This window comes from Buteo buteo, chromosome 20 (assembly GCF_964188355.1).
Source record: "Buteo buteo chromosome 20, bButBut1.hap1.1, whole genome shotgun sequence".
Classification (NCBI taxonomy): domain Eukaryota; kingdom Metazoa; phylum Chordata; class Aves; order Accipitriformes; family Accipitridae; genus Buteo; species Buteo buteo.
This window is the reverse complement of record NC_134190.1, coordinates 2,544,526-2,675,622: the sequence shown is the minus strand read 5'-3', so window position 1 is coordinate 2,675,622 and position 131,097 is coordinate 2,544,526. Positions and strand designations below refer to the sequence as shown.

The 131,097-nt window shown below is 40.7% G+C and overlaps 1 protein-coding gene and 1 long non-coding RNA gene across 3 annotated transcripts; both read left to right on the top strand.

Annotated features, from left to right (window-relative positions):
• Window positions 1-6,945: 6,945 nt before the first annotated feature.
• LOC142042422 (uncharacterized) lies at window positions 6,946-13,169 on the top strand. The gene is made up of 4 exons (XR_012653764.1): window positions 6,946-7,127; window positions 8,295-8,406; window positions 8,856-8,898; window positions 11,907-13,169. It is a non-coding gene; the product is annotated as an uncharacterized LOC142042422 (long non-coding RNA).
• A 29,812-nt stretch (window positions 13,170-42,981) lies between these two features.
• On the top strand, window positions 42,982-113,354 carry TPPP (tubulin polymerization promoting protein). Of its 2 annotated transcripts, none has more exons than XM_075052048.1 (4): window positions 42,982-43,093; window positions 55,968-56,282; window positions 90,921-91,074; window positions 104,539-113,354. In XM_075052048.1, exons 2-4 carry the CDS (start codon window positions 55,972-55,974, stop codon window positions 104,731-104,733), a joined length of 660 nt encoding a protein of 219 aa, XP_074908149.1. In that variant the 5' UTR covers window positions 42,982-43,093; window positions 55,968-55,971; the 3' UTR covers window positions 104,734-113,354. The 2 variants fall into 2 exon arrangements, with proteins under 2 accessions (XP_074908149.1, XP_074908148.1); XM_075052047.1 differs by lacking the exon at window positions 42,982-43,093 and adding an exon at window positions 43,753-43,889.
• The last annotated feature ends 17,743 nt before the right edge of the window (window positions 113,355-131,097 follow it).

The window sequence follows — 131,097 nt, the reverse complement described above, 5'->3', positions numbered from 1 at the left end:
CATGCTTCTCGGAACGAAAATCTGCAGCATAGCCCCCACACTGCCAGTATATCGTTCTTGTGTCTTGCCTTAATACTGAGCAGAAGCACGGATTTTGATAAGATACTTTGATAAATCAGGTAAGTATCTTACCTATGTCAGCCTTCTTTGATAGAAGTATCTTGTTCTTGCAGTTCATTCTGAGGTGAATAGTTTTGGTCAAGTAGAAAGTTTGCTGGCTAATGGTGCTCTTTATCTGTTACAGCTTTAAATGTTGGAGTGTGTTTTTAATCATTAGTCTGCAAGCTCTTTGATTTTATTTTTTTTAATTTTTTTTTTTACAGAGTGCATACATTGTGTTGGTCAAAAGTTGGGATGGCACAGCTAGAATGGGCAGGAGGAGAACTGGTAGAGGATGTGTTAAAGCCAAGATACTCATCACCCGAATTATTGAGGGGTGGTGATTACTTTTGAGTAGGTAGTAAATGTAAATGTGTAATTCTGTGGGGAAGGATTTTTTTTTAACTTGGACCAGAGATTTGCTATAAAACAACTTCTGGGATGCTTTTGGAGAGTCAAATTAAATATAAATACTACTGTATCATAGATTTTGTGTAGTAATGGAGGTTCGGGTTTACATTTCGGTTACTATTCAGACACCGTACTTATCCCAAAGAAATGCCAAACCTTCTGTTAACACTAGTATAAGTAACGTGTGCCAACCTTAAAGGATTGGGTTGATTCCTGTAAAACACTCCAGGTAATGGTTACAGTTGGTGAGGAAATCTTTATTGAAACACTTACTGTTGAATTGCCTACCTTAGCTCTTCAATAAAATTCCAGAGTAGAATGTTTAAAATATTCCCCTAGAAGAATGTGCTGGTTTGGTTTGGGTTTTGCTCAAAATTCTGTGTATACTATCGAAAACTGAAATAATGTGCCGTGTCTGATTTGATATCTTCATCTTGGGTTTCAGACAGAATGCATTCAAACTTTCTGAAATTTGGTAAATCAGCCTTTATGGGCTCCGTGGATTAGATGTATAAAAGGCTGTATATTCTTTGTATCGTTACCATACCAGGAAGCGCTTTGTGCCTGGGGAAGGTTTGCTTATTTATTCAGTCTATCAGACCCTTAAGCAATGTCAGGTATGCACAGCAATCTCTAACTGCAGTCCTAAGGAGGCTAGACAGTCCTTTTAATAGGCCTACTGCCTACATTCTCCAGGAAAAAAAAAATGCTTTTAAGAAAAAGCTTCTTCCCAGAAGCAAATGTCAATGTTTTTTGCTTGCACGCTCTGGTGTCTTCCCATAAATAGCAGACATTGACTTATAACCTGTTTACTGATACACATGACTGGGTGCACTAAATGCCTCAAGAAAAGCTTTTGCTTTTCTTTGAGAAATCTCATTCTCCTATATTTTATAGAAAGAGTTGGACTCTGAGTTTGCAGCCTCTGGTTAAAAACAAAAAAACAAAAACCTGAAGTTATTTAAAATAAGTGGTTGAAGTGACTTCTTCCAGCTTGGCTTGTTTGTAACAGTGCATTTTTACTGATTCTGAAAGAGAATTTCTTGCTCCTATTCCTTGCGGCTGTTTGTGTATGTGCCTATCCTTGTGCCGGTGGTATGCTGGCTGTTGCATTTTCCAAATGATTCTGTTTTACTTCAAGAAAAGATTTAGGAAGCAATTCTGCCAGTCCTGTTGCTACTTACCTGAAGGGGAAGAAATTCCGAAGCCATGTCTCATTTGCTCTTGGCTATGCAGGTTGTGAATTCATATTAAAATACATTGAAAAGCTTTGTAATAATCAGTAATCACCTGTAATCTTACAGTCCCAGATGAACACTAAGAATTTGAAATAGTTTACTCTGGAACTGTGGTTTTATTTAACATATACCTACCTCTGTTTAACTGTAATCCCAGATATGCTAGAAAGGGATGCTTTTTGAAGTTTATCTGGTAGACATTTCATCTTTAGCTCATTTGGAGGAGGACTGTATGTTTATGGCAACACATTTAAATCTGTAATACATGCCATGCATAAAATCTTCTAGCTAGGTGGCACCATATGTCAACAAACTCTATGCGAGTTACCACCAGTTTGAATTTGTGTTTCCGATGCTGCCATTGAAATAGAGTTGAATTTCCCAGGATGTTTTTTAAAACCAACCCAGAGTTTCTATAACAAATTGAGAAAATGAAATGCATTTGTTCTAAATGCACCAAAAGATTTTAAGGAAACACTGAAGACTGATTTGCAACTTATTTTTTTCCTGTAATAACTGCTGTATCAAAATTTGTGTTGAAGTAAGGATGTGAGCAATGGTAAGAGAAATCAGCTTAGTTCTGTTCTTCCACGGGGTAGAAATACATCAGTGAAAACCTAGAATTGTCTAAATAACTGTGATTTTTTTATTTTTACACCTATCATCAATATTGTGCTTCAGTGGCAACAAAGGGAATGTTGAGAATGTATTGCACACATTTGCAAACGTCTTTGTAAACAGGGATTCAGCATGAAGCAACTTTCCTCCACTGACTGTTTTCAGATACACAAGTATAGGGACAGAATTTACATGGAAATATTAGGAATAAATTAAAAAAATCTTTCTAATGTGCCTCCTTTGCTCTTTATTTAAAAAAAAAGGGGGGGGGGGAAACACTGGGACATTTTTTAAAAGCACGTAGTTCTTTGCTTTCTGGCAGATGAATTACTATGACAAGAGATTAACGTAGACAAGACCTGAACAGCTGACCAGCAGAAATAACCTGATTTCTCCACCCCTACATTCCCAAGCGAATGGTTGGTCTTTACCACACCACTCCTTTTTGAGTTTGTTGCTTTGCTGCTTTTTATCTACCTGGCTACAGTAGGATTTGGAGTCTACATAGCATTATAGCCACCTGGACAGAGATATGCTGGTTTTTCTGTACCTTTTTTTTTCCTAACCTTCTACCATCCTGTTTGAGATATGTTTTATTATAAATGCTAATCTGTGTCCAAATAAAGGGAGGGGGAACCCCACCCACCTCACTAATTATGCTACAAGTAAGGGCTAGGGCATCTCCAAAGGGATGACGTTTATTCCCATTGAGTTTAAACCATCAGTCGCATGTTGTAGAACTGGTTTTATGTGGATTAGCTGGGTTTATGTTAGTTCCCATCTTGCAGGAGGGTATGTATGTATGTAACTGTTTCTGCGTACATATTATTTTTAATGATGTTTTGAAAGATCCTTTAACTAGGTGGTGGCTGGAAGAAGAGCGGCACGGGGCGGGAGAGGGAGAAGAACAACAGTTGTTGGGAGGCCAGGAGGCAACGCGTTGCAGTTGAAGGATTTTTCCTAGCCTGATCAAAAATCACTAGGAGATGTCTTAATCACAGAAAATGCCATCCTACAGAGAAACGCTGGTCTTTGAACTAGTAAAACAAGCGTGCTTTTTCTGGCTCTTTTTAAAATCATGAGTCTTTCAGGTACTGGAAAAATAACATGCAAGGAAGAAAGAGTATCTTTACATGAATTAAAGAATTGTTCTTCGCTGTGCACCCTTTCACTAGCTACTCTATAGCCCAGCAAGCAGCGCAGGAAAGAAATGAGTTCTAAGCAGCTGTTGTCCCATCACTTGACTGCAGGTGAGGGCTTGTCTTGCTCACCAAGAATCTGCAAGAAGTCAGGGCAGAGTAAAGTTCCTTCTCCGCATATTTGATAAAGGAAACAATACTCCATGCATCTCCGTGACTGCCCATCGTGGTCCAGGTCTCTGTACTCCTAGAGATCAGGGTATCCTACAGTAATTCCATAACCAGGTTATGCCGTTAGGTGTTTGGAATGCGTTCGGTGCTGCTTTGCAGGAGTCACGTATGACAATCCAAGTAGGCTGCCATTGTTATGAGGGATTTATTATTGAAAACAGAAGACTTGATGAAACGTTCTTTATACTTAGTGCTTTGGCTCACAAAGAATTTGAATGATAAGACTGGATACTATTTTTGCAGGCAAAAACTCCTCAGAAGCAGACCTATGAAGAGCAGAATGCCCAGCTCTTTATTTGCTTATGGGCCACTCTGTTCGTTGCAGGATTAAAGATCAGTGAATCTGTAGTGGATTTATGAACTAACTTTATTTTTAGAAGGGTCAACTTGAATAACATGAAGCACCTTGTCATCTGATCGCTTGTTCTTTGGTAATTCAGTACGTTACAGAGCATGGTTTGAAGTTCCGCATTATGTCCGAATAAGACTCTTTTCCTTTTACGTGGGGGAGGGAGAAAGGTTTGACAGCATAATGAGAAAGAAAACACTGATAGGCAGTATTTCATCCACTTTTTTATGTACAAAACATAGATTGTTGCTAGGAAATGCTAGGGTGTCAATGGAGCACTCTTATGACAGCACCGTAATTATTGTTGAAACAGAGGTTGAGTAGTCAGCACAGCTGTAGGTCTTATGCCTAAGTATTTTTGCAATGTGTTTAAGAAAACAGTCTATTAATTTGCATCCCTTCTTTTTCTTCTTTGGAAAAAGAAAGGTTTAGCGTATGCTGGAAAAAAACAGGATGCCGATGAATACCATGTCTTTGTATCTGAGTTAACAGCCTCGCTGAAGCTCTGATGTGCCTGCAGTCCTGTTTTTTCAATCATGTGCATCCTCTGTATTATCAGTTGAGGATTTGTGCTTTAACTATGTCACGTCCCACAACCATTTGATTAGTCTTTATGTTGTGAGGAGCCACGGTCACAATAGCACGTATCACGTAACCTATGCTTTATGTAAGTTTGCGTGAAAGAAGCTAAATTCCTCATATATTAATGTCTGCTTTGTATTTAAAATGTCATAAAAATCTACAAATTAAGGTGGATGTGAAGGACTTGACTGTGAAACATATGTGTTAGTAAAAGTACAGTTGCATTTAGAATGCAGGAGAGATCTAGGAAAAGAAGAGAGAGATCTGTAAGCCCAGTAGTGTGTTGAGTTTCTTGCTCAGGAATTCTTGAAGGCGATGGCAGACCAGGTTGTCCGTTCAGAGGTCTTCCCACTTCTCTCTTTCTCTGGAGGAGGAGATAGGTTTAAGCTGGGAAGACTTGAAGAATCCTACCAACTGTTCTGAACCCTGATTTTTATGCCATTTTCAAAATATAGTTGTTACATACTAAAGCAGTAGAACATAGTAAGAAGTTTTGATTCTAACACTAATAAAAGCATAAAGAAAAATGCAGCCAAAACAGGCATTTGTCACCTATTTGGCAAAGTGGTTTTATGTTCTGGCTGACAGATTTAAATCTAAGAAATATTGAGACTTTTTTTTTCTTAAATTTTTTGCTTCTTTTAACAGGTATTTGAAAAGGCAAAGTCCTAAAACTGCTGTACCTCTGCATTGTTCCTTTCTGAATTAGCTTTTTTCACCAGCTTAGCTGCTGTTCTGTTTCTGATGAAGAATAACTTTGCCTAAACATCATAGGAAATAATTGCATTTGGGCACACAATGAGGCTTCCTGGACTGGTGAAGAAAACACACCTTCCCATTGTCCTCTTGTTGTGTCAGTGCGCAGTCGTTCTCTTCAAAATATTGGTAATTGCTGTCATGGTAACAAAACAAAAACATGGTGTGGCAACTATTTTCAGCATTGCACATGTGATATCTCTTCTGACTGTAAACCACTTCAGTTTTTAACCAGATCGAGAGGTGTCCTCTAGTTTAAACCTGGCATAGAGAGATCATTTTTTTCTGAATGATGGTCCGGGGGCGGGGGGGGCGGATTGTAGTATTCTTTTGGTTTGTTGGGGTTCTTTTAGGCAGATGGGTAGCTGGTTAATTTTTAGAGGTGGGAGGGGAATGACAGCCCAACCAGTGCAAAGGAATCGACTTGTTCGTAGCAGCTTCTAGCACTAGTCCTGAACACCTCTGCAACTAACTAGCTGGGACGGGGTTGGCACTGAAATTCTGGGGGCTCTGGCAATAACCAACCTAGTCCTTGAGTTCTTCAGCACAAGAACAGACCAACAAACTAATACAGGAGCTTCACAGAAAGCGGTGGTCACACTGCAACTTCTGGAAGAAGGTTCCTCAGGTGACTCTGGCAAAAGAGCCAGGAAAACAGTGGGGAGGAAGGTGAGATGAGCTGGCAGGGAGGGAACACCTCTGTGAAGACTGGGGGCATGTTAGGAACCAAGAGTTGGACAGCTTTCATGTGTGACTTTTTTCTTGGCCTTCTGCAATAATGATTTAATCGTAATGTGGCTTTTTTTTTCTCCGCCTTCTCTGCACCAGCTAACAACTTTTAAGAATTGTAACACCCAGCTCTGAGGAAGGCAATTCATATACTTCTGGATATTAGAGAACATTTAATTGTAAATGATTGTCTTAGGATGTCCTTCTACTGAGTTAGGGAAGAAGATGGAGCTCGAGATTCTTTTTAGACTGCAGATTTATTTTCTGCTCTGAGAAAGGCATGCTGACCTTGTCACATTTGGATTTGATTCGAGGGAGGAGGCTTCAAAGAGGTGAAAGAAAGAAGATTGTAATGGGGGTTTAATTAGTTCCTAATACTGTTCATTAGATTTTTAATTCACACAATTCTCTGATGTGTCACATGCTACTTAAAATCTGAGGAAGGGCAGAGAGTAATATTTAGCTTTCAGTCAGTAAGTATAAAAAAAATTGGAACAAAATGTTTTCTCCCTTCATAATATTGAAAACACACTCTTGCCAATTGAGAGGGGAAGGTGCATAATGAACCCAGGTCTGACTTGCACAAGAGGACGATAAGCTGTGCTAGCTGATGTTTTTCCTCTTCCCTTATGGTACTGAAGCTCTCGCCAATAAAAGAAACATTTTAAGTCATATGATACAAAACTGTTAAAAGGGGTATTGTACTTGATCGCAGTTTGTTTTCCATTGAGTGAGTTTGTCATTAAAACACCTGATGCCTTCTTAACTTGTTTTAACACAAGTCACTGGTCTACTGTTTCTTCATCCCCTTACTTGCTCACCTTGTTGCTGCTACAATTGCCCAGCAGTGCAAAATGTGCTAAGAAAAAGATGAATAATCCTGTTCCAGTCTTCAACAGAAATAAATGTGCCATCCAGAATCAGCACTGTTATCTCTGCAAAGCTGATGTGCAAATTATTAGATTAAGGAAACAAGTAAGTTCTGGGGTTTAGGGGGAGGGGATGGGGGTTTCTGAATTTTTTTTTATTATTATTTTATTTTTTTTGGGTGGCTTGGCCATAGTAAGAAGACTTACTGGTCTTCTCTACATGTACTGTCATTATATATTTCCCTATCTTTTATTAGAGCAACCTTTTACTAAAATTCATAAACTCATAAGGAGACAAGGTATACTGCTTTTAAATGTTTAGAAGTGCTTTTCTTAAAATAATTTTGCTGTTTCAAGGAACAAAATTGATTAAAGCACTATTTCTTTCTATGTTATGGATCCCTACAAACTTTTTAAAGTCTGTCACACTGTGTCTTATGTGTAGAATTAGGGCATTGCAATATCAAGAATGTATCTTTTTCTGTCTGCCTTGAAACTTGCTCAAATTTAGTCATATTTTTATTGTACTTGTTAAAGCAAGGCCAAATTCCCAACTATTACCTGCATTGAGTATATTTTTCACCTTCCTACGGTTACTACACAGTATCTTTGCTAACTTCCTTCCCTAGTTTAGCCAGTGTTATAAAGACTTGATAAGAGAGTGCCTACTGCTTGCCTTCCCAGTGCTGCCGAGGCAGTATGGAGAAGAACAGATCAATATATATTGGTTGAAATGTAGGTAAGGAACCAAAGCGGGGAGAGTCTGGGGCTCTAAGCCTGTTATGAGATTGATTGATTGATAATATAGTGCACAGCAAGAAAGTCTTCCAGTCTTTGAGATGTTTGTCTATTATATTCAATTAAAATATTTCAAATGGGAGGTTTTTTCCTCATTCCTTTTCAGGCAGCCAAAAGCCAAGCATTTGCAAGCCAATAAGTGTATTTCAGACTTTGATGACCACTGCAAGGGACTGAATAACTGTGGAAGTCAGAAAATACTGGTGTGTGTTTTACAATGAATGAGAGATGTTGTCTTTCTTTCCAGTGGTCTTCTGGATAATATCTCACTTCTCAGCAGGATTAAACACATTTACTGCAAATCAAACACCATCAGCCTTTTTTCAGTAGTTTATAAAGAAATCAGCTTAGAAATTTTCCCTTCCACATAAAGGCCAGGAATTTCCAGCTCTTACTGTGCTTCCAGTTTGTTTCTAGTCTATCTGTAAATATCTTTAAGTTAGGTACCAACTACTTTGATTTCTGTTTGTTTTAGAATAACGTTAACTCGTCATCAGGTTTTGGAGTTAATTGTTCTGAAAAGCAGGGACTACATAACTGACTTAGAAGCACAAGAAAAGCGATCTGATGGAATTGCTTCTCTTCAGGTAAGTTCTGAATTCAAACCCTTGTCTTTTCCCTGGTCCCTCTAGTCCTGCAAATGGGAATAGGTTTGGTATTTCTAATCTAGCGTGGTTGCCTGTTTACCCTGCTAAGCAAAACTCAGTACCTTGTGAAAACACACGGACTAGCACAACCCGTGCTGCGTTTGCATTCCAGGAGTTCACAGGCATCCTACCCCAGTCCTGTACATCTCCTGGTGAGAAAGATAGTGGAGTTTATTTACCACGGTATGAAATATAGTGAACAGGCATGTGTTACGATGTACCTCCTTCACTAGTTGAGCATTTTTCTTGCACTATACAAATATTTGTTCTGTCTCATTTTCTGGAAGATATATGAAAATATCTTTAAAATAATAATAATAATATTACTCCTGGACATGTGCAAATCTTCAAGTATAATTTTCTGAAATATCTTTATATCTTATCTTTAGCATGGTTGCAGAAGAAATATGAAGTTCAAACTTCTAACTTTAGGTAAGCTGACTGTTGAATGGATGTAATATAACAAAGCCACAACTGCTTGTAATTTCATGTATATATTTGGTTAATGTAAAGGAAAATTGGAAAATATTCTATATTCTATTCTGTTAGTGTGCATGATATCAAATCTAAAAATGTGTATGTACAGGGCTCATTCTTTAAAATATTAAATCTACTGAAATATCTATTATATCTATTATGCAGATATTTTCTTGAAGATCCAAGTTTGTCTTTGGTTTTACTGAACTGAAGAATGCTAATTTAATAAAGAAAAAATATAATAGCCTGTCAAAGGTCCGCTGGCAAGATTTGTATGAATTGCAAAACAGCTGAAATTGGTATCTTACGTATTTTGTATGTTGCTTGATCTTTTTTCTGCTAACACTGTGGACAAAATCCTGATCGCAGTGAAGATGATTTGACTTAAGTGGAAGCAAAATTTCCAGCAGATACCTAGAATTCTCTTTTCTGTCCTACCTATTGTGAAACTATGAACAGTAAGAGGAAGCTGGTCAAAAGAATTTGAAACTAGCTAAGAGAGAGCGGAGGACAAGACATTTTATTAGGAGTCTGCAACAGGGAAAACAGGGCAGGATGTGCCTTGGTCTTCACATTAAGTCTGACTCATTTTTTCTTCTGAGCAACCAAATGGCGTTTCTTCCTCACTGCCTGGCCTCCATTGAAGGAGACCAGCAGTTGCTGGAAGTAATAAGGTTGTGTAGATCAGTAAGGCTGTGGAAAGTGATTGATGCTCTTATAAAAAATGTAGGAGGGAGAGAGAGGAGGGAAAAGAAGTGAATATTTTGGTTAAATAACAGTGGACAATCTCCCCTTTCTGCCATGCTGTGCAAAGGCAAAGCCGAAACTATTTTGTTAGAGTTTACTAATCCCTCCATTTTGACACTTGGAAGTGAAATGGCAGTTCCTCAAATTTCTTTGCGATCTTGTGGCTTTGTATATTTCCTTGGACACGTTTAGACGTCTGCCCGTTGGGCAGTGTGCCTTTTGTTGCATGTTGTACGTTTAGCCAAACTGAGTTGGCACCACACAGTGCTAGAGAAAGCTGGTTCCTTTTCTAGGTCACCGGTTTGCTTTGTCATTTTGGTTAATCCATGTAAATGACTCTGAAGTTAAATATCCGCACCCTTAAGTGCGCATACATAGGGTTGCATTTTGAAATCTCTGGACAACAAACACTGCTTTCTGTTTATCAGCCACAAACAGGTTCTACCTTTTGGGATTAGTGGCAGATCTTCCAATTAATACATTTTACTGCCATTATATACTAAATGAAGCACTAACAAAGGCTCTTTTATGCTTTGAGAACAACCTGAAGTTTGTAATATTTTTGGAAGTTTTGTTTTGTTGTTCTTTTCCACTTTGTTATTCTTTTTCTGCTGCCTCTGGAGCCAGAGTTCTGAGGGGTTTTTTTCTTATCTTTTGGTCCTTAAACTACAATATGAAACCCGTCCCATTGAACTCATGCAATACGGGTTAAACTGCTTCTGACATAAGGCACACAGAAAGCTTGTAATATCATTCCTGATGAATGAAATTACTGCATAATTTTTGGAGAATTAAAATTTCATTGCTTCTTTTAAAACAAAGTTAAAATCCTCTGCATCATGCCAATGAATGAATTAACAGTCTAAGTTGTGTGGACAGGCTTTCTTAACCAGTAATGTGTAGCTTCTCTTTCAAATTATTTGTACCTTATGTCCTCTGTTTTAAGGTGTTTCCTTTGTCTTAGGGCTTGGCCTATATTAATAAAATATAAATATTTTTACTGGCTTTTGAATTGTTAGCTGACTCAAACAATAGCTTAGCAACTGAGATAACATAGGAGGTTATCTCTAGCATTCTGTTCTTAGGTGCTACTTTGCTGCCAGAAATGCTAGGGAAGACTTTGGAACAAATCACCTCCTGGCCCATTCTGGTGTACAGGGACTAGAACACTGTTGACGTTTACTACTAAACAAACTGGCTTACAGTGTGTCGAGATCCCTCTGTAGAGCCTTTCTGCCCCCAGGCAGATCTCAAGCAGGTCAACACTCCCGCCCAACTTGGTGGCATCTGCCAACTTACTCAATCCCCTCGTCCCGATCATTGATAAAGATATTAAACAGAACTGGTCCCAGTACTGAGCCCTGGGGAACACCAGTTGTGACCAGCCGCCAGCTGGATTTAACCCCATTCACCACAACTCTCTGGGCTCGGCCATCCAGCCAGTTTTTCACCCAGCGAAGAGCATACCTGTCCAAGCCGTGAGCCGCCAGCTTCTCAAGGGGTATGCTGTGAGAGACAGCGTCAAAGGCTTTACTAAAGGCGAGGTAGACAACATCCAGAGCCTTCCCCTCATCCACTAAGTGGGTCACCTGGTCGTAGAAGGAGATCAGGTTGGTCAAGCGGGACCTGCCTTTCATGAACCCACGCTGACTGGGCCTGATCACCGGGCTGTCCTGCACATGCCGTGTGAGCACACTCAAGATGAACCATTCCATAATCTTCCCCAGTACCGAGGTCAGGCTGACAGGCCTGTAGTTCCCCGGACCCTCCTTCCAGCCCTTCTTCTAGATGGGCATCACATTTGCTAATTTCCAATCAACTGGGACCTCCCCTGTTGACCAGGACTGCTGACAAATGATGCAAAGTGGCTTGGTGAGCACTTCTGCCACCTCCCTCAGTACCCTGGGGGGGATCCCATCCTGCTCCATAGACTTGTGTGTGTCTGAGTGGTGTAGCAGGTCACTAACCATTTCCCCTTGGATTATGGAGGCTCCATTTTGCTCCCTGTCCCCGTCTTCCAGCTGAGGGGCTGGGTACCCGGAGAGCAACTGGTCTTACCATTAAAGACTGGGGCAAAGAAGGCATTAAGTACCTCAGCCTTTTCCTCGTCCTTTGTCACTATGTTTCCCCCCATATCCAATAAAGGATGGAGATTCTCCTTAGCCCTCCTTTGTTCCTAATGTATTTATAGAAACATTTTTTATTGTCTTTTACAGATTAAGTCCTAGTTGGACTTTGGCCCTTCTGATTTTCTCCCTGCATAACCTCACGACATCCTTATAGTCCTCCTGAGTTGCCTGCCTCTTCTTCCAAAGGTCATAAACTCTCGTTTTTTTCGTGAGTTCCAGCCAAAGTCCTCTGTTCAGCCAGGCCAGTCTTCTCCCCCCCCGGCTCATCTTTTGGCAGATGGGGATGGCCTGCTCCTGCGCCTTGAAGATTTCCTTCTTGAAGAATGTCCAACCTTCCTGGACTCCTTCACCCTTCAGGACTGCCTCCCATGGGACTCTGTCAACAAGGCCCCTAAACAGGCCAAAGACTGCCCTCCAGAAGTCCAAGGTGGCAGTTCTGATGTCCCCCTTCCTTACTTCTCCAGGAATCAAACCCACTATCATTTCATGGTCTCTGTGTCCAAGACGACCTCCAACCATCACATCACCCCCAAGTCCTTCTCTGTTCACAAACGACAGGTCCAGTGGGGTGCCTTCCCTAGCTGGCTCCCTCACCAGCTGTGTCGGGAGGTTATCGATCTTCCACACGCTCCAGGAACCTCCTAGACTGCTTCCTCTGCACTGTATTGTATTTCCAGCAGACGTCTGGTAAATTAGTAGTTTACTTTAAATTTTTATCTTATTTTTGTTTACTTTTAATACTTCTTAATGAACTCTGAATTCCTATGGTTTTGTATATTCCAAATTAGGAAAAATATTCTATCTGAAAACATGCAGCAAAATGTAATTTAGACACAGGATATGGGGATGATTGACTAAGCATTGCTAATATTTCCCCAAAATTGAAAGTTTTGCTGGCTGATTATTAGATTCTATGAGTTGACATCAACTTCTGTTTGATTGCAAACAGAATCAAATTAATTGAATTTGTTCAATTCCTGATCTACGAACATGAAGAAAAAACTTCAGTTCCGACCACGATTCTTTTTTAAAATGGGCTGGGGGGGAGGGTGGGCAGAGCAGAGAGGATGAAGAGGAAGATGTAAAAATAACGTATTCAACATGAGATTTCTATATGTTGACTCCCACGCACTTGTATGAAAACTCAGCTGAAAGCAAGCTGGTTTGTCACATTTCTAAACCAAATCAGAAATAACAAGAACTTTTTGTAGGAAAACATTCAGTTGAGGACAGGAAGAAAACAAAACATGAAACTGTAAAGGCATGGCTTCTTTAACTAAGAATTTGTTTTCCAGGTTTAACTTATTAATATCAAAATGATCTTTTTTTAATCTGTTTGTTATGATCTTCTCTGTGTTGCAAGGATTTCCTGTCATCAGTTCTAGATCTTTCTGTCATTAAATAATTTTTTAAAAAATCCCTTGTCAATTTGCATTTCCTTCTAGAAATCAGAGGTTTAGAGCTCCTGAGTGCTGAGAGAACTGATGGAGATCATCAGTGCATTTTAATTGTGTTGAATTTGAGGTACAGGAGCATTGAAGGCTCTTTAAGGCTTCCTTGCTGAACTGCTAGCTATGTCTGGAGGTGGTAAAGACAAATTCTCAGGAAAATCCTCAGCTGCAGCATAGCAAAATACTAAAACTCAACAACCAAACCCTGTAGGAAAAGTCAAGATGTAGGCTAGGAATTTCATATATGTGTGTGGCTAAAATAGGATATAAATGTGTGTTTTAAAACAGTATTTTTTAACAAAAAGAGATACAGCTGGTAATAAGTTAGCATAGGATTGTCTTTAACTTATTAACTCAGTGTTTCACTAATCCATATATGAATGAGAGATTTTGAAATTTCAAAATGAAAGGGAAAGAATCAGTTTTAAAAACTATTAAAACCATGGGGTTTAGGGAGTCTTTATTTTAAGTTTTCTCTGGAAAGTGGAAAAAACAAGATCTTGGATCAACCGTAACTGTAGATCAACCTTGCTATGCTATTTGACTTAAACCAAAAATATTTAGTTTTGATTTAGATAACAATAAGGTTTGCTGTTGATATTTAAATAGAAATGTAAATTTAAAGCAAAGTTCAGATTCTATGAATTGTTCTCGTACTCCCTTTTCCATTAAATAGAATGAATGAAATTCCACTCTTAAAAGCAAATATACTCCCTCTTTCATCCCCTTAAATTCTCAGTTTTTCCAGGGTTTAACTTCGAGACAACCTGGAATTTGCCTGAAGCTGGACATGGGGAAAACATTGTTTTTCCTGATAGGAATGGTAACATTTTTTTTTATGTTAACACTCTGTTTTTGTAAATAAGATTTACGGCAGGTTTGAGGAAGCAAAGAATTATTTTCAACACTTGACAAAAGTTATGAAGCTTAGCTTTTTTTTTTTTTTGCTTTAAACTATGTTCTACAGGAAAAACATAGCCCAGAGAGAGAAACAAGCAATCTGTATATTCTTCCATTAAACTGATGCAGCACTTTGAAATGAACCTAGTAGGAAACATGTGCATGATCTCATAGTAACTTTGTGATCATTGCACAAAACAATAAAGCAATGAATATTTTTAATAAGACCAGAAACCTTAATTGCTCTAAGGTTTTTTTTCCGTTGCTATCGTGATTCTGAGAAAACTCTAAAGCAACAACTGAAGCAACTTCCTGCCATGGAAGCAATCCAAAAATCAGAACAAAAGCCTCCTACAGACTGGACATGGCGTCCTGGATTGTTATCATTCAGCATTCACGTCTTAGTAAATTAGCAACCTTTCCTTCTTCTAGTACCTAGAATGCTTCAGCTTCTTGTCTAAGGGTGAGAGAGCAGGGGAAAAGTATTCAAATCTTTTAAATCACCGAGACTACTTCCAGTTTTACAACAAGTTAATGGGTAAATGGTTTTGACATATTTAAAGCAGTCACTCACGTTAAAAAGCATGAGATGATTACACTTCTCATCAACAGAGAAAAATGCACTGTGCCCCTCTGAATATCTTCTCCTGATGAAAATTACTGACCTTATTTTCGTTCCTCCTCTCTTTGGATGAGCCTTCTGGTCTTCAGGCATATGTCTTTTATTTACTTATTTATTTTTGTTTTTAAAGCTCTGGGAGGCTTTGAAATCTGCACCAACAACTGCGAATCCTGACTGATGAAAACCTCCCGCTCGGTACACGGTCAGATTTTGTACTTAAGTGTGCTCACCAATCCTATTGATGTGCGAGAACTGTGAATTGAGAATTGTGAAAGTCATGCAACTCGGGGGCTGCTCCAGACTCTGCAAAAGAGAGCATGGGCAGAGGCTAGCAGCAAAAGCGTGCTTACGTTTCTGCTACTTGCTTTGTTTATAGCAAAGACTCCCGGACTCCTGAGCGGGAATTCGCCTGCAGCTGGAGGAATGGCTGGTCAAGGGCGTGGGAATACAGTCTGGCAAGGAAAGGGTGGGAAAGAAGCAAGTTGTTGCCCCCTCTCCTAGTTTCCTTGTCTACCAAACAGCAGCAGGAAAACTAAGCCAACCCTTCCAGGTCTTAGCCACACATTAAGCCATCTTCTTTTGCTGTTGCAGAAGCAATTCGGACCCATCGCGCTCATCCTTCGCTGCGTTCAGTCTTGCCTGTGCCACTGAGAAATCTCAAGCCAGTTTGGAGGCAATTAAATGAGGACACAGTAAGAGGACTGACATCATGGATGTGCAGGTTTTTTATGTTACTGGTTCTGTGATAAACTGAGAATTATTTTGATATGTTTTTATGAGAGACATACCCCTATTTTGGTGAAAAGAACAGATTTATTTTCAGAAGGATTATATATTATTTGAGGAATAATTCCCAGAAGTCTACAGTTGCAAAGGAAACCTGCAGACATACTCTCAAGTCATTTTCAGTGTTAAAAATCAGGTTTGAAACTGTCAAACTATACTCGTACCTTTAGTTAAATACCCTCTGTAAAGGGTAAGAGAAACACAGAAAATCATCTGGGTATTAGCAGAAATGTTACAAAGATGTAAATCTATCTTCAGAGAATTTGAAGCTAAACATATCATTCACTAAATTAAGTGACGCTGGTCTGCTTCTTTTTTTTTCCCCTGTAGCTACAGTACCAAAATGGTTTGACACAGGTATAAATATTCTTCTTGGCTGCCTTGATGCAGGACACTGGACTTGTGGGCAGTAATGCTTGGAAAGATGGTTGTCTAAATAATTGCAGGGCAAGGGAGAGAGAGAAAAATGCAAAAACTATGCGAAAGCATTCTTGTACCCAAGTAAAAAAGAGTAGGAACAAATTCAGAAAAGTGTGTTCAAAATTTAGATTAAGTTTCATGTTATTTTTACTAGAAAAAGCAGTGGCAGCGCTGCCGGAAAAAAAATGGTATATTTTGTGGTTTTCCAGAAAAGATTTAGATGATCCTTGAATTCAGCAAAGCCTGGAAACACTTTTTTAGCCTATGCGAGAGATCTTCATGGGCCTTTCAGCCTAAAGAAATCACTTTATACAACAGAAAATTAAAGAGATGGTGTTGATGAGCTATGGCAGGCAATTGAATTACAAAGGTATGTTCCAAAACACTGTGCTTAGAATCTGTAGTGGCTGTTTCATCTGTATGTGTATACAGGACAAAGGCATTCCAACAAAACAAAATCTTTCTAGTCATTGATGTTGTTCCTACTGCATTATATGCTGAAGATCTGAGAGGACACATTTTGTTTGTTCTTTATTCTGCTCCTAGATACTGGCAACTGTTTGAAATTTCCTTTGTCAAATTGAAGGAATGTTTCATGAATTATGTATTTTTTTTCTGAAAGAGAAATTGTGTGTTTTACATTGATATTCTTTTTTTCCTACCTTGCCTAGTCCAGGACATACAGAACTGAACAGTTATTTTAAAATTAGACGTAAATAACCACAGAGAAGCTTTCAATACAAACAGTGTAACGACAATAGCATGTCAGATGCTAAGCTCTGTACTTGCTTGGTAGCATTTAAGAATACGTATTTTTTTAATGTGTGGAATTATAACAGGTTCTGCATATTCTTCCTACAAATGGACTTGAAGCAGCAGATGAATTCACTTCCAGATCTTTGATTCAAGATTAAAATCTTTATGTTAGAAAAATTATTAATTCTGGAAACCACGAACATAATATTTTGTAAATGCTCCTTTGTTCAGGATATGTTCTTTTAACTTTGAAGCTGCAGTGAGTGCTTGTATAGGTGTTTTCTGGAGTGCTAACAAAGTTCTGAAAGGAAGTTATACTTTCCTTTTACAGCCTTCCTTCTGGTTCAGCATTGTTTTGTTCACCTAGAAATTCCACGTAGCTTGTGGGGAGGGGGGCCTTGTTCCCCCAGCAGATGACAGATGCCTACGGAAAGAAGTGGCAGAACTTGTTTCTGCAACCCGGGTTGCTGCAGAAGATACGAAATGTCTTGTCCTCCAGTTTTGGCCAGGGGGTATTGTGATACACCGTGGGCGTGTTAGTGCGCACACACACCTAAAATGAATGTATTTTAGCCCACGCTAAAATGAAAGTATACTTCAAGCATTGATATACCCAATAGGTAAGAGCCTTGAGCAGGTAGAAATATGCTTTTAAATTAATGCATTTCATTAATTAAAAATTTGAGTAGTAGGAAGGCCTGGCTGGCTAGGGAGCAACTGTTCTGCTTCCCTGAACCTTCAGTCTGGCTGGTGCTTCCTTTCTTGTTCTGCTGATGAACGAGAACCATAAACTTTGCTGATCTTTAGATCATGGTCTTGGGCATAAATGAAGAGTTTCATCAGAGTAAGTGTCAACTCTTTCAGAAGAGTGTTTGTTAAAGTACAAATTGCAAATACAAACTTCTTACAGAGGCATCAGGCACCGTTGAGTGTGTCCTATAATTTGGTCTGCCTTTTTTTCTGCTGCTTTTTCTACTCCACATACTTGGTGATGGAACCAAGGAGATCAATTTTTTATGTTATGAGGATACGTAGTGGGTTTCTCTGCTTGACTTTAAGTACCAGAAGAGCCATTTCAGTCTCATGTGAGCTTCATTAAAACCTCGTGTAAAACAGAGAGAGGGATCACGTGGCTCTTTGTTGCCTCAATAGGAATAAGAAGGGAGATGTTCTGTCCATGCGGATGAAAAATTGGTGGGACTGGAGGTAGATGGTTTTGTGTGTTTGTTTTCAATAGGGACCTATGTGTCATCCATTCCAGTATCTTCAACTTGGGAAATACCTGCTATGGGAATGAGGGAATGGATTCACACCTCAGTTCCCCACATCAAAGGCTGTTGTCCGCAGCCAGACCCTCACCAAACGAACAGCCCAGTTTGCTGTGTTAATGCCCCTAAATTGTCCTTGAGTAGGTAGTGGTCACTGTCCTCTTTTGACTGTCCAACTGTTTGCATGAAATGATCTTGTAGCATTAAGATTTTTAGTGGGTTCTGCCACACTTTACCTGTCATTGGTCACTTTTACCACAGACCTGGAGAAAACCTGCTGGCTTGGTGGAACAGGGTGGAGCAAGGGGTTATTTCAGCGAGAAAGATCTGGGGATACTGAACTAAGAATAGGGTAGTGATAGGTTAGTTTGCAGGATCTTTCATTTACATTTCATTCCTGCCAGTCCTGATTAACCCTAGTGAAATGCTATTTTGAGGAATCAACACTGCATAAGTCACTTGCAGACTTCGTGCGCTGGTGAAGTGCAAAGAATTTGTCAGCAGGTTACAGCCAGTAAAAGATTGCTTTGAGCATTCTCAGTTCAAGCCGCTTTGATTGGATAAGGGTCAGGATCTTAATTAATTTCTTCACTATTTAGATGTCTACTTAGGTATTTACACCATTATTACATGACTAATGTCACGTAACATCTTTCAGAGTGTAAGCATGAAATGTACTTTCTGTGTTGCCCAGCTCTTTGTAGTCTTTGTATCTGTTTTGACAGGGCTTTCTGCCAAGGTCTAAGTGGCTGGAATATTCACTGAATTGAAAATTGCTGTTAATTTTTGTTTAATTATGCAAGTATTTGTTGTAAATACCTGTGATGATTGGCTAACTGTAGCACTTCATGTAGTATCTGCTGAGATTAAGGACACAGTTTACACTGGAAAGACCTTTGGTTTTTTTTAAAAAAAAAAATCCAACAGAACAAACCAGTGTAACTTTGTTTCCTAATGTCTTTTTCCTTTAATTACTTTCATAGGAATTTCCAATGTCTTTCTTTTCAACATTGATCGAGAATGCAATTTTGTTTGGCAAGGTTTTTTCATGTATTTCTTTTTGTTGTCTGATTTTTTTTTTTTTCCTCCAAGCACTGTGTGCCCTGAGTAAGACTGTTAGCACAAGGTGTGGATTTCTGGCAGTATCTCAAGTAAATACATCATGGAATCATCTGTTTGTTTTTCAACTGATAGCACCCATATTTCCCACAAACAAAGAAGCAAATAAGCACTTTAACAGAATTTTAGTGAAAAATCCTGAGATGGAGTAGATATTGGTTTTAAAGGCTGGTTTTTGGTTTTAGCTGATTCTCAGGATTCTTGTCTTAGCATACTTACTTGCACTTCAGAAATATTGCCTGCAAACTAAGTAAAAGCAGAATGGTTTGTCAAAAAAAGTGGAGGCACTGAAATGTAGATATTATCATTCCAGAAGGAGTTAGAGGAGAAATTTAAACTACAGCCACCCATTGAACAGCTGAGTTAAGGTGTTTTCAGCAGTTTGAAGGTAGGTATCACACGGATGTCATAACGCCTTTGTGTGGCAACTGTTAGAATTTATTTCTTGTTCATCGGGAAAGGCACCTGGCAGGTGAAGTACTGTACAGTAATCATACTGTAAGCCCTTAAAGAAGCCCTTAAAGAAGACAAAGCTAAATACAAAAATGAAGGTGTGTTATTTTTAGTTGCAACATTTATTGATACTTGTTTAAATAGAGACTCATCAAAGAAGATCTAGTTGTTTGGTATGAATAGTTCTCAGAGCCTTCAGATGGAGTCTGCAAGGCAGAACAGTAATGAAGAGCATTTACTGTGACATTTTTCTTAGCATTGTTCTTAAAAGTAGCCTTTGCCCAGTACCCTCTGGGACTGTAGGTATGGGCAAGGTGCTTAGAAGGAAGAATTATTGATCAAGGACATGAAGGAAAATCAGTGAGCCATAAAATTTTTTGAAGAACTGTTTAAGGGAGACCAGAGAATAAAGAAGAAGTTGCTTGCAGGTTTGGGGTTTTTTTTTAATGAACTGTTTATTGTTGCACTGTGTTGTGACCTATTGCGATCATGGTGTGTTTCTACATAGCTGGGTCAGCAGAAATGCTAATTTTCTCTTGTGTACACTCATACTGTCTCTCACAAAATGCCGCTGGGGATATTTGCACGTCCAAGATACCAGTCTGCCCATCTTTTCTGCTGAGTGCTTGGGGTTAGCAGTGTCTGGAAGTGGATTGCTGTGGAATGTATGTAAAGAGAATGACGATTTCTCTATGATGATTATAAAATAGTCCAGCTAGCTGTCCGTTGCTGCTTTGTGTGTTCCCAGTACAAAGCAGTGAAGAATATTTTTTTAAAGGCCTTGTAAAAGCATTAGCCTCTCTTCTGCACCAACCCCTGATGGCTTACCCTTCACTTACTCAATTGTTTGGGTTATGTTTACTAGTCATTATTGACCTCTTTGTTAACATAGCTACTGTTGACATCATTCCTTATCCAACAGAGATAAGGCCTTGTGTTCTGTTGCATCGTTACAGGGCAGCTCTCCAAGTCCAAATTGTTCATCTATATTTGAAATATTTGTCTTTTGAGCTTTGTAATGAGACTTGTTTACATGGGGGAGGGAAGGAGAAAAATCCCTGTAAATGAAGGCAGTAGTCTCAGTGTAAAAACAGCAATTCAGCGAGATAATAAGGAGAATGTGTTTTCCAGCTGCTGTTTGTAGATCCCAGTTGCTAGGGTGCTTGATATCACGGAGTATAACCTTGTCCCATGGTTACAGATTGCATATCTTTGCTTTACTTGACAACGAGGTTAAAGACTATATCCTCATCACTTATTTAATTAGAACTGGCTCAGAAAATTAATGCTGAGATAAAAAAATTCTTATGCAGCCCATGCAACCATCAGGATGTTGGATTTCATTAATGAACTGTTAAACCTGTGAATGACTCATTAGAGGGGTGGACATGAAAGTCTGCCTTGCTTGCATTCATTTTACTGACTCTAATTAAGGGAAACATGTCCTTCAATGTGATAGCTTGCTGCTGTAGGCACAACGTCTATGCAGGAAAGGGAAGCTTTTACTGTTTAGAAAAAGGCTGTCTGCTTGCTGCTTACATTAAAAGAAACAGCCATTTAACCGTGTAGTCACTGGACAACCAGATCGTACATCTCACTGTAGATTGCCCCTTCTCAGTTAACTCAAACATCTCTCTGGTGCTGATTAGCCAGTGTCAAAAATGTGTCCTGCACCAAGAAAGCAAGCAATAGTTTTTTCTTGAAAAAGCACACTTTCTTGTGCTTGAAACAAGACTAAACCAAAACAACAACAACAAAAAGGAAGAAGGTAACTAACACCTGTGGCTGGAGGAAAAGAAAGCAGAGGTTGGAGGAGATGCCGAAAGTTTATTAGTGTTCACAAGCTACCAAAATGCTCTTTTGGGCTTTTATTTTTCTCTACTTGGTAATTGTGATCCCATGTCTTCGATGGTAAACCTTGTTTGTTCGTGATCTGAATCAATCTTCTCCTGAGCTCATTAGTCTAGCTGTCGGCTATATTCTAAGCTATGTGGCTGCTTAGTTGCATTTGACATGCTGTTCTTTCTTTTTCTACCAGCAGTCAGGACCAGAACAGCTCACAGGGCTTTAAACTCCCAAAGAAATCTAGCTGCTGTTAGTCTGGGCTGTAAATCCACTGGCTTGTTATAATGACTCAGTGTAGTGACCCGCACAGTACTTGAAATCTTGAAGACTGTGGCTTTCATAAAGCTGAGAAATACGCATGCAAAAGGCCTTTTTAATAAGCTAGATAGGATGTTTTGATTAAAAATGCTTTAGTGTTTTTCTCAATTTTTCATTGCATTAATGCATTGGCATTAAGACAAAGAATTTTCATCAATAAATTAGCCTTCTTTGAAAGATACTAACTTAAAAAGGAGATTCTGACCAACACCTTTCAGTTACCTTGCCATGGCTCCTCTGTTCCGGGAGGCATATTGGCCTCAAATTCCTGGTTTGTAACAAAGCAATCTCAGGGTTATTCTTGTTTTTACATGAGTATTAAGAGTTCTAGAAATGGCTGTTAAGAATCATTTGTTGTTAGCCTCCTTGGCTGTGCTTTCTCTTTTTCTGCTTATGTCCAAGCATGAAGGCAGGAATGAAAAATTAAGATGCAACTGGTCACCTGCTCTACTTTCTAGTTTTCTTCACTTGAGTTAAGGAAGCTAAGCTGCTCTGTATGGTTCATATAAAGGGCAGCTAGTACGAAACTGTTAATAAAGTCTGTAGTTGTGAATCTGTCATACTGAGCACATTTCAGTTAGAGAGCACCACTGATCCTTATTTATTTATCTCTTCCATTTCCTTAGGCAACTAAACTATTTGGAGAGAAGAATTACGAGAATTACTGGCTAGAGTCATAATGTGACCTACATATAAATGACCAAACAGCATGGTCCCCATTTCAGTAGGGACTTGCAAGGAAAGCTGTCTAATGGGCAAGTACAGGGTCCAACTTCCACTGCTATCAGTAACTTATCAGTCTCCTGTTTTAGATAAACATAAAATGTCTGTAAATGAGCTTCAAACATTCACTTAGCCGTATGTGAATTATAACCATATGCAATATGAAGGTAAATTTAAAATAGAAATGACCAGTGCTAAGGAGGCAGAATATTAGTCCAGGACAATCATTACCTGGTTTGACAGGAATTAATCGAAGAGTATCAAGGAACACCAAACTGCTCATTCTACTAGAAAGATGCTCTAACCACTCCTGATGTTCCAATATTCATGACTCTCTTAAAAATACTCTTCTGAAAAAGTAGAAATTGAAAGAACCACCATCAAAACCCAAGCAGTTCTGCAAGAAGGATACTGAAGATTTAAGTTCCTATAGTTCCCTTAAAATCCTTAGCCTTAAATTGGTCCAATTCCTTACTAGCAATCCTATGTCAAATCATGTGGTAACAGAGTTACCAAGTTCAATTCCAAAAGACCTCCGGTCTGTACAGATGTGGCTAAAAATAGCTGATGTTACTAGTTCTTAGTCTTATCAGGAATTTGTTTGTCAAACTAACCAAACCCTAGATGTGAGAGAATCCGTATCTGTTCCTGGAGGCTCCTGGGTGCCGGCATGAAAGCTCTGTGAAATTCCCTGGTTTGTCAGTTGGATTGTCTCTTCCCATGCCTATACTGTAATTTTCTTCCTTGTTTCATCGCTGTTTGTAACATTTTTTTTCTGTTTACAAAAGGTCATACAGGGCAGACATCTTTCTTCAAATGATGCGCAGAGCTTTAGCTATCTGTATTTTAAAGGGGAAGAAGTGGGATGTATTTCACACCAACTTTTATCCAACTAAAGCAGGTGAGAATTTGTACCGGGTTGAAAAGTGAGCATATCACATTAATTTTGCTGTTTTCTTCAGGTGAAAATCTGCCAATCCTGAAAATGGAAATTCACTTTCTTTTCTTCTATCCCCACCTGCCACCTTTTTTTTAAGGATTTTCCAGACACATTCATGGCCATCCTTGTAGGACTCGTTGGGAAGAGCATGCGGACTTCTGTAAGAACTACTTCATTATTAATATCCACTGATAAAAGGATGCTCTATAAGGAACTGTATAAATCATGTACAAGCTTCCAAATCCCTAAAGTGGGCTTAACTGAAGAAATCTCTTTGTGCAAAAGCACACTCTTTTTTTTTCTGCATGTGAGATACAACTTCCCTTCCCCAACCTCCCCTTTTTACTTAAAATCTGCGCTCACACTGCCTTTGACAAGAGTGTCATGTGCCATGCTGCACATTTTCTTAGAAATGACAGGAAAACTTTGTTGAGCTCTGTCAACCTCCTTCAAATCATTATGTGGGAGAATAGTGTTGTCTTCTTTTTGCAGTCAGTGTTGTCTTTGTGGGTGTGGGGGTTTTTTTCAGTATTTTAGCTAAAAACGAGTTTTGTGGGGAAGTAATAAACATGCGTTTGTATGTTTATTTTATAAGTGAACATTAGTATGCTGAAGGCATGATGAAGCAGATTATATTCTCTGCTTTGTTGCCTTTGGGAAGGACTCAGGCTGTCACAGACTGGCAGCCAAACAGTTTGTTGGAACAGCAGCTTTACAGTATGACATAATGTGCTTTCGAATCACTTCTAAGTTGGGTCAAAGGAAAAAAACCAGAGGATTGACCACAGCGTTCCTCTGAGACCGGGGATTTGCCTGCCTGTCAGGCTGCTGAGGGGCTCTGGCCTGTACACCTAGTACGAGTGGGACCTTGGCTTTTTCTTTGCAGTTAGTACAAAAACATTTAAAGAGAAGATCCCACTTCCAATTTGAAGTGTAAGAGAGCGAGGGATCTGATCAAATTTATTTTAAACCTTTTTCATCTTTTTACCAGTTCTCATGAGCTTGGGTATATGAAATGGAACATTGGAATTTTATATTCTTAAAATTAATAATTTAAGGGGCTGAAACACCTCTCCTATGAAGGAATGCTGAGAGAGTTGGGGTTTTTCAGCCTGGGGAAGCGAAGGCTCCAGGGAGACCTTAGAGCAGCCTTACAGTACCTGAAGGGAGCCTACAGGAAAGCCGGAGAGGGACTTTTTACAAGGGCATGTAGTGATAGGACAAGAGGTAATGGCTTTAAACTGGAAGAGGGTAGATTTAGATTAGATATAAGGAAGAAATTCTTTATGATAAGGGTGGTGAGGCGCTGGAACAGGTTGCCCAGAGAGGCTGTGGATGCTCCATCCCTGGCAGTGTCCAAGGCCAGGTTGGATGGGGCTTGGAGCAACCTGGTCTAGTGGACGGTGTCCCTGCCCATGCCAGGGGGGTTGGAACTGGATGATCTTTAAGGTCCCTTCCAACCCAAACCAATCCGTGATTCTGTGATTTGGTAATTAGTAGCAATTCTTATCATCCTTGTACCGGTCAAGTTATCTGCTCATTTGATCTTGTGCAGTATTTCAATATCCTATTTTATATCTTTTTAATATTCTGATTAAGGTGTATATTTTAAATAGCCTTCATGATAGTGAAACCTATACTTGGGGAGATTTTCTTTTAAATATTATCCTTCCTGCTGTATTCCAGTACATGTCTTCTGTTGCTTAATAATGTTATGTATTTCTTTTATGAACTAGCTTTCTGAACAAATTAGAGACGGTAAGGACCCGTATCATGGAAAACACATGCTCCAGCTTTCCTATGGCTGATTGTCAATGGCTGGGTTTCTTTTAGTCTTTAATATTAAACACCTGAAATGTGTATGTACCTAAAAAATGTTTTCCATTCCTTTTATATGTTAACAATTGTGTGCGTGTGTTGAGATTATAGCTGGAGAAGTTTACTCTTGTAAACTTCTTGAACTTCTTGAAGTTGTCTTCTTTGAACAGCATAGCTTTTGATAGCTGTGTTCCCACAAACATGTACAGAATGTTTTGGTTTTGTGCATGGATACTATATAATTTGAGGAGAAGAACAAGTTATGTAATGTAATACTGAGAGGATACAAGTGAAAAGGCATGAATCCAAATAATTACTTAGTAGTTGGAACTATTTGACAATATTTATGATCTGTTTGTTTGCTGTTGGTGATATTCCTGAATAAAATGTAATACGTATCAAAACTGAGTACAGCTTTTACATCCAGAACCTTTAAACAATACATCCAAACACATTCATCCACCTGCCCGTTTTTGCATTAGTTCTTTTCAGATTTTAAAGTCCATCTTCTAGGTACAGGTTTTGATATTCTGCAATGTGTTCTAGATGCAGTGGGTTCTGCTGCCAGTATTTATAATTGCCTTGCTGTTTGGTACTTAATGAAAAAAATGCAAGCAGAATAAATGTAGGGGTCGGCGTTCGGAAGATCTCGCGATGTCACGGAAAGTTAGAGGGTTAGTCGCAGCCTTGTGATGTACCTGTAACCCCACCTCCCCTTGTTAGTATAAAAAGAATTAACTGCGCAATAAAAGGGGAAGTTGGCGCTCACACTGCGTGTGTTATCTGTCTCTTTCCCTGGTCCAGGCCGACCAGTGGTCTAAGCGTGGCACCTTGATATGTAGCGAACACTACAAATAAATTCTAATTTTAAATCTTTAAAATTAGTTATGATTTACATACAATTATTTTTATTTTAAATCTTTCCTTAATCCAAATTTTTCCAGTTTTAGCCTTTAGTCTTGTGGAAAACTGAACTATTTTAACAAAGGCTGTAACAACTAATTAAAAGAACTAGATCAAGAATGTCAAAACTCAAAGTTTCATATTGGTTTTAATTTGTACTACTCTGCTGAAGAATTTGAAGGGTAGCCATACAAAACTAGAAAGAGAGGAAAATGCAGTAATTCAGGGTTTATTCCCAGCAACTGAATTTCACAGAGTGTACAAAGTATTGCTGTTCTGTATGCTCAGAACTGGCTGATCTAAATCTGTTATTTTTCCATAGCCTTTGGCCATTTTCTGTCAGTGTTTGGGTTTAATCTGTAATGGTTAACTGGGTGGCCAGAGACATATAGGATATGCATATGAAATTCTCCTGTGGCAAAATGACAAAAAGCTTTTGAAGATCTCGCTTATAGTGGCTTACATGAGGAAGAACAAGTCACACTAAAGGCAACTGGACCAACAGGTCTGTTCTAGACACATGCAAAACAGGCAAGTGCTTAGCAGATTACCAGAATTGTCAGGAAATCTCTCTTTTTGTCTGCTACAAATAGAATGTAATACAATATTATTTCTCAAATACTGCAATTTAGCCTCTAGACATTTCTTCGCTTTTATTTATTTATTTATTTGTTCACTTGGTATTCTTGGTTTGGAAGAAGTTACGTGCTAGTCTTTGTTGGGTGAAGATTTTTAACTTCCTATGCTGGGTCTTTGTGTCACAGGAATGAATTGGGATAGAAACAATAAGAGGCACACCACCCCCCAATTTGTCCTATATTCACTGTAAATATCCAATGGAAGAATCTGCATTTATGTGGTATGAAGAAAAAAACCATAATGTACTGCACAGGTGTGGACAGCTAAGAATAGCAAAAGGGGAGAATTAGCTAATCTTGTATTGTTAAGCAGAAAAGCTCATTCTGACCACATTCTTACCTTTTCTCATATGGGACTGTGCCCAGAAGATGTGGTCTATTTCCCATTCTATTTTCTGACTGTGAAGAAGTTACACGTGCCTTAGCTGTAATAAGCAGCAACCATAAACTGCACAGTTCTTTTCATAATGAGACTAAGTTTTCAGTAGCTTGTAACTTTGAAATAATTTGGACTGAAATCTTGCATGAGAAATGTTTCAGCCACTAATAGAAATCCTTCACAGGGGGAACCTAGCAAAAGAGTTTGGCTTTTCCACAGTTTAAAGGAGAGAGGATCACTTGCCTATGTTACACGTTTTATATTTTTTTTCCTTTGGAATACAGCATTCATCAGTATTTTGCTGTCTGGGGAAACGGGAAAGAAGGGGAAGTTTCCAGATACTAGAGTAATATGTTTTGTTCATGCTAGAAGACAATTGCCCAATGATACCTGTTTCTACACGTTCAGAAGACTCGCTAAAGCTTGAAACTCAATGCTGGAAGATGTTCATGGGCTACAGGGGCTGAACTGGCCTCTCTCTGATGGCTTGGAATCCTGCTGTGCTAATTGCCATCATATGGAGACTTTTCAGTTCTTCCTCCTCTCTTTTCATTGGCACCCAGGTGCTACGGGACAGGGAAGTTTGACTGACCTGAATACAGAGCTGAAACTAGTAGAAAAGCAATGAAACCTGGGAAGAATTGAAGATTCCAGAGGTAGCGTGCAGTTCTTCTGCAGCATGAGGGGTTATATGTGTATGGACTCCTCTCTTGATTCAGGGGTCAGAACCAAACTCCTAATAGCATGGAGGACCACAAAAGTGTAGAGAAGTAAGCTGCGGTCAGCAGAGTCCTGTAATCTTTGGTGCTGGCGTTGGGTGGTGACTAGGGCAGGAGCATTCATGTAGGGGAAAGGAAAGGGAATTCTGCAAGAAAGCAAGTGTTCTCACTGGTAGATAGGTCCTAAAACTAGCCCCTGGAAACTATCTGTGTTTCTTTAAATGGGCAATTTTAAACAAAGCTATTTGGCTTTGCATCCATTCTATGTCATTGTGCCTACTTAATGGATGCGAGTGTAAAAACATAACTTGAATTATTCCCTGTGCATAAGTTGGTGGAGAGTACTTAATCTGCCAAGCTGAACATGAACCAGCGATGTGTGCTTGTGCCAAAGAAGGCTCGTGTCATCCTGGGCTGCAGCAGGAGGAGTGCTGCTGGCTGGCTGAGGGAGGTGCTCCTTCTCTATAGGGCTACTGGAGCGAGTCCAGCGAAGGACCAAAAAGAGGATTAAGGGACAGGAGCAAGATCAGGAGGGAATCTTGTTAAAGCCTATAAATACCTGAAGGGAGGGTGCAAAGAGGACGGAGCCAGGCTTTTTTTGGAGGTTCCCAGTGATGGGACCAGAAGCACGAACTGAAACGCAGGAGGTGCCACTTGCCCACCAGTAAACACTTTTTCACTGTGAAGCTGACCAAGGACTGGCACTGGTTGCCCAAAATCATTATGGATTCTCCATCCTTGGAGGTATTCAGAAGCTATCTGGACGTGGTCCTGGGCAACTGGCTGTAGGTGGCCCTGGTTGAGCAGGGGTGTTGGACCAGATGACCTCCAGAGTTCCCTACCAACCTCACCCATTCTGTGAGTCTGTGATATCAGCTAGTAGAGAGGAATAAGGGAAAAAAGAGGGCAGACCTTTATCAGTGCTGCTTTCTTTAGTTTGTCTGAAAATGTAGAACTGGGCTTGGTGGCCTTGCAGGAGGAATTGAAGGGAAAGCAGAGAACGGATGTGCGAGCGTGTGTATGTTCTCCTGAGTGAGAGCAGAAGTGCTGAGATGTGTCTGCACGGTGTCTTCCCAGCGTGGGGAAGACAAGAGTGAAGAGTGAAGAGCCGGCCTGAGCCCAGCATCATGCCAGGATGGTGAGCACTGAAAGCACAAGGCAGGCATGTCCAAGAGCGCAGCGACAGCACTTATCAGGCCAATTAAAACTTGTGGAGCCACATCAGAAAGATGTGCCCAGGTCTCGGCTCTCTGGTTGGGAACCGTTTTTCTAACAACCCCCCAGATTTTTTCACAATCAATGTATGCTTGATCTGCCAGTGTGCCACCTTAAAGAGCTCTTCTATCTCTGTCTTTGCGTAGGGGGAAGCAGTCAGACAGCTGTTTCAATAGATCAGTCTACTGAAACTTAGCCATCTTTTTTGTATTATTCTCTTGTAAGACAAGTTACCCATTCACCTGAACATTGTAGCCCTTCCTTCTCTCTGTGCTACTTGGATTCACTTTTTGTTTCGCTAATATAAGCCTGAATGGTCATAAATACTTTCCAGTCTTACTGGAAAACATTGTTTAACACAATTTTAGAATGTGTTTGCCTTTTCAATAACATCACTATGTTTTTGGTTTACTGATAGCTAATACATGTCCTTATGTTTAGTTTCCAATTAATTTTCAGTTTTTCTTCAGTTAGTGCCCAAGTTTTCATATTTTACACTGTCCACTTGTAAGGTGTTGGTACAGTTCTCAGTCATCTGGTTTTATCGTTTGATATCTTCCTCATCTAAACTGACTGTGTCTCCCAGCTGTATTGCTTATATGGGTGTTCCCATTTCTTGGGCCTCAGTTAAGGAACATGTTAAACCAAAGGCCCAGATGTTAAACCAAGTACCCAGGACCTTGAACATCCCTCTAGTTATGGCATGGAGCAGGAAATACAATGTTTTGGGTTTTTGTATGATCTCGAAGAAATAATTTTATCTCTCTTTTTTTCTTTCTCTCTTTATTCTGTACCTTTAATATAAGACCTAGCCTCTTTTAATGTGTTTTGATGTTTAGGAAATTAAAAAAAAAAAAAAAAAAAAAGGCAAGTACAACTAAAAGAAAGCTATGGGTGTATGGAAAAATTCAGGCATGGATTACTGTATCCTGGGAGGCTGGCATCATTTCAGTGATGATACCCATCACTGAAATGACCTGGATTTGATTGTTCCGATGTTCTTGGCTGCCCACGGTTCCCCGCACTGAGTGTGACTGCCAAGGTTTCGGGAGTGGCAGGGCTGCGGGGATGACCCGTGCGGGAGGAGGTCAGGTCTGGCCCTGTGATGGTCGCAGTCACTCGGCAACAGACAAGAAGGTGGCAGTTTATGGCACCTCTGCGGAACCGTATTTAAGAAAGGGTGGTAACCACTAGGAGACGCGGGAGAGAGATGCCAAGCAGGAGGGATGCTGAAGAAAAAGAGAGAGACATGGGAGTGGAGAAGGACAGAACAGGGCTGGACGAAAAAGGTGCACAAGGCGAGATGCCAGGGCAGTGCTAAAGCACAAGTAGCTGTCTGAGCAGGGGCTAGAGCACAGAGTCACCCAAAAAAGGCCCGGAGTGAAGAGCCACTGATAAGAGACAGAGGAGACCCAGAGTGAGGTGTGACCCCAAAGGTCCTGGGGCCAGTGGAGGAGCCTGTGGTGGAGCAGCTGAGCAAGAAACAAGTAGCAGCAAGAGAAAAGGACCGACAGCGCACTGACCCCAGCCTCCTGCACTGACTGTCCTCACTGGTGGGACTGAACGCAACTTGCGGCAAGGAGACCGGGGACCTGAAGTGGGGTGGGGAGAGGTGTCTGGAGGGAAGCTGAGGTGTTTTCACTGAGTGATTGTTTGTCATTGTTTCTCAATATTGGAATCAATAATTAACTTTGTTAATTGCCAGTTAACTACATTAGGTAAAATTCCATGACTTGAAACTGTTGTTTTTAACTGTGGCACTCCCCCATGTATAGCAGAGTTAGACCTGTTCTCCTGTGCTAAACCAGACCAGGAAAGGGTGCAGATGCCTGGCTGGGGATATATACTACTTTTTTATTATAGACTGTTGTGTCTAAATTAGTGACGTTCAGTGCAGGACCAATTGATGCGGCATCTAATGTAAGAAAACTCTACGCAAGACCATACAGGAAGAGATGGTGATTTTTATTTTAAAGCTCATCTCACTTACGCTCACTCTCTTATCTGTCACCCATTCTTTCAGACCTCTTCTTTCATACTCGCATATTCAGAAGTACCAAGGTGTGCATATCCAAGTGGTCTGGCCAGGATCGCTTGTTTTGTGTTGCTTTTAAACTGACTTTTCTATGGCTTTATGTAGTAACAGTACATGAGAAAGTAAGGGAATTGCAAATGAAATGCTAACTCCTTTTATGCTAATGGTAACATTTTTAGTTTTAGTGGGCTAGAACTTCACATGTTGATTCTAGGCTGAATTACACTAAATCCACATGCAGTACCAACGTATATTCACGCTGATGGGATGAGCTCTGACAAAGCCCTGTTTGTCTTAACACCACTAGAAAAAAAAAGTATCACAACTAAGACTGCTGGAGAGGCTTATATTATTGTCTCTAGCCGAAAAAAAGATGACATGTGGTAGCTGCTTGGATAACAATCGCTTAGTTTTAACACAAATCTACATCTCTTATCACTTCATTTTCTAATCAATGAACACTTGTTAACAGTAGTCTGTTATAAAATGTCACAGTAAAAGACTTCTTACTTTTACACAAAGAAAATTGTTGTGGAATTTAGTGCCAGGGGCAGTCAGCGACATTTGAGATGAACAACTGGGTGAGTTTAAGAAATGCTTCATATGTTTTCATATCTGCTGACACAAAGTAATTTAAGCTAAACTGAACAAAAATGTACCTAGCTTCTCAGATTCTAGCAAGCTAATTGCTGCGAGTACCTGAAGGGCTGCTTCTGTTCTTTGGGCAGTCTTGGTAAAGTTTCATTTTGACTTCCCCACCTCTCCCTGAAGCATTTGAGAATGTAGGTCACCAAAGGCAGAACAGTGCTGACAAAGTCTTGCACTAAGGAAATAGCTTGGCATGGCCATTTCCATATAAATGCCATCAGGTTTTGTTTACTGTCTTAACTGCAAATCTTCAGTATTAAACTTCACTGATGCTTAAGCTCTCTGCAGTTCTGAGGTTCGCTTCCTGGCCATTTCCCCTCCTGTCAAAAAGAAAAAAGTGATTTATATCTCCTCCTGAGAGTATTTTAGGGCTCCGAATAAATGCTGAGCTGACAAAGGTAGAGTGGAGTTGGGACTATATGTGATAAATCCAATAAACTATCAAAAAGGGACAGCAAAATGTTTTTCAACAGTTAACTGAGGGAAAAAGAAGTCAGAAAATGAATAAGGCTGCAGCAACTACTTTAGTCTTTGTCCATTGTATGAAATGATGCAGAATATAGATATTTAGAAGTCTTTAAGTGCTGTGGGTTTTTGAATGTGCCATCTCTAACTACAAAGTCAGTGTCTTTAACTACAAAGTCACTTCACATAGAGCTAAGATATTCAGTGAATGAAGGACCTGCCTTAAAAAGCTTTTTTTCAAAGAACTGCCTCTTGTCATAACCTTCACATCACTGAATACTTCCCTAATAAAGACTTTTTTTTTCCTTTTAAGTAATGGCTTTGTGCTACAATATCTCTATGCCTCTCAGATATCCTGACTGTAAAATGGATTAGCCCCAATTTATGTCAGCAAAACAGATGCAGAGGAAGATTGAGCATCTTGCTAGCTGCTCCATGGAAAGCCTGTAGAAAATATGCTACTGGAATCCAGGTTTCTTAACTCTTGGTCCAAATTATTGGATCTGCTGCAGAAGTTTATCCTTTTCTAGAGCTGTTCTGCATTGTCCTACTTTGTCCCTTTTCATTTTTTGCCAGGGGGGTGGGGAAGAGAATATAATATAGGTTAGAATGCATTCTATCTGAAAGAAAGAGCACGTGATAAGCTACTCCTAAAAAGGGTCTGTGTGCAACAGTGAGTGAGACAGACTGGTTTTAACTTTATAGATTCTGAAGCTCTGTGTGCTCTGATTCAAGCTCAACTTTTCATTAATGTTGGGGTTTGATGGGAGCTTTGGCACATAAAAATAAATAAGGAATTCCATTCAGGTAAGGCATTTGCAGGACTGTGCTCTGTACTGTTAGTGCGATCAAGTTATTTCATTAATACATGCGCACATCTCCTGAACTCTGGCTTCTATATTTGCATGATTTTATTATTAATTTATATTTCAGTAAAATTGATGAGCAGCACTGATTCCATAAACGTAATTGGATTAGTTTCTATACAAAGTTACAGTACAGCACATTGCAAAATACAGAATGTTCTAAGTCAAACTTCCTCTGCGTGACAATGGCCCTTTATGCTTGTCTACCTATTTGAAATTCTGCCAAGTTGTTTATACGATTAAATATTCCTTGCAATTTTATATCTAAAAAATTGATTTGTACTGCTAATAGGGGTCTGGCAGGTAGCTAGTTTTGCCCTCCTGTAAGGGCCTGAGACCTTACCAATAGCTGTACATAAATTGACTATGTATAACATAGTATGACATATTGACAATACGTATGTTGCACATACATATACAAAGGACAATATATTTAAGATTATATGTATAACTTGGAAAATCATACTTGATTTTTACAAGAGGAAAGATTGGAGTAAATTTAATTGCTTTTTAGTTCCTGTAACTATTCCAAGAAGTGGTTTAAAAAAAGCAATAACAACAGGAAAAAACCCCCTATTTTTCTAAATGGAGTGACTACCCAGCATTAAAAAATTATTTCATCATTTTGATGGATATTTCAACCAAATTAATACTCTTTGATTCACACAAATATTCTGATTAAAACTTACCACGTTTGAAAATTACAAGCGAACTAAAGTGACCTTTTATAATAATAATGCAATCTTGGTGATACATTTTCCTACCCAGGCCTGATGAGTTGAAAAAGCATTTCATTTACTGTTTAAAAGTTCTGGCTCAAGACACGACGTAACCACTGATTCACTGAACACCCAGTGTTGATGTAATCTATCATTTTGTCAGTGTTGCATCTCATCTCTCAGTCTGGGAACTGATGTTGGCCACAAAGTTTTCCAACTCTGGTGGAACTGGCTTAATGTATTAGCAAAGGAGCTGCCTAAGCAGGAAAGAATTCTCTGTCTTGTAGAGAACTAGGGAAGGAAGGAGGAAAAAGCAAAAAAATATTCAGAATAACAAAACCTCTGAACAGAATTCATATGAGGGTAAACATTATAGAAATAACAGGGATGGGCAGTAAGTCTAACAACTTGAAAAGAAGCTGTGTCAACTGCAGGAAGCAGATCTGCATCCCTCCCAGAAGTCTTTGTCTTGAAATGAAAGAAGAACTGGCATGTTAGCTGATGGAGAGAATGAACTAGGGAAATATGCAGTCTTAATTAAAATCAGTAATATTCTGGAATTCAGCATGAAATCTGGTTGTGCTTTTCTTATTGTGAAGCTCTGAAAAGGGTAACTGTAGGGCCAGTTTTTCTGCTCTTTGTTGCCATCAGCCCAGAGGCAAGAAAGTTCATCCTTAAACTGCGGCTCATAGGAATTTTGCGTTCAGAAAGTCCCTGTGGGACCCAGGGTATGGTCAGCGCCTGCACTCTGCTCCGTTCCTGGATTCTAAGGAAACACAATCCTGCTGCAGTGGCTTGGGAATGTCTAACAAGAGTGTGTCAGAGAGGATGACATTTGATCAATCATATTTTCCAATGTTTATTTAGAAGAGCAAAAGGGAACTTAAAATGTTAGGTCACACCGACAAATCATCAGGTCAGGTCGCATATGAACTTACTCGGTGGCCTGTGCCTAGAGGAAAAGATGATATCCTTCAGCCAGAGCCTACAAACACAGCTGTACTAACCCCTTAGGGAAATGCAGCTAATCTTAGGATAAAATAGTGAGATCTCAAGGTCATAATCAAGAGTCTTTTTTTCTTGTGAGGGAATGGACTTCCAGAGGAGATTGAGCTAATCAAGGGCTGGACTACTTTCAGGATTTGCTGTGAGGCCCTGTTCTGTGGCAGAGCACTACTGTCTTATCAGTGTAAAACTGAATAGATTATTTTCTGGACTAAGAAAAATCATTCTTTGTGCAGGGATGAGAGAAGGCTTCTGAGAGCTCTAGGGAATTCATTGTAACTATATAATGTAAAGTAAGTGTACTGAGTGCTGCAGAAATTACCAACATAGATGCATGTTGGCATTCACATTATTTTATTTTTTTAATAAATGTCCAAGGCATACATAGCACTCAATGATAGCTTTCTTGAGTGAAAAGTGAAAATAAATGCAGACAATGAAGAACTGCCCAATCTCCCACTTTAAAATATGGAAGGAGTTAATTTGCACACAGGATTAAAATGAATCCAAAGTTACATTATTTTATTAAGGTAGTGCGATAATGTGGTGGGTTGACCTTGGCTAGTTGCCAAGTGCCCATCAAGCCACTCTATCACTGCCCTTCCTCAACAGGAGATACAACAAAAGGCTCATGGGTCAAGATAAGAACAAGGAGATCACTCAGCAATTACTGTCACGGGCAAAACAGACTCAGCTTGGGGAAATGAATTTAATTTATTACCAATTAAACAGAGTAGGGTAGTGAGAAATAAGAACAAACCTAAAAACACCTTCCCCTCACCCCTCCCTTCTTCCCAGGCTCAACTTAACTCCCAACTTCTCTACCTCCTCTCCCCGAGCAGTGCAGGGGGACGGGGGGGTGGGGGTTGCGGTCAGTTCATTAAGCTTTGTCTCTGCTGCTCCTTCCTCCTCATACTCCTCCCCTGCACCAGCGTGGGTCCCTTCCATGGGCTGCAGTCCTTCAGGCACAGACTGCTCCAGCGTGGGTCCCCCGCGGGGTCACAAGTCCTGCCAGAAAACTTACTCCAGCGTGGGCTCCTCTCTCCACAGATCCACAGGTCCTGCCAGGAGCCTGCTCCAGTGCGGGCTTCCCACGGGATCACAGCCTCCTTTGATTGCATCCCTCTGCTCCGGCGTGGGGTCCTCCCCGGGCTGCAGGTGGAGATCTGCTCCACCGTGGACCTCCCTGGGCTGCAGGGGGACAGCCTGCCTCACCAGGGTCTTCCCCACGGGCTGCAGGGGAATCTCTGCTCTGGCGTCTGGAGCATCTCCTCCCCCTCCTTCTGCACTGACCTGGAGGTCTGCAGGGTTGTTTCTCTCACATATTCTTACTCCTCTCTCCAGCTGCTGCTGTTGTGCAGCATTTTTTACTCCTTCTTAAATAGGCCATCACAGTGCGCTACCACCAGCCTCAGCTTTGGCCAGTGGCAGGTCCATCTTGGAGCTGGCTGGAACTGGCTCTGTTGGACATGGAGGCAGCTTCTGCTCTCTTCTCACAGAAGCCACCCCTGTAGCCCCCCCACTACCAAAACCTTGCCACATAAACCTAATACAGATAACCCTCAATGGGGTTTTGTGATTTTTATACTACACTTTTATAAAAAATCAGTTTGGGAGGTGTAAGAGACAAGAGTCTTGAACAACAAACATCAGTTGAAGAATGAAATAAAGAAACTAACCTTTTTTCTCCTCCCCACCCTGGCCCCTGGAAGATGAGCTACCTGGCAGACTGTGAAGTGAAGGATGGAACAGAGGCCAGCAAAGATTATGTTGGCAGAACATGCTTGCCTTGGGGTATCCTCAATTTCTTTGTGTGACTCATTTGTCTTTACCAAAACTGGATGATGGCACATTTTCAACAGCATGCATTCAGGACGAGGAACTAAATTCATAAATTTAGTTAAATTAAATTGCTAAATTAAACCTCTAAATCCCTCTCTATTTGAGGACAGGGGGTCTTCAAAGTGTGACCAGAAATTAAGAGTTGTTAGGTTATTTGATAAAAAGCTCACCTCTGCACTAACTGTAGCACAGAGCAACAATGGCAAGCAGAGGAACCTCCATCCTTATGGGGAACTCAGAGAAACAGATCCCATGTCCCATTGCCCCTCAGGACTGTCACAAAAGAGAACTGACACCCATCATTCAGGTTCAAGAGACGTTGAAGAGAAGAGTTGGAAGGGACCTACAACAATCGTCTAGTCTAACTGCCTGACCACTCCGGGAATGACCAAAAGCTAAAGCATGTCATTAAGGGCATTGTCCAAATGCCTCTTAGACACTGACAGGCTTGGGGCATTGACCACCTCTCTAGGAAGCCTGTTCCAGGGTTTGGGCACCCTCTTGGTAATGAAATGTTCCTAATATCAAGTTTGAACCTCCCCTGACATTCAAGGACTCTTGAGATTGCACAAGACTTCTTATGGCATGTTTAGGGGACAAACCAAAGGCAGAGAAAGGGAGGGATCATGGTGGCTTGGAGAGAAACAAGTGTGGTTAAATAGAGGGCTAAGAAGACAAAAGGGGTCACTGGCATAAACAGGTTGCTGGTCAGAACACTTGTCTGGCTATGCCCTGCACCTGGTCATCACCTGCTGTCTTGATGCCTCCTTAGATTTCATTTCTAACTATTTTCCTGGATGAGGTGACTCTCTGTTTTGTGTTGATGTGATCGTATGGAGGTCTAAGTGTCAGCAACCGGAGTTAGACCATGGATTATAGGGCCTGCATATCAACAGTGGAGAGACTGGAGTGAGTAAAACCAAGTGCCAACAACTGCAGCGTGGATCATGGGTCATATGTGTCTGTGGTGCAAGCAACTGGACCAAGCCAGAGTAAAAATATCAAGCCAAACTAGGTAGAAAGGAGGTTAAGAGGCTTGGGAACAAGATGTGTCTCTGGGAGTGGGGCAATTGGAGAAGCTGGCTTCCAAAGGGACCAGGAGGTCTTTGCCAGCTGATGGAGAGGCTGTAAGATCTGAAGGTCAACTGAGAGACTGCATATGTGTGTGTTTCTGTGCGGGAGGCAACTGGGGAGAACAAGGATCCAGGCTGGATGGACTGCATGTCTAAGCTATTGGGTAGTGTGTGCCCAGTTACGGGAGGGATCCACAGCATGCATGTTTATGTGCCTCTGTGTGCAAGGAAATCTGTACCAGCAGCTGGAGTGGGACTGTGGGATCTGGGGACTAGCATGCCCACACGTCAGCAACTAGGGAGACCTGGGATCCACGGCCAGTTACTGGATGGACTGTGTGTGTCTAAGCCTAGCTACTGAGAGAGCCATAGTGTGTGTGTTTGTGAGCAAGGAGGTCTGTACCAGCAACTGGAGTGGGGTTACAGGCCCTGGGGACTCGTACTTCTAGGGTACAGCGGCAGGGGAGATCAGGGATCCAGGTACCACCAGATCCATAGTGCGTGTGCCCATGAGTGAGGTCTGTCCCAGCAACTGGAGTGGGACTGAAGGTCTTGGGGGCTCATATGTGCAGGGTACAGCAGCAGGGGAGATCAGGGATCCAGGGATAGACTGAGTATCTAAGCTCAGCTACCGGAGGAATCCACATTATATATATATCTGTATATATTTCCTGCTAACAACGGACCTCCATCCTGATCAGCCAAAGGGCAGCAAGATGAGGCCATTGGTGCTGTTTGTGTTTGTGTGAGTGCTGAGCATTTCTGTCTGTACTGATCTGTGTAGCTGTGCATGTGCGTCTATGTATGTATGTGTTGCAGAAATGTGTTTGTACGTACGTGCCTACTGGGAATACATGTTTAGTCTCACTACTGATTGGAGGTGGAGGCATGGAGCTGCAGCAGCCTTGCCTCTATCAGACCACAGGATGTGATAAACTCTAACAAGTTTGGAACTATGCTCTGCTCTCCTTGAGACAGAAACAGGAACATCCACCAGAAAAAAAACCACTACCAAGGGGATCCTGTATTGTCTCCTCACCAGGCAGAAGGCAGTAACTTAAAGGAAAGGAGTGAATGGAGCCAAGTCTACACTCAGGGCAGCAGGCACACGCCCTCCTTGCCTACCTCGCCTTCCCAGGTGCCTCTATACAACAGGTATGATGTTCTGGATTTGGAAGGTCAGCAAACTGGTGATGTGGCTGGTGGTCCATCTACACCAAAGGTGTTACCAAGGTCAGAAAGGCCTACCCCCCTGTATCATGACCGCCACCACAAGAAATAAAAGATGGGTTATAGTTGTAGGTGACTCCCTTCTGAGGGGAACAGAGGGTGCAATATGCCAGACAGACCCTCCTCTCAGGGAGGTCTGCTGTCTCCCTGGGGTCTGGGTTAAGGAAGGACATTGTAAGGAAACTTCCTAGCCTGATACAGCCCTCAAACTATTACCCATTACTGCTCTTCCACGTGGGTGGTGATGAAGCTGCAACACGTAGTCCAAGGGCAAGCAAAAGAGACTTCAGGGCCTTGGGACGGTTGGTAAGGGAATCTGGAGTACAGGCAATTTTTTCCTCCATCCTTCCAGTTGCAGGCAGCAATATTGGAAAAAACAGGTGGACCCAGTCTATTAATTCATCACTTTGTGACTGATGTCACTGCCAGAATTTTGGGTTTTTCAATAATGGGATGGTCTACATCAGGGCTGCTGGTGTCAGATGGGATTCATCTTTCTCAAAGGGGGAAGAGGGTCTTTGCTCATGAGCTAGCAGGTGTCTTGGTTTCGGCTGGGATAGAGTTAATTTTCTTCTTAGTAGCTGGTACAGTGTGTTTTGGATTTAGTGTGAGAATAATGTTGATAACACACTGATGTTTTAGTTGTTGCTAAGTAGCGGTTATCCCAAGTTAAGGATTGTTCAGTTTCCCATGCTCTGCCAGCAAGCAGGTGCACAAGAGGCTGGGAGGGAGCCTGGCCAGGACAGCTGACCCAAACTAGCCAAAGGGATATTCCATACCATGGAACGTCATGCTCAGTATATAAACTACACGGAGCTGGCCAGGAGGGGCCAATTGCTGCTCAAGCATCAGTCAGTGGGTGCTAAGCAATTGCATTGTGCATCACTTGTCCTTTCTTGGGTTTTATTTCTTTTTTTTTTTTTTTGTTATATTCCTTTTCATTACTATTATTATTATTATATTTTATTATTGTTGTTATTATTATATTTTATTTTACTTTAGTTATTAAACCGTTCTTATCTCAAGCCACAAGTTTTACTTTTTTTTTTATTCTCTCCCCCATTCCACTGGGAGGGGGGAGGAGTGAGCAAGTGGCTGCATGGTGCTTAGCTGCTGGCTGGGTTTAAACCACGACAACAGGGCTGATTGACAGAGCTTTAAACTAGGCTTGAAGGGGGGAAGGGGACAACATCAGGCTTGCCCGTGATAAGCCATGGGACGACACACCAAGGTTTGAGGGATGGGGTGCTAGCAAGGGCCCTCAGCCTGTTGCTGCGAGACATGCTGGGTACACTGGAGCACACTTGTAGTCTTAAGGAGGCGAGCCAGGGGCTGCTGAGGTAATAGGAATCAACAGGGAAACACTGGTGAAATACCTCAAACTAATTAAGCTGTGTTCCTCTAAAAAGATGACATAGCTGACAGCCCATTTGAAATGCCTCTACACCAATGCATGCAGCATGGGCAACCAACAGGAGGAGTTGGAAACCACTGTGCTGCTAGAAAGCTATGACCTAGTTGCTGTTACTGAAACTTGGTGGGATGAGCGCCATGACTGGAGCGCGGCTGTTGATGGCTACAGGCTGTTCAGAAGGGACTGGCGAGGAAGGAGGGGTGGAGGGGCTGCCCTCCACATCAAGAAATTAAGAGTGAGAAAAAGTTGTCTTGGAACAACAGCCATGAGCAGGTTGAAACCTCATGGATAAGAATTAGAGACTAAGGCAACAAAGGGAACCTTGTGGTTGGTGTCTACTACTGGCCACCCGATCAAGGGGATTCTATTGACAAAGCCTTCTTACTTGAGCTACAGGAGGCATTGCAATCGCAGGCTCTGCTGGGGGACTTCAGCCACGCTGACATCTGCTGGAGAAGTGGCACGGCGAGCTGTAGGCAATCCAGGAGACTCCTGCAGTGCATTGAGGATAACTTCTCAAACCAGGCAATAGACAGCCCTACCAGAGGGGACGAGTTACTGGACCTGTTGGTCACCAATGCAAGTGAGCTAATCAGAGATGTCAAGACTGGAGGCAGCCTGGGCTGCAGTGATCATGCACTGGTAGAGTTCACAGTCCTGAGGGATACAGGACAGGCAATGAGTAAAATCAAGACCCTGAATTTTAGGAAAGCAAAATTGCAGCTGTTCAAGGAGTTAGTCAATAGGACCCCCTGGGAAACTGACCTCAGGGACAAGGGAGCAGAACAGAGCTGGCAGATCTTTAGGAATGCTTTCCATAGGGCACAAGAGCTCTCAATCCCCATGTGTAAGAAATCAGGAAAGGAAGGCAAGAGACAAGCATGGATGAGTCAAGACCAGCTGGTCAAACTAAGAGCAAGGAGGAAACGCACAGGCAGTGGAAAGAGGGACAGGTGGGAAGATTATAGGGATGCTGCCTGGTTGCGTAGGGATGGGGTCAGGAAGGCCAAGGCGCAGCTGGAGCTGAACTTGGCAAGGGATGCAAAGAACAATAAGAAGGGCTTCTATAGGTATGTCAACCAGGAAAGGAAGGTCAAAGAAAGTGCACTCCCCTGATGAACATGACTGACAAACTGGTAACAACTGGGAGAAGGCTGAGGTACTCAACAATTTTTTTGCCTCAGTCTTCACTGGCCATCTCTCCTCCCATACCTCTCAAGTGGATGGACCTCAAGGCAGGGACTGCGGGAGCAAAGTCCCTCCCACTGTAAGAGAAGATCAGGTTCGAGACCGTACCTCATTTCATGCTAATCTATACTGCATTCATTTTTGCCTTCAAAACTAGGCTCTGATTTAAAGCTGTACCTGTCTTCATCTGTTTCTCAGCTGTATGGTAGGGACTCTTCTTGAACCTCAAGCCAGCTCAAGCTTCATGAAGGGTAGGTTTCCTGTGTCCACACGGTGAAGGAGAAAACTTGGAAAAAAAATACAACATAATTTTGTATTGTGCTTTCATGAGAGATCACAAGTGCATTTGCCATACTCTACTACAAAACCTTCATCGGTAGCACAGCCAAACTCAATCCTAACATGAAGGGGCTTTACAGCATTTATGACATTCTGGGTCATTTCAATAATTGCCTTAAGACACTGAAACAGGAGTTTATAGACCAGTTTTATAATAGTTGATAAACTATTACTGTGCATCTCAAGGCAAGTATAGGTATGCAACAGTTTTTCAGTTAGCTATGTATCTATCCTGCATTTGAAAAACTGAGACTCTACTGCACATTAACTGGATCTTTTTGCTTTTCTCCCTCACCTCTGCAGGCAGATTGTTTTAACCCGATTCCAGCACAGCAGCGATCAAGGTGTAGTTCACCGAGCTCCGCCGGGCCCTCAGAGCCGGGTTACAAATTCACAAATGAGGATGCACAAAGTTCATTGCCCTTCTGCCGACTCCTGAACCATCGCTGCACCTCTCCGCTGTGCCAACCCCAGGCCTGCTCCTAGGCAAGCTGAGGGAACGCCAGGCTTATTGGGAGCACCTACCGCAGCGCGCAGCCCAGCCTTTTTAAGTGAATTTTTATTTACTCCACGTCAACGAAGCAAACACAGCTCACAGCACCGCCCAGCAGCAATCCAGACCCAAACCTGCCAGAGCCCGGCGGGACGCAGAGGCCTGCGCTGCCCCTCGCTCTCCCCTTCTCCCTCGGGAACGGGGAATAGGATGCTCGAGATGGCGGAAGCTGCTGGACGGGGCCTCGACGCCCGCGCTAGCCGGGGCGAGGTGGGGTGGGGTGGGTGGCCGGCCCTCCCCGCGTCGCCCCCCGGAGCCTCCCCTCCACCTGCCCCTGCCCCTTCCCACCTGCTGCCGGGCAGGAGCGGGCAGAAGCACCGCCGGCCGTAACCGGCCATTTAAGGCAGCAACGGCGGCAGCGGCCCCCCCCCCCCCCGCGCTAACTCATTACCTCAGGCTCCGCTGAGGGAGGGGCGGGAGCGGCCGCCTGCCGGACAGCCCGCCCGGCCTATGGCGTGGGGGCGGCGCCGGCCGCTGGCCAATGCCCGGGCAGCGAGGGCGGGGCCTGCCGTGAGAGCCGCCGCCGCCGCCGGCTTGACAGGGGCTGCCGAGAGCGGCGGGAGACGCGGGCGAGGGACAGGTTGGGTTCGGGCGGCTGAGCGGCCGCCCCTCCGGAGCTCGGCGGTGAGTGGGCGCCTCTCGCGGGGCGAGCCCCTCTTTTTAGTGTGCGTGTGGGTGTGCGTGTGTGGGTTTCCCTCCTTTTTAGCGCGCTGGCTAATGGATTTCTATTCGGCGAAGGAAGGCGCAAGGTGAGGGGGCTGGCGCCTCCCCGCCCTGGCCGTTAACGTGAGGCGAGGGGCTGCGGGCGCGGCGGCTTTCCTCCGCAGGATTAACCCCTCGCTGTCGTCCGTCCCCCCCTTTTTTTTCTTCTGCCAGAGCCCCCGGGAAAGGGAGGGCCGGGGAGAGCCGCTCTCCTTTGCCCGTCCCTTCGGGATGGGCCCCGGCAGCAGCCGCATCGCCCGCCGCCCCCGGGGAGGGGACGCGCGGCCGTACCCTGTGTGTGAGGGGGTGGGCTGTGCCCCCCCATCCCCGGGTCCTGCCGGCGCTGCACAGGCGGGGGGGTGGACGGGCGGTGCTGCCTGAGGGCGGCTGGGAAGCCCGGCTCTGCCTGAGGAGCTGGAGGGGGGGAAGATCCACCTTGCGCCCCCCCCCCCTCCCCGTTCCAGAATGTCGTGGTGTTTATCGAGAGGCGACAACAAAGGCTCAGCCGCTGCGGCTGCCGCTTCGCGCTCTCCTGCGGAGCCAGCGGTCCCCTTTTATGGAGATCGATGGGTAAAGACGATTCGCCTTTTTTTTTTTTTTTTTTCATTTTAAATGCCCAAGCGTCAGCCGAAGGGGCTTCGTCTCCGAGATGGCGTCCTCCCTGGAAACCAGCGTCAGGTGTGGGAGGCTGTTCGGGGCTGCAGTGTAACACCCGCAGGTATTGAGCCAAGTACCGTCAGTGGTCCAGGCTGGAAACCGGGACGAGTCCAAAATCCCACGCATTAATCTGCGACCCCAGAATTTGCTTGAAAACAAATACACCCAGCCCCCCCTCCATCAGCAGCGGCTGCAAGTATTTATTCAATCCTGCGTACAAGCTCTTGTACCCGGGTGAAATTCTTCCACCTGGGCGTGTGCTACAAGGTGGAAAGTGTGTGTCTTCAACATTGACAGCTTTGAATCTTGCAGTAGATGCTGCTGACAAGCCATTTCCCTATTATTGCTTCGCAGGGTCTACGTGAGCAGGTTAAGGGGTGTGGGGGGGGATTATTTCAGATTTTACAGAGGATTGCATAACTGCTTATGTTTATTTGAAGAGAAAAGGAGGGGCAAAACCAACCCCCAGCCTGAAATGAAACACGTGATACCAGATGGTTTTCACTGGCTTTTACTGAGCCTTTACACTGCTTTCTCAACTAGTATTATTAAATAGCATGCTCTAGAAGGTTGGTGAGTGTTAGCGTGTTAATGGTACATTAAGGTTTGGGGTTTTTTTCTTCCTCTGGTGCTGTGAAGACTTGGGGTGGGGGGGAACAGAGAGATACCTATATGCTTTCATAGTCTCAGGCTTAAAATAGCATGACTGTTTATCGAATGTATACAATTTATTCATTCTTAAAATGTCAATGGCCATTTCTTTAATCCTTTAGCAATAAGCCATTTCTTTTTCAAATTATGTTTTTTATAGGCCCTACCCCAACTCAACATCACCCCTCCCAAAACCAAAATAAAAGGCTGTTTTGAATGCTTTTGTACCTCTCTGGGTCACAGTCATATGCCTTTAAATAGTCCATCATTTGTAACTGCTGAAGTGTATGTTCAGTATTAAATCATAGTACAGTGTAATGCTTAGACAGCATGCCATGCAAGGATCAAATTGCAGATAAAGTTCACATAGGAATCTCCTGCAGTGCTTGCACTTGACCCGTGTAAATGTAAGAAAAGATCTTTATAAATGGAAATATACATCCAGCAAGTAGTTGTTTCTGTGCCCAGTTTAAACTGTGGATTGACTGTGGTGAAAAATAATGGCGTCTTATTTACTTTTTTATAGTAGGTATATTAATTCCAATTACTTTCTGTAGGTAGCTGTATGATAGGAGTTAATTTTACTTCTTGTACCTTGAGCTTAATTTGGAAAAAAAAAGTAAAAAAAAAAAAGTGGCTCTTTTAAGGAGGGAGGCAGGCAGTTATATCAATTTATGTTAAGATTTGTGTATTCTGATTATAAGTAGAGGCAATTACTTGTACTTAATATATCTCAGAATGCTTTAGAGACTAAACCTTCCAATGTTTAACCTTGATGACTTGCTCTCAGTTGATAAGCTAAGATGCAAATTAAAATAATATCAGATTTTTTCTTTCTTTGCATACTTTGATTATGTAAGTCTTCAGTATGCGAATGTGACTGTATTCACAAGCCTGTATCACTGCATGAAGAAAAACGTTCAACAAGAGCAGTCTTTCCTGTGGTGTAGTCACTCAATGATGTCATGTCCTTTCTATTTGTACATGCATACTGCTTGCAGCCCTTGCATAAATGAAATGGACTCTTTTCAATGAGCAACAAACTGGGTTTTTTTCTCCCTCCGAAAACATTTTTTGTGCTGTGCATAACTGAAATTAAATGCAGGTGTATAATTTTCACCCTTAGTGTTTTTCTGCCATACTGGCATGACTGTTATAGGTGTAAGCGCTTTTAGGTGCCTCTGCCAGTTAGCTGAAAAGAAATATTTTGCTTGCTGTTTGTACTGCCCTAGTGTCTGGGAGCTGTGAACAGGGACATTAACTAATGTGTTAGGTGCAATATGACCATGGAACAAAAACTTTTGTCTGGCCCCCAAAATATTATGATCCAAAATACAGAATAAGACCACTGTAATGGGTACAAAACAGGGAATGCAGCTGTTTTTAAGAAGAATACATCGGTACATGTATGTGCATTATCCAGCTATGTATTTTCTCTTTCTTGTATGTTAGAGCAAGGGAAATTGTAGAACTTAATGTGAGACTCGCACAGTTCTCTGAGGGAAGTTCTGGTATCAAAGGGCACTCTTGGGACATGTGAATAATAGCTTGGGTTTGGGTTTTTTTTTAAATGTATTTAACTTGACTAGATGCCGAAAGTTAAAATAAAATAAAAAAAACCCTGCATCGACCCAATAGGAAACATTTAATCTTCAGGCTGCTTAATTTTTACCATTCTTTAAATTTAAGGTCATTTTTTAAAATTTTGAAATGGAGCTTCAATGCATTATGGGCAGATGAAAAGATAAAAATGAATCTGCAGTACAACTGCCTTAAATAATCTTATGAAGTTAATCTTCACCCAGTTTGGCTAATCTTAAGAATATGCTTGTGTATCAGTGTTCAAATATTGGAGCATTTGGTAAAATGAGCACAGAGAAACTTAAAAAAAAATAAAGGATCTAACAGTTTTTGCTTGAACCTCTGAGGGATGCAGTCCTAGTTCAAACAAGTTCTTAAGTGCATGGTTGAGGAATGGTGTTCTATTGGATCAGCACTAAGAAAATTCTTGCAATGGAAATTCAAATGCTAAGACGTCTTGCTCACAAAAGCGTTCTTTTGTTGTTGATGACTGCTTATTTTTAAATTAAAGACAAATATGTGTCTGCCTGTCTCATCCGATTTCACTGTCGGAAGGACCAGTACCTGAACGGTTCATCTTACAGGAGTTTATAGATGTGAAAGAACTTATTGACGATTTAGAAGGGAAGTATTCCCTTCTTATTTTGTTCTGAGCTGTGGGTAGTTGAAAAAAATCTGTACTTAAAGGTTAGTTTATTTTTTTGGATTCAGACAAAACTGAAGCAGCAGACTTTAAGAATATAAGGGATCTTTAGAAATTCTAATCTGACTCATGGCTTAGTTATTTTCAGCTAGTTACCTGAGACCAATAACATACATCTGATAAAAGTCCGTCTTTTAGAGATGCTTGACTAAGTGTATCTTCTGTATTAAATAAAGTCTAATGTGCAGACGTCAGCATGTGAAGTGTTTGCAGCTATTCTTAGATGTTACCTTTACTATTTCCAATGGTTGATTTTCTCTCCCTAAGGAAGTCTTATATCTAATTTGCTTTGGTGTAGCCTGAGTTTTCAGCTGTTGAGTTTATTGATATCTTTGGCAGTAAAGAGCCATTTAGTATGTGATGCGGTTTCTTTACAAAGGTATTTGGATACCTCACTCAAGTGACTGCAATCACCTGACAAATTACATTGGTGGAATTCTTTAAGTCTCTCATAGTAAAACATTTTGTCTCATGATTTTGTAGCTCTTACACCATCTCCAGTTCTTTTGTCAGAGATGATGCTTTGTGAGTATTAAATCTTACAGTGCTTTCAAGGCCTGTAAGCCTCCATTGGCTCAGTTTTTGTTTGATCTAATTCTATCCCTGTCAATAGCATCAACTTGGTTCTCTTGATATTTTTACCTGTAGGTGGTACACAAAGCCCCCCCATCTTACTGGTATTCGAAGTGAACTCCTTGCTGTACAATCTCCGATCTCCTTTCATGAACTGGATCCTCATTACTCACGGCTTTTGCAGAAATACTGCAGAAGTCCAGATTAGTAGTCTGCTCTGGATGGAAGTGCTGGGAGGGTACCATGTATGGTGTATGAAGAAATGAGGCTAAGCAAACTACAAATGTAATGTTACAAGTCAGGGAACCTGTACTTAACTAATCCTAAAGTGATGATATGCCCAGCATGTTATTTGGAGCTGTAAATTAATTGTCTAACTACTGCGGAGAGCAGCTGTTGTCTTGCAGCCTTTTTGGATCTGTGATTCCCAAGTCTTTTTCGATACACCATGGAAAAATACCTCTTCTAAACAGTTGAGGCTCCTCTTTTCATGTGCTTTAACCAGTGTCTTACTTTCTTCTGTGAGGGCTGTTCTAGACACTGGCTTGTATCCTTGCCTGTGTGTGGAATTGCAGGGTATTTGTGTTCAGATTATTTCTTCATCTACCAATGATAGCAGCCCAGCAGAGCTCAGGGTGAATACTTAGTAAGTGGAATCCTCAAATGGGATAGTCACATAGTGGAAAAAAACCCAAAACATGATAAGAGTTCACCAGTACATAAATGTGTGGTGGATGCCTGCATTTATGCTTTTGCCTTCATAGTTGAAACCTTGTGTAAGTGACATGGTGGTATTACAGTATATTGTAGAGCTAGTTAAGAGTTAGTTAGATAAAGAGTGTTTGTGTAGTTTTAAGTGTTGTCAGGTGAACGTGTCATTTAAAAGAAAAAAGTTCTAGTAGAACTAATGCTGATAAAGGTATGTGTGTCTGTGTATAGGTGCTTCATTTATACATATATAAAGAGGTGATATTTTATGAAGTGCTTCTTTGGAATGGAGGAGTGTAATTTCCGAAGGACTGAACTTAGTTTTACCTATAAGGGATATTGTAGCAGTAACTGTGTAGGCAGATAGCAATAGTTTTTAGAAATGGAACAGTAACAGCCATTTGTCAGCAGTCAAAATAATCTCTGTGCTTGATAATGTGCTTTCTAAGGTTGTCCCTTTAAGAGCATATGTAACTTCGTCACAGTCTGAAATACTGTTTTGCCAAGGAGAAACATTGAACAACTTGAGTAACCACCTTTTTTGTTCCTCTGTGTGTGTTCTGCTGAAGGACTTAAATGTAGCTGTATGATTTAGCACACCTTGCCCTTGTCCATAGTGCTAGATACATGTATATTGTTAAGAGAACTCAAGGTTCAGTTGTGAAGTTCCTCATAAAGCCTGTGAAAGGATTTAATTTTCTTGAGGTAAAGATGGGTTTAAATATAGATAAGAGTTGTGTTAGCTCTGGTTGGTCTGCAGTGTTCTCTGCTCATTTTCCTTCTGTGTTACATGCCAGGGAAAATGGATGGCTCTCATTTGCTTGAGCATCACGTGTGGAGAAATATGCCCAGAGAAGAACTCAGAGGAGAAACGCTTTAACTCTGGTTCCTACTGGTAGCTGTGAAGGAAGCTTAAGGGAAGCTTTAAGAGCATTGTCTGGAGCATTGCATTTTATTAGGAGAATGTTGCATTTCTCCAGCTGTTTATCCCTTCCCTCAGCTTGAATGTTTATGCAAAAATGTGGGGAAAAAGATTTCATCTGCTGTACTTTGTCTCTGCTGTTTTTATTTGGCATAAATAATTACAGACAGAAAATAAATGAGAATTCCCTTTAACTGCAATTCTGTAACATTTTTAAAACATGGGGAAGATAGATCAAGTACTAAAATAAAACAGATGCAGTCAGACAAATTCAAATGCCTTGCACAGTTTGGTAATGTTATGAATCCAATTCACTCATAAAAATAGCACCTCTCATGCTTGTTGAAAAGTTGCTTTCTTTTTTGCTTGGATTGACTGGAAGGTCTTAAATTTTGGATGGCAACTATTTGTGGTGCAGTGGACAAGTTTTACCAACAGTGCAGAAACCTATTCTGATAAAAATTACACCTTAAGCAATTGCATGCTTACCAACACTTGATGTGCAGGAAGGATTAGCAGGAGAATGGAAGGTAAAAACAGGTAACAACATAAAACTACTAGGTTATGTGCCTGTGGGCAGAATTCTTTGTAGCATGCCTATTTTCTAAAAGCCAATGACCTTTCAGGTTTAAGACCATCTAAGAAATATCTTTAGGAAGGCTGGTAGTTTGGCTAGGCTGAGGAGCTAAGAATGTAGGTGTGGAGAGGTCGAGGCTGATGCATTTATAAGACAATGGCACAGAAATAGGAAGCTTATTTTGAGGTTAAAACAGAAGTACAATTGTTAATGTTAGCAACATACAGTTCTTCAAATCTTTATGTAATACCAGACTTACCTCAACTTGCTGGCTGTGTTAATTGCATTGCAAGGGGTCCACCATCTCTCTCCTTTCCCTGTGCTCTATTTCTAGTTCTCAATAAAATTGGTAGATTCCTGGCTGCTGTTTTCTTGAGCATTTGTTCAAATGTCTGATGTGATCACATGCATGAGAGAGGCTATCTGTCTGAATGTAGAATCCTACTTTTCTTGGCCAACTAAATAGATGTATAGATGCTTTTGCAGATTAATCTGTTATATTTTCCCCCCTTTGGAAGGTGAGGATGCAAGGAAGATCAGTTAGATGAAATTCGCCCATGAGCTAGGGAATTTTTTGGTCTGAATACCTGTTACAAAGAGTAAGAGCGTTGGGAAGCCCACATACTCATACTTGGCTTAAGGAACAGCAAAAATGGAATAGAGTGTTTGAAAGATTTATTTTTTTTAACCTGCTGGTGCCATATTGCAGGTAATAGAACAGTATCTGCTTATACGTCTAGGGTTTGTGCTGTGGATTACCTGCTTGCCCTTCTCACTTAACAGATTATGGAGACAACAAATACAACGTAATTGCTGGGTGGTGAGGAGGTTGCAGAAAGACTGTCTGGGGAATCTTTGTTTTGGATTATATCTTGGTGGATATTTAGGGTACAGTTAGGGTACCATCTCCACTCTACCTTGTGGCCAAAGCTCTATGGTGTGACCGTAAGCAAAGCAGAACCTTGGACTATGCCTTAAAACAGCAGCAAAAGGAATTGCAGAAGAGAAGGAAGTCAAGGACAGTTTGTAGATTTTTGCTGCTTAGTTGCCTGGGGCATATGGTAGAAGGGGTTAAGAACTTAGGGGAGGGATCAGGGCTAAAATTGAGAACTTGAGCATATATTCCATTATTAGGGCTGTTTTATCCAAGTTATTGTCTTTGGCCTCAAGATGAGGGATTTGCACTGCAGACTTTGGATTTTAGTTAGAGGATGACCCTGATGTTCAGTGTAAACATAACTTTGGGGTCTTGTGGAGTTGTGTTGCAAGTTGCAATGGAGCTAGGTGTTCTGTGTGAGAAATAAGGTTGGCATATGCAAAGGCAAGCATTACAGGAGAGTGTAGATTTTAGTAATACCATTATTGTATTGCAGCTGTGCCATTTTGCTATTGAAACTTTTCTCCAAATTCATCAATCTCAACAGTCTCCTGAACAGAGGTCTGCTTGATGCTTAAATGCTTTCTGCCATTAAAAAGTTTGAACTGGAAGTTTTCCTGAGTTCACAGGACTTTTGACCTTGTTTTAGCTAATTCGTGGTTGGTAAATATTCCAAAGAACAAATGGTTTTAAAATAAGCTGCCTTTTCTATTAACTGGATTGTAGCTGAGTCTGTAATAAGTATCTACTGTAATGTTCTAGTCTTTTGTGCTTAGAAAATACACTCTTACTAATTTCTGTGGCAGTTAATGCTGCAAGACTTCCATTAAAAACTGGTTTTGTAATACTTGCTGTGAATGAAAGCAACTTACATTGGGACAGAACATTCCTAGCGTACTAGAGGCAAGCTAGACAAAGCAGATGAGAGAAAGTACATGGTATAGCCCCAAAAGCTGGGCATTCACACTTTTGATGGTTTCCTGTTGATTTTTTTTTTCTTTTTGAAAAGCATTTTTTGATGTGGAGATTGTAAACTGGGTTAATACATTTGCAGCTAGTGGGACTGTATTTGTGTTTCCTCCATGGAGTCAGAGAACGTTGGTTCTTCAGAGCACTCCATACAATCATGTACCTGCTTTATGTGGCCTGATAATTAAAGCAGCGTAGAGTACGGGACACAGGATCCTCATGATGTTCTGAACTCCAGCAGCATAACAGATATGTTTCTTCATCCCTCTGCTTTGGTTTCCCTGTCTGTGACATGGCAGCGATGCTAACTTCTATTACAAATACTAAGCTGTCTGCACTTCTTGAGCATATTAGCCATGCATTAGTTCTCAAGGACAGGGCAGGGAAGGTGCCGCAGGGAATTCTGACCACCGACCAGGTAGGATACGTGCATATTCCATAGAGTTGCATAACCTGCTGAAATTGTTGTACTCTGGGTTTCGGTAAATCTTCAGGTCTTCCTTATTGGTGCTGAGAGATTAATTACTTCTACTAGTATTTCCCCCAAATCTAAATCAAAGCTGTACCAGAATTCCTGCAATGTGTTGACGCCTGGAGAGGATGTGGGGAAGTGAAAGAGTGTAAATCAGTATAAATCTTTCAGTAGAGCTGACAGTTGGTCAGTACTGAGGCTTTGGGCTTATTTCTATGTACCTGGTATTCATGCAGCTGTAGAGAATCAGCAACTGGAATTCACAGAAACAATAGTTGCTTGTCCCCTCATTTTTGGAAGAATCCAGATTAATACGTGACTTTATCTAGGGGCATTCTCCCAGCTGTCTGTCTGCAGATGAGTATGTATTGTAGTCTCTGGCTGAAAGGAAGTTTGATGATATGAGAAAACTTTTTCTAATGGGTTAGGCATGTGCTGAGAGCACAGATCTGCACTTTTAGTCTATTTTAGCATGAGTTAGTCATGACCTCAGTCAGTTTGATCCCTGGCTTAATCTCTGTATAGATATCTCTGTCTGTATAATGTGCTGTATTGTTTACCTATTGCAGAGTGAGAGAAGGGACAAGAACTGTTTTTTCATGACACTAAAGGAGTATCACATGGCACAGACTATAGCAGCTCATAACACAGCACCTAGTTGTCTAAATATTCTGTGGATTTCTGGAACTCCAGTTTTTTGGGACAGCTGTTCTTTCACAAAGCCTTTTGAACTCTAGCATCTGCTTATACCTCTTTCTTAATGTCTTATATGGCTTCTTTTGGTGATGTGGACCTGCTAGGTTGGAGCCAGCAGTGTTTGGAGAGGATAGGATTGGTGGCTAGTCCGACCTTCCTTCCCTCTGCTGGCTCTGGAAATGTAGTATTATCTAACTGTGTGCGTATTAGACTTTTTGGATGGTGATGAAAGGTGTTTCTGTGGTTAGCTGTAATTGTTATAGTCGGCATCTACACACCTCATGCTTTTGAACAGTGGCTTAATTTTGTTTTACCGAATTTTAGAATTGGTATTTTAGAGTAGTCACTTTCTTTTGTCGCTTCCACCTATTGCCCTGCTGTGGCCCCTCCCCAAATTACTGCTAATCTTTACTTCTAGCAGAAGCTGGAAAGCACCTTCTGATCCCTTTGTCCAGGGGTAAAAAGGGTAAAGAAGACTCAAACCTGCATTTGATCTTGAATTTTTGGCAAACGGGTTATTCTGTACTTCACTTTGAGAGATCATTTCTTCAACAAGGCATGATCTCCTTCCTCATCTCTAATCATTAAAAGAAGTTAAAGGACCTGAACCCATTCAAAATCTGATTTCATATCCTGTGTTGTGCAATTCTTTACCTTCTAATATAGTATATTAATGAATACGTTTCTCTTCAGAGTGTGTTGTTTGTAGTGTTAAGAAACAAAATTTGAAGTTGAGGCTAGGCCAGTATTTTCATAAACTGGGTGGCTTCCTTTTAGTAAACTTCATGCTATTAAGTGGGATTTTAACAAGTAAAATGTTAATTATGGTTCAACAAGAAAAGGAGTATCCATGACAATTTTTGGCAACCACAGCAGGTCCCTAGTTTTAATCTATCCTTGACCTTCTGCTTTAGATAGTGAGGATTTCTTTGAAATGAGTCTGCTTTGCATACCAGATTTCACCATTCAAAACTGAAACCTTTTTCTGTAGAGTGTGTCCTGTTCCCCATGGCCCAGAATTACTAAAAACACCCTTAGCAATTCTGTCAAGAGCAAGAGGGGGCTGTCCCTGAAGATCTCTTGGAAGGTTTGTTTGGCACAAGATAAAATTGCAAAATCATTTGAGCTGTACGTACCTTACTATAGCAGACCTCCACCTTGTTTTGTCCTGTTACTTGCTTACGGAGGTACCTTTGGTTTTTAATATCCTATACAGACATTAAAATACAGACTTTGCTTTTTGCTGATGTGTTCTGTCTTTCTGTCTGTCTATCTTTTGCCAGTTAGCGTTAGCTTTGAAAATTTCTGGTTCTAGTTTCCAGCTCTGGTGGATTTGAAATGGTGCAAGTTTGGAAGAAACTTCTGCTTTTGGAAGTCTAGCTTCCTCAAAGGTGGAGGTAGATCATAGATCTTCATTATCTGATTTTTAATGTAATTCTCTTTTGCATAGATTGTGCCAGCAGTGTTTTTGTTTTCTTATGTTCTCTCACCACTGTTTTGGTCGCAAAAGAATGTGTGTAGCCTGGTGAATCAGACAGTTTAGAATGGTCTAGACACTCTTTTGGTAGAAATGTATGCATCTGTGATACTTGTAGTAACTCACAATTTACTGTGGGTGCTTATTGTTTTTGAGTTTCAGTGTTGGGAGATTTTCAGAAAAATTTATTGAGGTAAAATTGCTGTTCTTTGTGGAGCAGGCAGGGTGCAAAGGAAATAAAAATGGGAATTGGTTACATTTTAAACTTTTTAATGAACTTTCAGTTTTCAAACTCTTTTTTTCCCCCGTGTGCTTTTCTTTTTATTTTGTAGGTGCATATATAACTCTCTGGCTACAGTTAGTAAATTCCTGTCATATTAATTTTAATTTAGCATTTTGGTTTGTTGGCCAAAACTTGTGCTGACAGTGTAAACAAAACAGAAAGATCCCCAGGCTTAAGATGTAACAAGGTTTTTAAGCATTTACTTGAATGTTTTCAAAACAGACAGTAGTGCTTTGGCCATGCTGCATTTGCTGAAGTGTAAAGGACAAAATTTTTATTAAAAGGTTGTTTCTAATCATGAAGCTTAACAATAACTACTGCACAGCAGGTAGTTATTGTTAGTTGCAGCATGCAGGAAAGGGTATGCCTTGGCTGTTCAAGTGACAGGTTAAGCAATATCAGAAGAGGTAGAATTTTAGAATTGTTTCCATTGCTGAGGAGTTTGTATTGAAGTACAGTATATAAGCCCAAAAGAACTTTCTATCTGATGCAGAAATAAAACCTTAACTAGAAATACATACCAATCTTTGCATATGTTAGTCACATACCATGTACAGCTGTGACTTTAGAGGAATGTACAATGTAAGTTATGGTGGGCTTTCCAGCCCTTATCCAGTATTTGCCAAAGTTCTGATACCTGAAGCACTTCTTTATGGGTTAAAATTTGTAGCAGCACCACAGATGTGAGTCTGGGCAACATGTCTACATGTAGCTTTTGGGACAGGCACACAGTGTACCCTATCACTAGGCTTTTCAGTGTCTTTTACTTCTGTCAAGCTAAGGGTGGATGGGCAGAAGGCAAAGGCTTCTATGGGATGCTTCTGGCATGTTAGGGTTTTTTTCTTTGTGAAGACTCCTGAAAATAACTTTAGTGTTCTGTTGCTCAGCTTAAGGTTTCTTTTAAAAGGCAAACCTATCCTCTGTGAACATAGGGTAACCTGAAAGTTGTTCTCTGCAGTAATGACAGCCCTTCTCAGTGCTCCTGCATCATGGATGTGTTTATTCCAAATGAATTCTACAGCTACAGTTCTTTGGGCATAAACTTGAAAAATGAATGGTTTTGTTAACAAGAGAGACTTGTCTGAGTATTTCTGGGGCTTCCTTACTTGTTAGCCCTTACATTATATAACATAAGGGTTCTAACATTAATATTTTTGCTGCACTTGCAAAATATTTCACTTTTCAATAAAAAATAATTAAAAAGCCGCGGTCCAGAAAATAAAGGGCTGTTTATTTTTCCTTCAGAAATAAAAGTAGGTAGTAATGCCTACGATGCAAAGGGCATACTTTTATTCAGATCACTAGAGTGACTGTGGTGATTGCCTTTTTTTTTAAAAAAGAAACGAACACTAAGTGTTCTTGTGTTGGCTGATGAAATGGTGGTGAAACTAGGTCTGTGCCTCATTTTGGAATGTTCTTTCCCTGCCTTTTTTTTTTTTTTTAAATATGCTAGAATTTCTTTCTAGATGGGCAGAGAGTTACATAGTTCTATGTATAGACTGTTGTTTGATGGTGGAGGGCACTGAGTTCTTGCTAACTTTATAGACCACTTACTCTTCATACGTTGTGACGTGGACTGTAGCCTGTAGCTTAACAGAAGGTAAACTAGTGCAAATTAATGTAATGAGTTTACCCTCCTCTTCTTTGTAGCACAATGGCTGACAATAAAGCAAAGTCGACCAAACCTGTGAATAAGACTCCTCCAAAGTCTCCTTCAGATCCAGCGAAGGACCGAGCAGCAAAACGATTATCCTATGATTCAAACAGCTCCCATGAGGGAGCTATGGCAGGAGAACTAAGTGCTCTGGAAGAGGCCTTTAGAAAATTTGCCATCCATGGTGATACAAGAGCCACAGGAAAAGAAATGCATGGGAAGAACTGGTCAAAGCTATGTAAGGACTGTCATGTGATAGATGGGAAGAATGTGACAATCACAGATGTTGATATTGTCTTCAGTAAAATCAAGTAAGTACCTTTCTGCCATCATTTCCTTGTCTCCCCAACATGTTTTACAGATATAATCTAAATTTATCTTCTGTTGCTTACAGATGTTGTGAGGCATTATATATCTTTGTCACAATTGATCTCTCTCGGTCCTTTATGAAACTGTGTTGCATTGTCTGAAGATACAGCTTTCAGCTTCTGTCCTGCTGTGTCCTACTATCTTAAACTGACTTCAGTGTCACAGGTGTTATGCTGTAGGAAGAGGTATGATGTGATCAGGACAAATGTAGGCTATTCCAAGAAACGTTTTTTTTTTGTCGTTTGTTTGGCTGCAGTAAATGATGTTAATGTTTCCTGAAGGATATCTGAATGAAGTCAGGATGTAGTTTTACATCTTGCCGAAACTCAGCCTCAGAGGACTGAGGCTAAGGTGCAGTATATGCTAAAAGCCATTATTCTAACAGTCCTGATGACCAGCACAACACCTACTCAAGTTTTAACTGTGGGGACATGCCAAACTGATGGTGAATTTGTGATACAGACCCGTGGCTGTGATTACTTGGTTAGGTTTATCTCAGTGGTCCTAGCTTATTCTTGTGAGCAGACTCGAGTGAAACTTTAGTGAAACTTTCTCCCCCAATTGAAAACATAGGCAGGCTTGATCCAGAAACTCGTCAAATCCAAGGGAAGACATTCAACTGCTCCAGCATATTCTGTATGAAGCCCCAAATAATATTTTTGTTCTTGCTTTTTGTGTAGAATCGGACCATTTTCACCTTCCTCCTCCCCCGGTATCTGACCTGATAGTCTTGTCTTTTCTGCTTTTTATTACCACAGTAACTGTTTAAATTGACTCACACCTCATTTTGTTGAGGAACATGCTTTAAGGAAGGTTCCTTAATTGTACTTGTAGCTTGCAGGAACATTTATTTGGCTTATGCTCTCAATTACTGTGGTGTAATGCTGGGGAGGGCATGCAAACCAAGTTGCTTACCAGGGTAGCTGGGAAAACTTCTGACAAGCACTGACCCTTTAGAGTGCCTCAAAGCATAGAAAGGCAGAGCAGAAAAAGCCCTTGATCTTGAAAGGTGGTCCAGTGTAACGTGCACAGTTAGAATGACATTACTTATTTGATTTCTTTCTCTCTTTGTTTCTTTTCTCCTCAGGGATTTTATCTAGGCAATTGAAAACACTATATATGCACACTCCAACACTCTTGTTCTTTCTATCTTTGGGGAACTTTCTCTTTGAGTCCCTACTTGTATTTTTTTGGAAGTTGTGTTGCCAGAGTTAGGTATACCATCAGTGAACTAGCTTATTTGAAATGGATATTTAGGTTGTAGGGTTGTTTTTTTCTTTCTTGATCTATGATAGACAATGCTGGCATTTATTGTAAAATTTTCTTTGGTTTTCATTGACTTAAAAAATTCTCTGTATCTATCATCACAGGAAATAATCTTAGCGCTACTTTCTCATGTCTACTTTCTCATGTCAGTATCTGGGCAAGTTAGCAATAGGACAACCCCATGATATGGCATAAACAATTGTGCAACATTAGCAGATACAAAGAGGTATAGTTTTGGTGCCTGCTGGGGTAGAAGGAATCCAGTCCTGTTCTGCTGGAATAAGTCATGAGGTGGCGGGGACCTGAGATTCAAGGGGAATATCAGCATATACCCTTGCAGTTGTTCAGCAGTCTCAGCTCAGCTCACGGGTTCTTGTCTCTGCCTCTGTGGGGAGGTGCCTGTTCAGCAGTTTCTCAGACCTTTCTCCTGTGACTGCTGTGAAGTATTGACATTTCTTTTGGAAGAAGCATGCCATCTTTTCCTCTCTCTATCTAGTATTTAATAGTTTAGAAGATAACTGCATCAAATGCAAAAGCATTTTTGTCTTAATTGTTTATTAATTACTTGCTCATTCCTCACCTATACATGTACAAAAACATGTATCTTATATATTCTTCTCTTTTAAAATGATTTTATTTTTAAATTAATACTGCTTAAATGGCAAATGAGGAAACTTAAAATAGCTGAGATTTGCTATCTTTATTAGAAAGGTCTGGTTTTTCATGTGCATGCTTTCAGTAGGTATACTTCCACACTTTCTTAAGTGTTGGGGTTTTTTTACATTTTTATTCTTGACAGCATATGTCAGCAATTCTTTTTAGTCTAGATCACATTTATTTAACATATAGTATTTTAAGTTTTAACAAGGGAAGATTTATTGGCTGTAGTTACTCAAGTGTTAGTAATATGCTGTAACTTAGAAGGCTTATGCATAGGCTGGGTATACAGGGTTTCTTTGGCATGTTTGGACAACTGGTTTTCCTTGCTTTCTCTTTTGCTTCACATTTAACCGTAAGCTAAAGGATAATGGTGATGCATCAAAACAGGCATATTCACAAAATAAATTCTTACTCATTTCCATTTTACAAGCAGCTTTTTCCCAGCAGAGCACTAAGGTTTTTTGACAACCCAAGTTTTTCCCCATCTGCGTTGAATGAAAAACATTAAACACTATAAAAGAATGTCCAGCTCCCCAGAAAGTGCAGAGTACTGCTTCCATGCCTCAGTAAGAATTATGCTTATGGGTATCAGGAGGCTCTGTACTTCACTGTTGGGTTTAGGTTCTTCAGCTAGACTGCGTCTCACAAGATGGACTTTGGCCTGGGATGCTTATGGTCAGCCGTAGTGGTTCAGTGAGATGGGGCTGGTGGATCTTGACACTTGTAGTCTGGCCAGGAACACCCCCAAAGATAAGAAGAGATGTTTGTCATACCCAACTACAGTTGCCATCTAGCATTGTGGTAGAACTCCAAACAGGTTTTCTGTTGGGTCTATCACTGGGAAGCTACTGTGTTTAGGAGGGTTTGTTTTCTAGCTAGCTATACTTACAGTTTATGACAATGGCATGTTGTTCAAACACTAGAAAATAATTAATCTAGTAGAATTGTTCTTTGGATTTATAAATTAATATGTCTATGTATAAAGCCCATGTTTGTCATCTTGCTAACTTTCCCAGGCTTCATTTATTGTTCTGCTACAGATACTGGCAAAATAGGTAAGAACTATACATTGCTGATAGTCAGGGTAAAGTAACAGGGAAATCAGTAACAGATATGTTTACCTAAGAGCTACTGAAAGATAGTGTTTTATTCTCTGATTGGTAACTTTCTCTGCTGCAGGAGAGGTTTTATCAGTTCAATCATGAGAAGTAAGGAACATTTTTGCAGACTCAACACCCCCTCCCCATCTCTGCCAAACCATGTGTCGTGGTTTAACCCCAGCCAGCAACTAAGCACCACGCAGCCGCTCACTCACTCCCCTCCCACCCGGTGGGATGGGGGAGAGAATTGAGGGGAAAAAAAGTAAAACTCACGGGTTGAGATACGAACAGTTTAATAGGACAGAAAGGAAGAAAATAATAAGGATAATGATAATTAATAATAACAATAATAAAATGACAATAATACTAATAAAAGAAATTAAATATACAAAAGAAGTGATGCACAGTGCAGTTGCTCACCACTTGCTGACCGATGCCCAGTTAGTTCCCAAGCAGTGATCCCCCCAGGCCAACTCCCCCCAGTTTATATACTGGGCATGACGTCACATGGTATGGAATATCCCTTTTGCCAGTTTGGGTCATCTGTCCTGGCTGTCCCCCCTCCCAGCTTCTTGTGCCCCTCCAGCCTTCTTGCTGGCTGGGTATGAGAAGCTGAAAAATCCTTGACTTAGTCTAAACACTACTTAGCAACCACTGAAAACATCAGTGTGTTATCAACATTCTTCTCATACTGAACCCAAAACATAACACTATACCAGCTACTAGAAAGAAAATTAACTCTATCCCAGCCAAAACCAGGACACCAGGTGAACAAAACTTCTGAAAGTTTTGAATAGTCCATGATATTTCTTCGAAGCTGGGACTACGTGTCTGTCTTTCAGAGATTAGTTCATTTAAAGTTAAGTTTGTATTGCTGTAAAGGTTGAGGAAATTCTGATGAACCGTTATTACAAATAAGAAAATAAGTGTAGAATGCTGATTTCCTTTTGCATGAGGATGTCAGGTCAGCCTGAAGTGTAATTTGTCTATTTATCTTTCATAAAAGGTCCACTGAAGGCCTTCATGTAAGCACATTTGTATGTACTTTAGGATAAGAAGGAGGAATGGTCTAATGCAAAGAATGCACAGTAGTAAACATGAAAGAAGAATTGCTAGAATTGCATTATTTGGTAAGAATAGATGTAAATTGGGTGATCTCCCACTCCCCCCAAAGTATTTTTGTTTAACAGTTATTTGTAGGTTCTTAAGGGTCTCACAAATCCTTCCAATTTGGTGGATTGTAATATAAGTTGTTGTGTGTTTAAAAAATTGATTTAATAGATGTCTTTTTCTGCCTTCTATTTTTTGCTTTTCTATTTTAAAACCTTTCTATTCTCAGCTCAGAAAATACTAAAAATTAAGCAGCAATGGAATTACTTGAAATGAAAAGCCAAAGCCCACTTGTGAGAGTAGCCACATGTATGAATATTTGTATGTTGCATCCCTAGAGATTAGAGGAGAACCACCTACATTTACACCAAATATTTGGATTGCATTAATATAGTTGGGATAGACTGCTGTTTCTATAGTAAGTAGAAAAGTAAATTTTTAAAAGTTTTTTTAGGTTATAAAAACATATAATAAAGACATTTCATACCTTTCTATGCATGTTGCACCTGGAAAAGCAAAAGAAATTGTCAAGAGTGAGTTACAAAGTTTTACAATATCATACTGGATGAAATATATTAAAAATGTAGCAAAACCAACAAAAGTGTACATAACTGTAAATGCAATTAGGTAGTAAGCTCTCCTTACTGTATTTTATAGTTTCACAGTCAAAACTTGAGATGTTGGACTCTTTTTCTTCATATGTTCATTGGACTGCATACAATAGTATCTCTATGGTTGCAGGGTAAATTTTCATTTCAAAGCTAGCTCCTTGCTTAAAGTTACATAAAAATCTCTTGTTAACTGGTATCAGGATAGCTTTTTCTCTTTAAATAGCAAAAATGAAGCACCTCCTTCTCTGAAAAACCTGCTCATGTCATTGTTTAAAAAAAGAAGCCTGAAAATACTTTGTAGGAAGTAATTTTTTTAACTGGTCCCTAAATTCACTGCTATACTTGAAGACAAGGATAAGTCACAATCATATTCTATGAGAAGGAAAGTTTTCATGCATTACTGCATGTGAAATTTTCATGGCAGGACCAAAAATAGTATTTCACCATTTTTGTAATGATAATAACTTCAGTTTCCTTGTAGCTCAGGCTCCTGCTAAAATATCTGCTAACAATAAATATCTTTAGTAATATTCAATCGTTCCAAGCATTCATTTTTCACATACTATCTGAACCTTATATAGACATCTTTCTTTTATATTTCACTATTTAAGAGTGATAATGCAATCTGGGTCTGCTGAATTTAGAGACACACAACTTGCAGACATTCAATAGTATTTGAAAATGAATGGTTTGCATGAGAATGGGAATTCCACGGGTATCTCTTTAGTAGCTGAAACAATTTCCTTCCTTCTTGGAAATTTTCCTCATTAACTGACTGTATCTTTTATGTTACTCTTCCAGAGTTGCAAAAGTTTGTAGGCTGTGTCTTGTATTGTGCTTGCAGAGTGAAAATATGGGGTTAGTGAATCTTGTTGCCTTGGAGAAAGCAAGCGGATTGGTGACACAGGAGAAGGACCCAGAAGTGTTCTGCATTTGGTATGAAAAGCAACATGTGGCTGCATTCTTCTTCTTAATCCAGCAAGACAGTGAGACACAACAGTCTAAGAACTTCAGGGTTTTTGTATTAAGGAAAGCAGAATACCCAAGAAGAATAGATGTTACTGATCTCTGACCAGCATTCTGGCATGTTGCCTTAGGAACTTAAATTTCTTTGTTTATTGGGGTCAACAACTGCTCTGGGAAATTGGATATGTTAGCTATGCCATACACATACTCCACTTGTTGTATGTAGTTAATATGGTAATAGTAATAGCCCTGATATAAATACCTCTGCTCTTATTTTAGAAGTGTTACCACTCAGCACTGCAAGAATATGGCTTAAGCACTGCCATAAAACTGCTAATTCTATGACATTATTAGATAGAAAAATAAAAATATTTCTGTTTACACTGGCATGTTACTATGGTTGCAGGCAGGCCTGGGTGACGTCACGCCTTGGATCCATTGTGAGCATTTATTTAGGTAGTTGTCTCCATGGAAACATTTGTTTGTTTTGATGTTACTATGTGTTAAATTTTAAACAAATTTTTGTGGTTCTATACCGGATTGTTATGGAAGACTAGTTAATCTACAGAAGCGTTGTAAATATACCTTACTTCCCTCCCTCTAAAATATTTTTGGTAAAAGATCAAGTGAAAGCATAATTGTCCTCTCAAATTCCATTAGTAGTTTCTTATGTTGCTTTGATGTGTTTTCTTGTTGCTGAGGAAGCCATGTGTTCTAAAGGCCAGAAAACTTTCCTCCATCTTTTTGAGAAAGAAAGGTTTTGTTCCCATGGAGAATCTTCACAACACACTTTATTGTGCCCTGACTTTTGAACAGTCCCACCCATACTCTATCCTTAGTACATCTTGCACAGTCAGCTGTTTATCCTGGTTCCCACAGTCTGGATCTGTCAGGTCTCTACAGGAGTGCTTCCACCTGAGACCAGCTGGGTCTTAATTCAGCAGTAGTTCATCATTGCTGCAAGGCTGTGGAAGGACTGAAATGGATAATGTTTGCTCTAAGTAGCTGGCAAGATAACTCTTGGCAAAAATGAGTGCATGCTTTCCCCATTTGTCAACTATAATATAATTGTTGTCTTTTCTTTGTATTGAACAATTATGATACTTCTTGCTTTCTCAATATATTTGAAAGGAGTAGTACTTTGACACCTGCACTCATTCAAAACAAATATCTCTCCATGAGGTTTCTCTGAAATAATTTGTATTTAACAGAGGTTTTACTGAAGCCTCTCTTAAATTTTTTAAATATGTAAATAGGTATGAAGTGGTCTTTATATATACATGAAACGCATAGTAGTTGTACGTTGTGTTTTACTTCCCTGCTGGAGAGATTCTTTTAACAGTGACATAGAACTTGATTTGTGTAATCCTACTTTATGCATGAAGTAGGCATAACAGTTAACTTGTGTATTTTAATATGTCTGCATCAGGAAATAAGTTTTAAGTGGCTATAGAATGGTATTTAGAGCATAATCTGTGATAATAAATCTCTCTCTCCCAGGCAAATTGTGAAGTAGTGCAGTTATAGATAGAAATGTAGGTAAGTTACAACAGAAAGTGTTCTTTACCACATCATCTATACTTTATTTTAATTGAAATTAAGATCCAATTTCCTTCCTTTTCCAAGAAGCCAAATGTAACGTTGCCTTTTGCACTTTATCCTTGAAAGGCTTTTTATTTAAAAAACCAAAGCAACTCTTCTCCCCCTTCTGCCAAGAGGCATAAATTCTAAAAGTAAAACAATGATCACTTAAGAAGGATGGACTTCAATTCGCTTGCTGTTATGCAGGCTTGTTTTGTGCATGTAAAATGGGTAAGTTCTGTACCCCTAATGATATATGCTGCTGATGATTTTAAAAATACCTTTTCGTGTGAGTAGACATCATGTGAAAACCTATAGATACAGTGGTGGGTGATTCCTTTCCCAGTTGAAATGGAATGCTGCATCATGTCGTGCAGAGTACTATATAGCAGCTTGCTTCGTATTTGCTACACTTTGTGGCGTATGCCGCTTGTGGACTACTAGGACTTCTGCTGGCTTAAAGTAGGGCTCTGGCATGAGATCTTGTCTTTTAGAGGGTTGGGAGTTTTGGTTTTTTTTAGAGTTCCCCCCCCCTTTTTTTCTTTTTTTCTTTTTTTTTCTTTTTTTTTTTTTTGCAAGTCAGCCCAGTTTCATCATGTTGCATCATCATTTAAAATTGCCTGGTTTTCATTTATAAAAGCAGCTGTGTGAAATCTGTGTTAGTTACAAAATTACCTCATTTTACTGATTAACAAGCAAGTATTTTCTAGACAGTTAAACATCAATGTAGACTTTGGCTCTGATTTTCCATGGATTGAAGTAGAAGATGATTAAGACATAAAGAATGAGGCAGCCTTGGCTGCAGCAACCAGGTGACTGAAGTTTAAGACCTTGAGAAGAGTGAGCAAGATGAACAACAGAATCACAAACCTGCACTTCAGAAGGGCAGATCTGTGCCTGTTCATTTGCCCACAGGAAACTGCCCTGGAGGGCAGAGGGACCCCGGAGGGCTGGTTGATCTTCAAGACATTTTTCTCGAAGCACAAGAACAGTCCATTCCCATGTGCAGAAAGTTGAGCATGGCAACAAGCCAGCACGGTTGAACGTGGAGCTTCTGACTGAGCTCGAACATGAAAAGGAAGTGCACAGGAGGTGGAAGCAGGGAGAGGCTGTGTGGGAGGAATAGAGCCCATGCATGAAGAACAGAGTGAGGAAAGCCAAAGTTCAGCTGGAGTTGAGACTAGCGAGGGAGGTGAAGGACAACGTGAGAGGTTTCTGTAAGTACACTGGTAGCAAAAGTGCGGGCTGACGGCTTGGTGTGGCAAGGGACCTAGTGACAAGGGATGTGGAAAAGGCAGAGGTACTCAGTGCCTTTTTTTGGCCTCCCTTTTCAACCAGTAGGGCTTGCCTTTGTGGTTCCCAGGTCCCTGAGCCTGCTAGCAGAGTCTGTGGGTGTGAAGCAGTACCCACAGTAAAGGAAAGAGTTAAGAGTCACTGGAGCCAATTAAACATACACAAGTCCACAGGACCAGGTAGGATGCATCCAAGGGTACTGAAGAGGCTGGGCAATGTCATTGCAAAGCTGCTCCCTATCATCTTCAAAAGGCCGTGGCAGCTGGGGGAGGTTCCCAGTGACTGGAAAAAGGTGAACATCACACACATCCTCAAGAAGGGCAAGAAGGAGGATCCAGGTAATGACAGGCCAGTCAGCATAACCTCAGTCCCTGTGGAGGTTGTGAAGCAAATCCTCTTGGAAGCCCTTTCTCAACACACACACACAAAGTAGGTGATTTGGAGCAGCCAGCATGGATTTGCCAAGGGCAAGTCATGCCTGATTGACCTCACTGCTTTCTATAAGGAAATGAGTGGCACTATGGGCAAGGGGGTGTAGTACACCTTGATTATGGCAAGGCCTTGGCCCCAGTTGCATCATCATCAAACTGGCGAGGTATGGGCTGGATAGCGGGCCGACAGTCTAGGACACAGCTCTGGAGGTCGTGATGGACCACCAGTTGAATGCGAGTCAGCAGCAGTCCTTGCAGTGAGTGAGTCGTGGCAGTAGGGAAGGGTAGCCACATTCTGGGCTGCGTGAGGAAACGTGTAGCCAGCAGGTCTGGGGAAGTGATCCTTCCCTTCTGTTTGGTGATTGTGAGACTGTTTGGTGCTTGTGATACTGTATCTGGAGTGCTGTGCCCAGTTTGGGGCTCCCATGTGCAAGGAAGAGACTGATACACTGGAACAAGCCCAGTGCAGGGCCACCAGAATGGTCAGGGCACTGGTTATGGTATGTGAAATGACTGTGGGAGGAAAAAAAATATGTATGTTTCTTTATAGACAATAGAAATTAATTTGCTGTTCTGAAGTTAGAGCCGAAATTTTATAGGAACAAAGTGTATGTGTATGAATGTATGTTGTTTGACTCCTAAAATAAGGACATGAGCTAGAAATCATCCATCTTGTAAAGCAGATTAATGTACCAGAAATGTTGTAATTAAGCTATATTTAATCTGCCTATGTGTAAAAAGCTACTGAAAGGATTAAGATATGATCCGCTTAGGATGTGATGCTGGTAAATGGAAGCATGCTGCATTTGATGCAGTTTTTCATCCTCCTTCAACTTTTATTATTTTTTATTTAAAAAAACAATGGGTTGACTTGGGAGATCCCAGTTCTTGTGTTCTTCCCATTATTTAGAAGTTTCAGAGGACTATTTTACAACTGAATCAGATCGAATCTCATTAAAGACTGGTTGCGACGTTAAGTTGAAGAAGGATTCACCAACACTCCAGCTGAAAAATAACCCAAGATGAGTCTGTACTATCTTCCCTATTCTGTTTCATCTTTGCCACCAACAGGAACGTAAAACTCTTCCTCAGAGAAGTGTTGGCACATTGTTTTCAACTTTGTGGAAGGCCGTGTTAATGAGGCTGCTAGATCCCATGATTTGTAGTTGCTTGGAGTGTTGAAATGCTTGGGAGCTGGAGTCTGGGGCTAATATTACAGAAGAGGAAAAGAAAGGGTCACTTGTGAATGCGAAGCGTGCAACACCTGATCTGCCCCTTCAGGCTGGGCACTGCGTGGTCTTAGCTTGATGGGGTTAGATCTGGGCCAGGCAGGTTTAAGCTCTTAATTTGCAGTTGTTCCTGGAAGTGATGTCACATACAAGGCACCTTCTTAATGTATTTTGGTCTAGCTCTAGCCGGACTGCTAGTTGGTGAGAAGTTTTAGGTGCTACCTATAGAGTGAGGACTTGCAGTGTTAAAACACCCAAGTGGTGCTACTGGAAAAAGTCATCACCCTGATTAATTAAAATGGTGTTACTTACTACTTTCTGGCTTTACTGAAGTGGAGTTGCTTATCACTTTCTTTTGTGTGTGTGTGTCTGCGTGCTAAACTGAAGAAACGTGAATGAAACCCAAACTTTTCTTTGAAGCTTGATCTCTGTTCCTGACTCTGTGGGTTTTTTAATGCATATTCATGTATTTGCATGAATTTAAAACAAAGACATCATTTTGGTATGGAGTCCTGGTGTCATCCTCCCCAAAGGGCAAAACTTGCCCTTTTGAGAAATTTTTTTCCCATTTCATATTCAGTTTTAGGTTCTCCTTCTTTACAAGGGTTCTGGATGTTCCCAGCAAATGAATAATTTAGAAACCTTGCTAAGATTGCTAATGCTGGTGCTGAGCCTGAAGGCTCCCAGAACATTTTAATTACATAAACCAATGTCTGTGGCAACCTTTTCTAGGAAGAAATGCTGTTAGATACTAAAGTTTTATGGTTGAGGGAGCAAATACAGAAAGCCATTCAGTTTGTGTGAGGAACTGAGGCAGGGTGCTTACAGCGGACTGAGTGTAGCCAGGAAGACCATGGCTAAAATGTGTACCCTTCTGGTGAGGAGTGCTCTTAGCACCTTACCTGCTGCCCATCACGAGCATTTTTGGCAGTGCAGGCACTGCCAGCTCACTGCTGCTTTTCTACGCAGAAGTGCTGTTCCCGAGTTACTGGTTCTCTGGAAGAGCAGCGCTGTGTCCTGAATAGCCAGCACCAATTTTTGCAGCTCTCCCATCAGAGTGTTCATGTCTTTAATTTAGCACGTGAGTTGAGAAAAGATGATCATTTAAAAACAAAAAAAGGGGGGTCACAGGGAGGAGTAATGCTTGCAGTCTGCCGTCTTGTTAGGTGATGTTTGCCTGCAATGCTTCGTTTGATCCACTGGTTACTAAAAAGACACAACACCTAAGGCAGGAAGGGAATGCTTCTGTGCTATCTGGACATTCGTAATTCAGGCAAAAAAAAAAAAACCCACAACCAAAAAACCAAACGGAAAACCTCGCTGCAGTGTTTTGCATCAAGCCAGTAAGTTTCTTCTTAAGCTGTGGAACAGTTTTAAATCAAACCTGAATCTCTGTCAGTGATGGCAAGCAGTGGAAAATGTCTTCAGGCAAGTTCTTGCAGTGGAGATGGGAGTTCACTGTAAAAACCAGGGCCCTCCGTGTCTGTTTTGAACGTATGATATTGCTGAAGTCCAGTAGCTTTTCTCACTGTGTTTACTTCCCAGTAATTGGTTCTGGAGATCGTTTTTGGGACCGGTGCCACGTTCAGTGCACAGCCGCACAGCTAACGAGAGCCTGCCCCAGGCTGTGCTAGCTGCAGAAATGGAAGCAACGCAGCTACAGCTGCGTGGTGCTGCACTGATCCGGTTGCCCAGCCTGTTGCATTGTGCCAGGTGAACTGTGCACTTCGTAGAAAGGATGGTAATGAGTGCTGACAGAAAAGGAAGAACGTGACCTTAGCAGTGCGGAATTGTCTTCCTTCTTCCTTGCCTGCCTCAAGTTTGTTCTGGAAGGGAGTGCTGAAAGCGTGGGGAATTTTTTAGGCTTACACTGTTACCCTATTTTCATGATTGTGGCACAAGCTTCATAGGATGCTTAGAAAAGCAAAAAGCTTTCTGGAATGCCCCTTCAGCAGGCATAAAAGTACAGGACTCTAAATAAAAGGATAAGTCACCATCATCTGGTGAGGAGGAGTTAGTGCTGTAGACCTGTTCATCTCTTTGTCTCTGTTAATACAGCAGAGCATTGTACCCGTTAGTGCCATTTGTGATCATGGGCACCAGCAGCTGCAGAACAGTGGTGATCTTTGGCACCAGGCTGTGACTCTCATGACACATGACAGCACTTGCTTCATTGCCCAGATGTCTTGGGTCTTCACTCTATGGCCATCAGTTGCAAATATTGTTTAGAAAAAGAAAGTAAGCTAGTGAGAGGAGCAGTTGTTGTGCTGTCTGGCTGTATTTTTTCATGCTATGTAAAAGATGCAACTGATGGCTTTTATATCATCGTAAAAGTGTGTACAAGGATAAGTTGTTTCTCTTTCAGCTAACAACCAATATACAGTGATACTGAAACATGATAGTAGTTCATTACACTACAACTGAAAAATCGGTATGAGAAAACAAGATAGGTCTGTGCTTATTGTTTGGAATCTAACTCAGTTATACAAGATCTCCAGATACACTCATTATAATTCCTAGTGCAGTACCAATTAACCCTGGATTTACCTGCTTCATGATATCTGAGGTGTTTGTTAAGCTTCTGAATGGAACTGACAGTGCTGGGAGTGGAGAGTTTATCTGACCCAGAGCAGTGTGGGAGTAATACAAGAGGCTATTGACAAGAGGATCATAGAGGAGAGGGTAGGCAGCTCTTACTCATCATCATGTGCAGTCTGTATTTCACCAAAAAAGTGTTGTATGATCACTTCTGTAAGAATGAGGCTGTGCTGGTTTTGGCTGCTGTAGAGTTAATTTTCTTCACAGTAGCTGGTATGGGGCTACCTTTTGGGTTTGTGCTGGAAACAGTGTTGGTAACACAGGGATGTTTTGGTTCCTGCTGAGCAGTGCTTACCCAGAGCCAAGGGCTTTTCTGCCTCTTCCCCCACCCCACCAGCGAGCAGGCTGGGGGGGCACAAGGAGTCGGGAGGGGACACAGCCAGGACAGCTGACCCCGACGGACCCAAGGGATGTTCCAGACCATAGGACGTCATGATCAGCATGTAAAACTGGGGGAAGAAGGAGGAAGGGGAGGACATTCAGAGCGATGGTGTTTGTCTTCCCAAGTCACTGTTAGGCGTGATGGAGCCCTGCTGTCCTGGAGATGGCTGAACACCTGCCTGCTGATGGAAAGTGGGGAATGATTTCCTTGCTTTGATTTGCTTGCATGCACAGCTTTTGCTTTCCCTATTAAACTGTCTTTATCTCAGCCCATGAGTTTTCTCACTTCTACCCTTCCGATTCTCTCCCCCATCCCACTGTGAGGGAGGTGAGTGAGTGAGTGGCTGTGTGGGACTTGGTTGCTGGCTGGGGTTAAACCATGACAGTCCTTTTTGGTGCCCAGCGTGGGCCACAAAGGGTTCAAGATAACAACAGATTTGATTGCAATGTGCTGGATCAAATTTATAGGTGTTACTGCTGTTCAGCTTTTAATTGGCAGGCTCCTGTACTTGCCGTGGGGCTTGCTTGCCTTACTGTGTATTAGAGTCTAGTGCTTGTTAGTGGCCCCTGTTTGCTTTCACTGCTTGCTGTACTGCTGTAATGTTTATCATCTTAGACTGCTGTGCCTGGGAACATTTTGATAACAGCAGTGGTGATGCGCCTGGGCTGGCAGGTGGCCAGGGCATCGCTGCTGTTTCTGTGCTGTTGCACTGGACAGGCTGGAACTCGAGTTGAAGGGACTATGACCTGTGAATGAGTCCACAGGGAAGCAGGACACCCCAAAGCGTCTGTGGCCATTGTTACGTCTGTGCTGCAGGAGATACACCTCTGAGGGGATTGTGGCCCAAGGGTAAGTCCACACTGGAGAAGGTACACCTGAAGCAGCTGTGGCTGTGGATAAGTCCATGCTGCAGCAGGTACACCTTGAAGCATCCGTGGCTGTGCATGAGGTCATGCTGGAGCACCTCAAAGCGTGTGGCCATGGATAAGCCCACGACAGAGCAGGTACTCCCCTGGAGGGACTGCAGCCATGGGTACGGCCATGTTGGAGCAGGTTTATTTCTGAAGGGGCTGTGGCTGTGGGTAAGGCCACGCTGGAGCAGGTCTAGCTCTGAAGGTGTTGTTGCTGTTATGGGTTTGTGTGGCGGGTTTTTTGGTACCAGGTGAGGGTCGGCAGGGCCAGCCTCCTGCTGGAAGCTGCTGGAAGCTGCCCCGGCTCGGAGCCGGGCCCGCCGCTGGCCGAGCCCCTCAGCGACGGCGGTAGCGCCTCTGGGAGAAGAGATTTCAGAAGGGGAAGGCCCTGTGAGGGAGTCGGGGGAGTGGGACGTGAGAGGAACCCCTCTGCGGATGCCGAGGTTAGGGAAGGAGGAGGGGATGCCCCCGCAGCCCGCGGGGAGGCGGCAGGCTGTGTCCCCCAGCCCGTGGAGGGGAGCGGGGGAGCGGATGTCCCCCAAAATGGCCGCGACTCCCGCGCTGGAGCAGTCTGTGACGGAAGGACTGCACCCTGCCTGTGGAAGGGACCCGCGCTGGAGGAGTCTGTGAGGAACTGCAGCCCGTGGGAAGGACCCACGCTGGGGAAGTTGGTGAAGGGCTGTCTCCCGCGGGAGGGACGGACCCCCCGGCGGAGCAGGGGCCGAGCGCGGAGTCCTCCTCCCCCTGAGGAGGAAGGAGCGGCAGAGACAAGGGGTGAGGAACCGACCCCAGCCCCCGTTCCCTGTTCCCCAGGGAGAGAGAACTGGGAGTGGGGCTGAGGCGGGAAGGCGGGAGGGCGGGGGGGAAGCTGCTCTCGGGCCGGGGGTTACTTCCCAATAGCCTTGGTTTGGTTCGACTGGTAGCAGATTACATTGATTTTGTTTCTCCCCCAAGCTGAGCCTGTCTTTTGCCCGTGACCATAAGTGGGGAGCGATCCCTCCCTGTCCTTGTCTCAACCCACGAGCGTTTCTTTATATTTTCTTCTCCTCATCCCACTGAGGCCGGGGGGGGACAGGGACTCAGCGAGCAGCTGTGTGGTGCTTTGTTACTGGCTGGGCTTAAACCACGACAGTCGCCCATGGAGAAGGCCACGCTGGAACAGGTACACCTCCGAGCGACTGTGGCTGTGGATAAGTCTCTGCCGCAGCAGGTATACCTCTGGAGAGGCTGTGGCTCATAGATAAGGCTCTGCTTGGAGCAGGTACGACCCTAAGGGACTGCAGTCTGCGGATAAATCCAAGCCAGAGCAAGGGCAATGGGAGGAGTTCATTGCAATTTTAAACCCAATGGTCTGGTCCAAAGGGACCAGGGATGGAGATTTTAATGGAAATACCTTTAAATTGTTGTAACCCAGGATTTGAGTTGCGTGTTATGGAAATTACTGTAGCAGGAACCACCTGAACCAATGGAGGACAAGCCCTACAAGAAGCAGTGCAAGTGCAGCAGTGACCCGACCTGAGCTGGCCTTGGTGCCCAGTAACTCCACACAACACACCATCTCTCCTGTCCTGAGTGACCACCGTAAGAGATGGAGCCCAAAGTCACAGGCTAAATGAACTCAGTGGACATTTATGGACATTTTACAGACATTTCACAGGGGTGGTCCAAAGGCTAAGGGAATATCTGTGTATTGTATCAAAGGATGGGAAGGGTGGTGGTGGGTAATGAGAATGTTATTGGTTAATGTGAGACCTGGGCATGACATAAATGGTATGGAATAAGGGGTGGAGAATGTCCTGGTTTTGGCTGGAATAGAGTTAATTTTCTTCATAGTGGCTAGTATGGGACTCTGTTTTGGATTTATGCTGCAAACAGTGTTGATAACACAGGGATGTTTTGGTTCCTGCTGAGCAGTGCTTACCCAGAGCCAAGGACTTTTCTGCCTCTCTCCCCACCCCACCAGCGAGGAGGCTGGGGGGGGGCACAAGGAGTCAGGAGGGGACACAGCCGGGACAGCTGATGCCAACAAACTCAAGGGATGTTCCAGACCATAGGATGTCATAATCAGCATGTAAAGCTGGGGGGAGAAGGAGGAAGGGGGGGACATTGGGAGTGATGGTGTTTGTCTTCCCAAGTCCCCATTAGGCGTGATGGAGCCCTGCTGTCCTGGAGATGGCTGAACACCTGCCTGCCCATGGGAAGTGGGGAATGAATTCCTTGTTTTGCTTTGCTTGTCTGTGCTGCTTTTGCTTTCCCTATTAAACTGTCTTTATCTCAGCCCACGAGTTTTCTCACTTTTACCCTTCCGATTCTCTCCCCCATCCCACTATGAGGGAGGTGAGTGAGCGGCTGCGTGGTGCTTGGTTGCTGGCTGGGGTTAAACCACAACAGTACTGAAAGGTAGCCTGATGAAAGAAAATGTATACCCCATATGGTAGCTGATAGCCACTCTATTAGGTGATATTCTTGTGTATATCCAAAAATAAAGAATTTTGATACTTTTCAAGCATTGTATTGGAAATAGGTGTTGGATGAAAATGATGGTGAACTGTCTGATTTGACTTTAGGGCATTTTTTATGCTAATAGTTAATGAGTGGTGTGAATGCAAATCTGATAGTAATGACTATAATCTGATTAAATGTTTTTTGCTCCCTGTAAGCCCTGGTACTGCTTTAAAATGAACAGTGAAGAGTATTCAGTTTAGTAATTCCTTGAGAGGACAAATACCTTTGCCCTGTGTTCCACCAGCTCATCCTTTATTATAGCACAAATAGCATGATGGGTTTTCTAAGCTTTTATAGTAAAAATAAATAGAAATTTTTTCCTTACTTCTACAGAAAAGCTGGAACTCTGGTTTCCTTTTTCAGACAGGTTGCTTTTCTTTCATCACTTCACCTCAGATGAGAGTGATGGGAGAGCTTTACATTATGCTGAAGTGGAAAAACTGTTGAACTAAAATGCACAGAACTAGCTTGATCTTTTTTGTCAAGACAACAGACTGTGGCCTATTGGGTCTCCTCTAGCTAGATAAAGAAAGCTATAGAAAGGATACTGAGCAGTCAGTTAAAGAAGCTGTTTGGTTTTCCTCCTGCTGTGCTAAAATGAACCCTGCTTGCAAATTTAACAGCCTGGTTTTGAGTTTGACCTGCAAATCCAGCTGACTGCAACTTCAGTCAACACTGGCCATTTTGAACAGTTTGTCTGATTTTAATAATTCCTTTTCTGATTTAGTCCTGTGTTCTGTGACCAACAATACAGTATCTCATGCATGCTTGGGAGATTGTTCCTTTCATTCCTCTTTTAGATGCTATACTGTGTCACCCAGCCATTGGCCTCCTTAAGTTTTAGTTCTACTTCTTTAAGTACTAATTTGTGAAAGGCATAGTCCAGGTGGACAGTGAAGTGACACCTGAAGTAAACAGTAAAGGTGCATAAGAGCTAGCAGACTTAAGGGCTCCCCATAGAGAACTGGATTTCTTTAATATTAGGGACACTGAATTGATGTTATCTGCCATGACATTTGCACTTTTTGGAAGTGTTCCAACTCTCTTTGTGAAAACCTTGAGATAAAGAAGATGACAAGATGTACTTTCTGGAGACAGTTACCCAAATAACTTAAGCCAAGTTTTGATTAGATTCCTGTATGTGCTTGCTGCAAGTGTAATCTCTTAATCTTGGAAGAAGTCGTTTGCTGAACAGCATGGCTTCTCCAACATACGAGGTGATTTTTAAAGGAGTTATAATATTGACTAAGCTCTCAACAGTGTTGTTAATTGTCATATGCTGTTGTTTAAGAAAATGTAGCATGTAAAGTGCTAAGTACCTGATTTGCAGGTACTCAGAGGAATTCTGGCCAACATTTCTGCTTGTTATCTTCATTGAGTTCCATTTGAAAATCTGTGAGGCCTTTTTGGAGCTTTGAAGAGTGGGAGGATTTGATTCTGATGCCTCTAAAGGGGTGGACACCCTACCTCTGCTACAGGGTAGAAAGGCACAAAGACATATGAGTTTTTGTAGCTGTGGTCTCATAGGGCTTTGTTGACCTATGTAGGTGTAGAATAAGGTGTTTAGCAGTGCGTAAAGCTTGCTTTGGTTATGTTCCACCCTATCAGACTTTGTTTAATGATTGAAGCAGAGCATTGGCCTGAACCAGTTGCTGTTGAGCTCCTCCTGGTTTTGCTGTCCTTACTGTGAAAAATTAACTATAAATACATGCATCGAGTACTTAAGCTAGTTTTAAATTAACTACTTGTAAAAACATACCTAACATAGAGGTTTTGTGATAAAAATGACCAGCATGTAACCCTGCAAAGATGTTTGTCCATTGCTTGTTATGAGGGGGTTTCCATGGTAGACCTGTACCTGCACATACGCTGTGCAGCACATAGAGCTTAATAGTGTATATGTACATGTCATTGTCTTAATCTATTGGTTTTATGTCATCCTGTTTTCCTGCAAGAGTCAGTTTGCAGTTTTGCTTTATAGGCTATGAGGCTATACTTGGCTTGCTTATGAACAGCAATCTACCCTACAGGCAGTGCTAGTGGAGTGTGAGAGACCAGATGTTGAATTAGCTCCCATGGAAATTCATCAGTGGTCCTCATTCAGAAGATTTTGTATCACAAATAAATGGGATAAATGGGTATATAAGAATCTGGTAGGTAAGACAGTCTTCTGACATATGCACCAGAATAAGAGCACAGAATTCTAATACTAATTGCACCATTAACTGGCCAAAATTTAGAAAACTTACCCTCCTTTACCAAACTTGTGGGAATGGATATTACTACATTGAATATCCTTCTTGCACCAAAATACCATATTGTCAGCAAATGACAGTTTGGAGCAATACTTGACTTTCTTGCTTCAGCTGGTAAAATCTGTGGCTTTGTAGAAAATGTCAGCTTCAGAACTGAGATAGTAATTCAGGAAAAAAGCTGTGAAGCCTTATTTTCTGAATGTAAGTAACTAAGAGCTGCTAGATATTGCTAATGTAAAAATGTAGTAATCCCTGTTTGGAGATGAAAGAGAAAGTGCCCTTTGTACAAAGCAGAAATCAAGAGGGCAGCACTTATTTAGCAGTTTGTATTCAAAAGCTGGAGAGTTGTGACCTGCCAGAGGATGAAAGAGCGATGCATTTAAAGGGAGTTTGTATTCCTCTTCAAGAAGGTTTCTGATGTTTGGTATGGCTTGCTACATTGTGAGGGTTTTGGGGAGTTTGGGGTGGCGGGGTTTTTTGGAAGGAAAAGCTTCTAAGGTATTTTAATAGGCATTTTCTAAGGTATCTGATCACAGCAACGTTGTTCAACTGGACTCATCTAAGGACAGCTTCAGTTTCATCCTGGCATGCAGGGGGTCCTGTGCCCTGATAGATTTTGGAGCAGATGTAAGAGACAGGCTAAATTTGGCAGAAATTTCCCCTAAGAGTTCAGTAACTCTAGCTGTTTCCTTAGTTCAGTCACTGAAGTTATGTTAGACATCTCCAAAATTGTTGGAATCTTTCTCAGCGCTGGCTTGATACCTTCCTTCAGTAGCTGTTGATCTAAATAAGTCACAGATTTCTAGAAGAATGTACACTTGTTCTTTCATAGTCTCCTCTCTGCTTTCACGATTCATTCCAATATCTTGGAGGCTTCCCAATTGTTCCTTATAATTTTGGTTCATGATGATGATGTCTGCAAGATAGAAAACTCTGGGTAAACCTCTGTTTATTGTTAACTTCTGGATCTTTTAGATACAGCTAGTGCTTTGAATTAAGAGAAGTGTGCTGTAAATGAAAGAATATCTGTATTGGTGTTAACTGTCACAATTTTCTGCATTGCTTTTACATTGGTTTCAGATGCACATGAGTCAGCACTGTAGAGACTAATAAACAAACCTTTAATCCAGGGGAGGAGATAGATTCCCATAGAGAATTTGGTCACTATCTGTTTATAGCTTTCACAAAGTGCCAGGACATTATTGGCATGGACTGTTCTGCAGATTCTGTGGTACAACTGAGACTTCCATTAGTAAAATATGTTTCCCTCTTTGGACGCAGAGAGAGGATCAATCTCTCTCACCCCGAGGAGGACTGCCTCAGAATTAAAATGGCTTCTTTCTGAAGCTGGATGTAGCTTTATTGTAACTACTTGTTTGGCAGACTATCTCTGGTAGAGTTATTTTAAGATTTTTAATTTTTGCTTAGGATTTTTTATCAGGAAGTGGATAGAACTCTGTGGTTTGCAGACCCTCTTATTTTTTTTCTCTTCAGTCTCTGCTTTGCCTACATTGAATTGTTCAGGTCTCAACTCAAGGGCCTGCACTTGCCACTTGGGAAGTGAACTGCGCTTTCTGCAGGTGTTCCTTGTTATGATTAGTAAGGGAATCTTCATTCCAATTGATGGTTGTCATGTCAATTACCGCAACTTTGTGTTGGGATGGGAAATGCATGGAGATGGCTCTTGGGGTATACAAAATATGTAAGTAGGCAGATGCGTTAGCTATTTTTTCCCTAAGATGTGCAAAGGTACATATCCCCACAACATATGGTAAGGAGAAATGACAGAGGCATAGCAGAGGAACTTACTAAAGAATTTCTCTGCATTGGCAATAGCATACATATGGAATTGTCTTTAGACTTGTGAATCTATAGGAGAAATGAGGTGCCAGCTTTCTCATATGCAAGCATTTTGTAGCTTTTGCTGCTGTATAATTTAGCCTGAAGACTTCCCATCTGCATTGACAGCTACTCCTAGCCTCGGTTCTCTTTCTGTAGGAAAGAGAAATTTGCTACCAGAGAAAATAATAAGGAAGGAAACAGTCCAGAACTGGTACTTGACTAGAAGGCATGGATAACAGAAAAACAAGTATTTAGCGCTCAATTTATGTATATCTCTATGGCACACATGAGCAATAATGTTTTGAGACTAGCTACGAGTGTTAGCAGAATGTGAGCCTTTTCAGCTTCTACATGAAAAGTTTTGCACTTTCCAGTAGTAGAACCTGCTCATCACTCTGCATTCTCATGGAGGTTATATCAGTGCCTGTTCTGCAAAAGAACAGTAAGATTTTTCTGGAAATGATATTGATACTTGTGTGAGCAGAGAGAAGTAACTTCTGTAATAGATATGTGCATCATTGCTTTGTGGTAATGTTGCAACAGAGCTTTTTTCAAGAATGTAGGATATGTATGAAGTCAGACCACTCAAAGGCAAATTAGCTTCTTTGGATCCATACAAAAAATTAAAGCACTGTGCTTAAATAAGGATCCTGTCGACATGACAATTGTCTAACATTTTTCTTTGGTCTGAATGGAAGTAGCCTTGGTTTATGGTTATTTATGGGTTTGATTTGCTGGGTTTTTTGGTCTCTTGTCACCTTATTGCAGCATCAGCTCTCTGAAAAATGTTAGTTTTGTTAAGCTGTTTTTCATTATGCTTCAGTTTCAGGCTAACTTGAAAGCATTTTATTATGTGCCATGAGAAGAATTCAATGTGCTTGGTGTTCCCCTATTCATTCCCTGTGATAAGGACATATCAAAGCTATTGCGAAAGGGGAACTGAGCAAAACTGTGCTCTTGATGTAGAATTTGTCTTCTGACATTCTCTTGAACACCCCACCTTAGGGAATTTATTTTCAGTGTGATTTCTGAGCCAGTTACAATTTTGCATATGTGGTTTTCAAAAATACCTTGTTCATCAATTAAAACTCTTTGTTGCTTAAAAACCTTCATTTATGTGCGTAGTATTCTAGATGACTTGTATATAATCTGAACTAGAAAACATGATGTCTACCAAATAAGAACAACAGCAAATTTAGAGATTATTTCTGAAAACTTGGATTTGGTATCTGGAATACCTTTGGCTTTTAGTTTGTTTTGTCATGTGAAGAAGGTTAAAAAAATGCAAGACTGGACATTTTAAAAAAAATTCTTACAATACTTGTAAGTTCAGCTTACTTCCTAATTTTCCATGTCAGCAAGAATTAGCTTGGACGCATAGATTTCCTATTTTGTTTCCCATCTCCTGGGTCCCCAGGATTTCCTGTTTTCCTTTTTTAAATAGTACAGTGGATATCTCTTCAGGTGGATATCTCTTCAAATATTCTCCTAGTCTTGTTGTAAACTGTTTGAGAGACTGGTTTGGCCACAATCTGCCTGTTTTTCTGTCTTTTTGTTTTGTAAAATGGGAATGACTGCTGGCAGTGCAGACAATTGCATTAGTAATTTTAAGTCTCTAACTGCTGTTTCAGAAGACATGAAGGTAAGAGGGATATGGGGAGCTGGACGTTGTTGTGAGTGTTGGAGTTTTAACACAGATTCAAATCTCCCATACAAGGAACACACGTAGAATGGGAAGATTGGAGACGTCTGCGTATTTAGAGCTTTACTGTGACCATCTAATTTGCCCTTCATGTGGGAAGGCAATCTTCCGGAAGGGGAGGCATGTGCAGTTTCTTTGTTATTTAGGTTATATATCTGGTTTTGCTTGAAAGAGAAATTGTGGTATTTCTGCTGTGTGCATACCTGCAGTCTGGGTTCTCGCTTCTTGAAGTTTGTGATTTGGTCCTTGGCCATTGGTTATGACAAACAGATGTCTTGTGGGTTTCTCTGCATGTGACCTCTGGATATGAACTACCATTGTACTTAGTTTTTCTTCTTTCACTTGATGTGTCATTCTTGATTTCACACCTTTCTATCTCCATCCCTGGTCAACGATTCCCGTAGACTGAGCTTGCACTCTCAGTTAATGCCAGCTGTCTATTTTTAATGCTGCCACCTTCTCATATTGCCAGCAGAAAACATTAGCAGATATACATACATCCGAGTTTTCTCCCTGTCTTCAAGATCACTAAAACAACCCCTCCCACATACACACACTTTTTTACTTACCTGAATATATCTGACCTCTCAGGAGAGTTCACTATCATTGAGCTGTCACTGGATTCAGAAGCTGCTTTCATGCTTATATGTGATTTGACATGGAAAAAATTCCAACCCTGTGAAATCCTTTGAAAAACTGTAATGGTGCTGTTGTAAAACCATCCGACAATGATATTTTCTTATTGGGACAGTCAATAAAAATCTGTTGGTTTTCAGTTCTGTGTTATTAGACTCTAAAGGAAAATACCACCGTGGATTAAATGAGGCTGATGCTCTGGCTTCCATAGTAGCATTTTTGGAAGCCACGAGCTGCTACCACAGTCCCCAGATACATCAAGCTGTGTTGCTCAATGTTTAAATTATGTTTCAGAAATAGCTATGCAAAGACACTTGTTATGTATAGTATTAAATGGTACTATACTTTTATCTCAAAAAAAACCCAAACAAAACAACAGACGAGTCTATAACTGGAAATATTTACTTGGAGGGTAGGGGGAGAATGTCCTGGAGCTGGGTACCTCAGCTATCAGCTAGGGCTTTCTACATTTCTTGGCCACGAAATAGGAGTAAACTTGCTGTATCTTGGCAGTATGGTTGTTAATAAACAACAGCAGTGCCTGAATAGTAGAGTGAATATGGTCTGTGTGAATTAAAGGTTGCTCTTCCATCCCTTTCCCTTCATTTTTCTTGTCTTCAGTCTGTGACTTTTTTTTCTTTATACTGAACAGTGTAACTTCTGAATTAGGATGGGAGTCTTGTCAGAGGCCTCATGGGAACAGAGTGTTCCAGACATCTTTCCCTATTGGAAGAAGCAATTAAATGTTCAAATTGCACTTGTAGTTTTACTGGAGCTTCATAGTGATTTTAAAAACATGTCCCCGCAATTCACACCCTTTGCCTTGCCACCATCTTGCATTGTTCTTTTCCTGCTGCTCTGGTGTAGATTGGCCCAATGTAGGTGAAATGGCAATTTTGGTATCTATAAAGATCCTGCCTGGGAATTAAAAAAACCCTCATAATATTAGACATTGTAAAGATATGGAGCTAGGCTTTTTGCTGAAACATTGCAAAATCCCAGGAGGAAAACAACAAAGAATTTCTAGGAAAATTAGCAGCACGTAGAAGTTTTGGGGTTTTTTAAATGTAATTTTAAGGAAAAACTGAGAGGAGAAAGACTTTTGGATGATATGTTGCTAGAAAGAAGCTTGGATCCTCACTGTTGTTGCACAATTATGAGTTGGATTCTGTTATTCCATTCCTTGTGGAACGGTTTACTTTCAAGGTCCAATTCAGTTCTTAATGAAAACATAATTTAAGCTCTAACATCTTGAGACTTAGTGAGTTATGATCTTACTGTGTCATGTCCTATTTAATAATGCCATTGTTCCTTGACCTCTTGTAGTTGCACTTGAATTTTGTCTGAATTGAGTAAGATGTCATATATAATCATACAATATCTAGTCCTTAGTGAGATACTGTGCTTTTCTGTTCTGAGTCTTATTAATAAAAATAGCACTGTCTTATGTAACCATTTGATTTCTACTGTGGAGATTTCATTTTTCATTCCTCTATCAAATGCCACGTCCTGTTCTTGGTTAACTGATCTCATCAAAAGAGGTAACTTGTCTTCCGTGAATGTCAGCACAGTCAAAACACAGATACTGCATGTGCAGAGAAAGCAGTAAGGAAGGTTACTGGCTATCAAAAGCCTGAGGGGACTGGGTGCTGACACAAAAGTTCATTGGGTTACAACTCCTTTCCTATCTCTGATTGTCATGTATTTGTACAAATTTGGGTTAATAGTATAACAGAAGTCCTGAAAAATAGCTAGTAATCTGAAAGCTGTTCTTGAGAATCTTTTTCTTTTCCTATTTATGAACAATTTTGTATAGTTTCTATGGATTAACTGCTTGGGATCAAATGCATTCACTTTTGCTTAGAGGACATTTGGATGTGCAGCACTGGTCTTGCCCACGGTGACAGCTTGTGACGGTATTCTAGCTTCCTTTCAACAGGGTTTGTGTTGGACATTGTTTCATTGCTTGTACACTGGTCTCCTTTTTAACCAAATATTTTCACACTGCTAGGGAGAGTGAATCAAAATAAACCTAGCTGCTGGGGTTTTTTTCTTGGGTTTTTTTCTGGGACATGAATGAGATGTGTCAGCTTATGGGATTGCTGGTGAGAGCTAGAAGGATGTCTTACCTGTGTTTCCTACTTTTCTTTCCCTGTGTTATCAAGCAATGAGTTCATGTGCACTGCTTTAACTGGCAGAGAAAGTACAGGTGATGTTGGTTCTTTGCCTTGTCTTCTCAGCTGTAATGTCTTTGCCATAAGCCTCTGCACTTCAACAGCAGAAAGAGCTTTTGAAACTGTAGGGGCTGTATCAGCTGCTTCAGCCCTCTGAAAGATAAAATGCTAAGCATTATTTTAAGAAAATAGCTTCTTATTACTAGCTTATGTAGTAAGCTCATCACAGCCTGGGGAAGACTGACAGAGGAAATGATTAGCTATTGAGAACTGTTAGTAAATCTTCAGCTATCCTTAACTGCTTTGATTTATTGGTATGAGGCTGACTTAATGAGCACTACGACATCATCCTCTTGGATTTTCATATTTTGGATGTGCTCAGCAGTGTCCCTGGCAGCTGTGAACTGTATTAGGTTGTTACACCGTGATTAACAGTTTCTGCTCCCTTCCCCTGTCATCTGTGTGTGTGCCCAGCCTGGTGCATATCCTTAAGATGACAAGAGCCAAAGAGAACAGCAAATAAATTGAGCCCTCTGGAGAAGAAACCAGCATATCTGCAGAAGCTTCATTCTGAGACACTGTCTTCCTGCTTCAGCACTAGTTTGTCCCCTACCATTTGGGTCTAAGACCTGTCTGTAGCCTCTCTTTTTTTGCTGTCCATTTCTTACATCCTTCTGTACTTTGGCTAACTTCCCTGCTGCTGTCACTCACCCCTGCCATGTCCTTTAATGTCTAACTTCCATCCAACTTGCCATCACAAATAATGCCCGTCCTTCATGCACCCAAAAGATAGATTTCTATATTACAGAACAACATGATCTGTAAGTTGCGTGTAATTTATTGCATTCTTTCACAGAAGTAGGCAGCATTCTAAGGATAAAAGCAATACGTTTGTGATAAAATTACTATCTTTTATCCATTGTTTGTGTACAGTTATTACATTATGTGTGTAGCGTCCAGTGGTTTGACAGCCAGAACATCTCTCTTATTTGTATGATACCAGTTAACAAGGAAATGTTGAAGTCCTCCCAGACTACTTGGTAGCACATGCTTCTATCTCTCTTCAGACTTGGGTACATGCCTGTCATGAGAAATGCATTTGCAGACTCCTTCGACGTAAGCTGGGGCAGTGCTTTCTTCAGGCTTCACAGACTTTTCCAAATAATTTCTTTGCAGCTTTTTATCAGTAGCTAACTATTACATGGGTCTTTGCTCTTAAATATCCAGATATAGCATTATTTTTGTTCTCTGAAACTGAAAAAACCCCCCCCAAACAGGTGGATTCTGCTACTTCTTTAAGCTAATTTCTCTCCCTCTAAGCCCTGTATAACCATCAGACCTATTTTCTGCTTGGACTTTTTCTTTTCCTCATCCTCCTTAAGTCCCATTAATCTCTTTAACCCCTTTAACTTATTCTGGGGTTTGCTTTCCTTTGGAAGCTTTTACCTACTACATGTTTTTGCCAAGTCATTTTCTTTCTCCAGCCCCCCTCTTCAATCCCTTCCCAATACTACTTTTTCTGATAGGCTCATAGATTTTGGGTTTGCCCACCCCCCCCTTTTTTTTTAACTTCAAATTTTATTTTTATGGAAATGAATTTTCACTGTGAGTGAAGCACATAGGAAGGAAATGCAACAAAAATAAAGCCAAGAGGAGGAAAAGGTTAACTTAAAATATAGGAGAAGAGAGTTTTCACGAGAGAAGTCTAAAATATTTAGATTAAAATAAAGCCTGATAAAGATATCAGCTGCTGGTTTAGTGAGCTGCTGAAGTCCTCTTGCTTCAGATTTTCAAAGCACGGCAGTTCACAAGCTGTCACAGTTTCAGATACTTAGAATGAACTAGATGCACTTTGCTTTACCCTTGCTCACTAATGAGGCAGAAAGCACCCAGAGGGAAACTGGCACTTCCAGGTTCAGTTCCACAGTGAATGATGTGTGTTCTTCTGCCCTTGCTGCCCACTCCATGACTCCTGAGAGGCTTCTGCAAGTGATGACTATTGCTGTGATATAGAGAGAGCATTTCGCACTGCAGTTGGCATTGTGCCTCTCTTGTTCCTTTGCTCTCCTGGAATGATGAGAAAACTGATGATGGCATTGCCTTGTGATTGTGGGGTATATGAAGCCATTCAGTTCAACTCCTTACGTCTGAGTTGGCCAAGATGCTAGAAATTACATTTATAGTAATTGTGAAGGTCATCTGGATGTCATCTTTGTCAGTCCTCATCTTTCCCTCAAGGGAATCCCCTTCTGGCAAACAGCCATGGACTCAAAGGCACCTGTGTTCCAGAAGTGGCTGCTACCTTAGCTGAAGATCCTGTTGTAGCTTCTTTCTAGGATCATTTTTCTGAGGCTGTCTTCTGGAAGTATATCTGCTTTCCTAGTAATTTGCCAATTTACTCCTGCTTGCATCAGCATCCAGATGTCTAATTTCAGTATCCTAGTTCTACCTGTTAATTGCATAGAAGTCTCTGATGCAAGGTGGTACCTCACGTTTTCTTTTCTTAATTGGTTCTTTTACAACCACCTTTCTTGAGAGCCATTAGATAGTGCAGCACAAAGAACCCGGTAGAATTGTATTACAGTATCCTTCTCTCCCCCCCTTCTCCCTTCAGCTATATTTATCAAATTTTTATACAAATCTCTGCTTTGGGTTAGTCATACATTGTTCAGTTTTATCGAGGAAACTATGTTCTCTTCTTAATTCGTAAGTTTTTTGCATTATATATCTAAATTTTGTAATTTTGTTCTTGACTGATATACAGCAAGAAACAGATCTTCACAGGATATGTTAAATACTCCATTAGATTGCAAGGTTCTAGCAGCCTAGTTAGCCTACCTACAGACCTAGCTGTAGTTTAGGACTTTTTTTTGGCTGTGAATTGTGGGGCTGATGGCCAGTAAAAACGCTGAGCTGTGTAGCCCAAAGAGAGCAGAAAGTGAAAATTGTAAACCACAAAAGGGAAAAAATAAACTGCCAGCCCTGTGGCACAGTCTGCTTCTTGGTTGAACAGATTAGCCTTGGGCTTTGTGCTGGTAACGTTAGAGCAGATATTCTTGGGAAAAAGAATACATCTGTTAGATGAGCAATGTATTTCGCAGAGACCAGTATAAACCTTTTTTGTTTCAAGGAATTTGTGGTACCTTTTTACTGTCAACATGTACAGTACAAATACCACTAACCATTGCTATTAACGTACATTATGTTTATAGACTACATCCAGAAGACTTGGTATGTTATCACAAGTAGCAAGAAAAGAATAAATGTCAGTTCTACTAAATGAACAGGAGTGAATGCTTTGGGAAATACCACAGTAATAATGATAAAGTTGCTGCCGTAAAGTGGTAAATCAGAAAAAAACTATTTGTATGAAAATCAGGGAGTTTCAGCTGTAGTGAGTTTTTAGTATGACAGATTGCTTTTGGGAAAAAAGTGAAAAATCCTGGACAAGTTGAGCAAGATCCATCTATTATTTCTCTTAACTTATGAAAGTGAAGCATGTTTTAGAAGAAACACTTCCCATTTCCCATTGTTTGTTAAAATTAAGTAGAAACAGCTACAGTTTGAAGTCTGGTCTGGATGTCATTAGGAAATATGCCTTTGTTGAGGTTTGGGGTAAAAAGTCCCACTTATGGTCTGTTCTCAATGTTACCACAACACCTTTATGTTTGAATAATTAAAATGATTAGTTCTGATAATTCAGGAGTGTTTCTTATTATTTGGTTAGCAGTTACCTACATGGATGTGGGAGCAGTAGTGGCAAATCGGAAATTGCCTAGTTAAACTTACTGTGCCAGTAAGTCAGAAACTGACAAATAAGCCACTCAGGCATTCTGTTGCCAGCACAATCCTTCATTCTGTCTTCTGAATGAATGAGACTGCCTTGGGACGGGAATAAATATAGGGAGTACCCAAAGTCCTGTTTGTTCTGATTTATAAGAGATGACGCTGTTGAGTTTTACTTGACTGCTCGGTTGACTGAGACACCCAAGTCCATGGTGAATTTAGACTAAATAAACCATACGAACAAAGCTCCTTGTACAAGAGGTTATACAAAAATGTTTGTTGGGCTCCCACCTCTAATTACGCTGTCTTCAGACCCTTGTCAGACTTTCTGTACTCCTTAGACCTTTGTGGGTAGATGACAACTTCCATGGCAAAACAGTCCTGGTTAGTGTATCCTGCTGTCATCCTCTCTGGCATGCTAGCTGGAATAGAAGCTTCTCTGAGTATTTTTAGGTCTTCCTTTCCCTGTTCAATCTAAGAAAACTGAAAGCAAAAGTGACCTTTTGGGATGGGAGTATGGGATGACTTTTGGTAGCTCAGAGATTAAGAGAGAAAACGATTAAGTTGGAGACTGCTGTATTAACACTGAACTGTAATAGTGCTATGGAGATAAAGATTTCCAATATTGGTCAAGAATTTTGTGTATTGGGTATGTGGAGTGTATTTGTATAGCTTTTCTTCACAGCTAAAATTATAGACAACTGTTAATCCAAATAGTATTTAAGTCCATATAAAATGGAAGTATTAATTTGCAACAGTACATTTTCACACTGCATTATTCTAATCTTGTGAACACAGGACACTGTTAGTGGCAATATTTGCAAATGTAAACTGCATCACTTGCTGTTGCAGTCTACTTTGGGCCAATGTTTGATCTTTTACACTTTATGTTCACTCTGCTGATGTCCAGGCTCAGAACCGATGCTTTTACGTATGTGGATTTGGGCTCCTAAAAGCAAACTGAGGAATTCAAGCTTTAGTTCAGAATCTTCCCATTAGTAGTGGTTACATGTGGAGAGACCCATCAAGGAAGGGGAAGTGATGGGAAGCTTCCTAAAATTCTTCTGAGTGTGTTCAGTCTGTTCCCAAAGGTAGGCATGGATACAAGCCACTTCCATGAGTATACCATGAATACACTGTTTCCTCCACCCAAGGATGATGCATTAGAGTAATTCTGTTTGTTGTAAGAAGCAGAGCTTAAAATAGAATGGCATGTAGGAATGTGTCCTTCCTAAACATAAAGGTTTCTTTGTGTCATAATAAAGTACAGGGCTTTAAAAATTTATATTATTAATGTCCCTCATATATATTTTGTTCTTTTCATTGAGGTAGCCAATCTTATGACGACTGTTTGCATACAAGCCTTTTTTTCCCCACCTTCCCTCTATTATTACTGTTTTCCATTTTGTCTCATTTTCTAGTCAGATAGTTTTAATTTGCATTTCCAGTGTCTGATTGTGTCGTGTTTCTGTAGCTGTTCACACGTTCCTTCTAGTCCATTCGTAATCTTTTTTTCTTTTTTTTTTTTTCTTTTTCGCCTTTTTTTTCCCCCTTTTCTTTTTTAATGTACAGTATTTTATTTTCTTTCTAGGTCTCTATTAACTATCTGGACTGCTAAACCTAAGAGAAGGGTGTTAATAGCTGAGAGATTGCCCTTGGCATACTTAATTGTAGACAAGTTGTTTGAACTTGTAACACTTGGAAAATGAAAGTTAATATATTTGTTTTGTTATTCCCATGGAAACAAGATATTTATAAAATATTTATAATGAGCTTCTAAAAACAAGTTACAAATATACACAAAGAAGCTGATTCTTTGTAGCAGTTGCTTAATAGAAAGAAACTGGTTTGCTTGGGATTTTTAGTTGTGTTTTTTTAGTTTAACTTCATGACCTCTGAAAAGCTGGTGTTAGGAAGGGGCTTCCATTTTATATGGACTTGAATACTATTTGTGGGCTGTAAGCGCGCATTGCCGGCTCATGCCCAGCTTTGCATCCACCAGTACCCCCAGGTCCTTCTCGGCAGGGTGTTTCTGTGGATCTGGAGGGGGCTGATCCTGTGGCTTAAGAGTGTGTAAATCAAGAGCTGTGTAGGTTTGTTGAGAGACTTTGCCTCTGTCGTTTTGACCTACTCTGCCTGTTTTCTCCTCTGCATTCAACCCGTGACTGCGCAGACAGAAGAGAGGGTCGGAGCGTGCTGTCCTGCTGAATAACCGTGATGACAGCAGCTGCTCAGAGCTCTTTGAGACCTGCCTCTGGAGACCGGAGGTGTTGTAGCATTGCTACCTGGTAATTTAGATGCTATGGTACATGGCACACATGTACCGTACATGGCGTACCAAAAGTGCCAGAACATGTTGTGAGTTAATCAAGAGTTACGTTGTTAGGCTTTTCCATGAGACTTGGCATACTTTGCCCCTGTAGAATTTTTGAGTTAATTATGATGCTTTTCAAATGGATTTGATAATATTGTAATAGATGGAAGGGGGAGAGATGATGGGTTTTGGAGTGTGGAGGAAGATAGCGAATTTCAAATTTAAAGCTGCTTTATTTAGGAAACTTTTACTTGGAGTATAGTTCCAAAAATTCCTTTACTCCCAATCTATTTTTAGTGTCACTCCAATTAATGTATTTTGCTGGTAAAGAATATCTGCCATGATGCACATTTCTTTTCCTTTTGCATCCCGCAGCAATACTACATTCCTCATATATGTATCCAGTTTGTGGTTACACCTGAAGTTGGAGGGGGAAAAACTAATTTCCTTTCCCCATGTTAGTGTGACGGGGAAAAGACCAAATGTGAGAGGTGGGAATGGCTATGTCTTAGACCAGAAAGAGATGTTCTTTGTTCCTCTTGGCACCCTTATTTATGTATTTTTCCTTTTAATACAGGAGAAGAAAAAAAAAAAAAGTTGTGCTCTTCTATTTGATAAGTGCAGAACCAAAAATTCTACATGTGTTAATAAAAATAAAAGGAGTCAACATGAACTTCAACTGTTTTTGCTGAACATGGTCATTCCCTTTCCCATTGTGATGATCCTGAGTGATGATTCGAGCTAAACTGTAGCAATCCTGATTGGAGTTTGAAAGGTCTGTATGTTAGACTTGGCTGTGAGTCTGTAGTGAACAAGGACCTTAGTGTGGTGTTATGCTGATGCTTTGCAGCGATTGCCAATGCCATCTTTTTCTAAATGAGAGGCAAAACAGAATGAAGTCCTACCTCTTGAGCTAGTTAAAAGTTCTTGGATATGTTTCATCAGAATAGAGATGTTAATCCTATTAATGAGAATCCTGGACAAATTCCAAGTAGTTAATTGCAGTTTATTCCCTGTGTCTTTCTGATTAATGAAATACTGGATTATATTCTTCTTTTCCATTGTCATGGTGTTCTCTTAGTAGCTACTTCCATGAGATACTCCAGCATATGCTTCACCTAAAGCAGACAAGTAGTTGCAACCAGCAAAGTTTGCTCAAAAAACGGATGAAGTTTATTTCTGGCTTAAATAGGGAGTGTGAGGGATGTAGGGATTTGCTACATGTTGGCCTGTGTTGAAAATAAAGGATACTAATAATGAATGGTATGTAAAGGGTTGCATTAGTGTTGAATCTTGTGAATAACCAATTTCTCCTTGTTTTAAAAGCCTAGGATAAAATTTCATTTTTGTGTTTAATTAATTGAAGTAGGAGTCACTTCCTAACCGTTGGTGTCTAAAACTGAGAAATCTCACTTCCCCCTTTCATTAGTGGAGGCACTCTCCAACTGAGGGGAATTTGACCTCTGAAGGTATCTAAGAGAAGACCAAAGATAAATCGATGATAGATAGATGAATTGCTCTTTGCAGTGGCTCTTTGTGACCCTTCAATTAAAATTAGATTTCTACACATAGTTTTTCTAGCCTGAGATTTCTGTTGTCAGTGCAAACTTCCTTTATCCTTGCATCTATCATTTACTGCTGTATAAACAGCTGTCACTGTTGAAAGGATTGGTCTGAGTTGTGTGCTGTTCTGTTGTTTGTTGGTTTTTTTTCTGATTTGCTTGAAATACTCTCTAAATTGACATAAAAAGAAATGCTTAAGTAGCAAACAAAATTTGTGTAGTAGCATGTTTCCCAGCAACATGGATTCTCAAATATTTTTTTGACTTTGAGGGTTTCATAATGTTGTAAGCAATTGAAAACATCTTCTGCTATTAAAGATGGTACTACTTAAGGTCACATCAGCGTCGGCATCAGAACATCTTTTTGAAAATCTTTCTATTTGATCTGTTAAATTTTAGCTTAAAACGTATGGCTAAATTTTGGTGTGTAAATTCTTGTTCTAAAGGTCAGGGAATCTGTAATTTAATAATAGAGGAAAAGGTGTGGTTTGTGTGTGATATAATTCATAGGAAAGAAAAATTTTAGGTTTTTTAATGGTGAGTAATCTCACTAATGCTGTGGCCTCACACCTGAATTTTAAAATGAGAAACACTCAAAATAGTTTCGTATTAGGAAAAAAAAAGGAACAGTACGTACTCCACTACATTATCTCCTGCCTAAACTGAATATTTTAAAATGCTAGAAAACAGACTTGCATTAATCCCCTTTTGGTTAAACACATCTCTGTAGTGAATGCTGAGTTTCTTTGTAAGTTTTATCAATTGAACCTTTGGCCTGATGGGTATAAAAGATCTCCAGGAGTGACTCTATAAATAGATGTCTGTAAAGTGTGAATTTCCCACTCTACCTGCCAGATTTTGCACTGTATTGCTGCTATTGCAAAATCTTCTCCACCAAAAATAAGCCTAAGCAAGTAATTTACTAGCGAGGAAATATGGGCTTCCTATTAGTGAAAACAACAGCAAGTCTTCAGCTCTGAATTTCTGGGGCGTTTATGGGTATATCAGACTGCTATAGTGTGTTCTCCATGAACCTGTGAATGCTTTATGAAGGTGATAGTCTAAGAAGGAAAACAGGTATTGAATTTAAATGCGTCACTTTAAAATTTGTCTGTCTTTAATAGATTTGTCAGTCTTTAATAGAGGAGGAATTTCAAGTTTTTAAATGCTTTTCAATAGTTTGCTTTACAGAACAACATTATTCTTAATTTACTTGTGAATATGTGAATAGTGACCTATGAATAATACATCATAACCAGTTACTCAAAGAGGAATAAAAAAATATTAAATAACAAAACTCACTTAAGGTGCTTCAATTCTTGTCTTTTATGTGTGCAAGCTTTACAAGTGATCAACCAAATGAGACTGTATTTGATTTGATAAGCTGCAGGCATCCTGACAGCAGGCCAGGTCCCTTTATTTCCCCTTTATTTCTGAACGTTCATCAAGGGAAGTTTCTAAAGCACTATCCTACTGATGTACATGAAAAAAGAAAGTGATGTTCCTGGAATATGTTTTACTTGACACCATAAATGGGCTGTGTGGGTCTTCCTGTTCTGTTGCGGTTTTCGGTTGTTCACTGTGGTAAACTGAAACCATTCTGCTATTCTTGGAATGCTTGTTGTGTTCTCTTGTAATTCCTTTCAATTTCTGTGTGTTTTGACAGGGGAAAGTCTTCCAGAACTATCACTTTTGAGCAGTTTAAGGAAGCTCTTCAAGAACTCTCGAAGAAGCGTTTTAAAGACAAGAGTGATGAGGAAGCAGTTCAAGAAATATATAAACTAATTGAAGGAAAAGCCCCGATTATATCTGGAGTAACGGTATGTTACTGATCGAATGGATGGATTGTTGTAGCTGCCCTTTGTTCTACTGCAGCGTTGTTATATTCACCAGCTTCCCTTTACAACCCACAAATCCGAGCAGCATGCCTCTGGGCCTGAAGGCAACAACTGTGCTGAGCTGAGTGGGAGCAGAGATTGTGCAACAGCTGAGTGTTGCACTACTGTGTATTCTTGTGTGGCACTCTCATTGCTTCTGCTGGGAATTGTAGTACCATCTAGCAGCATGGTCAGGAAGATAGGAGAGGTCTTGTCTGTGGTTAGAACACAGAAATGTTCATGAAGAGCAGTGTATCCAAATCCAAAAGAGTAGAAGGGGATTAAATATAGAACCTTATTAAACAGTTCTAAACTGTCATGTGAAATACCAAAAAGACTAAAGCAAAGAGATCTTAAAATACATTTAATACACCATGTGAATCCCAGAACACTGGAAATCTGGCAATAATTATCATGTGGTCTGGTTTTTATTTTTTGTTTGTTCCAAGTCTGCCGGAACTGTAATGTTCTTTATTTATCTTTCTTTTTTTCTTTCTTAAATATTGGCATTAAGCTTTATATATGAAAAGGAAGTTATAAAGCCTAGCGTACATAAGTTTGGTTGTCCTTCTAAATGCTCAGGTTAGGCAAGCTTTTACCCTGTAGTTCAGGAGATACTGGAGTGTTTACCATCAACTTGAATAGTCCTGTCAATTTAGTTCATCTGCTTAAAATTTGTCAGCCTTCTGAATGTTGGCTGTAGAGCTGTGAATGAAAATCCAATTGTAAATAATCTTTCCAGAAGTTGATTCTGCACAAATGAACAGTGGAAATGCCAAGTGGAGAGATCTCTTTTTGAGTTGTATAATTTGTCAGATTTTTACAATATTTTACTTTATGACTCTTGTACTCTCATTTGAAGCAAGTGGTAATTTTGATACAGACTTAAAATAATGAACCTTCCTTTTTGTCCTTCACTCATTTTAGTGAGTTTGAATAACTTGTTCATCTATCCAGGGATTCTCCCTTTGAATCGTGCACATTCTTCTAGGCCTCACTCCTGATTCCATTTTTGGTATTTCAGCAATTGGATATTGAAATGATCAACAGCTGCTAATAAGGCAACAGTTTCTTTCTGCGTGGATGACAGGGTGATGAGAGAGCTTTGCAGATGCAGGGTAGCGTCATCTAGGTGCTGCAGAGGTATACAAATATGCCAGCAGCAGGGGCAGAGGAATGGAGGGGGGATATGAGCCAGCAGTCTGAGGCTTGCCTGTACTCCTATTGCCTATGCAGTCCTGGGGAGGGTTGGAGAAGAAGCAAAGAAATAATGGGAGAGGGCAGGGTGATCACAATATTCTCTCCTGCTTGCTGGCAAAGTAAGGAACAGGAGGCAGACCTTAAAAGGAGGGAGATTACAGTGGGACCGTGTTGAGGGGTTGGAACTCCAAATTTTTGGTTTGTTTTGTGATGCTAATTTAGTTCCACACGTGGTAAAAAAGACCCAAACACTTCAATATTAAAGTCATTAAAATAAATAAATAAATAAATACATGGCCACTCTCCCCCCAGCAACCTGGGAATGCAGATATGAAATCTGTGTCAGGCATTCTAATGCTTTGTTTACTTTGGGAAGTCTATGTCCTGGAAATTTTAAGTTGGACTGCTTTCTATATGGTTAGACAGAGTTATATGAAGCTTTTTTAAAACTGTTCTAGGATAGCTTAGTCATGCTATGTAGTATGTGCCCTGCTCTGTATAGCTCTGCTGTAGGTCGTATAGGTTTGGTTGAGGTTTCAGCCAGAAAACTTTAGTGTGACTACTGACATGCTAACCTAAACATATTAGGGAGGGAGTTGAAAGCATGATTAAGTGAGGCTTGTGGATAAGTATACTTCAGCAGCATTTGGAGATTTTTGTGTCTTAACTTCTTATGTTTTGTGCTCTCTGTTTGGGGGCAGGGGGAGGCAGGGCAATATGTCTGTACTGAATGGCAGCCTGGGGAAACCACTGCTTCAACAGGGTGGTTGGAAAGTTTACTTCCACATCAGACAATGAGGATTTTGGTGTATGTTGCGATAGAAGATTTTTTTTTTTTCTTTTTCTGTTTATTTTTTCTTCTCCTTCAGAATGTTGTAGAATTACAAAAATCCCTGCTTGTGATTTATGTGGTTGAGAAGGCTCAGCAGCCAGACATTGAAACTGAGTGAAATTTTGGGCTGCTTTCTAATCTGCAATGGAAGATGTATGGTTGGCTTGGTCACATAGGAGGAAAAACAACAGGCAACTGATAGGGGTTAATTAAGCCATAGCTTTATTAGCTCATTTGGTAGTAATCTGGCAATAGAATATACAGTGCAGGTCATATATCTTTGACAGTTTACAATCAGACATGTAAACAAAGCATAGGGCCTTTTAGCTGCCCTCACTCTTACAGAAAGGCTACAAGAGCAAGACTGATGTTCTTTCTTTTCCTGTACCAAAACCTGAGTGCTGCAACTATGTTGAATGCATTTCTACACCTCCTGTGGAACACATACTTGCTTTGGTCATTGCTGGCTCTTAAAATGAAACCAGTTGAACTTCAGTGTATATTCAACAGGGTCCTGACATAGGAATGTAGAATAACTTCAATTGGAAGGGGGCTCGGATGATCTCATTCAAACTTCTGCTCGCAATAGGGCTAACTTCAAAGCTAGATCAGGTTGCTCAGGGTCCAGTCCAGTCAAATTTGCTGTGAGGGTGGTGTGGGTGGCAGGGCAGTACAGCAGTGACAGCACTTTAAAAGCTAGGTGGTGGGTGCTCAGGGTGATGGCGATGTGGGCAGGATTGTATTGTCACAAAAAGGGACCTGTTAGGGAAAGAGCAAGGAAGCCAGAGTGCAGCCCATAGAGCACAGCAAATGAAGCATAGCAGCAAGAGTGCAAAGAGGCTCAGAAATTCCTCTCACGAGTATGTGGGTCTGCTTGAAGACTGCACAGTGGTGGTCTCGGCATGCTGCAGGATGTACCATCCAGCACATGGACATCCGTTAAGATGCAGTAGTAGTCCACAGGACTACCATTAGCACATCAGAGTCCTTGACTCCAGAGCGAGGAGCCCTCTATCCAGGTCCTGCGCTGCAGAGTGCTCTTGCCTCTGCCTGGAGGTCAGGGCAGTGGTGGCCTCTCTTGTGGGAGATGTGCTGTGGTCAAGGCCCTGAGGTTCCAGATTAAGGGGGAAGATGAACAGGAGACTGACATGGTATTTATGGAAAACCCAAGCTACACAAGGGGAGGAAGGAGTGACAACTGGAGACCAAGTGAACAGAGACTATCAAGATGGAGAAGGCTGGAAGCTTGTGACTTCTGGCAACAAGAAGTCGCAGATCTGTTCCACCTACAGATCTCCAATTTGAGAACAGGAGTAGTACTCTGGGCACTGGTGAGGATCAACAAGACCCATCAGAGTCAGCTGAGCCTGAACTTAGTGTCCAAACAAAAGGGAAAATAATGAGCGATAGTGTCACTCCTCACTACCTGGTGCTATGGGGACAGGCAGGTTCTTTTAAGGATCCTTGGTGAAATGAGAACTGGCCACAGGTTTGTAGTTATAATTAGAGCTTTATTATTATAGAAAAAAATTAGTAATCAGCATAGCTTATCATTACACAGAATTTCTAGCAATTAGGATAGCTTTTCTATTACCTAAAACTGCAATTACCTGTACTTTTCAGTCACCTGGACCCTCTGCAGATCAGGTCAAATTCATAATAATCAGTGTGCAATAGAATAATCAGAATCTGGATTCTGACTTTAAAAAGTACATGAGTCACTCAAACCTCAGAAGAAGAACGACAGTGACGGAGGGGGTGTCATGCCCATGGTGAGGGTGTTCCCCCTTCCCTATTCTGTCACGGCATGAGCATCCCCTGTATCGCACCAGGAAGCACAAAAGCCTTAGCAGTCTGTCTGCTGTTGGATCAGCTTCAAAAACCTTTTGGATAAGCTGATGTATTTACACCTCTCGGTTTGGGGGTTTGGTCTGTACAATTTCCCTAAGTTTGTGGATTCTGAAGAGGCTGCCAGACAATCAGTATGCAAGAATTTTGGCAGCAGGAGACAGCAAGCTGCAGGTGATAATGGCTGCATAATGATCTTTATCTCTTCCTGTCCATTGTGTCCTGCCTACATGTTGCCTTTGCTGTGACCTAATGGTGCTGCTCCCAGCATACATCAGGCCTTAGCTTGAGCTGTGTGTTAGCCAAAATCTGTGCAAGAGTTGAGTGAACAGTCACAGGAGGCATCCCTGACCACCGAGGGATCACGGCTTTTGCCATCCAGACTGTCTCATGTGCAGTTACACTTCCCTGTTCTGTAATGGGTGTCACCATACCCTGGGAACAGTGCTGCACCAGGTGTCAGGAGCAGAGGGCACCAGTCACAGATAATTACAGGAGATTACTCTTATGGAAGATGGAGGCATGTCTCTTCTGACCCCACCTGATATGTCAGGAGTTTGTTAGGTGCCAGCATCTGGGATTGTTGCAGAAGCACTGCCAAGATTTGTCCAGCTTTCTAACATGGACCTCTTCCTCCTCTTCCTTGTGGGTATCAGCAGTATGGCTCCAGAGGTAACCTGGAGCATATCAAGAGAGACTACAGAAGTCTGGGGGTGAAAATGAAGGGCATGGAGCTCTGGTCTTGCCTTCCCAATCCAGGAGGGATCTATTTTACAACTGAATCAGATCGAATCTCATTAAAGACTGGTTGCGACGTTAAGTTGAAGAAGGATTCACCAACACTCCAGCTGAAAAATAACCCAAGATGAGTCTGTACTATCTTCCCTATTCTGTTTCATCTTTGCCACCAACAGGAACGTAAAACTCTTCCTCAGAGAAGTGTTGGCACATTGTTTTCAACTTTGTGGAAGGCCGTGTTAATGAGGCTGCTAGATCCCATGATTTGTAGTTGCTTGGAGTGTTGAAATGCTTGGGAGCTGGAGTCTGGGGCTAATATTACAGAAGAGGAAAAGAAAGGGTCACTTGTGAATGCGAAGCGTGCAACACCTGATCTGCCCCTTCAGGCTGGGCACTGCGTGGTCTTAGCTTGATGGGGTTAGATCTGGGCCAGGCAGGTTTAAGCTCTTAATTTGCAGTTGTTCCTGGAAGTGATGTCACATACAAGGCACCTTCTTAATGTATTTTGGTCTAGCTCTAGCCGGACTACTAGTTGGTGAGAAGTTTTAGGTGCTACCTATAGAGTGAGGACTTGCAGTGTTAAAACACCCAAGTGGTGCTACTGGAAAAAGTCATCACCCTGATTAATTAAAATGGTGTTACTTACTACTTTCTGGCTTTACTGAAGTGGAGTTGCTTATCACTTTCTTTTGTGTGTGTGTGTCTGCGTGCTAAACTGAAGAAACGTGAATGAAACCCAAACTTTTCTTTGAAGCTTGATCTCTGTTCCTGACTCTCTGTGGGTTTTTTAATGCATATTCATGTATTTGCATGAATTTAAAACAAAGACATCATTTTGGTATGGAGTCCTGGTGTCATCCTCCCCAAAGGGCAAAACTTGCCCTTTTGAGAAATTTTTTTCCCATTTCATATTCAGTTTTAGGTTCTCCTTCTTTACAAGGGTTCTGGATGTTCCCAGCAAATGAATAATTTAGAAACCTTGCTAAGATTGCTAATGCTGGTGCTGAGCCTGAAGGCTCCCAGAACATTTTAATTACATAAACCAATGTCTGTGGCAACCTTTTCTAGGAAGAAATGCTGTTAGATACTAAAGTTTTATGGTTGAGGGAGCAAATACAGAAAGCCATTCAGTTTGTGTGAGGAACTGAGGCAGGGTGCTTACGGCGGACTGAGTGTAGCCAGGAAGACCATGGCTAAAATGTGTACCCTTCTGGTGAGGAGTGCTCTTAGCACCTTACCTGCTGCCCATCACGAGCATTTTTGGCAGTGCAGGCACTGCCAGCTCACTGCTGCTTTTCTACGCAGAAGTGCTGTTCCCGAGTTACTGGTTCTCTGGAAGAGCAGCGCTGTGTCCTGAATAGCCAGCACCAATTTTTGCAGCTCTCCCATCAGAGTGTTCATGTCTTTAATTTAGCACGTGAGTTGAGAAAAGATGATCATTTAAAAACAAAAAAAGGGGGGTCACAGGGAGGAGTAATGCTTGCAGTCTGCCGTCTTGTTAGGTGATGTTTGCCTGCAATGCTTCGTTTGATCCACTGGTTACTAAAAAGACACAACACCTAAGGCAGGAAGGGAATGCTTCTGTGCTATCTGGACATTCGTAATTCAGGCAAAAAAAAACAAACCCACAACCAAAAAACCAAACGGAAAACCTCGCTGCAGTGTTTTGCATCAAGCCAGTAAGTTTCTTCTTAAGCTGTGGAACAGTTTTAAATCAAACCTGAATCTCTGTCAGTGATGGCAAGCAGTGGAAAATGTCTTCAGGCAAGTTCTTGCAGTGGAGACGGGAGTTCACTGTAAAAACCAGGGCCCTCCGTGTCTGTTTTGAACATAAGATATTGCTGAAGTCCAGTAGCTTTTCTCGCTGTGTTTACTTCCCAGTAATTGGTTCTGGAGATCGTTTTTGGGACCGGTGCCACGTTCAGTGCACAGCCGCACAGCTAACGAGAGCCTGCCCCAGGCTGTGCTAGCTGCAGAAATGGAAGCAACGCAGCTACAGCTGCGTGGTGCTGCACTGATCCGGTTGCCCAGCCTGTTGCATTGTGCCAGGTGAACTGTGCACTTCGTAGAAAGGATGGTAATGAGTGCTGACAGAAAAGGAAGAACGTGACCTTAGCAGTGCGGAATTGTCTTCCTTCTTCCTTGCCTGCCTCAAGTTTGTTCTGGAAGGGAGTGCTGAAAGCGTGGGGAATTTTTTAGGCTTGCACCGTTACCCTATGTTCATGATTGTGGCACAAGCTTCATAGGATGCTTCTAAGCCTTTATCACCAAAGCTGAGAGAGAGGTCCTGCTGAGTCCATAAAATTCATGCTAACTTAACTGCATTGATGCAGTTTCTCTGCTGCAAACAGGCCAAGGCCGTGCAACAGTATGGCTTTCGGTGGATGTATTTTTCTTCAGCAAACCGCTGTATTCTTCTGCGGTGGTGTTGATGGAATGTATGTTCTTGATTTCTGTGCTCTCAATTCCTTTTTACTGTAGTTCCCTTCTGTTTCCGAAGGATTGGTAGTACATTTCTGTAACTTATTCTAATTCTTGAAACTGATAGAATGGAATGTTCAGCTTGCTCTGTAAACTGCTCTTTGGTGGGTCTGTTATCTTGAGGTCAAAGGCAAAATCTGTCTGAGTTTGCAGAGGTGTCGTTTGTAAGAAAGGAGGAAGGAGGCATATGGCACTGTTGTTAAGGGGTTTAGGGTTTAAAAAGACTCTACAGCTTTCATTTCCTGACTTTGGTATGAGGGCTGTTTCAGACAGACAGAAGTTGGAACATGCGTAATTTGTAATTTGGATGAGCTGTTGGATTTTTTGTTTTGGTTTGGTTTTTACCCTGGGTACAGTCAAATACTGGAACAAGTTGCCCAGAGAGCCTGTGGAACCTCTGTCTTTGGAGGTGTTCAGGACTTGACTGGAGAAGTCTCTGTGCAAGCTCATTTGAGCCCTGCTGTGAGCAGGGGTTTGTGTTAGATAAGGACGCGTATGCAACTGTTCTTTCCAACCTAAATTATTCAGTGACTTCATGATTTTAAGTTTTGATAATCTCCAGGGATAGAGAATCCACAGTCTCCAAGTAAGCCATTTCTGTGCCTGACCAGCCACAGTAGTGAAGAATTTTTTCCCATGTGTCTAGCTCAAATTTCCCATCTTCCAAATCATGTCCATTATTTATTTTTTTTTTAATTTTTTTTTTTTGCAATGTACTTCAGAACTGGCTCTATTTCTAATATAACCCCTCTGTTGAGAACAGGAATAAGATTTGCCTCCCCTCTTTTTATTTTCTTTTGAGTCTGAATAAACACCCTTCTGTCATCTTCTCCTTGTATGCCACACGCTCCAAGCTCCTCGCTGTCTTAGCAGCACTTCTCTGTAAACACTGACACAAAGCAGGAAAAATACTGAATTGCTAACAAAAAATGCATGATCACTTTAAATTAGCAAATCTACTGGTCCAAATAAAACTTCTTTTTATTTCCCATAGCTGCTTGTGAGACTGTGGCCGGTTCTGATCTTCTCAGTGAGGTTTTGGTGTGAGACGAGTTTCGGTTGAAAGAGGTGGGAGGCATACATATCTTTCCTGACTCATCTGAGATGTTTCCATGAACTTGGAGGTTCTGTGACCACATCTTTGGTTGGAAACTGACAGTGAAGGAGCAACAGCCATTTTTAAAAGATTTTTTTAAGATCAGGGGGAGCACAATGGTCCAGCAAAATATCAGTAAAAATATAAGCTTGGTGAATGAACAGGTCTTTTGTCACTGATCTCTTCTTTTGGTAGAGGCAAAGACACTGAAATTACAGCTGCTGTCTTGTGTTCATGGAAATAACTGAGTAAGGGAAGAATGGTCAGTCCTGGAGAACAGAAGTCCTGATATTTCTTGAAAGTACCTTTGATTGATTCATTTGGTGTTCCAAAAAGAGTTTATACAGGGATTATATTTGATTCTGTTGTGCTAAGTAAAACTTTTCTCTTAGAGAGAAAGTTTTTTAAAAAAAATAAAACTAAAAATTGTAAGGTCATGTACGTCTTCTGTGATAAGCAAACTTTGTGGTTAACAGTATGTGCAAATAAGAGAAGGAAAATGGAGGCTTCTGTGGGCTCAGAGAAAGGAAAGGAGGAGGTTGGCTCCAAGTAATTTATTGCCTTTAGAAAAACATATCTAGAGAGATTATGTAACTTACTCTAGATAGTAAACTGTTCAAGCAGAATTGCTATATGACAGGACAGCATCGTTTGTCTGTGATTCGTTGTGAAAAAGAAGACTGTTGACTTGCGAAGATGGAAATTGTTCTCATCCAGCCCTTTGTGCTGTTCACTATATTTCTTCCTACATTTTTCTTCACTGATGAGGGATGGTCAGCTCCTCCCACCCCCCCTCCCGTTTTTTTTTAATTTGCCTCCCAATGCCCAATTAGTAATGAATGGCTGAGTTGCACAGAAGAATGAGCTCCCAGCTGCCCTTTTAATTGTTTTTGCCCTTTGCTCAATTGCCAGTTTAGTCTCCATAGTTGGTTTTGTTGTTCATTTTTCTTTTATATTGCACTCACACAAGTCTTAGTATGTCTGTTACAATTGTTACTGTAACAAAATTCTTATTTATATTTATTGTAATTAGGGTATTGAGGCAAATTTCATACTGATCATGCCACCCCTTTGAAACAGAGGAGTAGAAGCTGTAGTCCTTCTTTTTCCAAATAATGATTAAACTTACCATTACAAATTCTCAGAATAGCAGTCTGTCCTGAGAATTAATTTGGTAAAGGAAAAGGCAGTCAGCTAGAGTTTCTGAGACCTCTCTGCATGTGAGAATGCAGAGTGTATACACATTTAGAGAAAACCTATTTGATGAAATACAAGGAAAGTAAATATGTGTTAAGTTTAATTAACTTTATACTGATGTGGTGGGTTGACCCTGGCTGGACGCCAGGTGCCCACCAAAGCCGTTCTATCACTCCCCCATCCTCAGCTGGACAGGGGAGAGAAATATATAACATAAAGCTTGCGGGTCGAGATAAGGACAGGAGAGATCATTCACTAATTACCGTCACGGGCAAAACAGACTCAGCTTAGGGAAAATTAGCTCAATTTATTACAAATCAGCCAGAGTAAGGTAATGAGAAATAAAACAAAATCTCAGAACACCTTCCCACCACCCCTCCCTTCTTCCCGGGCACAACTTCACTCCCGGGTTTCTCCACCAAGCCCCCCCAGCGGCACAAGGGGGACAGGGATGGGGTTTACGGTCATCACACGTTATTTTCTGCCGCTTCACCTCCTCAGGGTGAGGGCTCATCACACTCTTCCCCTGCTCCAGCGTGGGGTCCCACCCACGGGAGACAGTCCTCCACGAACGTCTCCAACGTGGGCCATTCCCACGGGCTGCAGTTCTTCACGAACTGCTCCAGCATGGGTCCCTTCCATGGGCTGCAGTCCTTCAGGCACAGACTGCTCCAGTGGGGGTCCCCCACGGGGTCACAAGTCCTGCCAGAAAACCTGCTCCACGGGCTCCTCTCTCCGCAGATCCGCAGGTCCTGCCAGGAACCTGCTCCAGCGCGGGGTTCCCACGGGGTCACAGCCTCCTTCGGGAACCCACTTGCTCCGGCGTGGGGTCCTCCACGGGCTGCAGGTGGAGATCTGCTCCACCGTGGACCTCCCTGGACTGCAGGGGGACAGCCTGCCTCACCATGGTCTTCACCACGGGCTGCAGGGGAATCTTCGCTCCGGCGCCTGGAGCATCTCCTCCCCCTCCTTCTTCACTGACCTTGGTGTCCGCAGGGTTGTTTCTCTTACATGTTCTCACTCCTCTCTCCCGCGGCTGTTTTCTCCCTGTCCCAACTTTTTTTCCTTCTTAAAAATGTTATCACAGAGGCGTTACCACTATCACTGATTGGCTCGGCCTTGGCCAGCAGCAGGTCCATCTTACAGCCGGCTGGTATGGGCTCGCTCTCTCTCGAACACCGGGGAAGCTTCCAGCAGCTTCTTACAGAAGCCACCCCTGTAACCCCCCCCGCTACCAAAACCTTGCCACATAAAACCAATACAACTGAATATTGCCCCTGGCTTGCATTTGGAATATTTCCATGTTTATGGTACTAAGAGCTTTTGTCACTGGTAGCATCCTTTGGCTTTTAGCAATAATGTTATTGAAGTAAACATAGAGCAAAGTTTAGTCCTTTGATTATACGGTAAGCTTTCTTGCATCTTCTATAGCAGCTGCTTCTGATGTTAGGGACGATGAAAGATACTTTGGCAAGTATCGTGCCCTAGCTTTTTCCTTGCTGGCTTACATCGGGAGAGTCATGGATGGGATCTTTATTTTCTTAGTAAATTCTTAAGAACACACAAGAAGTGTGCTAACAGTTAATGCCTTTAGTAAGAAGCATCATATGTTCTTTTGGAGGGAGAATGATCTAGTAATAACTTAAACAAGCATAAGAAACATAAGAAACAGCCCTACATGTATTCTGTCCTACAGTCAGCCTTTATTCGTATGCTCCTGCAGCTATTATGACCTGCGGAGGTTTTAAACTGAAAATGAAATGGGGAGCCTGTGTATTTATATGAGTTAGGTGAGGCACATGTACTGCCAACTGCTATAGATGCTTCATGCCTCAAAATGGTGGTTGGTGGAAGACTTTGTTCAGTCAAGCAGTATGACAGGTTGTCTTCAAGTAGTGGCTGGGTTCTTACTCGTGAACACTGCATAACAGGAGACACTACACCATATTAAAGCTTATTCCTACTGGTTTGTGTCAGAATTTTTGTTCAAGGTTCAAGCCCCCATGTTTCCCTTCACTTACCAAACAAAACAGTGGTTGGTTCACAAGTAAGACTTAAAATAGCACAGGCTCCCTAGTGCCTGTGCCCAGGGTGAAGCTAACAGGTTATGCACTCTTACAGAAGTATGTGTCTTTGTTTTCTCCGAGTTGTCAGAGTAGTTTCCAGTGGCCAGACAATCCTTTGGTTCTGTTGTGTGACTGAGTGTACAACCTGTTTGATTTACTAATATCCTGAGGAGCAGAAAAAATAAATTTGCAGCTGGGCACCAGGCTGGAAATTTTTACTTTGCTGTTTTTAATGTCTCAGCTTATACATTTTTATTGCATTTTCATCTTATCTAGCTGGGCTGCTAACACAATTACTGGTCACAGGGTGTATTTTTTTTTAATTAGCTCTACTGTGAATACAGGTTTCCTGGTTACAAGGTGCTAGCAGGCCAAGGCGGACAAGAAAACTGCATGTATTAAGAAGCATTACTACTTCTTAAGCATTGTCTTCATTTCTGTTTTTCGATAGAGAAAAATAACCACTTCTGCAAATAGTACTCTGAGACTGCAAGGCAAAAGTCCCTAAAGGTCGTTCAGCAATATCATTTTGAGAAATTCATGCTCCAGTGGCCGTTTTCTTTGAGATAGTGACAGAATTCCCACCTCCACACCACCTTTCTTTCCCCTCAGGGCCTTATGTGAAAGTAACGCTGCAGAGCAGTGGAGTGTTGTACGTGTTGTGTGTTTGGAGGGAGAAAAAAAAGAAGTTTACAACCTGAGATTTTCATTAAGTAGTTATGTATGTGGACAAATTCCCTCAAAACAGCTTTTATTTAAATGGTGTGGAGGACATGTGGCTTCCATGGTGTACAAGTTACAGCATTCATTCCCAGTTTAACTGAATCCAAGTATCCTGTTCCTCTTTGTACAGATTCAAGCATCTTTTCCAAGTCTCTGATCTTTTAAAGTTCAGCATTAAAAGATATCTGACAGATGTCATCCTCTGGAGGAGCTATGTGTTACTTCGAAAGCCTGTTTGTTAGGTCTCATTAATGAGCATTTATTTGGGCTGAGGATGGGTAGAGAGGGAATGAGGCTTTTGATGAGAGGTAAGTTTCCCAGAGCATTTACTTCACTACAGTGAAGCACATGTCACTTCTGTCTCTAAAATGCACCCTAACAGGGTGGTGCACATAAGAAAGATACCCAAATTCTATCCATCTTTGTCCATCTTAGCTCCATTTCCACTACTACGCAAAAATCTTTTGTGTTTTCCCTTCCTCTTTAGTGCCCTTTCTCTTCTGATTTTAAAATGTAAATTTAAGGATCAAAGAGACTGCTCCCAGCCCAAGCACACAGGTTAGCATGCTCCTATATTGTTCTGTGAAATATCTTTTTCTTTCTGTTTGTGTAGTCAAATTTTCTTTGTCTCAATGACAGCAAAACTTTGATTTTTTTAAGTGGCCTGATATAACTCAGTGGAGGCAATGTAGAGGAAAGTCTTTGCTCAATGCCATTTCATAGATTGCACATTTGCTAATATTGAAAACAACTTTCAGTCCTTCTAATTTGTTACTTCTCTCATGAATCCTAGAGTTTAGAATAAATTTGTCTCTTGAAGCAATGAATTCTAGCTGTATTGGTTTGCTTTTTCTATATCGGTGGAGCCAGGCTTTTATGCTTGGATGTTGATGTAATGAATTTTGAACATGTGGACATGTTTCCCTATGACTTCTCCATATCTTTGGTGCTTAGAACTTGATTGTTTATCAGAAGTATCATACTGAAAGTCTCTTCCAAAGTTTTTGACGTAACTTGCACTATTTTGTTCTTGGCTATATGATTATTGTCATTGTATGTAATGGCAAGAAACAAACTTTTTTTCTTATCCTTTTGCTGGAAATGAGTATTTACATAGTCTCCATCATTAGCAAAGATTTAAATGTCGGTAGCATGTAAAAATATCTGTATTAAGAATAACTGATTTCTGATGTGGGTTTTTTTGTTTCTTTTCTTTCTCCCAATAGAAAGCCATTTCATCTCCAACTGTATCACGCCTTACAGATACATCAAAATTCACGGGCTCTCACAAAGAGAGGTTTGATCCCAGTGGGAAAGGAAAAGGCAAAGCTGGCCGAGAAGATCTGGTGGATGCTTCAGGATATGTATCTGGCTATAAGCATGCAGGCACATATGATCATAAAGTACAAGGAAGCAAGTAAGGCTGAGGGTTTACATCACAGAGGGAGAAAGAGGGGGGGAAAGAGAATATATTTGTAAGAATGATGTAGATGAATCCCACATGTTTTGGTTATTGTGAATGCTAAGACTATGTTGTCAAGAAGTTGTTTTCAGGAACTGGAACTGATTTCAACATCTGCTGAGCTACTTGCAGCACAACGCCACTTCATTACATTCCTCATGCGTATATTGGCAAAAATAAACATATCGGTACAAAAAATACATAGTTTTGTTGAGCTTTAGACAAAAAAAAAAGTCAAGAGCAGTTATACCACACTTTGTCAATTCAAGGAAAAGATCTCAAACATTCCTAAATGTCCAGTTGCCCTGATGATGTCGAAGAGAACCTCTTGAAAAGAGGGTCTTTCGTAGCAGTCTTTCTGAGTAATATCCCATTATTTATGCAGTTTGATTTGACTACTGTTTTGGGGTTTTTTTAAAATGTCTTATACGGGATCTGGCACTTTCCTTAAAACATTCAACAATATACTATTGGGGAGTAAGTGGTTGAAATATACGAGGTGCTAGCCTGTGAATGTCATACACCACTCATGAAAAACTGAAAAAAAAAAAAAAAAAAAAAAGCTATTTCTGGGACAATATAGGTTCTAAAGTATTTTATGTCAACAGAAAGAGATCGAAAATACCAGCCCTTACTTTCCTCCTGTCTATACTTTGTGCTTGTTACTGCGTGTACTGTAGCATGGTTCTGACTGGCTGGATTTGGATGGAGCTGTTGTACTAACCTGAGAGGAGAGGAACATTACTAAGAAAGTCTATTAAAGCTTTTTGCAGTCTGTTTTCAAGTTTGCACTGCCTCACATTTGAAATGAAGGGGGCATTAAGCTAATAATGCTTTAAAATATTGATTATGACTAAACACTGCCAATCAGATTGCTATTAAGTGAATGTTATTATGCATGTACATTGGCACATACTCCCTTCAAGCTATAACATATGTAAGGAAAGTTTATGGCCCCTTGGAATAAGGACATTTACAATTAATATCCATGTAATTAAGTGCAATTTGCCCACAAAAATGTACTATTCTAACTGGGCTACGTTTTATGTTAGTTTTCTTTGAAGCCAAGGGATTTGATTCTCTTTTCGCTTTTGCTGCCTAACTTGGGAGTAATAGTATTGATGGGAATGGCTTTCCACTGCTATGGAAGGAGCACCAGTCCCACAGGCTTACGCTACAGGCAGCTGAGTATGACCTGCCTGGGGCCCAGCATGCCAAAACAGCTCAATAGGAATAAAAATAACTCATTTTTGTATATTGGTGAAAAAGGAGAGAAAAGGCTGGTCCATTTTCCACAAGAGCTGAACAAGTACCCTGATGTATTACTCTGCTTCTCTAAAATTGTAAAAGATAAGATTTTCAGTATTCAAACCCAGCTACTAGCAGTTCTGCCTTGCTTTCTTTCAAAAAGTGCTCATGCACTGATTTTCATGCTCAACTCTGAATAAAGGTTAATAAATTTATTGCTCTCCTCCCACCCGTATCAGCATCCCACTCAGAGTACATCAAATTTAGTGAGCAGTGTGTGCTGTCATGTGCCATGCAGGTCAGCAGTCTGTATTTGGCTGATGTCCGGAAACAAAGCACTGGTTTTCAGCCCTTAAACTGTTCGTATTTTATTTTTCTGACATTGAATGGTAGCCTTTCTTGTAACTTTGCCTCCAATGACCCTTTGAGCCTGTACATCAGCCTGAAACCAAAACAACAATAGTAAACAAAGGCAAGGACTTCCTTGTGGACTTGGAGATTTTTTTGTTTGTTTATAATTTATTTTGGGTTTTGTTTTGGAGAGGGAGGGAAGTTTGCCAAAACTCAGCACTTGTTCTCGTAAAGATTTAAATGGCTTTTCCCATGGTTGGCTCTAGTTACCTGGGAAGATTTTTGATGTATGTAAGGGTGCTCAGGATGAGAAGCATCCAGTTTGGTGAAGCTTTTCCAAGGGTTACCCATTGTTCTTGAAGAAAAATTTCCATGGAATGAAGGATTATCCACTCCTGTGTTGCACTGGTGACCTGTCACACTCTGAGGCAGAAAATAGCATACTGTGATACCAACAATGGCTAAATTATTCCAGCATGGTAGTGAACTGTCTAGATGTAGAGAACTTTCTTCTACGTCACTGGTGCCTGTGCACCTGAAGAAGGCTCCGGGATAGTCCTGGGTTTTGTGAGAAAAAAGGCTAAGCCTCTAACCCTTGATAAATCCTTCAGTTAAGTTACAGGCAAAACCAGTGTCCCGGTTCTTCCCATTGGCTTTTAAGACTTGACTCATAACTTACTGGTAACTGAAAAGATGTGGACCCAGCCCGAACGAAGGGTGAAGCCCAGTCTACTGCAGCACACTGTTGATCTGGCTGTTTGTTGCTAGCTAGCTGCCTTGTCTGGCACATCGGGTGATATTTAACCTGAGGTGCACAAGTGACAGGCTTTCTCAGGTACCCACACACTGAGAGTCAGTAATGCCAGACTGTTGCTACGTAGGAGGAGTGATTGGTTAGGAAGGTTTTAAGGTATAATTAGGTTTTAAGTTGCTAGCTCACAGTGTGAGAGAGACCAGCACGCTCAGAAGATAGAAGGCAGGCAAAGAAATAGAGAATGCAGACAGATCCAGGCTGACACTGAATAGAAATTGAGCTACTTTGTTTGCTTAGAAGAGGCTGATGGAACTAGCTGGGGTTCTGCCAGAGTTTACTTTCATTACTTGTACATTATAAAATCCCTGCCACGGACCAAAGCTCTTTGTATGGACCTGATGCAAAGTTCTTTGAAATACTTTCAGTGGCGTAGTAAGCTTTGGATCAGGACCTTAGAAGATGCTTCAGATAGCAGTCTTTTGAGGAACACACTGCTTTGTTTCTTTTTCATTTCTACAGTTGGATAGTTTTAAAACTCAATCAAACAGATGCATGAAAAGAAGTCATTCTGATATGACAGTGACAAAGGGAAGTTGTGGCTGGAAGGGTAGCACTTGGGAAAGATTTTTCCCTTTTACTGCACTTGATGTGGAAGATAAGGACTATGAATAAAAGCACCATATGCAGTTGTGTATTAGGGGTTCAGCCACCTACTTAAGCTCTTACTTTTCCACTAATATCTGTAGGAAATTAAAAGCCTAAATACTAGCTTGAATGTTAGCCATAAGTTCCAGGCCTGCTTGGGAATGAGGCAAAGTACATTTTCTTGTTCATCTGCCATTCCCTCAACTCAGGACCGCAAGTACAGCTGGCACCTCAGAGATGAGGGGAAAGGATAGTACAGGAGGTGACCCATTTTCAACTCATGGAGTGTTGTAGGGCATATGCTTTTCCTGTGCACCATACTCCAGACTGTAAAAAAAAGTCATAGCTGAAGTGAGGACATGGGTACCTAATAAGGTTTACACTCATCTCCTTTTTTTGGGCATCTCAATTCATTCCATCTAGATTTCCAGTCTGATTTTCAGCATCTTATACTATGCAGCACTCTTCTATACGACATCTTCTGTAAACCCCTGTTATTCCTAACTATCTTTGCTTTTGTTAGCACTGAACATGCTACCAAAAGAAATGTGACCAGAAAGTTCAGGTAACTTTTAGCAATAACTGCCTTAAAGAACAAACTCACATTACACTGTTAATTTAAAATCAAAACCTTAAATAGTATGGCAGTACACAATCTTACCTGTATCTTCACCGAGGATTAACCTGGCCATCAAAGCCTTTGCAAGATTGAGGGCAAGAAAAAATCCTCACTGAGGCAAAAGACTAGTCCTTACAAATCATTTTCTAAAAGTAACCTAGCTTTTAAATAAAATATGCAGAAGTCAAATGGGTTCTCTTATTAGTGCTTGCTTACTAATTTCCTCTAGCACTCCATGTGCTTCAGTTACTTGTTGAGAGTTTTGCAACAATCTTATCAATATGGAAATATCAGAAACAAAAATTATTGTCCTACTTTCTGTGGCTATGAAAGCTATCACAATAGTGTTACTGAAAAGCAGACATTAAAAAACATACATTGTTTCAACAGTCCTGTATGAACAGTTGTCATTAATTGTAATCAAATATTTGGAATCCCAAAGGAAATGTTGAACATTGGATAGCAGCCAAGATCTAGCCACCTTTTTTTTTTTTTTTTTTAAGCCTACAATATTTTTTAACTCTTTTTCACTTTAGGGAAGGGAAAGGGAATTTCAAAACTACTCACGTCACAACTTGTGTAGAGATATTTTGGATTGAAGTATGGTATTTTCCATGTATTTTACTCACCTTAACCAAAACTAAAAATTCCTCTGACAAGTTTTTGGCATTATAGAAAGCTGTGTTCATGAATTAACATTTCATTCACCCGTGTTTTCCCTCTATTGGCTCGATTAATATTTTTTTTATGGTAGCTTGAATTAGCCAAAACTAAAAGGCAAATAACTGCTATGGGTTTGGCTTGCAAGTGGTAGGTATCCCAGCCATCTGTAACCATCTGTAGAGAAAATCCTTGTGTATCTTTCTCCAAAACCAAAACTTTAAAATTGTAATTGATAGGTTTTTTCCTTAAGGCTTGTCATAGTTATAAAATAAATTTTAATTCTTTGTGCCTGCATGTATGATATTCAAAACATAACCCTGCCTTTCAGTGATGCATGTATTCTGGGGGCATGTACGTGTCATCCATGAATAAGAATTCTGTTTGCACTGGCCGAGAAACAAACCTTTTACCTTTATGATAGAGCAAATGTAATGTGTTGCACTAGTACATGTCCTCTTAACTGACTGTTAGCCTTGCGTGCCAAAATAACTACACCTTTGTGTACGTTGTTTGTAGTGTGAATATTATGTTCTTGGCTCGTCTGTTAGTTGGTAATAAGTAATGTAATACACAAGACTTATACGGGTTTTTGTGTGTGTTCACATGCTCTTTTAATGCAGCTAAGTAATTAAACTATATAGGTGTTGATCCAAACCTTAAATCTTACTAGGGCCAAACTCTTGTCCTGCAGCCAATGCTGTTCAGCTTGGCTGGTTGGTGACACTGCCATGCTCCCTCCATAGCATGAAGCTAAAGATCTAAGGAGGCTTTTATGTTTTTACACATCTATCCTGTTCCTGTTTCTGGGGGAAATCACTCTTCAGTGATTCTAACATAGGCTTGGTGTGACAAGAAGAGTTTCTCGGTAGTGAGGAGGTAGGGGAGAGAGAAAGAGTCAGGGCGAAAGCAAGATTTGCTCTGAGTGCTCTCAAGAGACCATTTAAAATTATGCCCTGCGTGGGCCCTATATTTTCCTTTGCCCCAACTTTGTGAAGCAAGTTGACACTCACTGTGTATACACGCAGTTCTTCATCATCAGTTAGTTAAGTACAAAGTCACGGTATATTGAGGTGGGAAGAGGAAACAAGACCGTCGTACAATGCCTATGGACTTGAGTCTTGCATAGAACTTTATAAAATTAAATACCTGAAACATAATGACAGATCTCACACTTGTGTGAAATTCTCACAGTCTGGAGTGCCTCAACTTGACACATGTGTACCTTTGGAGTGTTTGCCCATAAAATAGCATTTAGACATTCAGTTACTCATTTTGTGCACCCAAGTGCCCATTTGGCTTACCTAATATAAGCTGGACGTGATGGACTGGGCTTTTCTTTTTAAGTCTTCAGAATCCTCATACTAGTGAGAGACCTTTAGTTGTGTTCATGCTTGCTCATTAAACTCAAAAGCAATGCTTTGAAAGATGTCCCAGCTAAGAATGGTCCTTCAGAAAGCTAAAGAATATCGCAGGTAGAACCTCCACGTCTTAATTGTCCAAGTAATTTGTTTTCGCAGGGAGAAATCACTGTAATATATTTGGTATTTTTTCATGTTTTTCAGTATATTACCTTGGCTATATTGCTTCAAAATCCATATGGAGAAGGTGGATTTCAAAACAAGTTTATGATATAACTCTTTACTTTGTTGTCAAGAACATTTGAATTGGCTTGTTTCATTCAAACTAATTGATCGTCCACTCTAGGTAGACTTTGGCAAGAGCAAGCCTGATAATAAATAAAACGGAAAAAAACCCAGCCAATTTGCTGGGTATTCTTGACAGACATTTGCAGTACTGGTAGTTTGTAATGTGGTTTTTTTTAAAAAATAAATTCTCTTTTGTAGTCATGCACATGTGCATGCACACATGCACTACTCTGGGGCATATGTATGTATATATGAGTGCCAAGATAACAGAAGAGGCTTTTTTTTTTTTAATGCCTTATATTTGCAAATTTACATTGAAATGCCCAACTGACTAACCTGATTTGGAAAAATGTTAAGCACCTCCCATATTACATTGCAGGTAAACAGCCAATGAATTAATTTTCAAATATACGGCATCTCTTTTTGTAAAGCTTATGACACTGTACAAAGTGAGTTTTGTTGTAAGCATTTGTAAAGGTCTTAAAGATAACACTCATGATAATTTGCCCTTACCTTCAATTATCTTTATTCAAGATTTTTCTGTTACTTGGCATATTTTCCAGAACAAATCACAAACATGAATGAACTTACATTCAAGTTAATTAAAAATGTCGCCCTAAGAGTACACTCGTACTTCATCCATCTTTACATTTTGATCAGAAGCTATATTATGGATGATCAACAAAATAAGAAAAAAGATGGCAATCTGTATCCCCACAATGCTGAATTACTTTAAGCTCCAGTTTACATCAGATGAGTTTCTGTATGCTTGTGTTTGCTCAAATGCTATTTTTAAACAAAGTCATTAAATAATGTGAAATAATGCAGCCTGGGCTCTGTTAAATACTGTTATATTAATGCAATTGAAATGCTGTATGTCTGTAATATTCATGCTAAATACATACTAGCTCTTTGCAAAGGCTTTGTGTAAGGTCAGTTAACCGACAAACTCTGATGTCCTGTGTAAAATCCTGTTGGCAAACTACTTTTCGTAGCGCTGTAGTATATGAAATGGCAAGGTCATAGACAAAAACAAGTTACAGGATGCAACAAAAGTGTGTTTGTGTTTATTTTTGTGCTGGGTTCAGAATATATCAGCTTTGGCAAACTATTGCAGCAGGGAAAATGTTTTGTATAATGCTTATAATACAAAGTAATTTGTCTTTATATTCTGTAAAGCAGAGAAATGGTCAATGTTGGATAAGTATATTGAAGTTTATTCTTAGCAAGGTTTTATGTTTCACAGATTTAAATATTACGGGAGAAATATATATTTATACAGAAGTATAATTTTTGAATGGTTGAGGTTGGTTTTCTTCAGTCATGAACCATTTATTTATCCGCATTATGCTTTATTCCTTTGCTAGCTTCTTTATCTGTCCATGCTGTTCCAACATCCATTTTTAATTTGGTTTAGATGTTTTGATTCTTTATTTGCACAGATCTGGATGTGCATGCTGTCAGGACCTGATCATAACGTGTAGAGGCAAAATAATTTTTGTCTGTGATTACCTAGAGCACTAATAAAAATTTAATCATTAAATAGTTGTGATATGGAGATAGGTCTTGACATAGTCTTCCTTGGAGCACTGTACAGCATGATAGAAACCTTCAGTGAATCTTACTATTTCTCATTCTTATTTTCATTTGTCTTTCATCTTGGTCCAGAAAACCAGGAAGCTGCTGTGTGCTAACAATTACCTGCAAAATTTGTAATTGCAGGCATTGCAAACATTAACATTCAGCTGTACTAGCCTACTGTGTTCACTGTGAAATTTTCAACACGGTAAAAATTTTACATGATCATTTAACCTTACAAGTTTACTTTTTTTCTCACTAATTTAACACTGAACCTTTTTTTTCATTATCGCAAATGAACTTGAGCATAGCATTTCTTAATGTTAATTATAATAGGTAAGCAATTCCTAAGCAAAGATTTTTAACCACTTGATGAAGGGGGCCAGGCACCATCCAGTGCGAAGCACACTGGGCAAAATCTTATCCCCACTACAGTCAGTGCCAAAATTCTAACTGGTGTTAGCAAAAACGGAATCACCATTACCAAGGGGTTAACATGCTTAGTAACCGTGACAAGAGGTTATGGGGGAGCACAACAGTGATTCTCTATTTCCATATCTTTGTTTCTGTTAATTTAAAACTACTACTATTCAATCTTTAAAATAAGTAAAAGAAACTTGAAGGGGGGATCATATACTACTAGTTTGTACTAGGTTTTTTCAGGAAAAGGAAACAAATTTATATATATATATATATGCAATATATTTTTACACTGTTTATTAATGCTAGAAAGTATTAAATGTATCACTTTATCAGTGTGAATGTTAAAGTAATGACAATGTTATGGATGTTTTAAACCTTTTAAAGTTGTCTTGTTAAATTCTAAACCCACATTAACAATGGAAAAGCTACTTGTCTACAACATTATTGTTGATGTTTTAAGGAAAAAGTTCAAGTACAGCAGTTGTTTGATTAGCACTGTAAAAGCTTGGCTTGAAAAGTTGTAGTGAAATCCATATTGTAAACACCATTTTTTAAAGCATAGCTTCTCATAAAGTATGTTACTGCTGTTGACTGACTGTATAAAATTGTATCTTTAGTTGGTAAAGTGATCAATAAATGTGTTAACTACATCAGTTCCTGGATTTCTTGAAGTAAATGGTATTTGCTGATAAACTTTGTTACCAGCAGTTATTTTGCAGTTTAGGTGTTAAGCAAATTGCTAATGAATGTATAAATTACATCAAAATACTCTCTGAACAACCAGCGGTCTGGTGCTGTGCAAAATATATTTCTTCTTTACCATTTATTTTCCTAGTTTTAATTATGAGTAAAGCTGACCATTAACATTTGAGAACTCTAGTATGATCCTTGAATAGCCATGATGATAGTAAGCCACCAAATAAGATGTCAGGGATGAAACAATTTCTTCTTAACTAGCTACTTAACGTAGATTGGTCCTCAGTCTCAAAAGCCTGAGTTACTTCTCTCACCTTCTCTGAGTGGTCTTGAAAATATTTTACCTGCAAGGAAAACCATGTGCTACACGGAACATTGTTTTAAGGACATTATATTCAAAAGCAAATATGGACCTTTTATTCATAAATAAAAATATTTATTCAGCTTCCCGGTAGCAATAATACCATGATCTTTCAAGAAACAGAAGATTGAAGTTATTTAAACTCAGAACATCATAATAACGTAATGAATAATGTGACAGTAACCCAGGCACAGTGCTGCTCTAGAAATGTGGAGGTACTGGATTAGCAACTACAAGGAAACATAACTAAACAGCTTACAGCTGCACTGGCTCTTCTCCCATCGTTCTTGAACTGGAAATGGTGTTCTCTGTGCTTACACACTAGACAACTTCTTTAGAAATGCCTTTTAAGTGAAATCTAATGCAGTTGTGTCCTGAGAGAGCTTTTCTTCCTGCATAGAGACCATATGCTGTCTGTAGTATGACTGCCAGATAAAGCTCCTTTTATCTCTGAGCATGTGTAGTTATTGAAACTGTAAAAACCTAATGAAGCAGAACCTTTAGGGATTACTAAAGGAAAAATAAGGAATATTTTTTTTTTCCATTCAAAAAGCCCTTTAGGAATGGGAGGTAGTACCCTTCTGCCCTATGAGAATATAAGACACTAAGATCTGTATTTGCAAAAGCATTGAGGATTTGTGGTTATTTCCCTGTGGAGGCTTTAGAAGTGGCCACTCAACCCTACATGCCACTTATGCATCATGACTTTAAAATACAAAAACATCTGCTGGGATGTGTTACTCCAGGAACACAATTACTTGGGCTAGCTTTTCCATGTGCGTAGCTACTGTTGCAATAACTACACACAGTTTGTAAATGTAGAGATAGTCCCCTTGTGATGGGACTGACAGAGTGTCACCTAACCCTTGCTGGCTTTCTGTTCCAAGCTTTCGGAACTGACCCCTCGCTCACATCAGCATCAGTGAAGTCTCCTCCTCTCATCTCCTTATGCCAAAGGCAGGCTGAGCTCTCTGGGTTCAGCCAGGTGTTTGTTCCAGGACTGCATGGAGAAAGGTGGCTGGGGAGGGGAGGGCAGCCAAAAAAAAAAAGCTGTTTCTGCCAAATCGGAGTCTTCAGGGGACTCCTAAAACCTGGTCTTCTAATTAGCCTTTTTTCACTCCCTCCGCTTCCTGTTTAACTCCCTGCACTGCTTTATTGATAATGTAAACTAGCCCTGGCTCATTGAAATTTACTGCTCTAGTTCATGTTCCAGGCAGAAGTTCGTTCCGGGTCTACATCAATTTAATTGCAGAACTGCGAACTCAAGAGATTACACAACCACCCGTGGGTCATTTAAGGGCTCAAGGCCTGCAGGGTTTTCAGGAATGAGTGCTGGAATATAAGGAGTGGCAGGGATGGTAGGAAAGAATAGCCAGCTGGGGCTGCTGGAATTAATCACATCGATCTTGCTTCCAGCTAGTGCAAGAGCATCTTCCCTCTTCGAGGCAGGCAAGGTAGTCACCAGAGCATCAGTTTTACACCTTACTGGAATGAAAACAAAAAACTGTTACCAGCTGTTGTATCATTACTGTGGCCAACAAGAGGATTTTTTTTTCTGTAACAATCCCTGATACTAGATGATGCAATAAAAATTAAAATACAGGTTTTAATCCCATTTTTACTTGAGGTCTGTGAACACTGTAATACCAGGAGAATTTTGTATGTGGAACAGAAATTGGCTGGCATGGAATATTTTCTCTGAGTCAGCCAGCTAAATAGCATCTGTACCTGGGATCATCTAATTAAGTGCTTTTATAGTAGTAGATGAGACTACACTCTTCATCCAAGGCACTTTTGTTTGTACCCAAGAAAGAATTCCAGTTGAGGAACTGAGGGTCACGCAGAAAAATAAGAATTTGCCATTATTAAGTGACTGCAAAGGAAAAAAAAAGGCAGGGGCCAGGAATTCTATACGCAGTGTGGTGGAACAGAAATAAACTCCAGATATCTAGACTGACATTTATTTTTAATTAAAAGACCGTTTGATGCCAATATGTATTTGACCAGTGAGTCCCTTATTAAGAAAATTCCATGTATTCAACCTGAAACCTAATTCAGCAAAGTAGTGCCTTTACTGGAGTTTGTGGGTCTTTTGAACTCATCCATTCAAGACAAAATACATGCAGTATATAATGCTGATGTATTTGTTTGGCATCGTTTGAAAGCAGCTTAGTGGTTGTAGTATTTCTGTAGTTCCACACAGAGCTGTCAGTGAAATTTCATGCATTACCCTTACCTTTTATTATTCTGATTTTTTTAAACAGAAGATGAACAAATAGACCATCTACTTGACATTTAAATACAATCTCTCAATTTAAAAATGAACTGTTAAACTTCAGATACTACAGCTGTTTTTAAACAAGCAGGATTTAGAAAATAATTCAGCATCAAATCTGTTTGAACTGCTACTTTTACCGTTGCATCAATAATTTAGCTAAGCTTCCTACGTTTGGCTCGAGTTGGATTCATGCCCTTAGCCCTCCCTCCAGTCCTGAAGACAAATTGGATCAGGTTTTTTTTCTGCTGATACTAGACTTGGGGAGGTAGGGGAACATCAGTAAAGGCATTCTTTATTATCTGAAGTAACCTGTGCACTATGCCTTTTAATTGTTTATTTTCCTCATCCTGTTAATTTTGTTTCTGTCTGTCTCTGCTTTCTTTTTCTCAGACTAAGAAAGCTGAGGAAGGAAAAAAAAAATAAGAGCACTCAAAAATCAGGAGTAGTGTTCTGGTCAACATTTTACAACTGCTTCTATTTCACCCACATTTTTTTTCTTGCCCATTTTTTGTCTGCTGTGAAATGGCTTCAGCTTGCATTTGAAACACATGTAATATTGGTATAGAAGCTTCACTTCAGTTGCCACTGAAATGGATTATCTATCGGACAGCACTTGAATGTCAAAACCAACCAAGTGCAGGCAGGAGTGTTACGGTAGCTGTGATTGATTGACAGTTATTTAAGTTGGTATTTGAAGAGAGAGCTGTTAGCTACAGTGACACTAAACTGGCAGGATGCCGGTTTATCGTAAACTGAGAAAGGAAAATCTTCCTCTTTTCCACTGACCGTTTAGAATGGCTAAAGCAGCCGGGTCGGTACTGCCGGGAAGAAGAAGGGCAGTTCCCAGGCATGAAACGTATCGAGATGAGTCAACGGCTCTGCTGAGCACCCTACGGATCGAGGCGCCTTCCTACCCACGGGCTGGTGCCGGCACGAGCGTTTAGGGGATGTACGACATTATGGGATATCTACGGGAGGAACCAAAGGCAGGGATGGAGGCGGTCTGGGGAGGAACGAGCAGAGGAAAATGGAGGGACAAGGGGCTGGTCCCTGGTCTGTACGGTCCTTTGGCAATGCCCTGGACCTCACAAGTGCCAGCTGTCCCGTCTTATAAAATTTCATTTCTGACTGTGTTCTTGGGGGAGAGGGTTCGCTATTCTGCATACGTCGGCGCATATGGAGCTCTAATCGCCAGCAGCTGGAGCCAGACCATGGGTCGCAACAGCCCGTGGTACCCGTGGTACCAGCAACCAAGAGCGCTGGAGGTTCTCTCTGCCGCCAGGACCTAGAGCGGGACCGGGGTAACGGGAACCCCTGCGTGCTTGCGGTGCCAGCACACCGGAGACAACGGAATCCAGGGACCGGTCCCCGAGCTTCTGATCAGCCAGAGACAGGCCGTTGGTACTGGGTTGGTTTTGGTGGTGGTGCTGGCTTTGTTTTTCTACGTGCTGAGTGTTTCTGGCTGTGGCGATCACCACTACCGTCACGAAACAATTTTGCCACCTTTGCAATGTTACCAACATCTGTTGTTGCCCATATTGTTATGAAAAAGTTGATTCATTCAGTTTCTTAACTGATAATAGCTCCAGTTAAATTGCCCAGCTTGAGCCTTGTGGCTTGTGCATGTCCGCTAGTTCGTGGTAGAAGTTAAAGTTCTGGAAATGAAAAAAATTCAGGCAACCAATTGTGTTCATTTCCCTAGCTAAGTTAAATGATTATCTTTTTTTTAAGTTTCCTTTTTAGTAGTACTTTGGTGGTTTTAGTCTATTTTAGTACTACTAATTTGAACTTTTACTTCAAAGCAAACTTTTTAAAGGAACATTTCTTATAAATTACTTAGTGGAAAAAAATTCTTAGAGTCATACATTGATATCTATCCAATGAGAGTAGGTTCCACATGTTGAAGTCACTGGACCAGATGCAGTATAAAATATAAAAAAATACAACTATAAATGTTATAAATAAATTTAAATATATCTTGAACTATAATTACATGTGTAATATATATATATAAAAAACTGGTATAAAATGTTTCCCATTCTTTGAGATTCTGGCTCTGCTCCAAGGCACTGTCACCAGCAGGAAGTGATAGTCTGTGTTAATTTTGAGATCTTATTTTAGCTAATTGCCATGATACAGACATCCCGAAAGATGTAATCTTCTTTTACTAAAGTAAACCTTGTCCGCCTTAAAGCAGCACCACAGCGTTTTGTCCCATGTACAATCTACGTTCATTATCGCCTTCTCATTATCTCATCAACCTCATAAAGAGCACTTGACAATGACTTTCATGCTGAGCGGTGTCTCATTCTGCTCATCTCAGTTTCTTGTTTATCTTCTCTTGGGTCATAGCTTGATCTCATTTAAACATTACTGAGATAATTTTAGACCAAGTGGTGTTTCTGATTCTTTTGAGAAGTAATATGAGCTTTTAAAATTTCATTTTAGCCCAAATTTTTACTCCTCTGCAGATCCACTAGAAGGCCATACAACAACTCTTATTTTAATTAATGATATTTTACACAAACTACAATGCCATAAATTACAAATGAACAGAAAAGCAGACAAGCTCCTAAAACAAACAGGCCCAAGCTCATCTCTTTCAAAACCCAGCTATGTTAACAAGATCTCAAACATCAGAGAGTTCCCCTTAAGCTGGCCTGGCAAATGAGATGTAGCCAACAGTACATCCACTTCTCCCTGCCCTCCCCACCTCCCTCTTCCCACTACATTGGCTTAAACTGTCACCACTTTTATAAATGGCTAGTTCATTGGACAAATTTCCTGGTTCATGAAAAAGAACTTGAGTCTTAATCATAGATGCAAAGGTCTATTGCCAGGATTCACGTACACCTGACTCCACCTAAAAGGTGGCAACTTAGTACAGCAAAACAAACAAACAAAAAACCCCAAACCCCAGCATTTAACAGATTACTTTGGTCAAACACCCAGTGAAAAATTCTGTACTAGAAGGAAATGTTTACTTTATGTATATATTTTATTAGCAACATAATGTGAAAGCTTATTTGCACTCACAAATTAAAAAACCCAACCAAACGAAACCAAAACCAAACAACCCCCCACAACTCCACATCATGGTGTTACTGCCATAACTTCCTAGTTGGGAAAACTTTGATCCGAAAAGGGTATTTATTAGGATATTAACTTTTCGTCTGGTCTGGACAAAACTAGCAGCATACATGTAGTTCCCAATCCAATCTGTAGGTAATTTGTTGCCTTCAACATTGTAGATTACTACAACATTATTCAGGAACATAAGAACCAAAATGGAAGCCAAAGCTAAATTGACTAGTAGCACAAAGAACGATGTTACCTTATATTGCCTGATCCATCTATGGTGTGTAGGCCTGGAGAACTAATGGATTAGATTTAGTCCTCAAATGAATCCTCCTTTATTATACTTATAATGTAGATCTGGTCCTAGAAGATAAATACTTCTTCTGGTATCTCTACATTTACATTTGGAATGTAAAGAGCTTCTGTTTTCATATGACAGCTTGAACTCTTCTGTGTTGCTAAAGTAGGTCATATGCTTTTGCTTCTTTTTCTTCTTTAACCACCACTTGTCTACCTCCTGAGAAGGCAGCCTAAAAATTTGCCTTTGATGGCCACTGTGTCTGCAATTGCATTTGCCATCAGTTTCATTTCTTTTAATTACAAATACGGTAGTTTCACAGATTTCCTTTAGCACTGCCTTGAGTATTACACAGCTTATTTATTATATTTCAGATTTAATACACTAAGACACCATTGCATCCAAATCACATGAAATCAAGCTCTACATATAGTTCAAATTTCAAATCCTTTCTAGTTGTTATGGTTGCATCAACCCGAAGAGTATACATAGCATTTTTAGTTCCTGTAGAAAATCTTGACTGCTTTCTCCCTCCTTAATGGAGATATGACGGGGAAGAGCACGTGTTAGAAGAGAAGCATTTAGTTTCAGACATGCATCTGAAAAGTAACCTTTTCCTTCATTACAGTATTTGGAACAAGAGTTTCATCTTGGAAGCAATAATCCAGAGCCTTCAGGATAGGCTAACAAAGGGGTAAATGTACAACAGTGTTTGACATTTTGAAGAATTCTTCCTTCTACTGTTGCGCAAAGGGAATTGTTCTGTCTTGTCAGAAAGGTCAGTCGTTGTCATTCCGGCTGTCTGCGTTACCTCCTTCACTTCCCTTCTGTTCTTAGTTCATGGGGCAATCAGAATTAGGGAGTCTTCAAAGGGCCTCTTCCTTCTCTTTTACAACTAAAAGGAAAACACAAAGTAAAATCCACAGGCAGACCTGGATCCTTTTTTAGGACCAGTTATTCCAATGAACAGGACAGGACGGTGGATCTTTCCGCGCAGGACTGGCATCCCATCACCACAGCCTTCTGACTGCTTTCCAAATGGGTGAAAACCTTAGAGAGTCCTAAGCCTGGCACTGCAGAGAAGAGAATTCTCAGCAGTTCTTACTTTTGCAAGCAAAAAAGGTACTGAGTGACAGAACTATATTAATTTCTGAAAAGCAATCTAAGAAAATGTAATTGTCATTAAAGGTCCACTTTAACATTTGAGTTACATAATGTGCAATAATCAGCCCTCTTTTCTAGTGCTTTCCTGTCTGCCTATTTTGTTCTTTGTTCTTCACGTACAGTATCCTGACAGGTGATGAGTAATTTTTGCTTAGGCATTGGTACTCCAGCATTAGGTTGTTCGCTATTTTTCTGCAAAGCTATGAAGTTTTCTCAGCAGGTTGGTTTGTTTCATTGTACAATTTTCTATTGCTGGGCAATTCAGATGCTGAGAGTGTGTTAGAACTCTCCTGAGCTTGCATGTGCTCCTCTGAACAAGTGGATAATTCATCTGTTTCTAGTGAGTCTGAAAAAGAAAAAAATAATACACAGTCATGTCAACAGAATATCCTCATTTTAGAATTACTTTCAAGAATAAAATCTTTATTGATTTTTTTACTGTGAAAACCCTAGGTTTTTAAACTAGGTCTGGAGATGATAAAACCACTTCCAGAATAGTTCTCAGGTATCTATGTTTTGATTTTGAAAAAGCTTAATTCTTTTAGTAAAATTTTACTTGCTTTGGAATACTTTATATATTCTTCATAGCTGCAAACAGTGCCATCACCTTGTACACGAGTTACTAAATGTAAAAGTATCTTTGCTTAAGGGAAAATAATGCAGGTATGAACTACTGGAATAATTTGTAATACACATTGCCTGTAGTAAATGGAGCTGAGTCACAAATATAAATTTAAAGAAGTGAAAAGCTAATAACTAAACCTGATTGTATGCATGATGCTTAGCAAGGGGGACAAAGAATATCAAGACTTAGTTTCAACTGTGTAAAACATCTTCAATGCCACGTCTCAGTGAGTTCTTTTCACATGGTTTCATGCAAACGGTATTTAAGACTTTTGAAAGTACTGTCCTTCCTGATGCTCTAAATTCATGAAGGCTAAATTTAAACTAGATTGCCACTAATGGTTATTGATGCCATATTTTCAAGTAAGAACTCTTTATGATGGTGCTAAACACAACTGGAAGTTAAAGAGAAAGGTATGAATTAAGACATATTTTGTTACTAGAGAAAGTAACTGGGGTGTAAGTTATCTTTTTGGAAACAAGCAAATGCTGCATTTCATGGACCTGTGAAAGGATGGGTCTTTGGAGGGATATTAGAAGCATCCACTAGGTGCTGCACAAGGCATAGAGGAGACTGGCAATGGTCTGGAGACCTAACTCCTACCTAGAAACTGTTTTTAATTTAAAAAAAAAAAAGTCATCACAAAGAATTAAAAGAAACCCCAAAATCTAAGGTTGAAATTATTGATGACAAACCTCAGTGAAAAGCCCAGGGCACAACCAAATTTCACCTCGCTTTGGCAATGCAAGTTCACTTCTATGCACATTCACCGACTGTCATCTTTGATATTTATCATGGACTAATAAGAACTTTTAAGTGCTCTTGCAAGCTCTTCTCTCAAACTTTTGTTTTGAAATGTAACTCTCCAAAGCCTGTATACAAACTTATTCTATCTCTGCCCCAAAAATCACAGACAGCAGCAGTCTTCGTGGAAATCTGTCACCTCTTGCAATGACACCTCAATCTCTCTCCTTACAGAGATACTTACAGACACACTCCAAGTATCAGGAAAAAATCGTGAGGATTGCTAAAAATTCAGGACCCAATCATCTTGAACTTACTGGTAGCTGGTAAAGCAGATATGTAAGACGACTGTGCTATGCCAACTGTGAAGCAATTCCTGCACTAGTCTCCTTTTCCATGCAGTTCTACTTCATTTATTAGCAATGTCACTTCTACTATCTAAAATGTTAAAGAAAGAGCTGGTGGTAGAACCACTCTGATCACAAATAGTCTGAAGCTGCTGACCTCCAAGCGATACCAAAAAAACCCTATGCATGTCTGACAAGTAAAAGACAGGTTCACCTGGAAAGAACTATTTGAAAGAAGTATCTATTTGGGGTTTTAGTTTTGGCAAAGCAGTTAGTGTCAGGCTGCTCAGTTCAACTGTGCCTTAAGTTACAAGCTAAACTTGCAAAAGCCATGAGGGAGGTGTCACCAGCTCAGCAGAGCCCAGCTTTGTAAATACCACTGTAGCTACTATTAGCAGTGGGAAGAAATTTTATGACTACAAGGCAAACATAAAAACCAAGCATTAAGGAAAGAGATAAGAAAGTTGTAGACAAGGCGAAACTAATAACGCAAGGCAAGATTATTCCAACGATAGCGCCATGTACCTCAGTTGTAACCTGAAATGCTCCCAGTTTTGAGCAGATAACAGGCTGACAACAGAACAAAGGTGACAATCCCAGAGAGAAGTTCAGACATTTAAGATCATTTCATCTATAACCAAAAGAAAGGTATTTCCATAAGGCTATACCTATACAGGTGAATCTCTGGTGCCAAAACAGCTATGGGTACCAAACAGCTAATGGCAATACAAGCTTTCTTACTTATTACCCTGTTGCTTTCATACTTGAGAGGTGGGTCCAATCTCAGACCTCTTGTTCTTTAACATTTATGCCATCAATTTTGCGGATACCAAGGAAATAACATCTGAAAATTTAAAACCATAAAAATATATTGACTGCAAGTACCAAACATGCATGTCTTTCTTAAAATTATGTGTCAAACAACTGTATAATCAGCAGCTGCCTTCATTGCTTGAAAGTAAAATTATCCAAATCCAAACTTAACTCACATGTTAACCCAGATGCAGAACTTTAAGATCTGCATGAATCTGTCTCGCGAAAGCCAGAGAAACAATAACCATCTTCCCCTTATCCACAATTTTATTTACCAAGCTTTGGGTTTTTTTCCTGAAGATTTCACAAAATGTATAGATCTAAGCTGACCTAATTATATTTCACCTTCCCGAGCACAACAATTGGGTTACACAGGGTAGAATTAACAGGAAAGCCTGCTGATCTCCACCAGATCAATAAGACTTTTGCTGGCCAGCTGATGACCACACCACTAGAGCTCATTCCCCTTTCGCCTGAGGGTCCCTCGCTAGAACGCAGCAGCCAGCACCCGGCTCTCTTAAAGCGCAGAAAAATCCTGCCAGAACCAAACTGGGGGGAAAGGCAGCTGCAGCAGCAATGAGAAAGCGGTGGTGTCCTTGGAGCCTGAAATACCAGCAAATTCCTGTACTCCCTGGTACTTCTACTGGGTCCAAATCCAATTTGTATCGAACCAAAAATTCAAAGGGAAACCAGCAACAGCAGTTTCCTGTCTGATATGTAAGACAAGGCCTAAGTTTGAGTTATGGCTATCCTTCGGGTTCTAATAAAAGTTTAGCGGAAAATATTAAAATATCTATATCAGCACTTTTGCTGCAGAGCCTTTCTGGTTTTGGTTACTTCACAAGATTTTTCCAAGCTTCTAGCAAAGGGCATGTCACAGGGCAGCGTGAGCTTTGTTCACTGGATTGTAGTAGGATATTCTTGCAGCTATGGCAGGAACAATTTGGTTTTAATTACAGGTCTGTCAGAAATTTCTTTGAGTGTTCTTGGTCTATTCACCTCCTCTGTGTTCCAACTTCCACTTTATAAAATGGGAGGTCAATAATTGTTCTCTCCTACTTAGTGTCTGTGTCATTTTTCACCGCAGTTCTGCATGTGACTCCAGTAATTCACATTACAACTTCAGAATGGGGTTTAAATGAAAGGCAAGAACATATTAGAAAATTTTCCAGCACCATTTTGAGAGGAAAAATCAAATTTAAAATACTAAATTGTATGTAACTAGCTTGTATCTTAACTGAATCATAAAATAACTCAGGCTGTGAAAGACCTCTGCATGTCCTCCATTTTCCAACCTTCTGCTTGAATGAACTCTCGCTTCAACGCCGGACAAAGACGCGCAGTGTCTGTTCAGTCATATTTTGAAAGTCCTCCCTGGGTGCTTGACCAGTAGAAGAAATCCTTCCCTTACATCCAGCTGGACTTGTCTTTGTTGCCATGGAAATGCTAGCTGCCTTTTGTCCTTTTACTGTGTATATTTGTGAAAAGTCTGTGTCGTGGTTTAACCCCAGCCAGCAACCAGGCACCAGGCAGCTGCTCACTCGCTTCCCCCCTCCCAGTGGGACGGGGAGAAGAATCGAAAAAAAGAAGTAAAACTTGTGGGCTCAGATAAGAACAGCTTAATAACTAAAGTAAAATAAAATATAACAATAATAATAAAATATAATAATAGTAATAATAATTGTAATGAAAAGGAATATAACAAAAAAAAAAAAAAGAGAGAGAGAAATAAAACCCAAGAGAAGACGAGTCAGCTGTCCTGGCCAGGCTCCCTCCCAGCCTCTTGTGCACCTGCTTGCTGGCAGAGCCTGGGAAACTGAACAATCCTTAACTTCGGATAAGCGCTACTTAGCAACAACTAAAACATCAGTGTGTTATCAACATTATTCTCATACTGAACCCAAAACATAACACTATACCAGCTCCTAAGAAGAAAATTGACTATAATCTCAGCCGAAAGCAGGACAGTCTGGCTTCCCCATTAAGCAGTGTAAGACAGACAGCAATTAGATTCCTCTCCTGCTCCCGTTCCCCAAATCTTCTCCAGGGTAATCAAACCCACATCTCTCAGCCTATTCCTTTTACGTTCTATGTTCCAGCCCCATACCATCTTAGAGGCCCTCCTCTGGACTCGCTCCAGTTTCAAGTCCTCTCTTTTACTGGTGAACCCCAAAGTGGAACACAGTGTTCCAGGTGCTGCCTCCTGAGTGCTGAGCAGAGGGGAGTAATTGCTTCTCTCAGCCTGCTCTTGCTAATGAAGCCCAGCCTGTATTGCACTCATGGTCAGCTCATTACCCAGCAAGAAAATAACTTTTCTGCCGAGCTGTTACCTGACCAGTCAGATCCTGTACCTGTTGCAGGGGGTTATTCTACCCAAGGTACAGGACTTTGCATTTGGCTTTGCTGAACTTAAGGATGTCAGCCAACCCCTCAAGCTTGGTAGGGTTCCCTTCCACCAGCAAGCCAAGTGCAGTTTGTTCTTTGCTATACATTTGTAAATACCATGTTCCTCATTATCTAGAAATTATCTAGTCGCTTTGGGATGGGAATAGGAAAAGTACTGTAAGTTTACCCAGAATACATTTATCCAGAATAACTTGCTCCATTAACTCACCTCTTTGAAGACAGCTGTAGAATTACATGAGCAAGTGAAAAAGCAGTTATAACTGAAGGTGAAAGCCCTAAACATAAGTCTATGGGTCCACTTTAGCCACCTAAGTTTGAACATGCTGAGGAATTTAAGTAAAGGTGCACTAAATGACAAGGGTCTTAAATAGTTTTTTCTTGTTCCAAAATTTTCTGACTGCCTGTCCAGAAAAACAAGATCTGAAGATGAGCAAGAACAGACGTATTACAGTCTCTATGGATTCTCCACACGAGCAAGTTCTACATAGAACGTGTGCTGAAGAGTAATTTCAGCTGAACAGAAACCAGACAACTCAACTTCTCGTTGGAAGGCTTACATCGGTAAACTTTCTATACGCTCCCTGTAGCTTTGAAGAATGGAGGCTGATGAAAGTATTTCAGACAGTCACAGGACTGGTAAAAAGGAAACACAAAGCCTTTATTTTATTTACAAGTAATTCACTGAGAGATCTTTAAAAATGTAAGACTAAAAACCTGATGAGTTAACCATCTCCACAATTAATATCGGATGGCTAAAATAAATCTACTAATTTAGACCGATTAATGGCAGGATAGTCCACCCGAGAACAGCTCTGAAAGCTGCAACCATGTGTTGGGCAAGAAGGAGACAATGAAGCACTGCTAAAGTGAAAAACACTGGGCAAGATAACAACTGCATGATGCCTGTGTTTATGTGAGCATACATACAAAAAAAGACAAAGTTATAAAAATAAATTTCACAGAAATACATAAAGACAAAATACTAAAATTACTATAATTGTAATTGCTATAATCTAGTCCTGTATATTGATATAACAAACCCATAGTACCAACGCTGACATTCAAACCATAATATAAAATTGTTCTTATTGCCAGAGGCGTGCTTAAAGACACAATATACAATTACATAAATACAAAGAACCAACACAATGGAAATTTAAGTGCAGCTGACCTACACTCAAACCAGGTTATTTCAAAACAGCAAACCCATTCTGAATACGTCAGAGATCCTTTCTTTCTCCCTTATGCTCACCAGTGGTATTCAATTCCCCAAATGCTTACAAACCCATCCCAGGTCTAGAAACAAGCTAGCAGGAACACAGGATACTGGTGTTGAAAATTAATGGTTTGATGCGTTCACAAATGATAGATAAATAAATATCAAGAGACTACCTGGAGATGAGATGCCAACAGACAAGGTGCCACCAAAAGTAAATTAATGCACAAGAAACTGACAGGTCTTATTCGATATATCTGAGGTCATCTCTATGCTGCTGAGCGTAGTACAAGACAGCTATTTTGAAATGAGAAACGTGATGTACCAGAAACATTCGAGCCACTGAGGCATGAAGCTGTAGGTAAACCAGTTCACCACACTGAGAGGCAGCAGCACTATAATTACATGTAATTATCTTTCCAAAATACTTGACAAAAATTCGATTGGTGAGTTAAGTCTTGTAGATTTTCTAAGTGTTTCCAGCCTTCACTGTGAATTTTTCTGAACTCGTCCAACTCTACTATTCACTTTTGAATGAAGCTCTCACTTCTGTGACAACCTTTCAATATCACTGTTGCAGTTAATGCACTTGTACCTTTCAATTTCATCTATTTCAATTCTGTTGCTGATGAAGACTTAATTTAAATGCATGATCTGTAGTAAAATGCAACAAAGATGCATTTCATTCACTATCACTCACTGGGCGATCATCTAAAGTTTCCAAAAAGGAATGGATTATGTTAGGATTTTCACAAGTGTCTAAGTCAGGAAGTGTGCTGGGTTTGGCTGGGGTAGAGTAAATCTTCTTCACAGTAGCTGGTACAGGGCTACGTTTTGGATTTGTGCTGGAAGCAGTGTTAATAACACAGGGATGTTTTGGTTCCTGCTGAGCAGTGCTTACCCAGAGCCAAGGGCTTTTCTGCCTCTCTCCCCACCCCACCAGCGAGGAGGCTGGGGGGGCACAAGGAGTCGGGAGGGGACACAGCCGGGACAGCTGACCCCGACGGACCCAAGGGATGTTCCAGACCATAGGACGTCATGATCAGCATGTAAAGCTGGGGGGAGAAGGAAGGGGGGATGTTTGGTGTGATGGTGTTTGTCTTCCCAAGTCACCGTTAGGCGTGATGGAGCCCTGCTGTCCTGGAGATGGCTGAACACCTGCCTGCCCATGGGAAGTGGGGAATTAATTCCTTAGTTTGCTTTACTTGCACACGCAGCTTTTGCTTTCCCTATTAAACTGTCTTTATCTCAGCCCACGAGTTTCCTCTCTTTTCTGACCCTCTCCCCCATCCCACTGGGGGGAGTGAGCGAGCGGCTGGATGAGCCTGAGCGGCCGGCGGGGGTTAAACCACGACAAGAAGCTGGAGCGACACCACTAAATCTTTCAGATTATTGAATTAAAAGACAGTTTATCAATCTAATGTGATGTGTCAATACTGAGGTAGGTAAGAAATGTTAATGGGAAAAAAAAGTGCATCGTAGGACATGAAATCCATACTAACATAGCAACTGTACACACAAGCTTGACAAATTTTGTAAATCAAACCATTAATTTTTTTTTACTCAGATGTCAGGAAAGTGTTACTTCTTGACTGTCACTTCCAAAAAATCCATTATATTACATCAGCTGCTGAAATTCTTCTCCCATTGATAGCACATGTTAGAGCTATAAAGAGCCAATAGGAACAAACTTGCTGACTTTATGTTAATGATACTTTTAGATTACCTAGGAATATAAAGCGGGTTTGACAAATACAGAACATTGGCAACAGTTAGGCATGTAGGAAATTTATGCTGGCGTTCTACAATGAGAATTTCTGGCAATAGAATCAGTGGCCAAAAGTGATGACTAATGTCAGTAGCGTTGGGACTTCATATGGAAATTGGAGAGCTCTGAATGCTTCATTTGAGTATGGCTATTCTTTAACTTAGTCTTACACCTGAAACAATGTGATTTTATTCAAATAAAAGTATACATGCAAACTGTCTGCTATGAAAGTCTTGAAATTGGGTAGGAGGGAAAAATTGAACAAATAGCCTCTATCTGCAAAAAATAGCACAAAAATAACGCTAAGAAAAAGTCACAGAAAACATAGGAAGGCCTCACGGTTAACATCCACTTAAAAATATACATCTTGCTATTGTGTTTAGTCAGTTAATAGCACTAGTTCCACTAGTAACTACTATTAGAAGTAGCTACCTTCACTTTCTGTGGCCTTTGATATCAATGACAAAGCAATAAACTACAAGATGGATGGCAGATCAAAGTTCACAAAGCAATAGGATAGCAATTTGTTTTGTAGCCCCACAGAAAAGAAAAACAGCACAGCTTCCCAGAGGAAACAGAATCTAGTTTTCTTCCCGTACGTCACTGTGAGCACAAGATAAGCCTGTTATCCAGACATTTGAAAGGAATAAATGCAAACAAAAAGGATCGTGTCTATGGTTAATCTGCAAATGAGGTGTGTACCTGCGAATTTAACCAAGTCATATCCTCATAGGGCAGTAATATAAAAGCTTAAGTGCAGAATATGGAATTGTTCTGTATCCCCCTAGTTTTACCTTGATCCCTATTTCAAAACAACTTTATTCTGAACTAATTTTGTATTTCCAAAATACAGTCCAAACTGATAGACTTTAATAGAGTCTGATGTTTTACAGAAGCCAGTGTAGCCTCCCCAAAACATAGACATTGTGACACAGACTAAATCCCTACATGCTTTCTAAAGCGTACTTTGAATAGCTACAGGAAAATAAGCTTTAGCTGCTGCCGATCAAGTGCAGAAGTAAAGGTACCACCTCAGCATGAAACCTACCATTTCTTGCCCATCTCTTAGGGCACATGGCTCAGGAATCAGCACCGAGGTTACAACTTCAATGGTATTTTGGAACTGGAATTAGGCACTGAGACTCCCTCAGTTCACAAATGCTGATTTTCAATTTTATTGGAAAATAAATGCCTCCCTCATACTTCCCCTTTTTTTTTCCCAAAGCATACCTGTAACTATTGCAGCATTGCTCCAGACAGCCAACACTTTCCTAACCTTGACTTCTGTATTATTTCAAGACTAAGCGTATACTGGTTACACCATCCTTAAGGTAGTTGTTAAAAACCCAACCAACCAAACATACAAAGTCCTTACCTCCAAACTAACCCACGTATTGTGAGAGAGATCTAGGGATTTCAAGCGACTAAAATTTTTCAGAGACTTTCATAAATGAGTAATTTTCTCCTGATGTTTTCCAGAAAGGTACAAGGATTGAACCTCACCTACAGCAGAGCGCAAGGGCAGGCAGGGTGGGGGCATGGGTGAGAACACACATAACCTCAGCGTATTTATAAGAAAGGCAGGTAATATCTTCTACACGGTTTAATACTTGATGTGGTTAATACGAAATACAGGATGAAGCTATTCTGCAGTATGTCAAGAACTAGGACAACATTTTTAGTACTAAATAAAAATAGGAAACAGATGGATTTCTTGTTGCTACTTGAGGGGTTTTTGTTTGTTTGTTTGTTTTATGGTAGAACTAGTAATAGTGGTAACCATTGCAAAAGGATGCTAGAAAGAAGTATTACATCTTTCAAATGTCCCTTGATATCAAGCCAGCACCTGCTCAAACCCCTGCATATCCACTCTCCAGGACAAAATAACCTCTATGCTTCCAGCTTTTCCTTGAAAACAAGTATTTATAGCAGGCGCATATTATGCAAATATTTAATTTGTGATTTACACTATCATCCTGTGTACCAGGAAAACACACCTCAACTACAGAGGCTTGTACGTCATCTTCCTTAGGAAAGAAGCTATGGAACAATAAAAACTCAGTTTCCAAATATATGAGGGTTTTGACCGCAAACCACCTTTTAGATTTGTCTTATGAGCCTGTAATAATCAACTTTTTTTTTTTTTTTTAATGTAATCTATGGAAGAGAAAACAGGTTGTATGTTCTCTGGTAGCATTGGGCCTATCTCTGCTGAACTCTATGACATTAGTTCTGTAGGAAGAATTATAAAGAAAAGGTACTTAATACAGTGCAGGAGGCATCCAGGGGAAGATCTATCTAGGACACAAGAAATTAAGTATGTATTTCTAAATTGGGAACTCCTACTCTCTCTCTGTGTATCTGCCACTCCCTACAACCCCCCCATGTTTTACCCCAACATGTTACATCTTCTTTTGGGAAGATTTATAAGCCTTAATGGGCTTAGTTTCCATATCTAGCAATGCTATTCCCAAGTACCTTGTGGTGTCTGAGCATCACATCTTTTTTAAAAAACTTTAGGTTTTCAGGCATTGAATTATAAAAAGCACTTTGTATTTCATGTTACTCAAAGTTCAAGAAACAATTAAATAGAACATATCTA

What these genes read in the sequence shown, in the direction of transcription:
- TPPP (XM_075052048.1), top strand. Translation starts at nt 55,972, where the DNA reads ATGGCTGACAATAAAGCAAAGTCGACCAAACCTGTGAATAAGACTCCT. An exon ending in ATTGTCTTCAGTAAAATCAA is followed by an intron (nt 56,283 to 90,920) that starts GTAAGTACCTTT and finishes GTGTTTTGACAG; the next exon opens with GGGAAAGTCTTCCAGAACTA. An exon ending in CGATTATATCTGGAGTAACG is followed by an intron (nt 91,075 to 104,538) that starts GTATGTTACTGA and finishes TTCTCCCAATAG; the next exon opens with AAAGCCATTTCATCTCCAAC.